This window comes from Microcebus murinus, chromosome 6, assembly GCF_040939455.1.
Source record: "Microcebus murinus isolate Inina chromosome 6, M.murinus_Inina_mat1.0, whole genome shotgun sequence".
NCBI classification, from domain to species: domain Eukaryota; kingdom Metazoa; phylum Chordata; class Mammalia; order Primates; family Cheirogaleidae; genus Microcebus; species Microcebus murinus.
Genome location: NC_134109.1, coordinates 43010307 through 43132202, shown reverse-complemented (window position 1 = coordinate 43132202; position 121896 = coordinate 43010307). Strand labels below are relative to the sequence as shown.

Sequence of the window (121896 nt, the reverse complement as noted above, 5' to 3'; positions counted from 1 at the left end):
ACAAAGCTGGATATTCTGGCACACGCTCAGAAGACAGCCAGTACTTCAGAGATGGATTGCTTTGAGGGCACTGGAGCCGCTGAGGGGCTGAGTAACCCTAATGAGAAAGGAAAAAGAGGACGCCTCTGGAGTTAAAATAAGACAGAATGCATCTTTGGAGAACATAGTGACTGAAGACTGGCAGAATTCTCAACACCTCAGGCTCCTACATCACTGCTCAGTTTTCACTTGAACTTTGGAGGTGCTCTAGAAAGCTCACACAAAAATAGTTACAATGTAAATGTGCAGTACAGTATATTTTTAATCAGCCCGTATGAAGGAAATTCTCTGTTGGTGCAGAAACTGTTCTGCTGTTCATTCCTTAAAGATCGCTCCAGTTCCCACTTTGTCAGGATATAAGGGGAGGTGATGATGGGCGAGTCCTAATTTTATGTATCTCTGTTCACACGCGAGAAGCGTTTGAGTCATTTCGAGCTCTCATGACATTTGGGGAGAGATTGGAGGGGTTTGTATGTGTTCCGGGCAGTTCCAGGCATTCTGTGAGAGATTGATAAGCGATAAATCATGACAATCAACACAACTCATTTAACAGTAGCCCAGGAAGATCGCTGCCATCCTTTCAGCAGGGAGCGAACGAATAAGCAGATTCCGGCCGAACCCTGCTTCTAGCTATTTACCCGGCTGAATGAATGGCCACCAGCTGGCAGACACAACAGTTTCATAACATTGGCACACAATTCATCTGGGTCGGCTTCTAATTTCTCTCTCCGCTTGTAGCTGGGGTTGCCCGAAAGAGAATTGAGAGACACTCTGGAGACAGAGGGACGGAGGATTTCGTTTTCCAGCGATTTCTGGGGAGACATCCGGGACCGGCGAGGGCGGTGGTGGTGGTGGGAATCTAGCACCCTTTGCTTAAGTTGAAAGAAATCATCCGGTGTGGGGAGCCAGGAGTGCCAGGAGGTGCTTTGTGGGAGGGCCGAGAGACGAAACTAGCGCTGGGTGCAGAGAGCAGGGCTCCTGAACGAAGGGGATTCCGCTGAGCCTCCAACCCCAGCGCTCCTGCCCTCCGCCTAGCTGGGGGACGCGATCTCGGCAGGAAGCCCCGGAATCCCGAACCAGCAGGACGCCGGGGAACAGGCGCGCGGGGCCGGGCGGGCGCCTGTCCCTTTAAGGGGCTGGTCTCCGGGCCCCGCCGGCCCCGACGCCGGGACGTGCCGGGCCGCCCCGCCCCGCCCCGCAGCCGCCCGTTTCCTGCCCGGCGGCGCGACGGCACCTAAGCGACTGCGGCGGCGGCGGCGGCGGCGGCGCCTCGGAGCGGGCGGCCCGGGCTGTAGTGCCGGCGCCGCCGCGTCTTCCCGGTCTCCTTCCCCAGCCGCGCAGGGTGAGGGCGAGCAGGCCGCACTCGGGCCGGGGCGCCGACCGCGGGGGCGGCGGGGGAAGGGTGGCGCCGGCCGCGGGGTCCCGGGCGGGCTGGAGGGCCGCGCCAGGCGGGGGGGCGCGGCCGCGGGGCCCGGACACCGCCCGCTGCCGTCGCCCGCCCGGTAGGCCTCGGGTGTCCGGTCGCCGTCGCCCGGCTGCTGCCCAGGCCAGGACGCCGCCTCGGCCTGGCCGGGCCGCCCGGGGCCCGACCCCAGCTCGGGCGCGGCAGAGGACCCCCTCCCCCCCGAGGACGTCTCCCGAGGGCGAGGTCGGCCTGAGAGGGCCCTGGGGTGACCGAGGCGCCTATTTTTAGCAGGCCTGAGGGCCCCCGGGAGGGAAGGCGGATTACCGCCTCCTCGGTCGGTGGACGGAGGGAGCGCGCCTCCGGCGGCGTCCCTGGGCCGGAGCTGGGCCATGCTTACGCCATGCTGGAATTTCAGCCCTCGCCGTTCCCTCCGGATACTCGGAGCCGGCTCGCCCGAGCTCAGCCCCTTCCCCGCACCCCCTCCCACTGCGCCGTCGGTGTCCCCGTGTCGTGGTGCGGGGCGGTTGGGGACGGGCAAGCAGCGTGAGGGGAGAGTTAGGAAAACCTGCGGACCGTCCTCGAGGCCGGCGAAGTTATCCCTTGCTCTCTCCGAGGGGTGTGTCTTCTTAAGTGATTCCTCCTCCCCCTTCGATTTCCAACAATGGGATTTTTGGCCTTGGGGACCTTGTCAGAAAACTAAACTGGCGGTCTGGGGAAGGCGTACGGCGATGAGACACCTGGTGTGGAATGTGCAGCCCTGCACGTTGGCGGCGAAGCGGCGGGAGTGCACTAGAGACGCGCAGCTCGGGACGCGGGCGGCGGCCGCACCTCGTCCAGCCGCACCTCGATGAGGTTAAAACGGGCTGTTAGCCGTTCCTCCTCCTCGGAGGAAGGACGAATCTACATTCATAACTCTGTTGGGCCTATACCAGAAACGGATTCCTTAGCAGCTATTTGAATAGGCACTGCTTAAAAAACTACAGTTGAAGTTAACTGTTCAAAGTTGTGGTTTTTTTTTTTTTTTTCTTCCTGACATGCTTTGTGGAAAGCCGTGAGAAATTAAGACACCCATAGCCAGCTAAAGATAAGCACCTTGGGGTGAACTAAACGTTCTAAATTGTGTAGGAGTTGATTTAAAGTTTGATTTTGGCTAAATTATGTTGCACTTGTTTTCTCTACCTCACGTCGCAGGCAAATGGCAACAGTGTTTCCAGTTTGGCCAAAAGCAGTTGCTGATGAGACTTGGGATAATCTTTCCCGGAACAACACTGGAGTACTCTTGAGTTGACTTGTATTTTGGGTAGACATACCTTGCAATAGACTTTCCTATTTGATGTGTTGCTTAGTAAACAAGGCTCCTTCCTCCCCCCCCCCTCTGTCGGCGGATCTAACATGAAATAGCTGTATTTATTGTTTGTAGGATCCAAGAAAACGTTCATTCCCCTCCCATCCTAATACTGAATTAGAAGTGTCTCTTCTAATTTTGTAGACTTCAGCAGACAGACAATATCTTATCCGGTGAGCTTAGATAATAAGGTGTTCTGCCTAATTTACCTTTCTGAGACTCGCACTGAAACTTAAAATATGACAAGACCTATTGAAAATTTTTCCTAAATGTATTAAACACTTCAAAATTATAAAGGATGTCAAGATTTAACCCTTCGTGATTCAGGGTCAGCATTATGAAGAACCATTCGTTTAAGATTTTGTTTACAATTTAGGTATTTCCATATCCTCCCTTTATATCAGTAATCTCTTCTGTTTGTTTTTCCCTAAAAAAATCTTTCACTTCAGGCCACTGTTAGTTTATAAGATTTAATCTGCTTTTGGAAGGGAGATGATTTTAATAATTATATGTTAAGTATCAGTCGATATGGCTTTTCTAAAGGGCCTGAAAAGTAAAGATTTTTTTAAGGCTTATAAGGGACGGATGTTAAGATTGTCACTATCGTTAAGTTTGTAACTTGAATTTTACTTGAAATATATGGAAGGTATATTTTTAATTGTATGCTTATTTTTTATAGCCAAGGAATTTTTAATCTAAAAGATCTCTAATATTTTGTAACAATTTTAAATTGTTAATAAACTTAATGGCTTTAGGAAGGTTTGGGGTTTCTTAGGTATCTGACCTAATATGTAATAAAGGATAATATGTAAATCAGAGAAACCATGCCTTCAAAAATTGAGGATTACATGAGCTGCTTGTTCTGTGTTTTTAGCTACTTTGAAGGTAAATCCAAAGTATACTTAGAGCCTAGAAGCGAGTAACTTTCTCTAGCAGTGATATTGATGATCACTCATACACAAATAGAGTTGCATTTCATTGCTTTCTGTCCTTGTGAACACAACTTTGGGTGTCTCAATCAGAGAAATGTAATTTATATGCAGATCACTAGGAAACATTGGTTTAAATATGAATATAAGCTATTTTTTTTCTATAAATAGACAAAGAATAAGGGGGAAAACCTTAAGTGCCATGAACTAAGGAGTTTGGTTAACTTTTTGTATATCTGAGGTCTAGAAAAAGAAAAGTGATGACAGTTTATAACTGTTTGTGTGCCAGGCTGTCGTGCTTAAATGTATTTTTGGTTTTTGAGAGCAGTGGCCGTGGATACTATTTAGGCTATCTTTTTTTGAAAATGGTATAGGCTTTTAAATGGTTTTATGTAAAAAGAAAATAGGCAAGATATACTTTTAATACTAAGAACAGTTTTAGTAGAGACTCCAATAGGAAATATAATATTCCTAGGAAATATATAAGAAATGCTCAACTCCTTTTTGAAAAGTTATTTATTTTTTTGAGACAGAGTCTCACTCTGTTGCCCAGGCTAGAGTGCCTTGGCGTCAGCCTCGCTCACAGCAACCTCAAATTCCTGGGCTCTAGCAATCCTCCTGCTGCTCAGCCTCCCAAGTAGTTGGAGCTACAGGCATGCGCCACCATGCCCAGTTAATTTTTTCTATATATTTTTAGTTGTCCAATTAATTTCTTTCTGTTTTTAGTAGAGTTGGTGTCTGGCTCTTGCTCAGGCTGGTTTTGGACTCCTGACCTCGAGCCATCCTCCCGCCTCGGCCTCCCAAGAGTGCTAGGATTACAGGCATGAACCACTGCGCCTGGCCAGTTATATAATATTTTACATATCATCTTAACTACTACAGGCTAAGAACTTTTAACCATAAGTTAAATCTGGCTTCAGCAAAGTAATTTGTACACTAAATGTAACTTAATTGTTTACACTTGTCTTCTTCAGGACCACCTACTTTTTGGGTTCTTTTTTAATTGCTTTTCTCATTCTGTAATATCGTAATGGGTCATCTTGTACTCTTTAAGTTGCTATGCTTATTCTTTGGTTCACTTTTCTTTTTATATTCCTCTGGTGATCTCATCACTAATTGCTTTGCTCATGCAGTATTTATGGGTCATCCTTTACTCTGAAAGTTGACGTGCTTAGTCTTTGGTTCACTTTTCTTTTTATATTCCTCTGGCGATCTCATCTAGTGTCATGGCTTTAAATACCTATATGCTGATGGCTCTCATATTTATATCTCTAGCCTGGACTTTCCTACTGTACTCCAGACAACCTGTTAGGCCTATCCTTTTGGATGTACAGTGGTCAACTCAAACTAAACTTACATATTCCTTTTTAAAACTACCTCAGGTGCAGCCTAACCCATCTCTTCTGATGGCAGCTCTATCCACCATCAGGCAAAAAAATGTTGGCGTTATCCCTGACTTATCTCTTTCACACTTGACATTCTGTGCTGTCTTATTTTGAAAGTATATCCAGAATCCAGTCACTTCTTAACTACCTCCACTGTTTACCAGCCTGATCCAAGCCCTTATCTCTTATCTATATTTCTGTAGTTAGCCTCCTAACTGGTCTCCCTGCTTCTACACTAGCTCCCTACAGTCTTTTCAACACAGCAACCAGCTCCTCTCACTTGTCTTTTCAAAACTGTGCAATGACTTCCTATATGCAGAGTAAAAGCTGAAGTTCTTATGGCCTGTAAGGCCTTACAGAATCTGGTCACTTCTACTCTCTCCATTCCCCCTTACATTTCAGGTCGGCTACTATTCTTCTTCCTGCTTATATCCTTCCAGCCTCATTGGCTGTCTTAGGGCCATTACATTGGCTGTTGCCCTTCCTTGGATTAAAAGTGATACTTGCATGGCTTATTCCCTTCTCTCCTTCAAGTCTTTGCTCTTTATTTTTTTATTTTTATTTTTTTTTTTTGAGACAGAGTCTCACTTTGTTGCCCAGGCTAGAGTGAGTGCTGTGGTGTCAGCCTGGCTCACAGCAACCTCAATCTCCTGGGCTCAGCGATCCTATTGTCTCAGCCTCCCGAGTAGCTGGGACTACAGGCATGCGCCACCATGCCCGGCTAATTTTTTGTATATATATTTTTAGTTGGTCAATTAATTTCTTTCTATTTTTGGTAGAGACGGGGTCTCGCTCAGGCTGGTTTCGAACTCCTGACCTTGAGCAATCCGCCCGCCTCAGCCTCCCAAAGTGCTAGGATTACAGGCGTGAGCCACCGCGCCCGGCAGTCTTTGCTCTTTAAATGTCACTTTCTCAAAAAGGTCTGCCTATTTTATTTAAAACTACTCTTCCTACTTTTTATTCCTATACCCTACTCCATTTTCTCCATAGAACTTGTCATCTTATGTCAGACTGTATGATTTCCATATTGATTGTGTTTATTGTCTTTCCCTGTTCTCCAAACACACACTATAACATAACCTGTATGAGGGCAGGGCTTTTTTTCTGTTTTGTTTGTTGATAGATCCTAAGAGTTTAGGGCAGTGTTTGGCATGTAGCAGTTGCTCGATAAGGATTTGTTGAACAAATGAATTAAATCTTTATTCTGTAATCCTTCCTTTGATGGATACTGCATTCTTGGATGCGTGTTCCTTTCTTTTTTTTAGGAACTGTCAGAGCAGAAGAACTTCACAAGGAGCAATTAGGCACCCCTTGGTAGAGGGAGTGATGTTAGAATGTGGTGAGAACCTCTTATCTGTCCCACATGATTAGGGCCATTGGTTAATTAATTCAAAAAAGTGGCTAAAGCAGGACTCAAAATATATGTGTACTTTAATGTTTTCACTTAGAACATTTAATTTTACTTTTATTTGCCTATCTTTTTATTTGGACCAATCTCTTTTCTTAGAGTAGAGGGTATCTTGATCTTCTTTCCATAAATCGTACCCTGCAGACATTATCTATGATTTCTGGTATTGGTTTCTTTAAAGTGGAATGAAAACGTAGGCACTGGGAAATTCTCCAAGTCCAAGATCCTTCTAGATTTTTCCAGCTTTTCATTAAGGCCTTCCAAAAGATTTAACTTAGTTTTCATAGAAATACACCTTTTGACTTTATTCTCGTATTTAATAGATTGGTAGAAGTAAGCAGGTAGAAAGAGTACACTGCTAGCAAGAAGCATTTAGCTTTTTGTAAACACCAGCCCATTTATTTTTACAAAGGTGGAGAAGGACAGTTAATCCAGTGCGAAGTCCTTCAAGACAACTTCCACAGAGGGACCATAGAATCATAGCAGATACCATTACTAGAGGAAAATGTCATTTATCTATATTTATTTTGAGTAACATTTACAATTAGTTATCAGAACTTATGGTGAGTTTCATTTAGTACATTGTCCATCAGAGAGACTTGTTGTTAAGCTACATTTTCACTGGAAAATGTGGGACAATTATTCTTACACATGAGTCATTTGAGTTGCTAAGGAAACAGTCTGGTCTGTTTCCTTAGGTGTAATAAGTTGGAAGTCAGTCATTAGGAGACCTACAGGTCTTAGACCTTATTGACTCTAAGGTTTTATACAAGTTCTTTATTGCCCAGTTCTTTAATTACATAATATTGTCTGGTGTTGTAGAAACAGTGAGGATGCTGGGGAGTCTGAAGAACTTGGGTTTGAATTTGGTTTTGCTATTTAGCACCACTTACTGCTTGTGTGATCTTATCTAAACCTGCCTGAGGCTCATTAAGGAATCATGTTATTATCTTAGTAGTTGCTACATAAGTGATAACTAACATTAGAGTGTTGATTTCCTGTTAGATTCTGTAAATACTTTATGTGCAGTATCATATTTAATCCTCTCAGCAACCTTATGAGGTAGGTATTTGGTGGAAACTTTCCACTATTTGGTGGAAACTAGGGAGACAGGTTAAATAATTTGTTCAAAGACACAACAAATAATAGAAGGAGCCTGAATTTTAACTGAGGCATTCTGACTTTACAGCCCATTCTTACAGATTGAGCTATTTTATAAGAATGCTTTCTGAAAGAAATAAAGCACCGTCCATGTGCAACTGTCTAATGTTAGGTGTTTGAAAGCTAATTTAAAGATTATTTGAAAAGCTAACATAAAGCTCCCCCCCATTAGAGGATTAACTCTTAAAACTAGTGATTTAAATTTGAAGACATGAATTTTTTCAAGTGGAGGAAATAGTAAAAGCTACATAAAACCAAATGCTATAAAATGTTTTAATTATATGGAAAGCAGTGGATAGACTGTCATCCTTTTAGTTTCTAAGACCTTTTTTCAGTCTGAACTCCTGTGTATGTGCATTGAGTTACTCTCATGTGATCTTGTAGACATTGCTCAATGTAAATTATCTCTATAAGCCCGGCTGTAATCACCCTACCTGAAATGCATATCCTCTCTATTTTTTGTCTCAGCCTTAGTTTTCTTCATTGCACTGTCAATTACCTGACGTAGTATATGCTTATTTGTTTATATGCTTGATTTGTCCCTCACCTACAAGACTATAACAATTTGAGGCAGGGGCTTTGTCTTGTTCATCACTGTGAACTATGTTTCTGGCACTTAGGTACTGCTCAATTTGAATGAATGGATTGCCTGATGTGTAAAAATTAGGACTCATTGAGCCTTCTGCTTTACTTGTCATTTGTGTCATTCTTCTTCTTTATTAGCATGGCTAAGTGAGTGGTATTTGTAATGCCATGTAAAGTAAAACTCCAAGAATAAGGGTTTCAGGTTTACTCTGGGAGAGTGGAATAGAAAATAACTTAAAAGACAAATTTCAGCAAAATACTTGTACTTAGTACCAGTTAATCTTGTTGGTCAATAATGTAAGTGTTCTGAGTGGAATCTGTACATAAATAATTTAGTGACTGGATGTAGTTAGATCTAGTTATCTTTTGAAATAAACTTGGGCAAGCTAAGCTATGCACTGAAAGCTCCCCAGTGTTCTGAATGCTGTATTTCTGAACATTCAAGATGTTTCCTTTAATCTTTAATATCCACACACAGGTTGAATTCATTTGTGTGGCACTTGCCTGGTATTGGGAAGTCATGTTCATTTGAAATGTGTTCTATAATTATTTTATATAATTTTCATAACCTGGATGTCTGAGGTTGGCTGAATATCATGATTTCTGTGAAGTGAATTTCTCAACCATATCATTATTTAGTACTCTTATTTCTGGGTACAGTTCCAGCTACTATGTTGTATAATCTTTGTAGTTGGAACTCTGTTGCTGATGAATGGAGAATCATTTCTTAAATAACTTCTAGTTTGACCCAGATGTTTACTGTAATTTAAATTTAAATTGAGTCCTTTGTAAAAATGGCTTAGTTCTTTTGTTCTTTTTCCTTTTTTGGTCTGAAAAATTGGATTTGGTTTTGAAGAAAGTATTTCTGAGCTTGAAATTTTTGCAATACTTTTCAAGTAAATTATGCAGTTAATCTTTGAACAATGTGGAAATTAGAGTGCTGACCCTCTGCACTGTCAAAAATCCAAGAATAACTTTTGACTCCCTAAAAACTACTCATAGTACTCATACTATTGACTGGAAGACTTACCGATAACAACCAATTAACACTTATTTATATTATAGACTGTATTCTTACAATAAAGTAAGCTAGGGAAAAGAAAAAGTGATTAAGAAAATCATGAAGAGAAAATTTACAGTATTATACTGTATTCATTGATACTGTAAGTTTGTCATCTGTTTACAAGATGAATGATGTGTTTGACATGGTGAGCAAACTGCAGCTGCAGATTTCGTCTTTGGTACATATCAAGCAGTTCAACTTTTTCTTGTAATGTGGTGACTTTCTCTGCTTAGGAGCACTTTCAGTATCGCTAGTGGCACTTCCTATGGGTCCCATGATGTTATTGAAGGTTTATGGTATTGCATTAGACACAATGAAAAATAATGCAAGAGCTGTGAGAGATTACATTTTACTGTAATATGCAATTTACTGGGGAGAAAAACTGCTCACGTGGATATGATTAGTTTCATATAGTGTTTTAAATGAGTACTCACCACACTTGAGCTTACTACAATAGCAAGAGAAGTTGGCTACAAGATTATTACGTAGCCACGTATGTACATACTGTATTAGTGTAATAATTTTATGCAGTTTTGATTTAGTACTGCATCTTTACGTTTGTTTTACGTTTCTCATGACTGGACTGATAATGATGTCATGTACTTGTGTGCATACATTTTAGCTTTTTGGCTGGGTGCAATGGCTCGCACCTGTAATCCCAGCACTTTGGCGGGCCAAGGTGGGAGGATTATTTGAGGCCAGGAGTTCGAGACCAGCCAGGGCAACATAGTGAAACCCTGTCTCTACAAAAAGTGAAAAAATCAACTGGGTGTGGTGGCTTATCCCTGTATTCCTAGCCTCCTGTGGAAGCTGAAGTGTAGAGTTATTTGAGCCGAAGGGGTTCCAGTGAGGTATGATGATGCCATTTCACTCCAGCCTGGGCGACAGAGTGAGTCCTGTCTGTTTAAAAAATTTTTTTTTAAACTTTAAAAATTTGTATATATTTTATGATTGTAGATGATAAAATAGACTAGCATCTCTATATATTTTATGAATTTATGACAGTTTTTTTGATATTTCTAGGCTGTGTGGTTTGTGAGTTTTTTCAAATTGTTGCAAATCTCTAAAAAAATTTTCAGTATACTTACTGAAAAAATCCACATGTAAGTAGACTTGCACAGTTCAAACTTGTGTTGTTTAGGGGTCATCTGTACATTAAAGGTTAGCTTTGGGATTATGCGTAAAATACAGACCATGCACTTACCTTGTTTGTAGTTATGGAGAGAAAAGAAATAATTCATAAATATAAATTAGTTGTAAAATGAACAAAGTTGAATTTTTTTTCACTCTTCTAGCATTAATTATAAGGCAAAAGTTGGTACTTATATTTCATAGCCTTTCAGTGTTATGTAGCATTCATTTAAGCAAAAAATTCTAACAACATTTAAAATAACATACTACTGGTATAAAGAGAAGCTTTGGTTATTATTCTTGGTTACTGTGTCCATATAATTTCTTGAGGCATGTTTGTACTAAGTCAAGAAAACACTAGGTAGTTTTTGTGAAAATTTTTATAGGTTCCTATTTTAAAGCAGGAGTCCCTAACTTACTGTGAGTTGTATAATTATTTCTTTTTATTTTTTAATTTTCTTTATATTTGTTTATTTTAACCTTACTAAATATTCACTGTCTTTCTCTGCTTCTCATTCTCTGCCCATGGGCCTATACCCCCCACGTGAGCACTCTGCCCGCGGGCAGACATCCCCCCACATGAGCCTTCTGCACAAGGCCTGCCATGTGAGCACTCTGCACACGGCCCGACACCCCCATGTGAGCCCTCTGCACACGGCCTGCCGCCCGCCATGTGAGCACTGTGCACACGGCCTGCCACCTGCCACGTGAGCACTCTGCACACGGCCCTACACCCACTATGTGGGCCCTCTGCACGTGGCCTGGCGCCCCCAACATGAGCCCTCTGCACACCTGTATAATTATTTCATTGTATATTATAGTATAATAATAGAAATAAAATACACAATAAATATAATGCACTTGAATCATCCCGAAACCATCCTCCCCCTCCTTTGTCCATGGAAAAATTGTCTTCCATGAAAACAGTCTCTAGTGCTAAAAATGTTGGGAACCACTGTTTTAAAGTGTTTTCTTCCTTCCCCTCCCCTCTCCTTCCTTCCTTTTCTGTTTCCTTCTTTTTTGATACAGAATATTACTCTGTTGCCCTGGGTAGAGTGCAGTGACATCATCATAGCTCATTGCAACCTCAAACTCCTGGTCTCAAACGATCCTCCTGCCTCAGCCTCCCAAGTACCTGGTACTATAGGCTCACATCACAATGCCCAGCTAATTTTTTCTCTTTTTGGTAGAGACAGAGTATTGCTCTTCTTAAGGCTGATTTCTAACCCCTGAGCTCAAGTGATCCTTCTGCCTCAGCCTCCCAGAGTGCTATGATTGCAGGTTTGAGCCACCGTGCCTGGCCTAAAGTATTTTCTTTTTTGGGAAAATCCGTTTCAAAGTATATGTAGCTTTCTACAGTTATTCAGCACTGCCATTGTATAAATTAAGAAGTGGAGAAGTTTATGCCTATTTGCTTGCCTGTTTTAATTTATGTTTTATCTCTTCCTACTTGTCTTTTTATTGTTTTGTTGAAAGTTAAAACAAATTTTAAATGATTTAGATGTATAAGAATACAGAATGTATATACAGTTTAAAGATTAAATAGAAAATGAATACCTGTGTACCTTTCTCTCAGCTTTATTTAAAATTTTCTTTTAAAAATTGAATACATATAAAATATGTATAAGATACAAAGACACAATGAACAGTCTGTACCTAATTAGTTTAATAATGTTATCCTAACTTTTTATTCTTTTATATACTCCCCCCAGAGTAACAACTATCTTTCTTACCTTTGCTTTTCTTTTAGTTTTGCCACATCTGTTTACATGCCTAAACTATTTTTTTGTTCTCTTTTTACGCTCTAAAAATAGGATCCTTCTGTATGAGTTTATTTGCAACTTCCCATTTTCCTTCAACTTTACGGTCCTAATATTCTCTCACCATGTTGTATATAGCTCAGATTCATTTACTTTCACCGCTGTGTGGAATTTCATCGTATGAATATTTTATAAATGATCTATTTTCTATTGTCTGTCATGGACATTTGGGTTTCCAGGGTTTTTTTTGTTGTTGTTGTTGTTACTATAAACAGTGTGCTAATATTAACACCTTGCATAGGTCTATTGGTTGCACTTTAGTGTCTCTGATAGTGTGTTTTCAAACTTTCTGTTACCACTCACAATAAGAAACATGTTTTATGACTCAGTACATTATTAAGTGTACATATATATAACAAAAGTTTCCTAAAAATAAACTTCTGTGCAATACAGTGCTATTTTGTTTCATTAGAAGTAAAAATGCTAGTCAAGACATAAATTTTTTGCTATCAACTAAGGAGTTAAGACTCATAGTTTGAATAAATTATTTTGGGGTTGTAGCTAACTAGGAGTGGAATTGTTGGGATTGTAGGAGGTAAACATTTTCAGCTTTACTAGGTAGTTCTAAGTTGTTGTCCAATGTAAATGTACCAGTTTATTCCCCTCACCTGTGTATACATGTGATGGCTCCATGTTCTTATACTTGATATTGGCAAAGACTAAACTTAGAGAGTCTATTGTGTATGAATTATTATCTTGTACGCTTTTTATTTCCAATTACCGAGAGAAAACATCTTGTTAGTGTTCGCTGGACATTTATTTTTATTTCCTTTTCTCTGAAATGGCTGTTCATTTTTGTGTTGAGTTTGTCTTTTTGGTTGGTAAGAGTTCTTCATATGTTCTGAATACTATTAATAATTCTTTGCCAATTATGTGTCACAAATGTCTTCTCCCACTTTGGCTTGTCTTCTTTCTTGTGGTGTCTCTATTAAAAGTTTATAGTTTTAATTTAGTTGAATTTGTCGGAAGGAAAACTTTAGACAAATTTAACAGAGTTTTATTGAGCAAAGAATGATTTGCAGATCGGGCAGACCCCGAACTAGAATAGTTTCAGAGGTAACTCTGGCACTGCTGTGTAGCCGGAGGGGATATATGGACAGGAAAAGGAAAGTTACATACAGAAAATGGAAGTGAGGTACAGAAACAGCTGGATTATTCCAACACTGTTTGAACACTTGGCTGCTGTTTGAAATATGGCTTTTATGATTGGTTGAGACTGGGCTACTTGTTATAAGATAAAGTTACAGTCTGTTTATACATCCAGTTAGGTTTCAGTTCATTGTGTACAAAGAAACCTTTAGGCTGCATTTAAAATATGTAAGACAGCTTTAGGCTAAACTTAACTTAATGAACTTCTAGTATTTTTCTTTCTTAAGGGCTCAAATGTGTTTATTTACTAGATACTTTGAAATAAGTCAAGCTAATAGTTCACTAGAATATGGAGTTGTTTTGAGGATTGCTTCTACACTTTGGTTTTAGAGTCTTAAGAAAATAATTACAGTTGACCCTTGAACAACATGGGTTTTGAACCACACTGGTACATTTATACATGGAGCAGGATGGGAAACCTGTATATACGTACATGCTGTGGGTCTTGAGTATGCTAGGGATTTTGAAGGGTTGAGGGAATAGAGTAGGGGGGATGTCCTGGAACCAATCCCCTGAATATACTGAAGGACTACAGTATGTAGAAATGTTTTTAAAAAAAGTTTGGATAGAGTTATTCAGTAAACCTTGAAGTCTCCCCTCTTCTGCAAATCTTAAATGACATTGTAAGACATTTGTAAACATTTCAGTGATGCCAATGTTTGCATGTGATTTTCCTAAATTGTTATGGACATTTGTTGTGAAGAAGCTCACTGTACTTGCTGTTTTGTAGTTCAGCCTCAGTGCTCTGGAAGTGTGGACAAACTTCTGTATATCCAGCTGGTACTTGGAGTATACTTAAAGTCTGAGGAATCAGATCTTTTTTAATTTTGGAAAATTTTCACCTCTTTAAATATTGGTTGTGTTATTTTCACTTTAGACCTATGTTGGAGTCTCTTAGTTTACCCTCTGTGTCTCTTAATTGCTCTGTCAATTTTTTTCCTCTTTTCTGTGTCTTGTACTGGATGAATTCATTACTTTCTAGGAATTTACCAATTCTTTTTTCTGTCCAGTCTAGACTTTATTCTACCTATTGAATCTAAGTGCCAGCATCTGTAATTTTCATTTCTTAGATTTCAAATTGCTGAGTCATATCCATCTATCTCAATTCTGGTTTTGTTTTATAACCTTTTTGCTACTTAAAAACTCTCCTTATCTCTCTGCTTCTTCAACATGTTCAAATTAAAAATCTTCGTCAGATTGTTTCATAAAACTAATACTATCTGATGTGAATTCATGATTTTATTGGTGATTTGTTCTCATTAAATTTCTTCCTGTGTTTTGTATTTAAACTCTGAATTGGTTGCTGTTGGATCAACTCATTATTTTGACAACTAGTAAATAAAAAGAAATAAGCATTTTTCCTCTGTGATTTGTATCTTGTGATAACCAGAAGGATCTTCAGTTTCTATAGATGTGTTCTAGCTAATAAAGAAGGAATGATAGAATATCTCCATTTTGTATCTCCTAATGAATAATGTCTAGACAAAGATCAACACAGCTAGCTGCTCATATCAAAGAGACATCCATACATTAGGTACTTCCTGATGGAAATGTGCCACACTGTGCATTAATCTTACACTAAAATCAAAACTGACAGAAAAATTTGTTAAACACTATAGGGATACTATCAAGAAAATTCAGAAGCAGGAAGCTCTGTAGGACCAGCCACCTGGTTTGGTTTTTTCTAACTAAAAATTCTAAGAATTGCCAGAAACCGAATGGTAGAGATGTAGGTATGGTAGATGAAAGGAGACAAGAAATATACCAATCAAAAGATAACAAAAATATTTACAAAGCAGTTTGAGAAATGTGAATAGTGGTTGGATATTTAATATTAAGGAATTATTGTTAATTTTTAATTTGCTGTGGGACTGAATGTTTTGTCATCTTTTTTTTTCTCCAGGCTCAGACCTTCTTTATAAAGCTGTAGTTCTAGATAATAGGTTTGTAGCCTGATTGGTTTTCATACCTATTCCTTCCCTTCCTCTCCTCATCTCCCTTCCTTCCTTCTTATTTTCTTTTTAAAACTCTTTTCACAAGCTTTGCAAGTCCTATTCCCTGCCTCCATCTGGTTCTGTTGCTGTTGCCTTTAGAGCTGACCTATCTGGCCACCTTCCTCATTCCTTCTTCCCTATATTCCACTTTAGGTGTGGGTTACTGTTTTGAATTTTTATTGCATTTCTGACCTAGAGAGATGTTTATCTTAGTTCTGAGTTTAGTCACATGTAAAAAAACAATTTCCTTTTATGTTTCATACCATTGTTAAGTGTTTGAAATAGAAGAGTCTTTATTGGAAATCTTCATTTCTACTTTTTTGAATTTTGTTTTTGAATCTCAGCTGATGTATCCTGGATAATACCCAGAATGTATCCTGAGAGTTCTAGTTTGGTGATCCGTTTATTTCCTTTGCTCAAATCTGCCTTCTTTTAATTTTATTGAGTATTATTTAACTCTATAGAACAAATCTGATTTTAGTATCACACTAAATTTATGATTATAATTAGTTAAAATGCTTAAGCCTTGAAGTGTGATTTTTTTGTTGTTGTTGTTTATCCTATGTTTCTTCATTCTGGTTTGGAGCTGCTAGTCTAACTCAAACTGAATGGATTTTTTCTTTTTTGAGACAGGACTGGTATTCCTTACTATCTTATTGCTTTTTGTATCCAACTTGAAAATCAAATATTTAATGACTTGAATTCATTTTTGAAAACCCTGCTGCTAATTTAAAAGCCATTAAATGAAAACATAGTTTCTATTAATTTTAGTGGGAAATTATGATGTTTTATTCCATTCCAGACACTTCACACTTACGTAAATATTAATCCAACAATGAAAATGAGTTTAAGTATAGACCATTTGAGAGTAAATACACTTTATATACAAAATGTAATGTCATATAATGAAGGCTTATTGTATTTGCCAAAGGAAGAAGAGAAAACTTGGTGGTGTTGGTGGTTAGTGGAGTATCATTCTTTGGAAAGTCTGTTCTTTCTGTACTATTTTCTTCACTAGTTTCAAACTTTTTGGAACTCAGAGTTATCTTATATTCAGTCTGCACTTAAAAAAGCACCATTAGGTCAATAAAGTCTAAACACAAGTTTTGAAACCATGAGAAGTAGAGCACATTGCAGAGAAGATGGAAGAGTTGTAGGAGATGATTGGTCTTTGTTGCTCTTGCTTGGCATATGTACCCAAAGCAAAATATTCTGGGTTCATTCAATCATGTCATACAGTACAGATTTGTTACATATATGCTCTGACTAGAAACCATTGTGTTGAATAAAATGTTGAGTGTGTCTTTGCTTGAAATCATAATGTTGAAATTTTACTTTTTATACAATATTTATTTTGTGTGTGTTTAGGTAAACAGTCACTAGTACCAAAAAAGTCATTGCTTGAAAAGTGGTAACTTTCAAGAGCCATTTTGATGAAAACCAGTTAACTGAACAATTCATTATATAAAGTAAGTCTGTAGACTTAACATGCTATCCCTGCTTATCTGAATTATTGGAATTATTGCTATTCCAACCCGGTAACTGAAAGAGTAACAAAGGATAAAATAGTCTTTTTTATGAAACATTATTTAGTTGGTTTGCTTTTTGTTCCCATCCTTGTATTCATCACATCTTTTATATAAACTGGCAAGTTTGTCTGTAGGTAATCGATTAAAATGTTAGTAAAGTCAGGCTAAGAACAAAAATCTTTGATTCATGATTAAGATACTTTCTAAGCCATTCATTGGTGACATTGGGCTGTGATTATAACCTTTTAAGTATTCTCCAATTTATGCTATTTTCCAGCCATGTTCAGGACTTATCAATCTTGTCTCCAGTTAGCTTGTTTACCTTATCAAGTGTTCTGCCAAAATCAGGCATTCTATAATGTGTATTGGATTTTCCTGACTTAGTAACCCTGTGTTAAAAAAAAAAGGCATTGGAATGACATTTTTAAAATAGTGACTTTTTTTTTTTTTTTTTTTTTTTGAGACAGAGTCTCGCTTTGTTGTCCAGGCTAGAGTGAGTGCTGTGGCGTCAGCCTAGCTCACAGCAACCTCAAACTCCTGGGCTCTAGCGATCCTTCTGCCTCAGCCTCCCAAGTAGCTGGGACTACAGGCATGCGCCACCATGCCCGGCTAATTTTATATATATATATATATATATATATATATATATATATATATGTTAGCCAATTAATTTCTTTCTATTTATAGTAGAGACGGGGTCTCGCTCTTGCTCAGGCTGGTTTTGAACTCCTGACCTTGAGCAATCCACCCGCCTCGGCCTCCCGGAGAGCTAGGATTACAGGCGTGAGCCACCGCACCGGGCCGTGACTGTTTTATAGTGGATGGATTTTGATGTCCCTACATTTTTTAGATAGTGGTATTATCTGGATTTACCTAAAATGAATTCAATTTTAGTTTTGACTACATTCTGCTATTTTTAGTGCATGGTAGTTTTTACCTACTGTCCCACCCCCCAACTTTTTGGGCATCTTCTAACGGAAAGCAGAAGGCTTTCATGGAAATTGAAATGTAGGATTATGGCATCTGTGTATTGTCTGTCAAAAGCAGTTATTTATCTTTGCTTGGCTGTTGAGGTAATTGTATAAACATGGTTTCTAATGATTATCCCCAGAGTAGGATAGCCATATAGGGGCCTCTACTTGTGGCTATATTGTAGGTTCTGGTAACTGATTACCTTTCAAACTCTTACCTTATTTATATTTCTGTTGTCTGGAAGGGGGTCTTTGCAACCACAAATTCTGAAGGTTCACAGTATGTGGTGTTTCAGTTATGTTAACTGGATAATTTAAATACTTAATCCACCTTTATGACCATGGAAATTCAGTTGGTAAAATCACAGACTATTTTTCCTTGGAGCTAGCTCTCTAGTAAACTAGCTTCTTATCAAGATCAGTTATCTAGTTTTTGCTTTGATTTCTTATTGGGAGTGATGTCAAAAGAATAGAGCCATCTTTTTAGTAAAACTGTTTTTTAGGGGGGCGTTGTGGACTTAAACATTTGTTAATATGTAGAAGTTACACTTATTTCCTATTTAAGGTAATTCTAACTGTACTTTTTGACTTTTTTCTGTCATATATTCCTTTTGCAGTTTCAAGAACCTTGTAATAAAGTCCATACCATGATGAAACAGCCTTGATTTTGTTGTAGAGTACTAGTGAACACAAATAGGCTTGATATATGTATTTATGGGGGTTTATTTTGAAAGAAAATGCAAAGGGAAGGACTAACAAGGACTACCTATATAAAGTTATTTATGTTCAGAGAAGTAAATCTTTTTTTCTCTCCAGAGTTATGCTTGAAATGCTCTTTAGTCCACAAATATTTGAAAGTTTTATAGATTGGGTACTGTGTACTCCCAGATAGTAGGTGGGAGCAAACATACATTTGAATAGGAGTTACTCATTTGGCATGTTAAACTTTGAGTAATATAAACTAAACTTTGTACAGTCGGTAAAAATCTTTCAGTGAATGTTTTCTTAAACCATAGTTCTTAAGGTACAGTTTCAGGGAATGAGGACCATGTAAGATTATGAATGTAAAATTTCAGTGAATTAGAATGGGAAGGTTTCTTAACTTTTTAAAGATTCTTTTTCTTTAACTTCATTATAGATTTATAATCAATTTATTAACAGAAGTAATATTTCAGAACAATCTGCAAAGTACGATACATAAGTAGTTTCCTTGCCTTATTTTAGTTCCCTTTGTATATATTTGTAGTTAGAGAATGTGTAAGATTTTGCTGTTTATTCACAGTTCTGTTTGTGTAGACTTTGTATCTCTTTGCTTTCTTTTAAATAGCGGTGATAGGAATTTGCTTGTAGAATGACATAAAATCAGAATTGAAATGGAGACTATGGAGTATATTGTAAGGTTTTAGGGAAAAAAATTCAAGCTTGCACTATTTAATTGGTGCATTTAACTATAAAATGCTGTAAAGTTTTGTCCTAATTTCATATGGCTTTATACTTGGAAGCTTGTAATTGAGGGGCCAGAGAGGGAAAATTCTTGCTAGTACTCTGCTTCCTGCCTTAAGTATTTTAGTGGGGGGAAAAGGTCAGCTATAATCCCCAATGAAAAAGTATTGGATTCTCAATCATATTCTGGTTGATAGAGGTATTGTTCATTTAAAAAAAACTACATTCTGGATTAGCAAATTACATATAAAGTATTTTTAATTGTTTGCTAAGATTAACAATCAGTTTTGTTCATCACATAGGTGACAGGCTTATTGCTTCTGAAAACCAATATTCCAGTGTTTAGCTGGGTCTAGAATTCTGTTAATGATTATTGTTTCTATGGAGATTTTATTACATTATCCTTTGGCTTCTGTTAGTCATTAATATGAAGTCTAAATTATTTAATAGGTAATCTTTTCTGTGTTTTAATACTTTATATGTTTTGAATTATACAATGTTAATAGAAATATGTTTAAATATCTTTATTCTGTCCAGATTTTCCTGCCTTTCCTGAATTGGAACGTTTGTATCTTTCAACAGTTTTTGAAAATTCTCAGCCATTATCTCATCAAATACTACTTTTCTTTATTCTTTCCTTTCCTTGAATTCTCATTTGATTCACTGGACCTTCTCATTGTTATCTTTCATGTCTATTAATTTTTCTTTCACATTTTCCCTAATGTATCCTTTTGTGCTACATTGTTAGTCTATCTTATTTAATAATTGTTAAACTTTGTATAATAATCAGTCCATTTAGTTTTTAATTTCTGGGTGTTTGTACATATTACACACAGTTTGCAAACTTTTTTTTCAAGTCTTTCTAATCCTTCTGGTTTTTTATGAGTTTTCTGTGTGTCTAATTTCTTTTACAGCTCTAATGGCTGAAAAAAATTTTTTATAGTCTCATTCTTTTATCTGGAGTTCTTTGGGATACATTGCCTGTTTGTATCTACTAGCCCTTGTTCATTTTTTGATTGCAGGTACATTTCTGCCAAAGGTGAACTTACAAATACTATACTGTACAGACTAGATTGGATACAAAGAGCTTTTTTCCAGAGAAGTTTTGTTTCCTTTCTACGAGCTTTTGTTGCTTTTGAGCCATTTTTACATTAATATTTTTGATAGGAAGGGTACGGGGTGGCAGAGAGTGTAGATGCAAATCTGAGAATCCATAGTTATAAAATCTTAATGGAGATTTTCTGTCTGGCTTTTGGAAAAGCAGACAAGCTTTTTCTTTTTGTCTTTTTCTTGTGATAATATGTATGTGTTTGGTTTCTCTCTTAGTCTCCCTTTTGCTGACTGTGGACCCCTTTGAGGGTCTCTACTCACTTTTCCAGTTAGCAGCCCAAGAACTCCTGCCTTAACCTTAAATAGGCATTAGCACTTCAGTTCTTGTTTTATCTCCCCCAACCACAGGATTTCCCTTAATTTCCAGAAAACTGGCCTATTTTGCTTCCAGAAAGCAAAATGATTTATTTTTAAATTGAAAATTTTAGCTCATATAGCTAGAAATGGTTTCCCCAAATTAGTTTTTAAAAATCATGATTTAATTTATAATTAAAAATGTAATAAACTGGCCGGGCGCAGTGGTTCACGCCTGCAATCCTAGCACTCTGGGAGGCCGAAGAGGGCGGATTGCCTGAGGTCAGGAGTTCAGAACCAGCCTGAGCAATAGCGAGACCCTGTCTCTACTATAAATAGAAACAAATTAATTGGCCAGCTAATATATATAGAAAAAATTAGCTGGGCATGGTGGCGCATGCCTGTAGGCCCAGCTACTCAGAAGGCTGATTATAAATTTTTTTGGTATTAAAGCCTTCAATTTGTCTAATTAAATTATAAATTAGATTCTTTATGAAATAAACTTTTTTTTTTTAATTATTTTTTTTTATTTTGGCATATTATGGGGGTACAGATTTTAAGGTTTCAATAAATGCCCATTTCCCCCCCTCCCCCCAAAAGTCTGAGTCTCCATCATGACCATCCCCCAGATGGTGCACATCTCACCCACTATGTATGTATATACCCGCCCCCCTCCCCCCTCCCACCTGCCCAATACCCTATTACTGTAGCACCTATGTGTCCACTTAGGTGCTACTCAGTTAATACCAGTTTGCTGGAGAATATATCTGGTGCTTGTTTTTCCATTCTTGGGATACTTCACTTAGTAGTATGGGTTCCAGCTCTAACCAGGAAAATATAAGGTGTGCTATATCACCATTGTTTCTTAGAGCTGAATAGTACTCCATGATATACATATACCACATTTTATTAATCCATTCTTTGATTGATGGGCACTTGGGCTGTTTCCACAGCCTTGCAATTATGAATTGTGCTGCTATAAACATTCGAGTGCAGGTGTCTTTTTTGTAGAGTGTCACTGGATCATTTGGGTAGATGCCCAGCAATGGGATTGCTGGATCAAATGGTAGATTCACTTGTATCGCTTTAAGGTATCTCCATATTGCTTTCCACAGAGGTTGAACTAGTTTGCAGTCCCACCAGCAGTGTAGGAGTGTTCCTCTCTCTCCGCAACCACGCCAGCATTTATTGTTTGGAGATTTTTTGATAAAGGCCATTCTCACTGGGGTTAAGTGATATCTCATTGTGGTTTTGATTTGCATTTCCCTGATGATTAGAGATGTTGAGCATTTCTTCATATGTTTGTTGGCCATTCTTCTGTCTTCTTTAGAAAAATTTCTGTTCAAGTCCTTTGCCCACTTTTTAATGGGGTTATTTGATTTTTTCTTCCTAATTTTCGTGAGTTCTAAGTATATTCTAGTTATCAGTCCCTTATCGGATGCATAGGATGCAAAAATTTTCTCCCATTCTGTAGGTTGTCTGTTTACTTTCATGACTATTTCTTTGGCTGTGCAGAAGCTTTGTAGTTTGATCATGTCCCATTTATTTATTTTTGTTGCTGCTGTGATTGCCTTTGGGGACTTCTTCATAAACTCTTTGCCCAGGCCGATGTCTAGGAGAGTGTTTCCAACTTTTTCCTCTAGAGTTCTAATAGTTTCATATCTTAGGTTTAAGTCTGTTATCCAGCGTGAGTTGGTTTTTGTGAGAGGTGAAAGGTGTGGGTCCTGTTTTAGCCTTCTACAGGTGGCTATCCAGTTTTCCCAGCACCATTTATTGAAGAGGGATTCTTTTCCCCAGCGTATGTTTTTGTCTGCTTTGTCAAAGATGAGACGGCTATATGAGGATGGTTTTATATCAGGATTCTCACATCTGTTCCACTGGTCAATATTCCTGTTTTTGTGCCAATACCATATTGTTTTAATTACTACAGCTTTGTAGTATAGTTTAATATCTGGCATATTAATGCCTCCCATTTTGTTTTTGTTGCCTAGAATTGCTCTTGATATTCGGGGTCTTCTTTGGTTCCATACGAAGCGTAAAATTATTTTTTCTATATCTGTGAAGAATGCTGATGGGATTTTAATAGGTATTGCATTGAATCTGTAGATCAGTTTGGGTAGTATAGACATTTTGACGATATTGAGTCTGCCGATCCACGAGCATGGTATGGATTTCCATCTGTTTACATCCTCTGCTATTTCCTTCCTCAGTGTTTCATAGTTCTCCCTGTAGAGGTCTTTTACCTCTTTGGTTAAATATATTCCTAGGTACTTTAATTTCTTTGTTGCTATTGTGAAGGGAATTGAGTCTTTGATTTGGTTCTCAATTAGATTGTTGTTGGCGTATATGAATGCCTCTGATTTCTGTGTATTAATTTTGTATCCTGAGACTTTACTAAATTCATTGATCAGTTCCAGGAGTTTCTTGGTTGAATCCTTGGGGTTTTCTAGATACAATATCATATCATCAGCAAACAGTGAAAGTTTGATCTCTTCTGCCCCTATTTGGATACCTTTGATTCCATTTTCCTGTCTGATTGCTGTAGCCAAGACTTCCAGCACTATGTTGAATAGAAGTGGAGATAGTGGGCAGCCTTGTCTGGTTCCAGTTCTAAGTGGGAATGATTTCAGTCTTTCCCCATTCAGTATGATGTTGGCTACGGGTCTGTCATATATGGCTTGTATCATTTTTAGGTATGTCCCTTCTATGCCTATTTTCTTAAGTGTTCGTATCATGAAAGGGTGTTGAATTTTGTCAAAAGCTTTTTCTGCATCTATTGAAAGAATCATGTGGTCTTTGTTTTTGCTTCTGTTTATGTGGTGAATTGCATTTATAGATTTACGTATGTTGAACCATCCCTGCATCCCTGGGATGATGAAATAAACTTTTAACCAGATTGTTTCCTATGGAAGTATTTTTAAATGAGCAATGCCTTTTCCTGAGAAAAATCGGCTAGTTTGGGCTTGATGAGTAAGCAGAACTTTAAAAGATATGGATGTAACTAACTTTCAGCATCTACCAGCTGTTCAATTCCTTTCCAGTTTCTTGGAGAAGCTGTTCAAACTTATTTATCTATTCTCACATTAAAGGAAAAATTTTTGATTAAAAAATAAAATAGAAGTGTCATGTGTTGTTACATGATACCTAATGGAGAAATTAAATTTCATTAGTCATTTATGGCATTAGTTGGATTCACTTCAAATTGGGTAGCAGTACTTTAGAATGGAAATTGCTGAAAATAAGGGGTGTGTTAAGATGTGAGTCATAAAAATAACTATGTGTTGCAGTTTAAAAAGAGTAATTGCGCCACAGCTTTGAGATTTCAATGTAGTCTGTAAAGTTAATTTTAGAAAAGATGGTGTAAATGGAGTTCCCATGTTGGGGGGAAGCAGGGTGACTCAATTTTTAGGCATACTAGATTATTTTGTCTTTTGGTTACTTTGAATCTTTTTCTTATTTTAAAAGATAATTTTATACTTTATTGTGTACTCTGGGGCCATTATACTTTCTGTGCAGTTAATAACTAGGACAATAGAAATTTATATGAGTTTTATATTTTGATGGCCATTTCAGGAATTGGTTAATGCTTTGTCTGTTTTTCTCATTGTATTGTCTTTTTCTTTTCTTTTCTTTTTTTTGAGACAGAGTCTCACTCTGTTGCCTGGGCTAGTGTGCCATGGCATCAGCCTAGCTCACAGCTACCTCAAACTCCTGGGCTCAGGCAATCCTATTGCCTCAGCCTCCCGAGTCGCTGGGACTACAGGCATGCGCCACCATACCCGGCTAATTTTTTTCTTTATATATGTACTTTTAGTTGTCTAGCTAATTTCTTTCTATTTTTTTAGTAGAAATGGGGTCTCGAACTCCTGAGCTCAAATGATACTTCCTCCACAGCCTCCCAGAGTGCTAGGATTACAGGTGTGAGCCACCATGCCTGGCCTGTATTGTCTTTTTCTTATTGATTTGTAAGGTGAAGTCTATTTTTAAAAATGTTTATTGCAGATGTAATATTAGTTATAAACATTTAAACATAGAGCTGTATAAAATTAGTCTGCCTATTTTCTTGTGTTTTTAAATATGTTATATACTTTTTTTCTTACATTTAAAACTTTATCTGAATATTTTTATTTGATCTGACTCATGCAGCCTTTGTTTTGATTTGGAATAACTTACTAAAAAACTAAATCTTTGTACCTGCTTGCATTTGTTTTAGATTTTGAGTTCCACTATGATCTGTACTTTTATCTTTAAATCACACTGCGGTATATTGCTGCTTCCCTATATTTGTTAAAACTGTCTACTATCTCATAGAATCTATGCATGTTTACATAGAGAATAAGTGCTCTGCCATTTTAGGAGAACTAGCTGTAGACATGGTACTTGAACTGGAAGAGTAAGACCATATTGAGGCTGAGTTAGGTTTTTTTTGCTGTGGTTTATAGATACTTTGTGTTTTCCTCCTCAGGTTGTTAGCACTGCTAAACATCCTGCATTCAAAGTTTTAAATTTAAGTGGAGAATAAAAATGAATGCAATTTATAAAGAATGAGAAATTCAGTAATAATTGTAATGTATTTTATAGGACCTCCAATACTATTCTTTTTCACCCCTACTTTCATCTAATGTCTTTGCTTCACATTTCGTTAAGAAAATAGTAGCATTAGGAATTTTCACAACTTCTAACCATGTGCTCTCCTTGCCTGTGCCTTTCTTTTTTGAGACAGTCTCACTCTGTTGCCTGGGCTAGAGTGCCATGGCGTCAGCGAACCTCACAGCAACCTCAGACTCCTGGGCTCAAGCAATCCTTTCTGCCTCAGCCTCCCAAGTAGCCGGGACTATAGGTATGCGCTACCATGCCTGGCTTATTTTATTTTTTTCTACATATTTCTAGTTGGCCAATTAATTTCTTTTTGTTTTTAGTAGAGATGGGATCTCACTCTTGCTCAGGCTGTTCTCAAACTCCTGACCCTGAGCGATCCTCCCACCTCAGCTTCACCTCGCCTGGCCTTGCCTGTGCCTTTATCCTTGTGTTCATACCCCTTCTCTTGGTGATTTTATTCAAGCTTGTGACTTTAAATATAGTCCATGTGTTGAATACTTCCAAATTTATATCTCCAGCCTGAACTTCTCAGCTGACCAAGCAATCTTTTATTAGCTGTCTGCTGGACATCACCTAGCTAAAACCAAACTCCTGATCTTCAATCTAGCTATGTCCTGTCCACATTTCCCCTATCTCAGTAAAGGGCAACTCTTTTTTTTTTTGGCTTAGTTTCTGAAAGCTTTGAAGTTGTCTTTGGCTTTGCTTGGCCTCTCACACCCCTCATCCAGTCTGTCAGCAAATCATCTTGGCTCTACCTTCATAATGTATGCAGAATTTGACCACCTCACCTGCTACCAACTTGCTGTCAACATCTGTGGATTATTTCAGTTGTCTCTGAAGAATTTTCCTTGCTTTCACTTTCTTCCTACACCCTTCCCTACTCAGAGCCCACCACTGGTTTCCCATATTACTGAGAGTACTAGCCATAGTCCTTCAATAGCCTGAAGAAATTACATGACTTGTTAACCACATCCCCACCCCTTCATGTTATCTCTATAGCATCATTTACTTTTATTCATTCTACTTGAACTACATTGTCTTTATTGCTTTTGCTTAAATATACCGGGTATGTTCCTGTTTCATGATCCTTGTGCTTGCTCTTCCCTCATTCACTCCATTCAGCTCTTCAAATACCATTTCTTTTCAACGAAATCCTCCCTGACCATTGTACTCTAAATTGTAGCCTCTGTCGAATTTCCTTCATCCTATGCTCCCTATTTCTCTTTTCTGCCTATCACTATTCTTGCTACTTATTACCATTTCATGTACTGTATATTAATTGCTGGTCTGTCTTTCCCTTAGAATGTTAACTCTGTAAGTGCAGGGTTTGTGGCCCTTTTACTGCTGTCTATTTAGAATGTGCTAGAACAGTGCTGACACATAATCGATGCTAAATGAATGAATAATAAAGTCTATTGTGGAAGACAGTAGTTGAAATGACACATTCATAAGTATAATTTGAGCTGGGTTTTGAACGATAAGTGAAAAGAAGGACAAGGTGAAGATTTTTAGATTTTATAGGGAGAGAAGGCAAAGTGCTTTTAATTTAACTTAAAGTGGCTCCTTTGTTTGCCTGATTTAGAACCCATAGTAACTTCTTATTGCTGATTTTGCCTATGTAGTTGACTGCTGATCTTATTCAGCTGGTTGTCTTTTATATTCTTCAAAATCGTATCTAAAACTCCAGAACATGAACCTATTCCTATATTGATCTTGGCAAGTGGTTTACTCATTTATGGAATTTTCCAAGCTAGACATGTAGGAGTTATTTAGATTCCTCACTTTTTCGTAGTTACCTTTTCTTGTTAGTTGTTTCATCTAGGTATTTCTGTCTGCATTTACTTAATTTAGTTTCATCTATTGAAAGTCACTTGTCTCCTTGCACTTTTTTTAACCTATTAATTGGGTTTTAAATTTTGATTTTTATTTGTGGAAGTCCTAATTCAGATCTGCCCACTTTTGATAGTTTCTGTTCTTTGCTCATTTTCTAAATTCCCTCTTTTTTATATATGTTGTAATCTATATCTGTTAAATCTAGTATCTTTAGTCTTTAGAGATCTAATTCTTTAGCTTGTTTTCTGATGCCTTTTGCTAATGGTGGCTTATCATAAGTTCTCTCATTTGGGGTACTGGGCTCATATCTGGTAACAGTCTTTGAAAATCCTAAGGAGGCTGGCTTGTGAGAGAATTCCACAAAAGAGGATATGCATCTGCTTCTGCCATGTGTACTCTGAGAACTACCAATTTGAGACCACATAAATTTTTTGATTTGGCATTTGCAAGATTATGCAAGTAATTTGGACCCTTAAACCCGTTGAAGAAGAAACTCATGGATACCAAATTTTAGGGGAAGAGTCTGAGTAAAAGCAGAATCAGGACAAAAGTAAAAACTCTTGACTTGCATTTTGGTGGTTCATTATATTGCTATTCACCAATCTTAAAATAATTTACTCGGTATATCTGGAATATAACTTGAATACTTTTATTTGAAGTATTCACAATGTATTTGAAGTATACACAATGCTTAATCTTTAATTTTAGCAGGAGGAGTTCATAAAATATTGTAGATGTTTCCTTTGTGGGATAGAATCTGATTTAATGATACTTGGCCACTAATGATAAACTTTTTTTTTAATCACTGTACTTACAATAAATAAACCACTTTTTCTTTAAAAAAGATTAACTTACACATTTAAAAACAACAGAAGATGTTATTGTGGGTTTAAAGGAGGGAAACATTGTATGAATAGTGGCATGTTTGGAATGCAAAGTATTTAGATTATTTGTGATCAGATTACAGATAGATTTTTTTTTTTTTTTTTACTTATGAACATTTTTACAAAGAACCTTTAATAATAGCTTTCAGTTTAGGCCTTACAGCTACTCTTAGTAATATTTTAACTATATTATACATTGAATAAAATGCTTGTAGGCTACTCAGAGAGCCTGTATATTTTTAGAAGGGATATTCATTTACTTATATAGACATTATTGATTTACGCAGGAACTTTTATGAAATTATGCATTCCTAGGTTGAAAACTACCTTTGTCTCAATTAATTTTGTTTTTCAAGTGTGTCTGCTTGCCTGTATGTTGTTTGGTGTACATCACTTGAAAAAAGACTTTCAGTTTGTTCAGATTTAAGTCTTGGGTTTTTTTTTTTTTTTTTTGAGACAGAGTCTTACTCTGTTGCCCTGGCTAGAGTGAGTGCCATGGCGTCAGCCTAGCTCACAGCAACCTCAAACTCCTGGGCTCAGGCGATCCTCCTGCCTCAGCCTCCCAAGTAGCTGGGACTACAGGCATGTGCCACCATGCCCGGCTAATTTTTTCTGTATGTATTACTTGGCCAATTAATTTCTTCCTATTTATAGTAGAGACGGGGTCTCGCTCTTGCTCAGGCTGGTTTCGAACTCCTGACCTCGAGTAATCCGCCCGCCTCGCCTCCCAGAGTGCTAGGATTACAGGCGTGAGCCACCGCGCCGGCTAGTCTTGGGTTTTGATTTGTTAAATTTTTCCTAATGGTTCTTTTGAGTCACCCAAACTGATATAATTTTGTCAGTTGGAGAACAAAAAAAATTATAAAATTAGTTTCTGTGTCATTTGTTTTACATGCTCTTTTAGTTTGGAAAAAAAGGATACAAGCAAGAGCAACTGAAACACCATAGTAATAACACAGAATTCCAAATTCTTATATTTACTTGAAATTTAATGGTATACTTCTCAAACTGCTTCAGTTTCTTCTTATAATATGTCAGCAATAATTCTTTGTATTATGTAAGCACCAATTTTTTGTTTTTTATTTAAAATTTTTAAAAGTAATATTTTACATTCAAGTTCATTACTTAAATTGTTTTAATATGGAAGAAATTGAAAGAATTGAGCAATTATATATTAAAATATTTGTAATCTCATTCCCTTCAGTAATCTCATTTTACTGTATTGTCTCAGACTGTTATCTAATTTTTGTGCTCAATATAAATAACTTTTAGCCTTTTTGTTAGGTATTTTGCTGCATTTCACAGCCTTAATTATTTTAAGTGGTTGTGTGATGTTTCTGTAGATGCCCCACACTGAAATAGTTTCATTGTTTTACCATTATATAATGGTGGTCTATCTTTATATTCTACTTTAACCTTCTTGGTTAAGCAGTTCTATTAACATTCTAATAATTGCCTCTAGATTTTTATATCAAAATTTTAGGTTTTGTATATTAATATAGGCAAGTTGTGCCTTCTGAAAAGTTTACAAAATTCAACTCAATGATGTAGTTTAGTTTTTCTTTTATTTTTACTTATTATGGGTGCGTAATGAGTATATATTTATCGGGTAAAAGTCATGTTTTGGTACAGACACAGTGTGTAATGATAAAATCAGAATAATTGGGGTATCCATCACCTCAAACATTTATTATTTCTTTGTGTTATGAACATTCTAATTCCACACTTTAAGATAACTAAAAGTATACCATAAATTATGGTTACCTATAGTTATCTTGTGCTATCAAATACTAGATTCATTCTAGATTATCTTGTGCTATCAAATACTAGATTCTATTCATTCTAGCTAACTGTATTTTTACACTCATTAATCCTCTGCACTTTGTCCCCCTCCCCACTACCCTTCCCCCCACTTATTATACTCTCTATTTCTATGAGTTCAATTGTTTTATTTAATAATTTTTCATTTCCACTTGTGAGTGAGAATATACTAAATTTGTCTTTCTGTGCCTGGCTTGTTTCACTTAACATAATGTCCTTCAGTTGCATCCATGTTACTGCAAATGACAGGATTTCATTCCTTTTTATTATGGCTGAATAATATTCTATTGTGTATATATACCACATTTTCTTTATCTGTTCATCTGTTGATGGACACTTGGGTTGATTCCAAATCTTGGCTATTGTTTAATATTGCTGTAATAACTATGGGGATGCCGGTATCTCTTTGATGACTGATTTTCTTTCTTTTGGGTATATACCCAGCATTTTGGGATTGCTGGATAATGTGATAGTTCAGATTTTAGTTTTTTGAGGAACTGCCATACTGTTCTCCATACTGTCTGTATTAATTTACATTCCCACTAACAATGCATGAGGCTTCCCCTTTCCCTGCATCCTCACCAGCATTCCAGCATTTGTTCCTTACAGCTCAATTTTTGAATGAATAAATGTAAGTTATAGAAGGATGAATAAATAGAATTTTAAAACTAACATTAGTAATATGAATTCTGATGAAATGCAGAAGTTACATACTATTTTTCCATACTGTTAACTTATAATGATCATTTTTAGAGTTCTTTAGGTGTAGGGCAGGAATGAAAACTCATTCTAGAGCAGGGTTTTTAACCTTGGATCCATGCATACTCTTTAGGGAGTCTAGAAACCTTCAGAGATAATAGGTAAACCTTGGTGTGTATACTTTTTCTTTGAGAAAGAGGGTATCTCATCAGTTTCTTAAAGAATTTAAGTAAAAGATACAAGGCACTGGTGTGGAATGTGGTTTGAGAATAGTTAGGGCTTGATTTCTTATCATTCCATAGGTACCGTGTTTCCCCGAAAATAAGACCTACCCATAAAATAAGCCCTAGCAGGATTTCTAAGCATTTGCGCAATATGAGCCCTACCCTGAAAATAAGACCTAGTGATGGGCGTGGCTATGCAGTGAATCTGCACAACACATGCATTTTGATACGTAGAGGTAAAGAAGAGAGCAGCCCTTCTCATCTGCCCCATGAGAGCTCTATTGCTCCATATGAGAGATTGGGGCCAATGGTTCTAAAGGAAGTAGAGTCGCAAGAAATTCAGGATGGAATTTGGTGTTTGAAGAGTTATGATGATGTTCCAGAACACGACGACTTAACTAAATATAAGACCCTGTCATATTTTCAGGGAAACATGGTATATCTCTTCTGGTTCACTTGACAGAGAAATCCTGTTTACCACCACTGGTTGTTTATTTCATTCAAATTGGAATCTATTAAGATTTATGTGTGATTAGATTAAAAAGGTATTAATATTGCAAAGGGCATGTGATAAAATGGAAGAAATCAGTTAACCTTGGTGATTTTTGCTAACTCATCTTAAAAACCTGAGCTCAACAAATATATACTGTGGATTTAGGAATGAGGTCATACAATTAATTTTCTGTCACTTAGAGCTTAAGTAACTTTGTCTCTGTATTTTGAATTGATATTTGCTATTGTAAACCATTCTGATGTTGGATGCTTTATGTCTTTTTTCAGTTTTTATGTAATGTTGCTATGAACATCATTATGTGCTTTTTCTTGCAAATAAATTTCTTGGAATAAAGAATCAGGATTACTGGGTTAAAGGAATGCAAACATTTGAAGTTCATCTAGATGCAGAATGAGCCCAACTGAAGGGGAATTGAATGGTGTGAAGGGAATCTCAGGAAAATCCAAAGACAGGAAGGAAGCATGATTCCTTCGGGCCTGATATGGGACCTGGAAAAGGAAACTAGAAAATCATCAGAACATTTGAGGAATCACTATTTCAGAGTTCTTGTGGTCTCCTAGCCTCTATTCTCCTGAACATTAGCTGTTTTCCCTTTCTATACAGGTGAACTGGCTTTGCTTGATTATAGAATCTGGTCTCGAAGACCTAGGCTTGCACTGGGCTGCAGCTTGCTGTTCATCAGGCCTTTTTGACTTCGACTCGACCTCTTTTTTCAGCTTCTGTGGCTGCTGCTAAGTACCTTGGCCTATCTCTTTCTTCTTCAAAGCAACAATTAGAAGGATTCCAACTCCAGGTTTTGTCTTTTTCCCTCCCCAAACTTCCCAGTTAAGTTGAATAGGCTGTGTATCCTATGGATGCTATGTTTTAAAAAAATTCTCTGCTCTTTAAAAGCGTTCCTGGTTTATCACTAACACTTAGGCAGGCACAGTAAGATATGTCTAATCAATTTAAAACCTGGATAGTTCATGTTAACATGAGTTATCAGGGAAACAATTCTTTATAAAGTTTCTTTTAGCATTTGGTTTCCACATGATTCTTTTTCCCCTTCAACTTGTTAAAACCTGTCTTAGTAAATCCAGGGTTGTGTTAATGCTGTTTTTAAAAAATACTAATGGAAGTGTGTTTTGTTATTTCAATTACAAAGATTAATGATATGCCTATTGAGCTAGTTATCTCTTGTACACTGGGAGGATTGATTCTGGGACTCCGCATACCCAAATCTGTGCATACTGATGTCCTGCAATTGGCCCTGTGGAACCTGAGTATACATAGTAAAGTAGGTTCTCCATATAAGTGGGTTTTGCACCCACCGAATACTGTATTTTCCAATAGCATTTGGTTGAAAAAATCTGTGTATAAGTGGACCATCGCAGTTCAAACGTGTGTTGTTCAAGGGTCAACTGTACTTTGTTCTCAGGTTCCATTTCTGGCTATTTTCAGACTTGGGTTGAAAGTTATACCATTGCTGGTATAACTTGAAACAAGTATGCTCTGCATTTTAAAATGGGATATAAATTAATTGAAAGACAGAGTTACAACTTAATGAGCTCAAGTTGATTATGCTCACAATGTAAGATTTCCGTTCTGTCTTAGCAGTTAACACAGATAAGTATGAATAGCTTTATTTTGTCTTGTAAAATTCATGAGTCCTGTTAAGAATGGTTCTGGTGAAGTTTTATATTCAATAGACTCAGGTTTATCCAGCTTAAACTCAGTTGTTTTCCAGGGTCTAAAATAATTAGAATGATTCTGTTTAGGTGGAATTTGATTTCTTTAATCATTATCTGTAAGACTCAAGACAATAAAAACTTAAAAAATTCTCAGATTTGTTTGTATATTAAAAGTATGAAAGTTAACTTGAATTTGCTTTATGCTAAACATGTCCTGTTGTTTAATTACATGGTACATTACACATCTTGCCTTTTTCTACAGACAGATTTAACATAGAATACAAGCTACTTTTATGTGGCTTATCCGTGTTTATAAGAACATTGATACCTAGAATCTAAACGTCAGAGTCATTTTTACTTTGAGATTTAATTTTGCCAGAAACTACCCTTCAGGTGAAGGATATAATATATATATTCTAGGCAGATCTGGGTAGTCAGATCACACCTTTTTTCCCCCAGTAGCTATTGGTTTAATCTAAAAGTAGGGCTGTTGGTTCTATTGATGAGACAAAGCCTTTTTTTTTTTTTTTAAGCATTTTGTCAAGGATGCTTAGCCTTACTTTTGCAGTGTAACTTGTTTCATGCAGTATAGGATACCTTGGAAAAAATTGAGAAAAGCATGTAGTGTATATTTTATTTTAGTGCCAAATGCCACATTCTAACATTTTGATTTTGACTTTAATATAATTTCCATATTCTTGTATACCACCACATCATGAGACTGTTAGTCACTGCAGTAAAGATGCTAGAAGTCTGTGAATGGCCTTAAATTTCTAAATGAAGGAATGAACTACCTTTTCTTTCTTTTTTTTTTTTTTTTGCCTTTAAGAGTATGGTGTACTTTTAATGGATATCCAATGAGTTGCTAATAGTTAATACTTCTTAATTTTCACATATGATTGTATTCATCAACATTATACAATAAAAGGAAAAAAGCTAACTATTAATAAAGTTATCAGAAGTAGATATTTGGGGGGGGGGAACGTAATGAACATTGAAGTTTTTTCCCTTCCATTAGGATCTTTTCACATGATTACAAAAATGAAAGGATGTATTACAGTCACTCTTTCTAGTTATTATTCATTTTTATTTTGTTATATATTTGAATTGTATTTCACAAAGTAATCAAGAATGTGATTTAAACAACTAACCTGTTTAGAGTTGTAGATTAGGTTAGATTAGATCTAAAATGCCACTTGAAAGAGCATAGATTTTGAGTTTCATACTTATAAGACTGACAGCTTCTTCTTTGTTTTTTTTGCTCTCCCCCTCCCATTTAGGTTTTATAGGATCACATTAGCAAAAGCAACATGGAGTTTTATGAGTCAACATATTTTATTGTCCTTATTCCTTCAGTAGTTATTACAGTAATTTTCCTCTTCTTCTGGCTTTTCATGAAAGAAACATTATATGATGAAGTTCTTGAAAAACAGAAAAGAGAACAAAAACTTATTCCTACCAAAACAGATAAAAAGAAGGCAGAAAAGAAAAAGAATAAAAGGAAAGAAATCCAGAATGGGAACCTCCATGAATCTGATTCTGAGAGTGTACCTCGGGACTTTAAATTATCTGATGCTTTGGCTGTAGAAGATGAGAAAGTTATACCTGTTCCATTGAATGTGGTTGAAACCTCAAGTAGTGTTAGGGAAAGAAAGAAGAAGGAAAAGAAACAAAAACCTGTAGTTGAAGAGCAGGTCATCAAAGAAAGTGATACATCAAAGATTCCTGGCAAAAAAGTAGAACCTGTCCCAGTTACTAAACAGCCTACCCCGCCCTCTGAAGCAGCTTCCTCAAAGAAGAAACCAGGGCAGAAGAAGTCTAAAAATGGAAGCGGTATTGTAATCTATTTAACATTATTGCATGATTATATTTCTTTTAATAACTTTAGAGCTTTGGAATTCAGATATTTTGTTAGGTCTGTACATAGAATGTTAGATACTGAGTCTGAAACCAAGATGATGATTTTCATTGTGTTTTTGCTTTCATTAACATTAATTGCTGATAGAAATTAGTATTGATCATAAAACAGCACTTTTAAAACTAAACTTCATATTATAAATATGAGAAAGATCTTTAATAGAAATTTATAAAATCCAACTTTGGCTATTTTACTAAAACCACTAAGGATTTGTAAGTATCAGCAGCAGTTAGAAACTTCTACATTTATTTCAACCGACACTTTCTAATCAATGTGATATTAAAGATGAAAAGATAAGAACAGATATCATTTTTCGCCCTCGATTGATTTTACAAACATCATATGTCTGTTTTATGCTAGGCATTATTTTAGGTGCTAGGGCTATAGAGATGAATAGTTCATTTTCAAGATAGTCACATGCTAGCTGTAGACACAAACAAACAGGTCATTATAATATAAAAAGTTTAGTATACGATCTAGGTATGTCTAAACTAGAAATTCTAAGGCCACTTAGAGCATGTAATGCCAAAAATTAATTTTAAAGTTTGAATGGTACTAGCTAGGTTTTTTGAGTGGATGGGCAGGGGTGGGATAGGCTATTCAAGGGAGAGGGGTTAATAGATGTAGTGGAAATGACCTGAGAATTGGTGTGGTAATATATGAAACTATAAACAGTTTGCTTTATATGAAAGGACTTGTGTGTACTAGTAAGTCATTTGTGTATCTTAACTTGTTGAGGGTTAAATTGGTTATAGCTAGGATTAAGATGTACTATGAGAAATAAAAGTACCACACATTTTCCTGGAGAAGGACATGTAAGCCAGTAACAAAATGTAATTTATGTAGGAGATGTACAAAGAAATACAGAAGCCAGGGCAGCTACTACTTATGGGATCAGGGGATGAAAGGCTTTACAGAGGAGGCAGTGCCTGAGTTGGGTGTTTGAGACTTAATTGCTTCACTAAGTGGATAGTGGGGTCTCTGTGTGTTGGCAGAATATGTATAAAGTCACGGTGTAAAACTACAGTGTATTATTAAGCCATGAAATGAGAGGTAGGGAGTAGAGGGAACAAAGCTGAAAAGATAGCAATGGCTAGATCATGGTAGCTTTTGTATACAGTGCTAAGGAACTGGGACTTCTTAGGTTAGCCATTGTTGAAGATTTTGAGAGGTTAGTTACATGGTTAGATTTCTATTTTAGAAAGATTTTTTTTGCAGAATATGCAAGGATAGATATCATGGGCCAGTATCTAAGACTAGTTAAGAGGTTATTAGAGTTTTCCAAAGTTAAGATGTGGGTCTGAACTATGAAAGAAATAGAAGAAATAGAAAGTAGAGAGGTATACCAAGAAAGAACATGACTAACCTCATTATATAGGGGTATGGTAGATAAAGGAGAAGATAGGATCAAAGCTGATTTCCTAAGTTCTAAGTTAGGTCAGGGTTGGCAAACTGCAACCTATGAGCCAAATCTGGCCCACTTCCTTTTTTATACCCATGAGCCAAGAATAGTTTTTACATTTTAAGTGGTTGGGCAAAAAATCAAAAGAAGAATAATATTTTGAAAAATGTGGAAATTATAAGTCATATCTCAGTGTCCATAAAGTATTTTTTTTAATGCAGCCACATTCATTCATTTATGTACTTCTATGACTGGCCATTATGCTGCAGATTTGAATGGTTGTGGCAGAGTCCGTATGGCCTGTAAAGCCTAAAGTTTTTTACTCTGGGTCTTTACAGGAAATGTTTGCCAACCTCTGATAGGTAGATGATTGGTAGCACTAAGGAAATATTGGAGAGAGACTGGATGTGTATGGAGAGGAGAACACTTTCAGTTTGTATTTCAGGTGCCTATGGGGCCATCTACATAGGTGCACTAGGGTACGTAAGTGCAGAGGAATGAGTCTGGAATATAGATTCAGAAACCTTAGGCATGAAGGTCGTAGTTGAAGTCATGGGTGTAGATGAGATCATCCAAGGAAAGTATTTAAATTGAAAATATGACCCTAAGAAGTACCAATACTCAGTAGAAGTGGCTCATAAAGGAGATTTGCAAAGGAATATCCCAAGTGTAATAAGAGAATTATGAGAGCTGGTAGGAGAGTTTTTTATTTTTTTATTGAAAAATACATATAGCATGAAATTTACCATTGTAAACATTAAGTACACAGTTCCTTTCCTCTTCCCCAACTGAAACTCTGTACTTATTAAATACTAATTCCCCATTTTTCCTTCCTCCAACCCCTGTCTTTATGAATGCGACTATTCTAGGAACCTGATATAAGTGGAATCATACAATATTTGTTCTTTTGTGACTGGCATGTTTCATTTAGTGTAATGGAGAAAAGAAAATTTTAAGAAAGATGGACCAACAGTATATATAAAGTGCTAAATAGTAGTCATATAAGGATTAATGGGTGTTATTTGTAGACTATGGCATTTGGAACACTGGAGACCTGAATTAATCCTTTCATGGAGTGGAAAAGATAAAAATCAATTTGTAGTTAGTTGAGGAATGATTGTTATAAAAGGAACTACAGAGTATTCTGTTGTCAGTGTAGAAGGAAATGGGTGTGGGATGCTGGGAATTAAGTAGTAGGGAAGGGTTTTATTTTTTAAGATGATAGAGACTTGACCATACCTATAGTCTGAGTAGGAGGTTGAGTAGGGTTGGGAGTGGATGAGGAATGGGATATGAAATAAGGAGCAAGAGTATTGAAGAGCTGGTGTAGTGGAGTAGGAAAGATAGAATGATAAGGTAATGGTGAGAGAGTAATATATCAGACTTCAAAATTTTAGTGGTATAGCATTCTGGGAATTATTAATAATTATATCTTTTCTGATGTGTTCATTTTTTGTTGTAATGATTTTTTTTTCAATTATGTTTAATAAAGATGACCAGGATAAAAAGGTGGAAACTCTCACAGGACCTTCAAAAAAGCAAGAAGCATTACCCCTCCATCAAGAGACTAAACAAGAAAGTGGATCAGGAAAGAAGAAAATTTCATCAAAGAAACAAAAGACAGAAAATGGTAAGATGTATAGATATGTATTTTATAAATGCTAATTCTAGAGAAGTACACTAGGACAAGACCCTAGAGACCTCACATGCTCTTTAATTCCTCATATTAATGTGCACTATAACAACTTGTAATACTAATGTAAGTCTAAAATTCTCTTTAGCCTTATTGCTTTGTAGTGCCTTGACAGATGGGCAGAATGTAAGTTTGAGATGAAAAAGTTTATCTGAAATTTAAAAAGGGCAAAGCATTTATAAATATTCTCACTCTTAATTCAGTTTTGAAAAAAAGAATGTAAACAGTACAAACTGTAGAAGAAGAATATTCCTGAAATATTTGTACTTTTTAATATCACTTAAAGATTATGCTTGAGGACATTAGCTAGATATTGCATTTCCAATTATTTTTTAGATAAAATTTGTGTGTGTATAAAATAAGCATCCAATTATAAGTGATGGAATAGTCTTACATATTCAGAATTTTCCAGGGAAAGCTTGGCTATAAAATTTGTGTAGATTAAACAACAATAGTTTCCAAATAATATGGGTCTGTGGTATCTGTTGGTAATAGAAAATAGTAAACTTGGAAAGAGAAAAGGTGAAATTCTATTATTGGCATTAAAGTTATGATATACCAATCAGGTTTAAGAGAAATATTACCTGAATATATTTGGTAAAATCAAATGTTAATCAGTTTTTACTCAAAGAAAAGAACTACATATGCACAAAAGCTCTTTAAAAGGTCGGAATTTAGAAATTTACATTTGGGTATGGAAGTTTGTATCTCTAACGAATGGACATCAGGCTTGTTGTGCAAACTCTTTAAGTTCTTCCCATTAAAATTAGAAACAAAATAAAGAGGCTTCCTTACTCCACTTTTAATGTTAGTCTGGAAGTTTTGGCAAATACAGTAGATGTGCAATGGAAATTAGGGGCATAACAATTAGAAACAAGAAGCTATCTGCAAGGAATAATGACTTATTTTTGTACTTAGCAAGTGCAAGGAAATTAAAAATTATCAACTGCAGTAAGAATTCAGTAGAGTACTAACATAAGTAAAAATTATTTTTCCTGGAGCACGATTAAATAGGAATGGGTTCTTATGTTAAAATAAAATGAGAATGAAGGATACTTAAGAAGTTTTCAGACGCTGTTATGAGATATGCTGTACATTTTTAGATGACTTAAGTGATTTACTGTAAAATAAGAATATTGAACTGATATTGCTCAATTAGAAGACTGTTTTGACTTGTTAAATGATGAAATCGGAATTTAAAACCAATTTGAACTGGTATTAGAGACTTGAAAAAAACTGCTTTTATCATTAAAGTGTGCTTGCATGTTGTTTAATTACTCTGATTTAAAAAACCCCGAGTAATTATGATTTTGTTGAACTTAAATTGCAGTTTTGGTAAATGAACCCCTTATTCATGCAACCACTTATATTCCTTTGATGGATAATGCTGCCTCAAATCCTGTGGTGGATAAGAGAGAGGTTATTGATTTGATTAAACCTGACCAACTAGAAGGAATCCAGAAATCTGGGTCTAAAAAACTGAAGACTGAAACTGACAAAGGTAATATATAGAATGTTACAATGTGTTATATTGTAAAAACCTTTTTCTGAGTTGTGATGGAGTCAAGTACATTTTCTCATAGAAACAAGGTATTGCAAAAGACTAATGGAAGCCTTGTGGTAAAAGACTTACAAATAGTCTTCTAGTCCAACCTTAGTTTTGTAGATTTGGACACTCAAATTTGACTTTAGGTCTCACAGCTATTTTGCTATCTGGTGATCTTTTCCCAGCTTCTGTTATCTTCTGCGAGATTTCTAGGCTAATTTATAATTGCCTTTTTAAAATATAGGCAATTATTTAGAGCAGTTTTAGGTTCATAGCAAAATTGAGTGGAAAGTACAGGGTTCTCATTTGCCCCTTGCTGTCACATATTCACATAAGGCTTAAAACATAAGTCTAGTAAAACTTACAAGGTGGCTGAAGTATTAAAAGCCCTAGGCTCTTTTGGGTCTGATGGGTGGCAGTTCCTTTAAGAAGACAAAATTGGTGCCTAGTATGAGAGCCCTGGTAAAATTGGGATGGGTGAGTCAGGAGGTGCTTGATGCATGGATTTTATTTATTAATTATTATTTAACATAGTCTTGCTCTGTCACCCAGGCTGGAGCGCAGTGGTGTCATCATAGCTCACTCAAACTCTTGTACTGAAACGATCCTCCTCTCAGTCTCCCGAGTAGCTGGGACTGCAGGTGCATGCCACCATGCCTGGCTAATTTTTCTATTATTTGTAGAGATGGGGTCTTGCTATGTTGCTCAGGTTGGTCTTGAACTCCTGGCCTCAAGTGATCCTCCCACATTGGCCTCCTAAAGTGCTGGGATAATAGGCCTGAGCTACTGCACCTAGTGGATTTTTTAAATTGTCAGGATTGCTTGTATTAATACATATTTGATCTTTGAAGAATCAGATTTCATTTTTATAACTGTCTTAGAGCTTATTGTCTCATCTGTGGCATTTGGCATATATATCACTCAGGATTATTAAAGTTTTTTTTCCCTCCCACAGTTGGTTGTGATTGTGCAAGGATTATTAAAGTTAAATGAGAATATTACGAACATACCTAGTGCAGATGCTAGCATATACTGGACATATAAATATTTTTTTTAAATAGGGTATACTCGTATTTTAGTATTCTGCAGTTTAAGTAAAATTTTAATTAATACAATTATTCCATATTATAGATGGCAAAATTTTCCCCCTCTTACCTGTGAGCATTTGTTGCTATTCAACCTTAGGTATAAATCTATTTTCTTTTGGTTATTGACTTTTTGGGCCAGGCATACTTGTTGTTTACCTTTGCTTGTGTCTTTTTTTTTTTTTTTTTTTGCTTGTGTCTTTTAAATGCCATCTCTCTCTCTCTCTTTTTTTTTTTAATTAAGAAAATGCTGAAGTGAAATTTAAAGATTTTCTTCTGTCCTTGAAGACTATGATGTTTTCTGAAGATGAGGCTCTTTGTGTTGTAGACCTGCTAAAGGAGAAGTCTGGTGTGATACAAGATGCTTTAAAGAAGGTAAGCACATTTTTTTATTATGGGCATGTTTGTGAGCAATCATTAAAAGTTCACCAAACAATACTTCAGCTAGAGCAATTATTATCTACTCTTATCCTTAATACCACCAATCACATAGTCACATCTAGAAGTTCTGGAATGTATTCAGATATTATTTTGTATCTTCATACTAATCAGTGCACTTATTTAGTTTAGTCAACTATCTGTTGTCATCTGATGCTTTGACAAAAGCCAATTGCTTAAAATAAGATGATTTATATGACTTTAAAGTCATTTGGTACAATGGGCTGGGGTGTTCGAGGGTAATTGGAGTAAATGTGATAACTCCATGTGACTTTGAATGCAAAACTGATATTCTGTTGCAACAACTGTTTTTTTCCCTGTACCTTGAGGACACTTTTTTTTAAAGGGGACTTCCTTGATATTCTTGGTTGAAGAATTTGTTCTTTGGTTTACTTTATTGTAATTGGGTGAGGACATACCTAAAAAGAGTTCTTAGTTATTTGTGAGGATTGGGAAAAGCTCCTAGCAGGGAAAAACTTCCAGCTGAAGTTACTATGTTACTACCTTGCTGTTTAAAATTATTGTTTTTTGAGATTAAAAGTAATTGCTTTAAGTGTCTCTTCTGACTAAGGATATTACTGGTGGCTTATGAGGGCAAGATTAATCATTTTATTGCCTGAGACAGCTTTGAACTCTAGACACTGGGTGGTAAATCAGACTACCCTTGGTATTTATTTTAGGCAGGCCTAGGAAGAAGTCGAGGACTATTAAAGATACCATTTGAAGTAGAGCAAGTGTTTAGAAACTGTTTGCATTTTCCCCCCTTTTCCTTGGAGCTGTTTAGCTTTGGATTAAAATCTTGTTCTTGGTTTCTTGTGGGGTGGATCGGTTCACTACTGAAGGGACTTTGTAGGTCTCTTGTCTGAGAAAGACTAGGTAAATTTAGTTTACCCTTTTTCTGATATGGAAACTGAGTCTTGGTCAGACCTTTTAGTATCAATAGATTGCAAAGTCATAGATGTAAATGAATCCTTGTGCCTAATAAAGACCACTTTAGAGCAAGGGGAATGATTAATACAGGGGCGCTGGCATAGGATAGAGGAGATAGGTGACTTGCTGACCAGTTGGATACAGTGGATAAGAGCTTAGGATGACTGTTTTCTCTCTTATGTAACTGTATAGACTGTGATGACAATGGTATTTGTAAACACTTTGTAGAGGAGGGGAGAGTAGAGGATTAAGAGATTTTAGAAGGTGGTTTAAGGCATCCTTTGTGCCATTTAAGTGGATCTAATCATTTTACAATTGAATATATATTTGTCTGGTGTTGAAGAAAGGTTCCAATGGGAGTGATATAGGATAAGTAATACACTATTACCAATACATATTGTGGATGTATATTAGACCAAGGAGGATGTGTGGAAGTGATAAGAAGCTCAAGAATGAACCCGGAAAAACACCAGCATTTAAAAGGGAAAGAACATCACCAAAAAGGATACTGAAGAGGAGCAGAAGGGGAGGAACACTAGGAGATAGTGGAATCACAGAAGCTTAGGGAGGATAGAGAGTTTGAGGGCTTTAGAGGGAAAAGTCAGCAGTGACATGAGAGTTCAAGAATGATAAGGATTAAAAAACTGGGTTTGATATCCTTAGTGAAACCAGTTTCATTGCAGTATTAGACTCAATAAGTGACAAATGCATGGGAAAGTGACAGTGTCCACTGTGAATAAGCTTAGGTGGGAAGGGGAAGATAGAGTAAAAGCTAGAGGGGTCAGAGAGGAGATGTTATGTTGTGTGTATGCACATACTCTTGTATTTAAGTTACATGACACTTGTAGGGTGTGTATTAAGATCCTGAGCTCTAGAGTCAGATTTCCTGGATTTAGATTTGGGCTCTGCCACTTTGAGCTTTGTGACCTTAGATAAATTACTTATGTAATCTGAGTGCCTCAGTTCTCCCATCTCTAATATGTGAATGATGATCAAGTTTTAAGAAGTTAAATGAGATAATATATGTTAAGTACGTAAAATTCCTAACATACATTATCTCAAATGTTTGCTTTGATTATTAATTAATTATTTATAATTATAAAAATTATAATTATAAATATTAATTGATTATTTTAGCATTGACCTTTAAATATAATTGCCTCAATTATGACTTTTTAAACTTTACATTATTAACCAGTTTGGCTCCATGCTATATAACAGGAGGAACTACTGTTATACCACTTAAATTTATTCCTACATTCACTTCTGTCACTCTAAACTTTTGTTAATTATAGCTTTTCTGTTTGTTGGATACTTGTAATATTTAACATCTGTTTTGTGACTATAGTTTTTATGTTTTAATCTTAATTTTACAGTTTGATGGTGGGTTCAAACGTCGATACCAGTTGTTTTGCCATAGCTTCTTTGTTAATCTCTTGGTTGGCTGAAGTTGTTTTTCTTGGAATTTCTTCAAGAAGGGCTCAGGGAAACTGTATTTCCCAAATGTTGACAAGTAAGATGATACTTTGTTGTCTTTACACTTGAATGACAGTTTGATGAGGTAGAACATTCTTGGGGGTCACTTTTTTTCCTTGAAGAATTTTCTGCATTTGTTGTTTTACTGTTGTGCATTCTTATTGCTAGGTAGAGGTCTGAGGCTAGCTTGAATTTTGCGCTCTTTTCATGTGTTTTTGTGAAACTACACTCTCACAATTAATATGTTCTTTGGGTAATCACACAGATGTGTATTATTTATTGAGTTTTTCAGTGTCTGCCTTACTGTACATACATTAAGCGATTCAGTTCCTTTAAAATTCAGTAATTTTATTATAATATGGCTTGATGTTTGACTTCTCTATTAAATTTCCTTTGAATACAGCATGGATTCTCAATCATTAGATTTAAGTCAACTTTTATTACTGGAAAGGTTTATATAATGTCCTTGAAATAATAAATAGCAGTTAAGCACATGTCGGCTCTCTACTGCCTCTTATCTTTTATATCTTTGTCCTTTTCTTTAAAAAAAATTAAGCAACACATAACCAAAGAAAACTTTATTTCTACTTTTTATTTACTTCTGTTCACCCTGGATTCTATGGCTCTTACTGTGTTTGCAGCAACATGTCCTTTTCTGTTTGCTGTTTCTTATTAGATTATATTTCTGGGATGGTGTTACTTTTATTAATACTTATACTTTGAGTTTTGCCAACTTATGTTTTATCTCATTTTGTGGTCTTTTTTCTCTGACCTCTTTTGTGAGCTTTGCTCCTTTGCTCCTGTTTTTCAGAGATTACTCCTATATTAGATTTTTAAAAATTGTGATTTTTTTGTTTTGTTTTCTTTTTTGAGACAGAGTCTCACTCTGTTGCCTGGGTTAGAGTGCCGTGGTGTCAGCCTAGCTCACAACAATCTCAAACTCCTGGGCTCAAGTGGTCCTTCGCATCAGCCTCCTGAGTAACTGGGACTCAGTAACTGGGACACATAGGCATGAGCTACCATGCCCAGCTAATTTTTTCTATATATTTTTAGTTGTCCAGCAAATTTCTTTCTATTTTTGGTAGAGAGGGGGTCTAACTCTTGCTCTGGCTGCTCTTGAACTCCTGAGCTCAAACGGTCCTCCTTCCTTGGCCTCCCAGAGTGCTAGGATTACAGGTGTGAGCCACCGTGCCTGGTCATTGTGATATGTTTATTACAATTTTTGCCTGCTCTTTGGTAACCTTTTTCTGGTGTCTTTCTTCAGTTGTCATTTGTGTTTTTCTTGCTTTCCTTTTTTTGTATCTTGTGTAATCTCTGTTTTATTTCTTTTTGGCTAGTACTCCTTTTCCAATGAGGAGGGTTTCTTTTTGGGTCATCTCCGTGATGGAGGTTGCTAATGGTGAAAGTCAAAGCTGGCTGGTATTCTCCTTGGGGCAGTGTGTGCAAATGAACTTTTTAAGCTTTTGTTTCTTTTCAGGTAATAGACTTGAGGCCCCACTACAGAGAGTATCTTTCTATTCTGCCTCATTGGCTAGCTGTTCTCTTTGAGTAAAGTTTGTGTCTGATTTCTTCCTTCTTCCTTTGAGACTTTCTTCCACGAAAGTTTCTGCCTTCCATTTTGGCAATTGTTCCTTTTGTCAAATGGAAGATTGTTGGTTTTACCTTTCAGAGTGTGCCTGTTAACTTCAGAGAACTATTTACCCATGGCACTTCTGTAGTCATGGGTATATTCTGATAGGGTCATGGAACATCTGTGTTTCATCATCTTCACTGCTTTTGGCAATCTTCCTAATATTATGCTTTGAGATTACAGGTGACTGGTTCTTTAATGATAGTTTGTTTGCATTTTGGTTTTATATTTTCTTTTGAGCGTCTAGGAGGAAAAGGGGGAAATTACTATCTTGACTCTGAGTTTAAAACTGGAAGTGCTATACTTTTTTGTAAAATCTGTTTCTTGATATGTATCCTGTTGGTGATTTCAGGATATCCAGCATTTCAGGGATTTTTCTGAATATTTCACTGACCTGTATTTGGTAGTCATTTTACTTTAATGTGTAACATAGAACTCTGTGTTGGCCCAAGAACACTTAATATTAGATACTTCATTTTTATAATTTTCATTAGCCCATGTGAAACTGTCACTAATTTTGTATTGATTTCCCAATTGTAGTCAAGTAAAGGAGAATTGACTGCACTTGTACATCAGCTTCAAGAAAAGGAAAAGTTACTAGCTGCTGTGAAGGAGGATGCTGCTGCTACAAAGGATCGGTGTAAGCAGTTAACCCAGGTGAGGAGATTCTTATGTTTAAGAGATACAGTTCCTGAGTCAGAAGCAAAGGAAGATTTCAGGAATTATCCATAATTCCTGATTTAATTATTTGTGTAATAAATTCATATCTAACAAAAGTAATTTAGAGTTTTGGGAGGGGGACTGCCTCATGGTTTCATGATGTTATAGCCTATAGTTGAGTTAGGAATTTAAAATAATAGTACTTACAGATATCCTAATTTCAGAATAGCAGAAAGAATAGCAGAAGAATAGCAGAAGAATTCTGTTCAGAAATTTGGGAGTTTGTTTTAATTGGATCTGACCTTGATCTATTCTCTATAGAAGCACAAAATTTGGTGTGATCTTATTTAAATTCAGTTTTGGAATAAATGTGAAGCTTTTACATTGGTAATTTATTTATGGAGGTTCTTGTGATAAATATTTATAATTTTAAATCAAGTTTTTCAAACCCCAGAAATTTTAGTTTGAGAGATTAATAAAAAAACCAAGAAACCAACCTTTAGAACATCATGCAGAATGAGAGAACAGAATTAAAGCACTATAGAACATGCGATCTTATTCCTCCTGAAGTACTTGTTTCTCCTTTTAGGGATTAATTACAGTACAGTAAATGAAGTTTATGAGTCATTCACCTAGCTACTTGATGACGACATGAGAAGGAATGACTGTTTGAATATAAATGCTTCATAAGAATTTGAAGTAAATAAAGTCAATGGAAAGAGTTGGTTAGATTAAGGTCAAATGAAATTGTTAATAAGTATGCTTCCTTGCAATTGAAAATTTGAGTATTGTTTTGACTGTCTGACTATATTTAAAAAATTTAAAATAGATTATTTGTGATAATTCATTGTATACTTTATGTATACTTTTTTCTAAGTGTATTAATATCGGTATAAAAATGTGTAAATGTGAATTAACCACCTTTTACAGGCAACTATAAGTTATGTAAAAATGTTAAATTTTGTGAGTTTCTTAGAGCAGGGACATGAACTAATCATACCCACAGACACCTTTAAAATTGCTTGGCTTTCATATACTTTGATAATTAATATTTGTTCTAGGAGTTCATAATACTTGCCAAACAAAATGAAACCACCCTTTTAAGGTTTGACTTGGGAAGTTGATACAGTTTTGAATTTTGATTTTTACTTTCCCGTGTTCCAAACTTCCTCTCTACGATAGACATACCTTAATCCTCTCTCCTCTCCTGGAAAAGAGACTCTTTTCTTTTCCTTCTAGGCTTTTTTCTGTTCCCTGAAAGAGAACCGAAACAGAGGAATAATAGAGAATTGTTTTGCTTTAAAATGTGCTTTCTTATAATTGAGTTAGAATGTAGGATTTATTCTGGGTTTATGAACTATGTATGCTTTTTAACTCTTAAGCCAGAAAATGCATTTGAAGTAAGAGTAAACATAATGGCAAAGTGTTTATGAAGGGAATTTGTGTGAAGAGCAGGTGAGACATAGAAGACTATGTGTTTTCTTTTTTAACCTTGCTTTTTGACCTTGCTTTTAAAGCAAGTACTTATTGTTTCAGCATTCAAAATTATTTTACTGCTATTAAAAATATTTTCTTATTGTTACAGGCTTATAATACCTTTTTAATGCCAAGTTTTTCATAATTTCTTTTCTGGTTTGTTCTTCTAGGAAATGATGACAGAGAAAGAAAGAAGCAGCGTGGTTATAGCAAGGATGAAAGATCGGATTGGAACATTAGAAAAGGAACATAATGTATTTCAAAACAAAATTCATGTCAGTTATCAGGAGACTCAACAGATGCAGATCAAGGTATATTTTCATTCTTTGAAAACAAAGTGAAATGTATGCATTCATCTAATTAGCAAACTGTTGAATGCCTAGTATGTGCAAGACTCTGTGCGGGGCCATCGACATACAGTGGCTAGTGAAACTCACACCCTGTCTTTAAGTAAATAACTTTCTTAGGTGGGGATGAGGTAGGAGACTGGATGCAGACAAGTAAATACGCCATGACAGTAGAGGTAGGCATTGGGTACTTTGGAGCAGTGGAGATGAGAGGTGTGGAGGGAAGGAGAGGGATTGATAAGAAGACTTGTTAGAAGTAATATCCTGACTGTGTTGAATCTTTTGAAACAATTAGGCATTATCAAGTAAGAGAGTGAAGAAATGTGTACTGAGTGTAAGAGTTACTTGGTGTCATTCCATAGTCCCATCTCGTGAGACGATGACTCAGTGGGTTGCCTAGTGTTAACACACTCTGTGAAAAATACAGTAAGAATTGTGATACCTTGGAATCAGGACTGGAATGAAGAAGAGACGATCTGGGGAAATAGATAGGGACCTGTCTTCATGAGCCATATGAACCTGAAGATTGGGGAGTCAGTGAAGGAGTTTAAGCAACCCAGCAATTGGTGGTCTTCTATTAGTATTTTTAATCATTACCCTGGCAGTGTAGAGAGTGAAGCAAGGGATAGTTGGAAGGCTTTTGTAGGAATTTGAGTCAGAGAGAACAAGAGCCTGAAATCAGATATTGACAATAAGGGAATTTGACAATAAGGAGTTTGAGTGATACAGAGGAGTTAATTAGATAGGGCTTAGTGTTAGAGTGGAGAAGAGAAGTGATAGTTAAGGATGACTACCAGGGTTTTGGCTTAAGTGACCTTCTGTCTCTTTTGTTGGTTTACACTTTTTCACTTGTCTGCTGTCAACATTGCAAAAGGTTAATTTCTTACTGTCATGTCTTTTATATGTAACTTCCATTTTCATGATTCTAGTTAAGTCTGAACCAGTGAATTTTTATTTTTAAAAGAAATTGAAATATCTTTAGTACTGCTAAAGAGGCTGTTAAAGAACATGGCTTGGGTCTGCTTGTCAATTGGGCATGTAATATTCCCTTTAAGTGAACTTTCTGCACCTGTGACTTTTTAAATTTGTTATTTTCACCTCCTGGCTGATGTTTCTGCTGATGACGGAAGGTCTATAATTACCTCAGATTTAACATATGTCTAAAATCAAACTTGACTTTTGATCAGGTTTTTATTTTCGATATTTTGAGACATTAGTATCCTTACACTTGAATCCTTTGACTTCTCTCTCCCTTGCCCAGTCTACAATTTGGTCTGAAATCTTTAAAAGATATTTTATTTCTAGCTACTCTTGCATTAAATTCTTAGATATGTCCTTAGTTTATTTTTACATACTAGGATAATTATAATCCCCATATTTATAGGTTTCTCATTTCCATTCTAACCTGTACTTGGTACCAGGTTATTTTTGTAAAATACTCTTTGATCATATTGCTAGTCTGCTAAAATATTTTAAATTATTCTTCACTGCTATCAAAGTCCCAGTGTTTTCAACTAAAATGCCACTAATGGAAAAAAAGAAGTAAGTGATGTTTTCATGTTCTTACTGTATCCACCGCTTGTAGTTTTAATTTGATCCACTTCTTTCTCTTCCGATTCCCCTAGCCATTTGAAATATTCTCTTTCCATCTGTCAGGTTACTGAAGAACTGATTTTCCTAGTCTCCAATGATCTTTTCTTCTTAATTTCTACTATTGTTCATTTGAAAATTAGTCAAATACTTGTAGCAACATCTTTTATTGAAAGGTATTTAAGTGGTTTATCTTTTTTTTTTTCACTTGATTGCTTATAGAGGCCAGGATATAGATTCCATATAAGTTTTGTGAGGCTGGGTGCGGTGGCTCATGCCTGTAATCCTAGCACTTTGGGAGGCTGAGGACCACTTGAGGCCAGGAGTTCGAGACCAGCCTGAGCAAGAGCAAGACCTGTCTTTACAAAAAATAGAAAAATTAGCCAGGTGTGTTGGTGCACGCCTGTAGTCCCAGCTAAAGTAAGAATGGTGGTTACCAGTGGCTTGGGAGAAGGAGAATGGGAAGTTATTGGTTAATGGGTATAGAGTTTTGTTTTATAAGATGAAAAGAGTTATGGAGGTGAATGGTGGTCATGGTGGTACAACATTATGGATGTATTTAATACCACTGAACTGTATACTTGAGAATGATTAAGATGGTACATTTTTTGTTAATGTGTATTTTACTACAATTAAAAAAATTAGATCAGAATATTTTAGCAAGTACAATTGTCATCTATTTAATTATGGCTTGATTTATAATTTAATATAAAGTGTATCAAAAATATTTTCAGTTTTTAAACTTTGGATTATTAAAAGACTTTTATTTAAAAATATTGCTAACAGAAAATGTACATATTCCAGTATCAGGACAGGCTTAATTCGATGAGTCTGTTGGGTATGAAAGAAGTCCTAAATTATATTTTAGTTTTGAAGCATCATCTCTAAGCATGCTTATCTTGTATGTAAGCTAGCATCTACTTGTATTCTTGAATGTGGTGGCAGCTTATATTTACTTTGCATTTATCACTAACAAAATAAAATTTTTCCTTTCAATTTGTTTATATTTGAGAAGAATGATTCAAATTTTTATTCTGTTGATGCTTTAGGCATTCTCATCTTAATATGTTTCTTTTTTTAAAAGAAATTTTTGGCAAACCTGTGTTTTCTAAATCTTACATGTATAAAATAATTTCAGTTTCAGCAAGTTCGTGAGCAGATGGAGGCAGAGATAGCTCACTTGAAGCAGGAAAATGGTATACTGAGAGATGCCGTCAGCAACACTACAAACCAACTGGAAAGCAAGTATGTTTTCAAATGCTTTATTTTTAATTGAATGGCAGAAGATTTTCTTGATTCATCAAAATGGTCTTTGATAGTAATTAGACTTTTGTTTCTTACATTTATTTCTAAAATGAGTTACTTTTCAAAAATTCTCTTTTGTTGTGTGAAGAACTTCTTCAGTTATATATAAACTTTATATGTTATGCCAAATTATATGTTTGTATTTATTAATGTGTATTACATATTATGTATAAACATATATAAATAAATTATTATATACTAATGCCAACAGTGGGATAATCTACAAATTTAATAAGATTTAAACCATCTGTCCCCTTCCACAGTAGTTCCCAAGCTTCATTATTCTAAAGAGTATCTGACGTGCTAGTTAAAAAGCATATTCTTGAGTCCCATCCCTAAAAGATTATGATTTAGTCAGTTGGAACCTAGGAATCAGCATATTAAGACACATTCCTTGTGATAGTGATGTAGTTGGCTCTGGAGCAATACTTTGAGAAATAGTACCATAGAAAGACTAATAGTATGATTATACAGTGTAAGCATCCTGACTGATTGATTTTAATAGGTGTCAGAAGACCACTTTGAGGGTGACACTACCACTTTGAGGGTGTCACTGTTTATTTATTTTTTTTGAGACAGAGCCTCACTCTGTTGCCCAGGCTAGAGTGCTGTGGCATCAGCCTAGCTCACAGCAACCTCAAACTCCTGAGGTCAAGCAATCCTTCTGCCTCAGTGTCCCAAGTAGCTGGGAGCACAGGCATGCTCCACCATGCCTGGCTAATTTTTTGCATATATTTTTAGTCGGCCAATTAATTTGTTTCCATTTTTAGTGGAGACAGGGTCTTGCTCTTGCTCAGGCTGGTTTCGAACTTATGACCTTGAGCAATCTGCCTGCCTCAGCCTCCCAGAGTGTTAGGATTACAGGCATAGCCACTGCGTCCGGCCTGGTGTCACTGTTTATGTTCATGAGTTTGTGGTCATCTATTTTTCTTGATATTTTATAGTGATTTTAGATTTTGTGTAACTGTTAGAATTATGTAGTAGATTACACTTAGCCAAACTTCAGCGTTAGTAGTCACTTGTGTTCCTTTTCAGTTGGCTATAAATGGAATTACTAGCTTAACAAAACCAATATATGTTTTGTTTATCTGTTCCTTATATGTGTTTATATAATAATAATGAAAGGTTCCTAATCCATTTTGTTTCTCTGCTCCTTATATGTGTTTATAATAATGGAAGGTTCCTAATCTAGTTACTGTTTTCAGGCAGTCTGCAGAACTAAATAAACTGCGACAGGATTATGCTAGGTTGGTGAATGAGCTGACTGAGAAAACAGGAAAGCTACAGCAAGAGGAAGTCCAAAAGAAGAATGCTGAGCAAGCAGTTACTCAGTTGAAGGTGATGTAGTCCCACCTTTATGTATCATTTCATGAATAATGTCAGCATTTAATTTGATGACCTTAAATGTGTTTATAGGTTTGAGAAATACAATTCACGCTTAATGGGACCTGTAATCTAACTGCTTCGCCCTGATGAGAAAAAGCATGTACCCTAATAAATGAATTGAACATAGGCTTGAATTTGAAGTTAAAGATTATTTGAAGATATGAAAAATGAAATTAGCTGATTGACAAGTATAAGAAGTAGAATTTTATCATATGAGGGGTTAGGGTCTACATGTGTAAGGCAAAAATCATGTAGTTAACATTACCTTTATCATCACTTTTATCATCCATAACTTGGATTTTTCAGTAAGTCCAGTAAAACCTATTCTTTTTTTCCAACATTGGAATAGGCGGTTTTCCTTTGCTTGAGCACAAGATCAACTAATGCCCCAGTGGCTTACACTTGAGCTGTGGTGTACAAAAGTCTCATGCTATATGTTTAGGCATCAGAATGATATTTGGTACAATGAGATGCTCATATGTGAAGAGATGCATGGGATTACTTAGGCTGACTGAGGGAGGAGCAGATTAATTTCTCTTGTATGCCCTCTGGAGCATATGCACATTGAGTGAAATGATAAGCAGAATTGTCTGTTTCTCTTTTTATTGAGAAGAGATTTGTCGAAAGCACAGTTTAATTTGTGTAAGTTGAATGCAACCTCACTGTATGAGACAGATTCTTACCTATGTTGGTACAGTCATACCTTGATACTATTCCAGAGCAGGAGTTAAAAGGGCTTTGAGAATAATTTAGTGTGGAAAATAGTGTAACTTTTGTGGGGTTTTTTTGTGTGTTTTCTTGGGTCCTGTGGGAGATCAATATAAGTGTCCTATCTTTTATTTAATATTGGTCTTGCTGGTAGGTTTACTGCTGACATAGATATGGAAGTCAGTTCTATGTGTATGGATAATACATAAATGACATTGAAAATTATAGTCATAATTGAAATGTTATACTACAAGGTATCCTAAAAGTTGCCATACATAGGGAAAATGGGAAATTGTAGCTAAATGTATATTTATTTACAAAATATTCATTATAAAATTTTACAGAATTTTTCCAAATTTGGTTTAAGGGTTTCCAAAGGAAAAATTTTGTAAAATTTTGTAATGAATATTTTATAAATGTACATTTAGCTACAATTTTTTCCTTTATGTATGGCAACTTTTGGGATTCCATGTATAAATATCCCTACCTCAAAATATGAATTTTAGGTACTTAGCTTTAGCAATAAACATACCATCCTGTCTTTTATAATAGGAACTTATCAGTTGAAGGAAGATTAATAGAAAACAGGTCATAGCTAAGTGGATCAGGTATGTACATATTAGTAGCGATCTTATCCAAACTTACCACAAATACTGAGTTTCTGAAATAATCTCTAATCTGTAAATCCTGTATGTTGGATAGGATTGCTGTGGCTAATAAATAAGTGACTTTTAGAAAGTCACATTTGCCTAGCAATAAGCAGATTTGTGACACAATAGTAAAGGTAGAGGTTTTTTTTTAAAGTTGAAATTCCTTGTTTGTGCTCATTTATTCTTTCTCCCTTTTACAATATCAAGGTTCAACTACAAGAAGCTGAGAGAAGATGGGAAGAAGTTCAGAGTTACATTAGGAAGAGAACAGCAGAACATGAGGCAGCACAACAAGGTAAGGGAATAGAGGTATTCATGTAAACTTGGTATATAGTTTTGGGTAAAATTTCCTTTCTTCTCCATCTGTGAAGAAAGTGTAATTTGGCTTTTTGGTGATAGCTCAATAAATATAGTTTGTATACTTTTGAGAATATCTTTATTTCTTCATCATTTGTTAGGGTTTTAAAGTAAGCTACCCACTAGCATTGCCTGAAACGTTAAGTTGCAGGCAAAATTATAGTACATAATAGGGTAATGGGAACCTTACTTTGCGTGCTTCTTCTATGTAGTTATTTTCTTTTGTTCTTTGATTAAATCTTTATTTTTTGTTTCTAAGAAAAGACTCATGTCCTATGCTGTGACGAGAAAAATAACAAGATCATTACCATCCCAAGTAGTTTACTTAAAACTGCCCACTTAATAAATGCTGACTTTTACTACTCATTTATTCTTTTTTGATGGAGTACCTGGGAGATATGGGAGTGTGTGTTGTGTGTATTATTTATGTCTCCACTGTTCCCTTTTGTCCCATGAAAGGTAAGCACAGTGGCTCACACCTGTAATCCTAGCACTCTGGGAGGCCGAGGCGGGCGGATTGCTCGAGGTCAAGAGTTCGAAGCCAGCCTGAGCCATACCCCGTCTCTATTAAAAATAGAAAGAAATTAATTGACCAACCAAAAAAATATATATAAAAAATTAGCCGGGCATGGTGGCACATGCCTGTAGTCCCAGCTACTCGGGAGGCTGAGGCAGCAGGATTGCTTGAGCTCAGGAGATTGAGGTTGCTGTGAGCTAGGCTGACGCCATGGCACTCACTCTAGCCTGGGCAACAAAATGAGACACTGTCTCAAAAAAAAAAAAGAAAGGTAAGCACAGCTGCTGTAGGAGCATGCAAGAGGAGAAGTGGTAGAGAATCAATGAAGGTTTTCTAGAGGAGATAATTCCTACCCTAAGATGAGTGCAAGTAAGTAGGCAAAGGAAGAGAGGTTTGTAAAATGTAATGTTTTGTTACAGATTTGCAGAGTAAATATGTGGCCAAAGAAAATGAAGTACAGAGTCTGCATAGTAAGCTTACAGATACCTTGGTATCAAAACAACAGCTGGAGCAAAGACTAATGCAGTTAATGGAATCAGAGCAAAAAAGGGTGAACAAAGAAGAGTCTCTACAAATGCAAGTTCAGGTACCTATTTTTCCTTCTTTAAAAAAAATAAAGATGGCCAATGATTAGAACAATGTCTACCTTCTCCTAATTCTGGAGTGGTGATAAATAATTATAACTTCATCTTCGAGCACTTGTCACAATACTACTTTATGTTTGAAGATATGCTCACCACAGTCCTATGCTCCTTGTATTATATTAGGAATAGAATAGCATATCCTTAATTTTTACCTTACAAATTAACTCAGAATGTCTAATTATTGTTTAAAATAATGCCTTTTGGAATTTAAGAATGCCTTTTTAAAGATAAACAGGTATATCTGCAACTCATTGTGTTCATATACATTGGGATAATCACTAGCACACTTTTTTCTCTCTTATTGATTGCTATTTGTGAAAGGATATTCTGGAGCAGAATGAGGCTTTGAAAGCTCAGATTCAACAATTCCATTCCCAGATAGCGGCCCAGGTAATGGTGCTTTCTTATTGCTTATTATTAATAATAACTTCCCAGACATTTAAATAGCCTGAGTACTTGTTGAATGCCAAGCACTGGGTTAATAGTTGGGAGACTAGTCAATGAATAAGCAAATGATGATCCTGAGTGTTAAAAACTCTGATCATTACGTACAGGGCTGTGGGAAAACAATAAGAAAGAAATCCAAGTTCAAGTAATTGGAAAGGGGTAGGGATAGAGAGCTTTTATCATGGGAGGAAAAAATATGTCCTCTATCCTGTCACAAAACAGGGAATTGGCCAAATGATGTCGGGAATAGTGGTTTATGTATTAAAGGTGTTCATTAAACATTGACTAGTCATGACAAAACCTCATATTATACTTCAGTTTAGTTAGTGGTAAACTTTCTAAAGTCTTGCAGGTGGTATAGTAAGACTTGTTATTCTTTGGTAACATTATTCTGTGATGTGAAATATACACGCATATGTATATGTGGATATATACATATATGGACATATATGTATGTCTTCAGAGTATAAATATGACATTAAGAAAAAAAGAGTGAAAACTTCCAAGTACTTGCTTCCATAATATATATACATACTGTGATTTTAGTTTCAGTGCTTTAGCTGTAAAATTTTTAAAGTTATTTGTAGCAAAAAGTATTAGCTTAGAATAGAAGTCTGGCTTTTCTGTGTAAAAAGTGATTTTAACATTAAAAACTTGTTTTTAAGGTTCACACAAGTTCACGTAAACATTTTTTTCCTAACTGCTTTCTTTGTAGAAACTGATCTAAAACTAAATGGAGTAGAGTTACTTAATATAAGAAAGGATGTTGGTGTGGGTATACATATATATGTGAATTATTAATTCAAATTGGATTGAGATCTGCATTTATCACCTGAGAAGCAGCTCTAGAAAATTTATAAGGAATTAAATACTTAGCGAATGCTAAATATCTTTTAAAAAGTAAAGATGAGCATGGATATTACCAAGGTGTACTTAATTATCTTAATCATGAAGTAGATAATTTCATTAAATTGTTACTAAGGAAAAGAAGAAAAGAAGCACAGGGATGAAAAGTGGCCTTTGTGAACGTTTTCCCTATGTATTGGTTGATGGTCAGTTATATAGTTTCCAAGCCTGTCAACTGTTTTATTCTAAATGTCTTGTTATGTGTAATTCCCTAATACTGGCTGTTGGTGATCAAACTTGCTTTCAGAATGATAGCTACTCTTTGTTGAATCCTCACCATGGGCCAGATACTTTCTTAACAACTTTATATACATTATTTTCTTAATTTTTAAAGCTCTATTTTGATGATTGTACAACTTTTAAGCTTTCTCTTAAATGCTTTTATGTGACACTGTTTTTCTTTTAGACCTCCGCTTCAGTTCTAGCAGAAGAATTACATAAAGTGTAAGCCTGCCTTTCCACACTTCTCATATAATTGTGTAATCATCACTAACTGATACTTGCTAGATGCAACACTTATGATTAACTTTATACTCTGACCTATTTAGAAAATTCTCTGAACTAGATTTGGAGCAACTTTTTTTTTTACCCTTTCACCTTAGTGAATTGGGTCCCTAAACATTACACCTTCTGTTTTTATGTCTTTATCATAAAAAGAGTTGGGGAAATTTTCTTTCATTTGAATGTTAGCAATTATTTGGAAGAGGTAATTGTGTTTTAAGAATAAGGAAAGTAGTTTTTGTATCTAATAAGTAGTTGTAGCTACCCTGTCTAGCCATGTCGTAGTATACCCAAAACAAAGTTTAATGTTTTTTGTGTTATATAATTTTGAATAGACATTGATCACTAGAGTTCAGAAGACCTGAACATTGCCAGCCTTTTGAGCTTAATTAACCTCTTTGATCTCAAGTTTTAAATAGGGGTATGTATTTTAAGGAGTTACAGTAAGCATATGATAGATGAAAGAAGCTTTAGAAATGGAAGGTACAGTTATGAGAAACTACTTAAGTAAGGATGACCCTATTTAAGACTTTTAATCCTTTGATTTGTGACTTAATGTTTATTGAATGTACAAGTAAGTGTCTTTCCTTTTAAAGGATTGCAGAAAAGGATAAGCAGATAAAACAGACTGAAGATTCTTTAGCAAATGAACATGATCATTTAACAAGTAAAGAGGAGGAACTTAAGGTATCGTAATTTGTATAAATTTTATAGAACTCAAAATTGAATTACCTTGATCCTTATAATCCATATGAATATATATGAAGAATGGAAAATACTGTAGCACTCACTTGAAATGTGTCTGTCTCTTTTCTAAACTAGAAAATTCTCTAGCTCTGTAAGAGGAAAAATTCAAAGGGCTTTTCATATATGATGTAATTCGCAATAATTTTATGGGAAATATGCTAAATAACAGGAATTGATGTTTTTTCTTTCTGATCTAGTAAATTTGTAATTTAAGACTTTTGCTTAATTGTTAGGTAGAAGAGTTTTGTTAGGTAGAAGAGTTAGGTAGAAGAGTTAGGAGAATTGTTAGGTAGAAGAGTTTTTTCTTTCTGATCTAGTAAATTTGTAATTTAAGACTTTTGCTTAATTGTTAAGTAGAAGAGCTGTTTTACAGACTGTAAAGTCTATTATATTAAATATTTCTAATATTCCTTTTTCTTTTTCTAGGATATACAGAATATGAATTTCTTATTAAAAGCTGAAATACAGAAATTACAAGTCCTGGTAAATGAGCAGGTAGATCTTTATTGCTTTTGAGCATTTACCTTAGAATTTCAACTTGTCTGTTCTTACTTTCATTGATACTATGGGACCTAATTCTATTTGTGTAAATAGTTACTTATATTTGTCTGTATGATGTGAAAGCCACTTTTCTTTGACCATGATTCTCATAACCTACCTAGATGTTACTATTATTATGTTAAAATTAATGTTTGATTCAATGATTGATCACTTCTGAGATCAGAGGAGTCAGTTAAAACAATCTTAATGTGCTGGCTTATTTAGCCTTCTGCCATTTAATCCAAAAAGGATATATCTTTTATTAAGATAAAAGTTGATCAGTGAGAAGTAAAAATATTGGACAGCAAAGCATGTTACAGAAATGTATGATATTCTTGTGACTTCACTACAAATATAGGAACATATAACTTTTTTAATATGTAAAAGTAAGTGAAAGAATAGTTTTCACCACTTCCTGAGAAATGATAATAATTCTCATCTCATTCTAAACATAGGCTGCTGCTGCACATGAATTGGAGAAGATGCAAAAAAGGTGACTAACGCTGCGCATAGCATTCATAGATTTATATTCAAGTATAATTGTTGCAGAAAATATTACTGTTTATAATTGATGGTTGTGCTCATGATTTATGAAGACTTGCTGAATGTATGAAGTATTTTTTTAACGGATGGTTTTTTTCCTCATAGTATTCATGTCAAGGATGATAAAATAAGATTGCTTGAAGAGCAGCTACAATGTGAACTTTCAAACAAAATGGAAGAATTTAAGGTGTGTAATTAGCTTATAAATTTAATTTTCTTATGTTATTTTCATTGGAATCTAGAAATACTACTTTTTATATGAAGTCACTCTGAAACAATGTTTCTGTAGTTTATTTAGTTTATTTATACAAACAATGATTTTATAATAGACTTTTTGCCTAGATTATTTTGTCTGTTCTTATAATAGATTTTGGAGATTTATTTTGCCCCAACCTTTTCTCAGCAATTTTAGCTGGTAATTTATATTTGTGACTGTTTGTCTCAGTTGTTGCTGTAGTGCTAGTTTCTGGTCATGGCCAACCAGTTGCTGGGTGCATCTCAATGTCCAATGAGATTTGAATTTTTTTTTTTTTTTTGAGACAGAGTCTCACTTTATTGTCCAGGCTAGAGTGAGTGCCGTGGCGTCAGTCTAGCTCACAGCAACCTCAAACTCCTGGCTCAAGCAATCCTCCTGCCTCAGCCTCCCAAGTAGCTGGGACTACAGGCATTCGCCACCATGCCCGGCTAATTTTTTGTATATATATATATTAGTTGGCCAATTAATTTCTTTCTATTTATAGTAGAGACAGGGTCTTGCTCTTGCTCAGGCTGGTTTCGAACTCCTGACCTCGAGCAATCCGCCCGCCTCGGCCTCCCAGAGAGCTAGGATTACAGGCATGAGGAGATTTGAATTTTTATGTCAGCATATAATTCACTTGTCACTTTATGAATATTAAAGCAGTAATATGCATTTTTTCAAAAACCCATTCAAATGATTGCTTTATTGCCTTTTTTCTTAAAGAAATAGTAAATTGAGATTGTTTTTTCTAGATTTTAAATGACCAAAACAAAGCATTAAAATTAGAAGTTCAGAAGCTACAGACTCTTATTTCTGAACAGGTAAGGCTTTTCATGAATTACAAGGTAGAAATAACCAGTATATAACAAAATCTGGTTCTTCTTAATAACCAATTCCCTAATTGATACATTTTGCTTAAGCTTAGATATGTCTGTTAATTGCATTTCTATTCATCTTGTATTTAAATTAAGGAAATTTTTTTTTTAAATTTTAGCATATTATGGGGGTACAAGTGTTAAAGTTATAAATTAAGGAAATTTTTTTCCCCTGAGATGAAGTTAATCTACTTATAAGCACTTTTGGGGGGGAGGGGAAAGTATAATAGAAGGCATAAAAAGAATTTTTTGATATATTTGGCTCTTAGAATAAAAGTCCTGTCTTTGACTTTTGGAGCCTTAACCTTTTCTTTTAGGCAGCAGAATGTCTTAGAATGAGTTTGAAACTTATTACCAGCACTTAAAAGCAGAGTGATATTGATCAAATAGCTTAATGTTTTCAATACTTCTCATTCCAAGTCTTTCACATGGAGATTATACTTATAAGGTTGTTAGATTTAAATGGAGAAACTTTTGTATATTGCTTAGCCTAGTGCTTTGTGTACATTAGACATATAAACCTTAATTCGTTTCCCTTAGAGTATTTATTTTTTCCATCTCACCTCTACCCTTTACCACCACCACTCTTCTTATATATTTATAGCAAACCACCAAAACTATAGCAACTTTGAATAAGCATGGTTCCTTAAACTAGAGCCCATTGATATCTGTTCTCTGGCTATTCCTAAATGTTACCTTCATAGTCTTCTCCTACATAATCTATTCAAATTATAGTTTAAAAAAATATTCTAGAAACTCTTGATTTTAGATGATACATTACAATACAGAGTTTGCATGTTTCTCCCTAATGTTAAGTTTTGGGAATGTACTTTTATTAGAAGCTGAAATGTAAGCTATTGCAAATGATAACACTTCCTCTAGCAGTTGCATGCATTCTTTATTTTAAAATTCACGTTTATGCAGTTATGAAATTGGTGTAAGTAGTTGTGTCTCTGGAATTATTTTGTTAACATCTATTAACTAGTCAAGAAGCAATGCACTTATTCTCTCCCCATATAATATTAAGTGCTTTGTGTAATCTTTATTACTTTGAATATGCTTTATCCTTGTTAACTGAAGGGAATAAGGAGAAAAGGTTGAAAGGATGATATTTAGTGTAAATGGTATTTAAGTCATATTTTTAAGTCTTATTTTCCTTTCTGGTATAGCTTATAGATATAATATTTCATTCCCTTTCCTTCCCCCAATTTACAGTATCTGAAATAGGGACATATCTTGCTGTCTTTGCAGCTTAGTTGGCAGCGTTTTTAATTTTTAGTGTTAAATATTAGTTGTGAGATGCAACTTTGATGATGGATTAGATAAAACTTGGATTAGATAAAATATAACATATATTTTGTTGTTGTGTACTTCTTACCTGGAAAAGCGGAATATAGTTTTTGTGTGTTAGTTACCAGAGATTTTGAAACATCTATTTCAATATATGAAGTTTTAAACCTCCTAAAATTAACTTTGTGGAGGTAAAACAAACCTCTAGAAACTGTCCTAGAATTCTAGTACTATCCAGGTGCTGGCAACTCTTACCTAGGTATAAATGGAAAACCTGAATCTTTAAAAAACGTTTCAACTTCTGTTTTTTACTAAAAATGATATTCTCCATCAATCAACAAGAGTGAAACCACCAGCCTTAAAATTTTCTTTTCCTTTAAGATCCTATGATCCCTTGAAAAATACCATTCTAATATCATGTAAAATTCCCAATCACATTTGTGGGAGTTAATATATAATTTTTACAAATTCCCTTATTGTTATCTTTTTGAGTCAGACTTCCATCTACTGTAAGGTTTCTGTGATCTTTTATTAAAATGACAGTTTTTCATATGAGATGAGTTTTTGTTATGAAGAATAGTTAACAGTCCACAGAACAAAATTTTATAGCCATTTTTTTGGATTTATTTAAAAGAATTATTTGATAAGAGAGGAAACTCATTTTGTGGTTCTAATTTAACATCTGCAGTTGGGTAATTCTTAGAATTGTTCTTCTAATCCCGAAAGCTTTTTTGTTTTTTTAGTCTAGAAAGCATATGTCTGTGATGTTATGGTTTTAGTTGTAGTTGTGACTTAATCTCTTTCATCTTGGCAGACCAAAGAACCAACTTTGCAGCTTTTTCTCTAGTTATTTTTGTTGCTATTGCTAGTGAGAGAAGAAGTAAAGATTAGTATAATTTTAATTTCCTTCATTTCTACCTTTTTAACCCCTTCCTACCCAGCAGTCAGAATTCCAAGTGACAGTTGAGAGATGAACAGTTTAGTTAAATTTCAGGTAAAATTCAGGTAAAAATTTCAGTCTTTTTACCACATGAATTTTTATCTTGGAAGAAAAGATTGAGCTTATTAAAACAGAAAACAATAATGGTGCCAAGTTGTTGTTTCTTCAAGTGTAGGAAGCAGAAAGACAATAGGTATCAGGTAAGGTAAACTGTTTTATGCACTACAGAAGGGAAGGCTCCCTTGGATATAGGCTTGTGGATGGTCAGATAATACAAATAAATCAGTTACGAAGATCTCATTTGCCTAGAAAAAAAATAACTATCAAGGGGAAGGGGTGTGTGGGGGGGAGAGGATCCTGACTTTTAGTGAAGGAGCAGCATGACTTTTTATCCTTATTCTAGTAGATTTTTAAGATTCAGTGGTGAAGATTAGTAAGTAAAAACTATAAGAAGTTTCTTCTCTTTGCCCTGCTGCCTGGCTGTATTGTATTGCAGAAGAATTTGTTATTATATGAAGTATAGTTTTGGAAATCATCTAGGGGAGGAAACAGTAGGATTAGATTAGACCAATAAAGTACGAAGTAAAATAAAAATGTATGGATGCTAAGCTGGGTCAGTTTTGTGCAATTGAATATTTGATGAACTGAAGACCAAGAGTACTTGTTAAACTGTAACTTCATCAAAGGAAATTCAATTCATCAAATATTTATTCTCTAGTTCAGTGTATGCTAGGTACTTACCTACATGCTGAGGCTACAGAGATAAATGAGACTTGATTCCCTAGTGTGGAGATAGATGTTTAAAACAGAAAAGGGGATGAATAAAATGTCTGAAATATGTGTATAGGTTTAGAGGAAAAGATAATGCATTCTATTTGAAGGAGAGGTCGAGAGGCAGCTCAGGGACAATTATACCCATGTTGAAAAATAGCCATGAATTTGCCAGACTGCTAAGGGGCAGTCCAGGCTGAGGGAATACAGTGTTCAAAGTCATGGATTGTGTGGCAAAATTGGCGTATTCAGAGCATAATGGCATATTGCAGAAGTGCAAAGTAATAGGATCTAGGGAGTAGAGAAAGATTTGCTAGGTCCTAATTATGAAGGACTTTGTATGCTGTTTGAGGATCATGAGCCTGATCTAGCATGTATGTGGGTAAGCCACCGAAGGGTGTTGTAAGAACGAATGAGCATTTAGCTACCATTGTAAAAGCATCAGTCTTGTAACAATGAGACATTTCACTTTATGTGGTGGAGAAGTAGGTAGGACTGACTAAAGGTATAATACAACTAAATGATTAAGGTGTGGATAACTTGGACTTAATAGTATTAAGTCTTTGTGAGATGGCCTTCATCAAAAATAAAGATCGACAAAAAGCATCTTCATGGAAGATTTGTAAACTTACTGCATGCTTTGTTTTTCACAGCATAAACCTGATTTAATATATTTTTGACAACTATTTCCTTTCTGATGTTTGAACAATTTTTTTCCCACTGAAAAGTTCTTCCTGTACTCTTCATAAAACAATGCTTAGGAAGTAGACACAGGGAGAATAAAGTATTGTGGTATTTCAGATGAGTAAAACTGAGGGCCTAAACTTAGGCATTGAAGAGAAGGGGTTAATTTTACAAATATATATGAAGTTGACTTGGATTTGGCAATGGAAAAATTATTATTTGTGAAAAATGATTATAATAAAATTGGGAAAAAATTAAAAAACAGTAAGATTGGGGATGGGGTGAGGGAAAGGAGTGGATAAAAGAGAATGTTCAAGAGGAAGACCCCAAACCCATCTAGTCAGGCTGCTTAGTTAGCTGTCTGCAGGTCAGGGAATACCTAAGGGGAAGCTCCACTTCTGGACACACAATAAATTATGACAGTGGTTTATGTGTGTGTGTTGGGGGAGGGATGCTAGGAGAAGGGTTGGGGGGGGTCAGCTTATACATTATGTTTTAATACTTTATAAAGAGTCTATGTTTTTGTTTGCTTTTACAGTTTACAGTCAATTTTAAAACATAGAGTAATATATGTAACCCTAACAATATTTGTACCCCCATAATATGATGAAATAAAAGGAAAAAAATAATAAAAAAATACTTTAAGTAGGAACAGAATTATGGTTTCAATAATGTAAAGGAGTAGTCCAATTAAATATACAATTATAAAAGGTAAAAAAAAAATTTAAAACATTATATATCTTGGTCTGGGTGAGGTTTATGTAGTATCTACATATTAAACATGCATTGTGCTGTAAAGAGGATTTGTGTCCTTGTCTAGGTAAATGTTACACCTTATTATAGGAAAATAATCAATTTAAAAAGAGAAAAAGCTTTTTTTCCTGATGTGCAAGGCCTTAGAGGCTTGGATTTATTATATTTGATATTTATTATATTATTATATTTGATTTATATTTGAATTAATGTAAAGGAAATGAGACATTCTCTTACCCTAAGTTAACCCTTTGCACTCGAATGTCGAGTGTGGATAATGTTGAGTGGATAATAAGAAAAAAGCAAGCGAGTGCAAAGGGTTAAGGTTTTGTAGTGATTGAAAAATTATTCATAAGATACTAATTCATTTTGCCAGACCATTGTATACTACTACTTTTTCTATATCTTTTCTGTAGATGCCTTTCAGTTTTGTGTTTTTTGAATTAAATAATTCTGTAATTATTAGCAATCTTCAAATAAGGGCCATTTTCCTAAATTTTATATCTATTTAACACTCTAGACAATTTCACAAAATTTTATTAATTAGTTTTACTTCATGCAAACCTGATAAAATTAAACTTTTTTTTTGGTGACTTTTATTTTAGCCTAATAAAGAAGTTGTGGAACAAATGGAAAAATGGTAAGAATTAAATTTCTTTTTATATTTTATGGCTCATTTTTACAAAATTTGAGGTAATAGAATTAACTGCATTAATCTAGATCCTTAAAATTCTCTTTGTATTTTGTAGTGGAAGAAAAAGTGGTGTGCTATTGAGCATTTGGGATTACATTATCGTGGGTTATTACATTTGTGGGGTTCATGTGTGGCAGTTACTTGTGTAGGCTGGCATCTAAGCATGTATTACTTGAGCACATTTTATGTTGGTAGAGAGGAAGTAAGTACCCTCAGACCGTGGAAAAAGATCCTCAAAAACTTTTCTCGAATTAAAAGTTTTTAAGAAACTATGGATAAAGGAGTTAATCTATATAAAATATTTAGAAATGATATCATTTTCCTTGAAAAATAGTTCATACTTGTGTTAAATTTGTGATTTCAGCATTCAAGAAAAAGATGAGAAGTTAAAGACTGTAGAAGAATTACTTGAAACTGGACTTATTCAAGTGGCCACTAAAGAGGAGGAACTGAATGTAAAGCATTTTATAGATTTGTTTTCCTTGTGGTTATTCAGTGAACATCAAGGGGTTTCATTGTAATTTGCATAAGGATTTTCCCCATAACTTTTAAACTTAATATTACTCACATTTTATAAGTTTATATAATGTCTTTTTTCATTAAATTTAAGATTTTTTTGAAATATAAAAATGCATAGTTTTCATTACAGCATTCACTGTCTTCACGAAATAGATACTATTGTTATAGTTTGTAATATATGCATCCCACTTGCACCCATTTCCTGATTATATCCAAATGATAACTAGCAGATGTTTTATGTTCATGAAATGGCATTGGAGGCCAGGGAAAGAGTATATTGCAGTTGTATTTTGTAGTTATCATTTGCCTTAACTAACTTGATTTAGAATAGGGTTGCTCAAAGAAGTAAGTTAAAAGATGTATTTGAATTTAGAGTGATGGCTTAATTGACAAGTGGTATGCTATCTGTTTGGAGGTTGTGCAAATATAAACAAATATTTGTGGGTGTAATTGAATTAAAATTTCATTTGGCTAGCTGTAGAATTTATAGAATTATAGACATGGAAAAAGTGGAATTCAGGGGACTTCCAGAGAGGAAAAGAAGCAGCTAAAGAAAAATGAGAAGCTAATGTATTTTAAAGCTAGATATTTTTTTAGAAAATAAAAGCATGTTGTGTTTATGTGTCTTTGAAAAAGGCAATAAGAACAGAAAATTCATCTTTGACGAAAGAAGTTCAAGACTTAAAGGCTAAGCAAAATGATCAGGTAATATATATAGTAAATTCTACAATCTTTTTTTTTATTAATAAACAGTGGACAAACCTGTTAACATAAAAACATACGAAGTCTGTTATTTTTTCCTCTTCTCCAAGATGGAGTTTGTCAATTATAGTTTTAATCTATGAATGAGTAATGACTTGAATGTCAGTAATAGAGACTGCAATTTATTGAATACTGACTGTATGCCAGCTACTACAGAGAGTACTCTAGATAGGATGTCATTGCTTCTTACTATAGTGGTAAAAAGGTTTTGAGTATACAAATATAAAGTAAGACTCTAAATAATGCTAAAAAACGGTTGCCTAAAATTAGGCAATTTCCTAGTTGTATTTCTTTTTATCTGTTTAGAATTATTAAATAATTTTAACATTTATCTAATGATTTTTCTTTTGGCCCACACTTACAAGTTGCTTTAAAGCCACTTATTTTCAAAATGCTATTTATTTTCATTATTATGACATTAAAAAATAATCTCAAAAGGATTTCTGGGCTTTTCCCATTTGGATTTTGATGTAGTGGAAAATTGATAACGTGCTTTTCTATTTCTGACCCATTTATATTTTGAGCAAATTACTAACTGGAGTACTTTTCCTGTTTCCAGGTTTCTTTTGCATCTCTAGTTGAAGAACTTAAGAAAGTGTAAGTGGTAATATTATTATAATCTGATCTTTCTTTTTTGATTCATTTTTCTCAGTGCTCATAAATCAGGTTTTATTATGCCGTTGAGACAGCTGATGCATGTTAGTTTATTAATAACTTTCACTCTAATTTTTCATTGATGGAATAAGGGACCTTTGCTGTGCTTTCCCAAATTCAATGTGATTAAAAAAATAAATTTCCATAATTGATTCCATTTATTATTTTCTTATGACATCAAATTGTTCCTTTTCTGTTTCTGCAGTAGGAACTATTAAAGAACATGTTATATTGGATAGAGAGATCAGTTACTTGTATGTATCCTCGTCTTGAGGTATCTGTAAAGTTTGATACCATAATTGTGCATAAGTTCTTTCACACCTTTCAGAGCCCTGGAGGCCAATATCATTGAGTGGAACTTGATCGTCTCCAGTATTCTTCATGGTTCAAATCTTATATCCCCTATGTACTTTTGATGCACATCACCAGCTTCTTGTGTGTATAGGCATTAGCTATCTGGTAATTGCTCGATTAATTGTCTCTTAATAGGAGCTTTATCGTTCCCCCTACCCATCCCCCCCTTGCAAAGATATGTTGCCATCTTACTTAAAATGGGAAGGAGTTGATTTGGAGAGCCTTTTCATGATTTGGTGCTATTTTTATATCTTAGTTGGTGGATCTTGGTGATTTCTATTTAAGTTAATACTGTGTTTCTTCATTTAAGGATACATGAGAAAGATGGGAAGATCAAGTCTGTGGAAGAGCTTCTGGAAGCTGAACTTCTCAAAGTTGCTAATAAGGAGAAAACTGTTCAGGTATTGGGAGAGAAAAAAACTGATTTTTTTGTTTTATTTTTTTTAGTTTTTTTTGTTGTTTTATCAACTTTAGTTAATATCACTTAATTTCATGTGTTTGTCTGTGCATTACATTTTATGTCAATTTCTGTGTTTCCATTGTCCAATCTTGTCTGTTTTGTCATTGTCAAGGGTTTGAAACAGGAAATAGAGGCTCTAAAAGAAGAAATAGGAAATGTCCAGCTTGAAAAGGCTCAACAGGTAAAAATCCCAGAGCCATATAGCATGAAAGATTTATTAGTTTATGTGTTATTTATGAGCTATTTGATTTTTCTCTTGTCACTAAGAATAATTTTTTTAGTTAGTAGTGTGCTATAAGTATATTGGGTTATGCGATTTTCATTGTTTTTTTGCCTGATTTGGGAAAGTGTTCTTGATATTTTAATGTATATATCTTTTAACATTTTTAACTGTTAACCCTTTGCACTCGGATGTTGAGTGTGGATAATGAGAAAAAAGCAAGCAAGTGCAAACAGTTAAAGGTTCTTTTCTAGAAAGTTTTCTGTATTAGTATTTCATTTTAATTTGCTAACTTAAATGAAACATAAAACACTTTGGTAAATTTTTTTAATTCCCTCTCCCCCTCTTTTTTTTTTTAAAAAAAAAACAACAAAAAACTTGCATGATCAAAATGTCTTGTTATATAATATACAGCCTCTGTAATTCTCAGCCTCTGCCTGTAGAACAAAGTATATGTTTTATTGGGAATTTCAGAGTTAGATGTGATTACTGAAAATTGAAGGATTTTGGTGAATTTAATTTGATAAGGCTTTATTGGAAAAATGGTGAGATTGTATGGAAGAAATGATTCATTCATTTAATGGATTCATTCACCAACATTTATTGTCAATGCACTAGTCAAAACACGGTGCTAGCGGTTGGAGATAATGTGTTGAATGAAACAGGTATGATGAAAAGATCATACTTCTTTAATATAGATTGAGAGTTCAGGAAAGTCTCCTCCTGAGGAACTGACATCTAAGCCAACATCTGAAGAGGCAATGAGAATAGAGTGGGGGGAAAATAGTACTATTGGACTATATGTGATTTAGAAGAAAAAAAAAGAGGTCAAAGAAGGACAGTGTAGAACTGTTGAGTAGTTGGCCTTGGAGACTGGGGTGGACAAGAGCTTTGATATGGTAGGGAGGTAGGTGGAGAGTTATTTAATATTCTGATTTTTACAACTGTAGATGTAATCACATTATTTAGACTTATTCATAGCTATCTTCCTTGTTCCCCTTTTTATATTTTTAGTTTATTACTTTTACTCTCATTGGAATCAAGAGAAGGTGAAATCAAAATACATCTCATTTTAGGATGAAAAATTCATTTAGGGTCTATAATTTGAAGTATACATATTATAAAGTCTTTTATCATAAAGCTTAATAAGGTAAATTGAAAGGATTATGATTTGCTTTTTCTGCCCTTTGTATTTCAGTTATCTATCACTTCTCAAGTTCAGGAGCTTCAGAACTTGTAAGTACCATTTCTCTCATTTTCATTTAATATCTGTTTCACAATTTAAATACAAATAGAATGAAAAATCATAGCTTCTTTTTATTTGATGTCAAGTAATACTTTAGAAAATATCACATTATCTCGAAATGCCTTAAGGTCTTAAGTTTTTCATTAGACTTTAACCTATAGGTGTTTTTGTGTGTGTGTGTGTGTGTGTAAAGTAGGTAGAATGGGAAGTCTTAGTTTTTATGATTTATAATCTGAGTATGACAAACTGAGTTGTTGCTCTTTTCCCATTTTAATAGCCATGTGAAAATGGCATATATCTCACACCTAAACCAGTTGTAATTGCTGTCTAAATTTGCTTGTATTGACTTAAAATAGGGCATAATAGAGGGTAAGATTAGAGCTACCCCAACTTACTCAATATCTAGATCTTCAGTGATAGAATAGTTTTTTTTAATCATCTTATACTTCCTAATTTGATTATGCCTCCAAAATCTTGTATGCTTTTATACTCAAAGTAATTTTGTGTTTATTTTAATCAGTTTGTACTGTGAATACTACCTAAAATATACCTTTCCAGTCTTTTTTGTTTGTTTAATATCTCTTCCAGTCTTTTTTATGGTCATGTAACATTTTCATTATAATTCTGATTAACTTATTGTCAGATTAAAAGGACAGGAGGAACAGATGAGTACCATGAAGGCTGTTTTAGAAGAGAAAGAAAAAGACTTAGCCAATTCAGGAAAATGGTTACAGGTAAGAAATTAAAAGCAAAAGTAAGAAACACCTTTTTTATACTTGAATATCAATACAATTCACACCTATTCTTTTTAAGGATCTTCAAGAAGAAAATGAATCTTTAAAAGCTCATTTTCGGGAGGTAGCACAACATAACTTGAAAGAGGTATGGTATAAACAAATTACCAATATACTTCATGAAGAATGAGAAATCTTTAATGTACTAGTAATTAAAGAGATTGATGTTTTGAGTTTCTTTGTCAGAAAACTTATATTGTAGCATTGTTAAAATGTTAACTTTTATTCCTATGAAGTTATATACTCAATGGCTTGATTTGTCAGCCTGAACCTAAAAGCATTTCCTTATCCTTTTTTTTTTTTTTTTGAGACAGAGTCTCACTTTGTTGCCCAGGCTAGAGTGAGTGCCATGGCGTTAGCCTAGCTCACAGCAACCTCAAACTCCTGGGCTCAAGCAATCCTTCTGCCTCAGCCTCCCGAGTAGCTGGGACTACAGGCATACGCCACCATGCCCGGCTAATTTTTTCTATATATATTAGTTGGCCAATTAATTTCTTTCTATTTTTAGTAGAGACAGGGTCTCGCTCTTGCTCAGGCTGGTTTTGAACTCCTGACCTTGAGCAGTCTCCCCTCCTCAGCCTCCCAGAGTGATAGGATTACAGGCGTAAGCCGCTGTGCCTGGCCTCCTTATCCTTTTTTAAATAAACTCTTAAGCTCATTCTTAACTGTCTGTTTCATTGATGTATTAATCTGTAATCCTTTAAAAATAATTATTAAAAACTGGTTAATAAAACTCATTCTGTTTTTGTTTTATAAATGGCCCATTCTTAAATTTACCACATATAACTGGGTTTTCATTTTATTGGTGGGTGATTTTATACGTATGTTGTAATATCTGGATTTTTTTTATATTAGCATTAAAAATGTAAATCTGTTTCTTAGGTATATTCTACATCACGATTTGAAGAACTCGAGGTTGTGTAAGTATACTTTAAGCCAGCATTTTTAAGAGAAACTTCTCATTGTTTTGCAGAATGTGGTTGAATAATGATGGATTTCTTCTAAATCATAAACTTTATTGTTAAGTAGGAATTATAGTCTACAGGTAAATATGCTAAGTCTCTAATATAATAAAACAGGCTTTTTAAATGCTTTCAAATGCCTAGAGTCTTTTTTCTTTCCAAACTCATTTTCTTAAATATTCTTTCTGTAAATATAGACTGGTTTTCAGTTCTGTTACAAAGTTTGCAATTATTATAAAGAGATTAAATTTATTTCAAATTGAAATCACTTTATATTTGAAAGAATAACATCTCTGAATTAAGATAATCTTAGCCATAATCTTGATGAGTATTGAATCTTTCTATAGTGATAATTTATTTATAAGGAAAATAGAATTTGTCCTATCAGTTATCTTGTGCTGAATAGGAAAAATATTTAATTAGCATAGAAGAGGTGTCAGTTTTTGTAGATGTTCATCCTAGAAAATTTTTTATTCTATAAAATCTATTCTTTTAAGGTAAATCAGTCTACAATGGTGAGGAAAGTTATCTGGACTTCATCTTTTTTGGTTTTTCCTTGATGTGATACCATCAGTCTTTATTGGGATTTGTTTTAAAGAATTGCTCCTTTGAAACCATGTCTTTGAAACTAAGATATTGAAGATACTTACTAGATCATTGTCTTTATGAAAACAAGGGTGATGACTCTATTCTTGTCACCAATATTGCTCATTTATACAAATAATTGTGTAACTGTCAAGGTGCTCATGTCTCTTCTCTCAATTGCTTATTTATAGTAGGTATATAGATAATTACGTTTCCCTTGATTTTTCTATTCTTTTTGTAAATTAATAAACATTATTTCGGTGGGGGGAGCAGCTTTAGGTTTACAGAAAAAATTGTTTCATATACTCCTCCAGTTCCCTCTATTATTATCTTGCGTTAGCTTGCTACCTTTGTTATAATTGATGAGCCAATGACAATACACTGCTATTAATTAAAGTTCATAGTTTCCATTAGGGCTCACTCCTTGTAGATTTTAAGAAATGTAGGATGACACGTATGCATCATATCATGCAGAATAGTTTTATTGCCCTAAAAATCTCTTGTGTTCTACCTATTCTTCCCTCCCTCCCTTTTTCTACTCTGTCCCTTCACCCCTGCCCCAGTCCCTGGCAACCACTGATCATCTTACTGTCCTCATAGTTTTGCCTTTTCTACAGTGTCATAGTGGAATCATACAATACATAGCCTTGTTAGATTGGCTTCTTTCACTTAGCAGTATGAATTTAAGGTTTACCCCTTGTTTTCATTCTTTAATCCCACCCTTCATGTATGCTGCTTTGTCATTTTTCATGTAGACCTATAAGCATCTGGACATTCCTTTTAGAGTAAGGTGGGATAAAAACTGTTCAACTCAACAAATACTTGAAACTTTGTTATGTGCCTTCTGACACTGAGGTTACTGAAATGGATAAGATAAGTTCCTGTCCTGAGGAAACAGATAGTTAAACAGATATTAATAGTGTTAACTGTTATGCTAGAAGTCTATTGCTTTAGGATGACAAGAGTAGTTGGGATGCACTTGGGCTAGATAGAGTAAGACTGACATCTACGTTGGGTAAGGGAGGATGAGATTAAATTATGTGTATTAGGTTATTAAGTATGAAATGTCTGATTTCCTTAAGTACTAACCTTTTGCACTCGGATCAGTAGCAGCTTGTATGTCAAGCCACACTTAACACATAGTTTCACGGGGGGAGGCAGGAGAGGGGATTTTTGTCTATTTTTCCAGTATCTTTACTTGTTTTCATTAGCATGAAAGGACAAGTAAAATGTAAATGCCGTCTCAACTGATGCCACCACCTAAGCTTATCTTTTGCATAGGCAGCAATCTTGAGTAGGAAGGTCCAAGGCACGAGTCGTTGCATCATGCATTTTTGAGCTTGCATCATCTTCCCTTGATAAAGAACCTTGCTTATATTTTTGTCTCCTAGGTTTGTTTAGGTTTCTGTTAGCATACCACAGATGTTGTCATGACACAGGGTTTAGTTGGATGACTGGTTTGCCCCCTAGCAGTCGCACGTTCTGAGTGAATTTCCCCTCCTCAGTACATGGGACACTTCAGAGACTGCGTCTGTGGAAAGGAGAGTGCGTGGTGGTGGGAAGGAAATAGTTCTCAAACCCAAGGTCGTGACCAGCTATACAAAGTTTATGGGAGGTGTTGATATAGCTGATCACTACACAAGCACATACTGTTTTATGAGGAAGACTTTAAAATGGTAGCATACATTGTTTTTCTGGGGGCTTGAGGTCAGTGTTGTAAATTCCTATATATTGTACAAAGAATGCCAAAACAGAAAAAATGAAAAACCGATAATGCATGTGAAATTTATTAGGAAACTAGTACATGATCTAGTTGGAGAATTCATAGATGGTACACTAACTTCCAGGGGTAGATTATTATCCACTAACTTACAACAATGTTTAGATGGAAAGTTCCATATAATCACACCTCACCCTAACAAAAAACACAAAGATTGTGTTGTTTGTTCAAACAGAAAAATCAAAGGAGGAAGAAGAGAGACGATTTATATTTGCGAAACATGTGAATATAAACCAGGTCTTCATGTGGGTGAATGTTTCAAAAAATATCACACCATGAAAAATTAATAGAGATTAAAATTACTCTTTTAATGTATCAATAATTTGAAATATAAAAAAATCCAAATAAATAAGTTTGTATGAAAAGAAACTCCAGTTTTTTATTCTATTGCCACGCTTTGTAAAATCTGGGGTATTTAAAAAATTAAATCCTGAGAAGAATAAAAGAATCAAGAAAAAAGCACGTGAGTGCAAAGGGCTAAGTTTGACCATTGTTATCTCTGACATTTCACCTGGACACTTCTTGTTTTTATTATGAAGGTACATCCTCATTCTTCAAACACACGTTTTGGCTTGTGACTATCTTCATATTTTTTTAAGAGCAATTTTTGTAGAACCATGGATAAGCCAAAAATTAATGTTATTTTCTAATATGAATTCTGTCATGTAACCAATGCAGTGCAGACAACTCAAAATACCAATGAAGTGTTTTGGAAGGACGTGGCTAATTGACACACAGTGTGTAGATGGTTTGAGAAGTTCCATTCTGGTGATTTTAATCTTGAAAATGAGCCAAATGGGTGACCTGAGACCAAAGTAGATAATGATGAGCTGAAAGCTGTTGTGGAAATGAATCCATCTTAACCTACTGCATGAATTAGCGGCAGGTTTGTTGTTAGTATTCCAATAATATTGGACCATTCGAAATAAATCAGCAAGGTAAAGAAGCTGGATAAATGGGTTCCGCATCAGTTAAACAAATGTCAGAAGAGAAATCATCTTGAGGCTTGCCTTTCTTTGCTGTCACAACATAAAGGTGAACCATTTCTGTGCAGTATTGTTATGTATGATGAAAAAATGGATTCTTATTGATCATCACAAGCATTTGGCACAATGGTTGGATAAAGATGAAGTGCCGAAACACAGTCCAAAACTGAATATTCATCAAAAAAAGGTAATGGTGTCTGTTTGGTAGTCCAGCACTGGCATTATCCACTACAGCTTCATGAAAGCTGGTCAACCGATTATAGCAGATTTCTACTGCAACCAGTTGGACAAAATGATGAGGGTGCTTTTACAAATAAGCAGCCAAGGTTGGTTGATAGAGACAGGCCAGTCCTCTTGCAAGACAATGTTCAACCACTCGTTACATACATAAACAATGCTGCTTAAACTGCAGCAGCTGGACTTGGAAACTCTGTCATTCACAGTATTTGCCAGACCTTGCACCAACTGACTACCACTTCTTCCAGGCTTAGGGGGTGGGGGGAGGACTTCTTGCAAGGAAAAATATTCAGTTCTCAACAAGCTGTGGAAAATGCCTTTGGTGATTTCATTGCCACTGACTCTCCTGACTTCTTTGCTGCTGGCATAAACAAGCTACCATTAAGATGGCAAAACTATGTCAATACTTTGGGCACATGCTTTGATTAATTGTACTGCTTCTTGTGTGAGATATAATAAACTACACTTTAATTCAAAATCAGACATTTCATATTTAATGACCTAATTAAAAGCATTTCTTTAGTGCAAGGGTTAGACATTGTAATTTCCAGGGTCAATAAATTATGGTTAAGATTCTTGGGAGCAAAACTCATTTCTTTTTAAGTGGTAATTTTCATAAAGACTTGATGAAATGTACTTTGCTTTTAGCCTTTTAGAGTATGTTTCTAGATAAAACCATATTTGCTTAAGAAATGTTAAGTATGAAATAAGTTGTAACAGTTTTAGGATGTATTTGACTTTGAGTAGAATGATCCTGGAAATAATCTTTCAAAACAAACATAAGTTGGTGTAATATGGGAAGAAAGAGCAGGTAGGTATTGTTTCTGCCATCTTTTTTCTTAGGAGTGATATTAGAGTCTGGTTTTCTTTTTTTATGTACATTAGTAAATATAAAGTCTTTCTAAAAATTCTAGGTTGAAAGAAAAGGAAAATGAAATGAAGAGAGTAGAAGCTATGCTAAAAGAGAGGGAGAATGATCTTTCTAGCAAAACAAAGCTGTTACAGGTGAATATGATTACTTAAAATTATTATGTGTATAGTCTTTGCATGTTTAAAAATTTTTTAACTGTTACAAAGGAAATTAGCATACAAAGTGAGTCTCTCCCACCCAGATATTTCTCAGAGATAACTATTACTAGCAATTGTTGGTATATATTTTGAGAAAGTACCCAGGCGTAAATGTAAGTATGTATGTATGTGTACATATTTGTTTTAAAAACATACTTTATTTAACTATACACTTTTGTGTTTTGCTTTCCCACCCCCCCACCAATTCACAGTGCTTTTTGGGATCTTTCCATAGAAGCACATTTCTACTTTTAACCTTTAATAGCTTTATGGTGTTATATGTTTGTATCATTGATATAACCAATCCTAGTTGATGGATACCTAGATTATTTAGGATTGTTTTTACTCTTACAAACTATACTACAGTGAATATCCTTGCACATATATTTTGAATACTTTTGCTAGTATATTTGTATTATAAATTCCCAGAAGTGTAATTCTGGGTCAAGGTTTTTTGGTTTGTTTGAAAGATATAGTTTAAGTAGAAAATCAGTATCTTTTCACCCTCATGTAGTTAGTATTTAAAGTACTTACAGAACCTTGATTTGAAGTAATAGCAAATTTGTAGAGTGCCTATATTGTCTCTGATTAGTCTTGTTCATATTTCATGCTCCAAGGGTTGGTTCTGTCACATTCCCTTTCCCTCCTAAGTAGGTTCATTTTTAACTTTGATAATAATAAATTGTTCTTCAAAAGTGTTTTTACTAATTTACACTCTTGCCAACTGAGAGCCTTTCCCCTTTCTTTCTCTCCAACCCTGACAAGGATGAAAATGTTTGATATTATACTTGAAAGATGGTAGGATTGTTTTTAATTTGTTTTCGATTGTGAGAGAAGTTAAGTATCTTTCATACATTTAAGCTATTTGTATATAAATTGTTTCCCACATTTTTTCCTTTGGATGTTTGACTTTTTCTTACTAATTTATAAGATCTTTTTTTATATAATAGTGGAAATTAGGCTTTTGTCATTATGTGAGGTGATTTATTTTCCCCAGTTTTTCTTTCACTTCCTTTGTGTTTTTTCCCTTCTTTTGAGAGTTTAAAACTTTTATATACTTAAATATAAGTATTTCTTGAGTTTTAAGTCCTGAGAAGAAAGGCATCTTTTTGTGATCACAAAAATATTTTCCCATATTTTCTTCTAATACATTTACATTTTTTGTTTAGATTTTTTATTCATATGTAATTTCAGTAAGCTGTGAGAGTAGCATTCTAACCTTTAAAAAGAGAAGGCTAGCCTCATTATTAAATAACCCATCATTACTGCAGTGGCTCTTTCCAGGGGAGCAATATCTGGAGACATTTTTGGTTGTCACAGTTGAGGGAGAGGTGCTGTTGCATCTAGTAGATGGAGGCCACGGATACTGCCGAAGGTTTTACAGTGCATGGTCCAGTCTCCACAACAAAGAAATGTCCAGCCCCAAATCATTAGAATTGAGATTGAGAAACCTTGAACTACTGATTTAGGATTGAAATGTCACTCTGTACTAAATTCTTACAGGAATATGGGTCTGTTTGTGGTTCCTATTTTGTTCCATTGAGACATGCCCACTCTTAGGCTAGTACTAAACATAATTAATTTCATAGTATGTTTTTATATAGGGCTTATTATACCCATTTAAAATTATTGCTATTTTAAAATTTTCCTAGCTTATGTGATATTTTTCAAAGTTTATATGGAATGTAAACATCTCTGTTTAGTTACTCATCTTTAATTTTTGTTTAAATAGGAGGTACAAGATGAAAACAAATTGTTTAAATCCCAAATTGAGCAGCTTAAACAACAGAACTACCAACAGGTCGGTACCATTATTGGATGTCTTGCCTTTTATGTGGTAAAAAAATTATATAACCAGTGACCGTCAGTACTTTTGTCATTTTTGCATTTTCATTGAGAATAAAGTGTGTGTTTTATTTATAAGTTTATCAAATCTCCCATAAAACAAAGCAATTGCTATGCTATATCTAAGGTAAAATAATCTACAGCTTACAAAGTATATACGAATAATGTTATTATCTGAATTCCAGCTGTGTTTTGTATTTTTGTGTTTTCTGATCCTATAGAATGCTTTTCTTAGTAGGTCAGTTAAAATCCTATAGAAGTAGGTTTAAAGATAGGTGTGTACTCTATCTCCCCTCTTCCCAAACGAAATATCAGTAATTGGAGAGAAACTATCAAATGTGTAATATTGTAAGTGATAATCTACAACTATTTAAAATAGCGTTTCAAGTTATAATTCTGGTTAGTAAAAATAAAACAATTTTTAAAAAAGATACGTTACCCAAAATATCCTTTAAATTAATTTATCAACATATGTGGATAGACTAGAAAATATTTCCAGAGACAAAAGAACTAGAGTCCTTGTGGACAGGAAGCTTATAGTAGTTTAGTTTGGAGATTGTAGTCCTTAAGGAAAAAATACCATGTGTGAAAGGGCTATGTATCTTTGTATGTTATATGTAATTAACTTTTTGTTATATGTGAGGAGATTTACTTTTCCTAATTTTTCTTTTGATTTCATTTATGATTTTTTTTAACTTTCAGAAACTTAAGGTTTTTATATAGTCAAATAAATTATACAGTATGAAAATTTAAGGTATTACCTCAGTGCTTTGCACATAGTAGGAATCTTTTTTTTTTTTTTTCGAGACAGTCTTGCTCTGTCGCCCTGGGTAGAGTGCAGTGGTGTCATTGTAGCTCACTGCAACCTCAAACTCCTGGGCTCAAGGGATCCTCCTCCCTTAGCCTCCTAAGTTGCTGGGGCTACAGGCATGTGCCATGACACCCCACTCATTTTTCTATTTTTAGTAGACATGGGGTCTTGCTCTTGCTGGTCTGGAACTCCTGAGCTCAAGTAGTTCTCACTATTCGGCATCCCACAGTGGTAGGATTATAGGCATGAGCCATTGGGGCTAGGCCCATAGTAGGACCTTGATAAATCCCTGCTAAATGAAGAGTTTAGGTAATGACAATGAAGATTGGATTTAGCGTTCAGTATATTTTATAAATTTTTACATGTTTTTATTAAAATCATTTGTTTTTAATAAAATCAAAGTGACTGACATATGGTATATATGGTATTTTTACCTTTGGTAATGTCTTAATTTATATCTGAGAAGAACTTTAATTTCTTTAAAGTTTCTTTCTAGAAAGCTTTGTTTTGAAATAACATTTAACTCTTTTAATAGGCATCTTCTTTTTCCCCTCATGAAGAATTATTAAAAGTGTAAGTACTGATTCACTGTTTGGGAAGTGGTAACTATTTTTATGTGCTAAATAGTTCTCAGATAAGCAATTTAATATAATTGCAAATGATCACCTAATTTTTGTGGTTCTATTTGAATATCTTAAACTGCAGGTCAGTAGAGCTTAGCTGTGCTTTTGGCTGACTAATGCACCTTTTTATAGTATTTGAATTTCTTTGAATATTTTGTTGAGAGATGTTTGGTTTCCAGGCATTCAGAAAACATCAAATCAAACTACATTTTGAAGGCTTACTAAATTAAATGGTCCCCAATTATCTCAGTTGTCCTACTGAGTCTTTCTTCTGGATATTATTGTGGAATTGAATGATGTAAATTTTGATTTAACTTCTGCATTTTTGAGAAAAACTTGTGATCTTTATGGTTGTCTCTTTTAAGGAAATCTCTTTTTACTAAAACATTTTTCTTTATAGCGTGTAATTTTCTCTAAGATGCTTCATTTAAGATTATTTCAGATAGCATGTTTCAACGTGTTATGTAAACCATATTAAATATATCAATAAGTGATATAAGTAGTCTAAATGTTCTTCCATCTTGGTTTGTTTACAAAGTTATTTACTAGATTAGACTTATTTACTATTAAATTGAGTATTGACTATATAGATAGAGCAAGGGTCAGCAGACATTTCTGGTAAGGGCCCAATAGTGAATATTTTCAGTTTTGTGGAACACATAGATCTGTTTCGTATACATTTTTTAAAACAACACTTTAGAAATATATAAGTAGCTCTTAGTAAAAGCAGCTCTTAGTTTGCCAACCCATTGTGTAAAACCATGTTCTTAGGGAAGAGCTATTTGTGATTTAACTTTCTACCCAAGCCACACTCGGCTATAATAGAATCCAATTGTGAATCTTTGCTATTGCTTTCTGCAAATAACTAAGTCATTGGACAGGACGAGGAAAAAACATGAATCCTGAGATTGGTGTGGTCTGAAAATTACAAGAAAATACCTAGCTCACTTTAATATGATACTTTTGTTGTAGATTAGGCACTTAAAGTCAAAACTGATTTCATTGATTTCTAAAAAAAGAATAAATATATGTATATATTATATATATATTATATGGGACTGCTTCAAGGTCAGTTTAACTCCTCTGAAAATAGCTACTGTACTGATCCAGGTAAAAATAGAAATAACTATAGCAGTTCATATATTCATGAACTGTCTCTTAGGGGATAAGATTTCTCTTTAGCATAAACCTTGGCATATCATATTGTATGCAAAAACTTAGTTTAAAATTATTTCTGAAATTAAGCATTCATAGAATAGGCTTTCTATGGTAAAAAGTAGCTAAAATATTAAGTTAATGCACTTTTCAAAGCATTATCTACTTGGTATTTCTATTTTGTAGTAACAACTGTTGAAAGATAGGGATCTAAGTTGTATTACTGTTTTCGTAAAATCTTGCTATATGTTTTCATGTTCTGATTTAGAATTTCAGAAAGAGAGAAAGAAATAAGTAGTCTTCAGAATGAGTTAGATTCTTTGAAGGATGCTGTTGAACACCAGAGGAAGAAAAACAATGTAAGTGAATCTTCATCAAAATGAAGCTTTCCTTTTTAGTACTTCAACACTGAAATAAGGTTCAGTAATTTTTTTTTTCTTTGTATCCACTTTTACTTTAGATTTCTTAGTCTTTGTAAGAAAGTACTATTGTTTTCTGGGTGTAACTTTTTGGAGGGTATTATTGGAATAATCATTTTAATCTAGAGCAGATTTTTTTTTAATAAGTGAAAGGACCAATTCTTAAACTTGCAAATACCATTTTAAATATTGAAGCTATAATTATGCTTTTAGTTTAAAAAACAAATATGTGATTGACTTTTTGTTGGACTTTTATTTGGAAAAATAATTCTTTCAGCTCAGTATTTAAAAATCAAAGGCATTTCCTCTTGTTTAGATTGAGCTAGTCTTTTTGTAAAGTAAAAGTAATGCCAATATTCAAACCCAGTATGCTAAATAATGAAGCTTTTTGAGAGCCTTCTGGAACCTCCCTTTTTAACTGAGAGATGGTTCAAATTTTGATAATTGTATTAGAAGCCTTAGAACCTGAATACATTTATACTAAAACAGGAAGAGATAGTGTTTTAAGAAATACAAATTGTAATACTTAACACTGAATAGACAAATAATGAATTTAGGTGCATTTCTTAAATCCTCTCGTACCTATAGTAGAGAGACATCTATAAGTAGAATTCAAGCATTCTTGCTAGAGAAGGTATTATTCTGACTTGAGCAAGGCTAATGAAATCTAAGGGGGTATTGACAATAAATGGATATGTGTTTTCTATTGTAAGTTAAATTTTTCAAAGTTTGTATTGAATTGTTAATTTAACAACTTGGCATTTTCTTGCACTCCTGAGTTTGTCAAAATTAGGTACTTGAATTGCCGTTTCTGTGTTTGTGCAGTATTACTAATGGCATTGCTTAGCCACAAAACTTGAGGTGAACTTGCCGATATACTGTTAACATCTTAATTGTGTTTTATTATTGGGATTCTGAGATAAGGAGGGCATGGTAATGCAGTCTAATAAAGCAGCAGCAGCGCTGGAGGCACTGAACCTATGGGAAAAGAGCCAGGATATTGGAGGCCAGCAGATTGCAGCATCATTCTGATTCTACTTCTGCCACGTCATTTGATGTGTACATTTGACCAAACTTTTTATTTAACCTACTTGAGATGTGGTTTCCCCATTTATAAAATGGGAATAAATACCTTTTGGGGTTGTTGTGAAGATTAATGAGGATTTGTGAAACACCAAGCACAATGTTTGGCACATAATTAAGCATGTTATAAAGGGTGATTATTAGCTTTTTTGGTTTGTTTTTATCTGTTTAGATTTCTAATTTCGAAGAAAGATTGAGATATATCAGATTGTTTTTATATTTACTAATGAAATAGTGTTAAAATCTAGATCCTTCAGAGCTCAGTTTTTAATGACCTCTGTTTATCCTCCAAGAGAATGTGTTTTGTACCTTTCTAGCCTCCCTGTTTACCTTGGTCAACTAGTTCTTACAGTTCATGTCAGGTTGTTAAACAACATACACATTTGACCATGCCAAGAAAAGATAGAACACAGTGAGTTACTGTGGCATTCTTAGGTAGATTTGAAATGTGTTAATGTTATTAAAACAGAAAAAAATGTTATGGTGCAGTGGAAAGTCCCATGAGTGATAATGGGCCTTGTTTAAAAGTCATATGTGCAGCTTTTTGCAATACTTGTGTATTTGCTCTGTCTTTAATCCTCTAATGTTGGTGTATCCGAAATCATATTTGTAATCTTGGTTTGTTGTGTTTACTTTTGATGCTTTCTTCTTTGTCACATGTGCACAGTAATTATTTTAAAAGCTGGCATATTTGGTGTGTATACTAAAACATGGAAAGTGAGCATCTTTATTTTCTCATTCAAACTTCTAAACATTGCTTTTCATTTTTTTGCTAATATGCATATTTTCCCATTGAAATACTTTTGCAGTAACCAGCATTTAAATGCAGTGCAAAAATACTGATGAAGTAAAAAGCAAAAATCTTTCAATAATGGAAAAACTGAAATCATTCTTTCTAAAAATGATTAGGACCTTCGGGAGAAAAACTGGGAAGCAATGGAAGCATTGGCATCAACTGAAAAAATGCTGCAGGACAAAGTGAACAAGACTTCCAAGGTTGTAATGCTAACTCCTAGAAACAATCCACTTACTGAACAGAGAAAATCTGCAGCTTGTATCAAAATCAGACTAAAGCATTTAATTTTACTGCAATTTAAATATAAAATCTCCTTACCATCCACATTAATCATCTCTGTCATCTCTGCTTTTTTCATCTACCCCTTGAAGCTTTAATTTTGGGCACACTGATTTGTGGTGATTTACCTAATTGGGCTTTGTTGAGCACTACTTTAAGCTGAAGAGTCTCAGAAGACCTTTGTTAAGTTCTTGTCAGACAGTGCACATCTATTGGGTTGGTTAAAAGGACTTTGATGAAAACTCTAAAGCAAAAAAATATAACTGAATTAATAAATACACCTGAATACATAGGATGTACTTCAGATGCACAGTAAACTAGGTTTTTTGTGGGCACTCCAAGATGATTCAGATAAGATGGAAAAATGTTGACAGTCTTAAATACAGGAAATGGTTCCTTAGAGGTGGTGGACTTAAACTTTATACATTACTGGATAATAATGATGCATGTTTTGTGTTTAGTATGTGTTTAGTATGAAGTATTAGTATCAAGAGAGAATTTTCTTGATCAGTGTGTGTAAAGTACTCTGTTTTAGACATAATATGTCTTAACATGTTTTAGACATAATATCTACCTCTGTCTTCAAAACAATGGAGGATGTTCTCTTTGAGCTCAGGTTGTTCCATTGGGTATGAATTTTTTTCTAATGAATTTAATGGAGAAGTTATTTTTAAAGATTGAGAGAATTCATTTTGCCAACCAGTGCAGTGAAGTATTTTGCAATTTTCCACCAAGAATAAATGTGGAACAGAAACATTGAATTTTGCAGATGGGTAAATGAAGGAACCTATATGATTAATTTCAGCATTCTGAAATTTTGTGTGTTAAGGCAGTCTATTGAATTTTAACACATTAACTGCCATGAGAGTTGTATTTATTTAACTCATTCTAGGTTTGACCCCGGGGCCTTGTGAAGCCTATATAAAATCTTACTTGATGTTCTTACTGTTAAAATTAATATTGACAGTTTAATTCTAAAAACATGGATTAAATAAGTCAATAAATTTTGATTTTCTATTTGTTTGCCTTTAAATTACACTTGAAGTTCTTATTCTGTTTTTATAATAAAACACTGTGGCCCTAAGGAAAAGTTTTTGTTTTTTGGTGTGGCAATGTGTTAAATACAAATCTTAGTGATATTTGAAGGACTTTTTTTTAGCACAAAATAGTTTTATGGTTTTTTTTTCTAATCAAGAATGTTTGTAGTTTTATTTCTTTTAGTATAATGGATTTATATTTACCTGTATACTCATTTACCTGACTGTAATTTTCACTAAAACTTAAATTTGAGACAGCTGGTATATATTGGGACCATAGAAATTTAGGCCAGAGAATAGAAATAATCTAGGCCAGGTTGGAAACTGTCGTTTCATTGTGAGTAATTGCAATTGTACAGTCATTAATTTCGGCAATGAAGGTTCTGATATGGTTTCTGTTTTTTTCTCTTAATATTGCTTTTCCGTAAGAGCTACCTTTTTACTTTTGTTAGTGAGATTAAGTATCTAGGAAGGTGCTACTCATGACGTTCCTACAAGAAATTATTTGCCACTTGCCAGTCCTTCTTGCATATTATGATTCTAAAAGAAAGCTAGAATTTGTACTTGATGCCTTATTGCATAGCTTAAAGATATGCCAAGGATAGAATTCAGTCTTCTACATTTCAATAGAATTTAGACATAGACAGTCTTTGGATGGCATAGCTGTAAAGTGATACTCATTGTCCCAGTGTCACAAATTGTGCTGTAAAGAGAAGAAACCATGTAAAACACTTTTGAGTGTTTTAGATGCTAAAAATAAGTAATAGTCAACTTATCTAAAATCTAACAGAGGATGATATGCTGTCTTTCTAGGATTATTTTTGTAAGTAGTAAATATTCTTGAGCTCCTATAAATGACAGGTTTACATGAAAGATACTTTATATATTTTGCTTAGATAGAAATGATAAGGAAATTATAGTAATGCAGTTTTCAATATTAGATTTTTCTAGGTTTTAAAGTAGAATGAAAATTGGTATCCACAGCTGAACTCTACTATATCAAATGAAAACTTTTTAAATGAAATTGTTAGTACATGAAGAAAGTAACTTTTCATCTTTGTGGCTCTTGATTGCAAGTTAGATACTTACTTCCTTTAGTTAGTATTTTTTCCTTGGGAAGTTTTTAAAGAGCATCTGTTTCATAATATCTTTCCGTAATTGATCTTTAAAAATTGTTCTAGCACTTCTCTGGTCAAATAATAAAAATTACCTCTTAATGTCTCTGAAGTCTAATTATTTTTCTTGAACGAATATACCTTATGCAGTTAGGTGTATTCCTGAAAATTCGTGGACTTTATTGAATTCTAGAAAATACCTTGTTAAAACATCTATTTTAAAAATGCTGCCACTAATCCTTAATTAACAGCTTTTTGTGTGTGTAGAATATGATGAAATTTCTAGCTTTTTAATTGTGTAAATTTAGATTTTTATGTGATCAGGTTTTCTTAAATTGAAGTGTATATACCTTGACTCAATAATAGATTTCAACATTCATACCTAAATGATAGGGGAAAGATATAGTTGAGATGTTGCTAGCTTGCTTGCCTTCTTGTCACCTGTTGAACTTTAAGTGTGTTTTGAGATGATTTTCTTGGCCTGGTTTAGATGTAAATTTTTATAGATGTCATTTTTTATTTTGTGAAGATAGTTTGAATATTAGATTTGTTTTTTTGCATTTGATGAAGTCTTTACCCTAATTTTGACAAACCATGGTTTTTAGTTTATAATTGATATCCGTTAGACTTGAATTTAAAACCAGCAAATTTGGACTTACACATTTGTAATATCTTCAAATTTATAGCTGACAGAGTCCATGTACAAGTGTCAGAATTAGTCTTCTTGATGCTTGGCATTAGTGATGTAATATGCTGTCAGTTTTTCCTTGTTCTGTTTCTTCTTTTTCCCATTCTTGCCACTCGTCAAATTTTGATCGTCCTTTTTTGCTTTGTTTAGCTTAAATAGCTTCACTTAACCTTGAAGCTTGAACTGAAAGTTGCCATTTTAATCCCATGACATGATAGTCTGTGAGTGATGCATTTTTTTTTAAAGATTTACCAGCCAATAAGCCTCAGTTACATGTATCTGAGCAACATTATTTAGTATAGTTAGTTTATAAAGTTTTAGCAGTAAGAAATGTTCTTTATGTGTTTATGTGTGTTTTTAAATTGTTCCTGGAGAGGCAAATTGCTTGATTTCCAATGCCAAGGAAAATGTCCATATTGTCAGTCAGATATTGCTAAGACATTATTTTCTATTCAGGATGCTTTAGAGATTTTGCAGATTTTTTCTTATGGAAGCATTTTAATATCTTAAAATGGGAGATTTTAACATTTGTCAGTATTATAATAATTTTTAAAAACTTTTTCTTCCCTTAGAACTTAAAAGACCATAGCCTTTTCTTTCTTTTTTAGAAATTCTGTAAATCTTGTAAGTTTGATTTGGTACATCTTTTGCTTTAGGAAAGACAGCAACACATGGAAGCTGTTGAGTTGGAAGCTAAAGAAGTTCTCAGAAAATTATTTCCAAAGGTGTCTGTCCCTTCTAATTTGGTAAGACTAATTTATTATTTGTTAATAGCAGCACTTTGTTTCAATAATGTGCTAATTCTAATATTTCCCAGTATTAACCTAGGGTACTTTTGAATGGTTAAGATAAATAACTTGATTCAAGACTCATTTTTATTTATTTATCTGATTTTTTTTGTATTCTATAAAATTTACATATGAGACATTGTTTAGAGGATTATAAACATCATATTTGGATAAGAAATATTTTTTGTTTAATAAAACCATTAATGTAATGTTCTTAATGGCTTTATTCAAATAGAACTTAATTTTAAGCAGTTGTTGCTTTTTTTTTTTTTTTTTTTTTGAGACAGAATCTCACTTTGTTGCCCAGGCTACAGTGAGTGCCGGGGTGTCAGCCTAGCTCACAGCAACCTCAAACTCCCGGGCTCAAGCAATCCTACTGCCTCAGCCTCCCGAGTAGCTGGGACTACAGGCATGTGCCACCATGCCTGGCTAATTTTTTTTCAATATATATATTTTTTAGTTGGCCAATTAATTTATTTCTATTTTATTAGAGACGGGGTCTAGCTCTCGCTCAGGCTGGTTTCCAACCCCTGACCTTGAGATCCGCCCACCTCAGCTTCCCAGAGTGCTGGGATTACAGGCGTGAGCCACCGGGCCTGGCCAAGCAGTTGTTTCTTAGTTTTAGCAACACTTTATTTTTTAACATATTTGATACTAAGAACCAGCCTCTTTACGTTTTAAAACTCAAGATTTGGGTATCTGTTAATTTCTTCAAGCAAAAGTCTTGTGGGTAATGTACAACAACTTGCTTTACTTGAGGTTGTACATGTTTTAAGTGGGAGAGAAAAGTTACTTTGGATCAGAGAATTAATACAGTAAATATTCAAGGGCAGAGAAAGCTGTTGAGTGTGCATGTGAGTTTCCTAAAATAGAGTGTAGGTCTTTTTTTTATTGTAATGGAAAACTGTTCAAAAGTAGAGAGACTAACATAATGAAGCCCACTGTACCCACTATCTTACTTCATCAATTACCAATACATGACATCAGTACATAAACAATCTTGTTTTACTTCCCACCCTGCATTACCTAGATTATTTTGAAGGAATTCTGATATTTGAGCATTTCCTCTGTAAATATTTTGGTACCTATTTCTAAAAGATAAGCATCTTTTAAAGAAATACTATTGTTACATTAAATACTATATTATGTTCTTAATTTTGTATATCTAGTCTGTTTTTCCAGTTGTAATATAAATTGTCTATTTAAATTAAATAATTTATTGCAGTTGGTTTTAATCAGGACCCAAATAAAGTCAACGTACGGATTGGTTTAAGATGTTTCTTAGATACTTTTATTCTACTGATTGTGGGATAAACCTGATTGTTTTTTTAAACCTGGTGGTTTCCTATGCAGTTTTTCACAGTTTGGATTTAGTTGACTGCATCTCTTTGGTGTCAGCATGTTCTTATATCCTATAAATTGGTAGTCAGTAGAGACCTGATCAGATTCAGGCTTAGTATTTTGGGAGTACGGTAGTGTGAGGGCAAGACCACTTCATAAGGGGGTGTTACACACTTTCATCAGGAGATCTGTAAGGTCTGTTGTTATCCTTTGGCCCCTTGGAGCTTATTTAGGCTGGTTACCGAGTCCTTTTGACATAATATTGCTAAACTGTGATAGCTTCTACACTTTGTCATATGACAAGACGCTCTTCATTTATCAGACTTATTTCCTGCTCCAAGCTTGGAATCAACTGTACTTACAAGGAGCTCTGGCTCCTCTAGGTGTGAGTGCTAGGGGTGGTGTAAGTAAACTTAATGGCCTGTTCTGTATGTTGTCTGAGTTTAGCTGCTTGCTCTTAGATTATATCTACATATAGCCTGCATTTTAAATAAGGAGAGAAGATTATTTTGTTTCCATTGTAATTATTGAGAATACATTCAGATTTGATCAGTTTAGTAGATCTTTGCCACTTTAAGTTGAACTAATGAAATATCTTGTACTGGGTAAACATATATTAATAGATACACTGCTTACATTGAACCTAAGAGAAGGAGTTACTATTAAAATATTTTACATTTTTTCCTTTATGGCCATAACCTATTTTTGTTTCAGCTTTATATTTTATTAATGGAAATAATACTTGGTGATGTGTTTATTTGACAGTATTTTATGAGCCAAGAGTTAATATTGATTATTTCTCTTGTTCGAAGATCATTTAAGATCACCAGTGTTAAATTTTTTTTAACTTTTAGTTTTATTTTTTAAATTGACAATTATATATATATAAAGTACATAGTGATGTTTCGATACATGTCATGTATAGTGATCAGGTCAGAATCATTAGCATATCCAATGAATTCATTATTAGCAGTAAAGCTACCTACCCTCAGTCACCAAATCTTTTTGACACTAAATATTTATAAATTACCATAAGACATGGATGATATTATTTGCCTTTTGTTCATATATTTGTTAAAAGTTGAGTATTTCTGCATATAGTCTATTTAAGAAATATATTAAACTTTCTGTGCTACTTAGAGTTTAGCATTTTAGGTTTTTAAAGATCATAAGCTATTTACCTTATAAAATAGTAAGGCAATTAGCTTCATTAACATTAAGATAAGTTAACATAATTAAGAGATATAAAAGGGGTTTTGTACATGAAGTAAATTATTTTACTGTTTGCTATTGCTTAGCAGATCAACATAGGAGAAATCTAAAGTATATGACCTAGAAGGGAGATTTATAAACTTTAAGCAACTAAATCACTTTTTTTTATCTGATTTTAATTTATGTTGGGTCCCCCTATTTGAAGGTGTTAAGTAGAATTTTAATAGCCTACAGTTAGTCTTGGTTCGGATTTATAATGTGAGAATGTTAAATGGAGAGGTTTTTTTTTTCTTTTAACTAATTAGATATTAAAGGTATTATACTAGGGGGTGATTTCAGCATCTACTTTTGTTTTTTATTCTTATTTGATAGTTTATTGAGAATCCTGATTCAGCCACTTAAGTAAAGCTTTATATTACAGAAGTTAATAGAAATTTTATGAGAGTTACTTTTGCTTAAAATTAACTAAACCAAAGAAGAGGAATAAGAGGAAATTTGATTTTAAGTATCTGACAAATATTCTGTCAAGAGTTTAAAGTTCAGATAAGCATCAATAATTTAGAATAATCTAAAATTGAGTAATTGCTAAAACTATAATATATGCATTGTTTATATGAGCTAGCATGTCAGCACAATTAAGTTTTTGTTGGATTGAAATAAGTACTTGTGTATGCATATCATTTCTCATTATGATTTTAAAAATACTGTATAATACATATTTCTTAATTTGAATGAAACATTTTCAGAATCCCTGTATCACCTTCAGAGTCCTTTAAATATAATATCTTTGGTTGAAGTTTTACTTTATGAACTCAAACTACTTAGTTTTTGAGGACCATTTTACCTGAAAAAAAGTTTGTTGTTTGTTTGTTTTTGACATAGGCTCTGTTGCCTGGGCTATTGTGCAGTGGCATCATCATAGCTTACTATAACCTCGAACTCTTGGGCTCAAGCGATCCGATCCTCCTGCCTCACCACCCCTGAGTAGCTGGGACTATAGGCATGTGCAACCATGTCTGGCTAAATTTTATATTTTTTGTAGAGATGGAGTCGAGCTGTGTTCAAGCTGGTCTTGAACTCCTGGGCTCAAGCAATCCTCCTGCATCAGCCTCCCAAAGTGCTAATACTATAGGCATGAACCATTGTGCCTGGCCTGAAAAAAGTTTTTGAAAAATTACTCTTGGATTTTCTGTATTTTAAAGATTGAGTTTATAAGTCCTTGTGCTAGTAAGTAGTAGAAGCTACATTTAAGCCCAGATCTTCTACCTATAACTCCAGAATTTAGTTGCAAATATTTTTGGTTGGGATAGGTAAGATTTTATTTTGATGATAGCAAATAGGGATATTTTTAGTGTTTATTTTCAAGTATGGGTTGTGTTCAATTCATGCAGTAGTTACGTTATTCTTTGCAATTTCTAGCCGGGTGGTGTTGATGTAGGTTTCTTTTATAATAGTCTGATTTGGTTATTTGAAATGTTTGAGCTGTTTCATTTAGATAGTTTGTTTTGAAATTGATTTTGACTTTTCTCCCCCACAGAATTACAGTGAATGGTTACATGGATTTGAAAAGAAGGCAAGAGAATGCATGGCTGGAACTTCAGGTTCAGAGGAGGTTGAGGTTAGTTCAAGAAATGAACTATCTATATTTTAATCAAACACGGGCAAAAGAAGCAAATCAGAATTTGTCTTCTTGAGTTTGGAAAAGATAAAGGTTATATTATTAGTAGAATAGTGATCTTTTAAGAAAGTGTAAAGGGGGTTTCATTTTTTGTAAATTTTAGTGGAAATACTATGAGTCTTCCTTACATTTGATTTGTGTACAAAAGTAATGTTTGCCATTTCTTTAACTCTTAATTGTTTCTAAAACTGAATATTTAATTATCCTTTACTTTCTTTTTTTTTTTTTTGAGACAGAGTCTCGCTTTGTTGACCAGGCTAGAGTGAGTGCCATGGCGTCAGCCTAGCTCACAGCAACCTCAAACTCCTGGCTCAAGCAATCCTTCTGCCTCAGCCTCCCGAGTAGCTGGGACTACAGGCATGCGCCACCATGCCCAGCTAATTTTTTATATATATATATATTAGTTGGCCAATTAATTTCTTTCTATTTTTATAGTAGAGACGGGGTCTCGCTCTTGTTCAGGCTGGTTTCGAACTCCTGACCTCGAGCAATCCGCCTGCCTCGGCCTCCCAGAGAGCTAGGATTACAGGCGTGAGCCACCGCGCCCGGCCCCTTTACTTTCTTTTTAGCCTAGTTTTAAAAAGTAATGATCAGTTGAGATAAGTAGGTGGAATCTCACTGGTTTGTTGAGGCATCCCCAAATATATCATGAGAAGTATTCAGAAATCAAATTGGTTTTTATCCTTGGTTACTGAAATTGGAGGGATTATTACTGTTTTTTTTGTATCTTAAGTGGCATGAATAAAAGTCTCTTTCCCATATGTTTAGCATAGGTATTGTGACCTTAACTTCACATGTGGGTTTGCATTGACTTTACCACCTGGCTAAAGAAGCAAGCCTATTTATTACAAAATTGTTGAATATATTTTGTAATAAGCAGACTTAGTTTTATTAGTAAAAACCAAATGACCCCAAAAGGTCATTGAACTTCATTTTTCTACTTAGAAAGATTGAAATATAGTTTCAGTATAAAACAGGAAGTATTTATCATAATACATACCATTAAGTACTGAAACAAATTTGAAGTGCAAAACTTTCTGATAAAATTATAGAATTTTTCTTCATTTCATTCTTTGTAGGTTCTAGAGCACAAGTTAAAAGAAGCTGATGAAATGCACACATTGTTACAGCTAGAGTGTGAAAAATACAAATCCGTCCTTGCAGAAACAGTAGGAAATGATTTTTAATCTACATTTTTATTTTATTTTTAAATCATTAACATTCTTTCATGGCCTGAATAGTTTATCTTGGCATTAGAACATGAATTTTTCAAAACAACTATACTCTTGTCTGTAGGAAGGAATTTTACAGAAGCTACAGAGAAGTGTGGAGCAAGAAGAAAATAAATGGAAAGTTAAGGTTGATGAATCACAACAGACTATTAAACAGGTATTTACAAAGGAAAACCTGAGAGCAGTGGTTCTCATTGTGGGGACTGGACCAGCAGCATCAGGATCACCTAGAAACCTGTGAGAAATGCATGTTATTGGGCCTCAAACCATCTACTGAATCTGAAGTGTGGCAGGAGAGTGGGGGTAGCAATATGTGTTTTAGTGAGCCCTTCAGGGGATTCTGATGCCCGCCCAAGTTTGAAAATCACTAGTTTTTAGAGTACGACTACAGGGTAATGATTGAGAATGTAAAAGTGCTAATTATAGAACTACTATGTGATAACATAAGGTGAAGAATAATTCTAGGTTCAAGATTAGTTATATGCCCATCAATTTGTGAGTAGATTAATAGAATGTGGTATATCTATACCATGGAGTACTACTCAGCCATAAAAAAGATGAATTAATACCTTTTGCAATAATCTGGATGGATCTGGAGACCATTCGCCTAAGTGAAGTATCTCAAGAATGGAAAAACAAACACCACATGTACTCACTATTAAATTGGAACTAACCATTGAGCACACATGTACACAGGGCGAAGTAAAACTCAGTGGAAAACAACTAGGGGGAGGGAGGGAGAAGGGAGGGGGAAGGGAGAGGCAAAAACCTATTTGATGGGTACAGTGAACACTATTTGGGTGATAGGCACACCTGTAGTTGGGACTCAAGCATTACAAAAGCAACCCATGTAACCTAAAACATTTTTACCCCCTTAATATTTTGAAATTAAAACAATTATTTATAAAATATTGGTATTTAACCCATGCTGTAGAATTCAAGAAAAAGTTATTAAGTTATTCTTTTATTCATGGGACATGAGTGTTACTGTGCAACCTTTATTTTTCTCCCATTTCTTAAGTGTGGTAAAGAGTGCCATCTGTTACTTATTTTCTTGGGCCAACATGTGCAGAATTTAGAGTTCCTGATGATACTTTTGGGTATTAAATACTTTTGTTAATACATTTGGGTATTAAATACAGCCAATTATCAGTTAATTGCTAATAAAAAATTAAGCCCTTTTAGATGGGATGAATATAGTAGGTTTTGACCACAGTTTAAATCAGGTTAGATGTGATTCATTTTTAGGGTTTTTAAAAATTCAGTGTGACTTTAAGTGAGATGCATTTCAAAACTTCTGAAATGTCTTTTAATTGATTGAAAATTCTATAAGGTAGAGACCTCTTAAGTCCTTGGTGGTTTACATTGCCATGTAATTGTTCACGTTTCAGATGCAGTCATCATTTACATCTTCAGAACAAGAGCTAGAGCGATTAAGAAGAGAAAATAAGGATGTTGAAAATGTATGTTAATTGATCATTTGATTTGCAACCTATGGGCTCATTTTTAGCTTTAAGAATTGTCTGAAGATCTTTAAGATTACTTTTATCTAATGATAACAGTTATGCTGTTAATTATCAGGTGGTGGTTGAATTGATACGGTTTTATGTTCATAAGTGTCATAACTTTTCATTGTGGGGAAACATAAAAGGAAGTCTTCAGTGTGTTAACTTTTCCTTCTTGCATTGCTAGCTAAGAAGAGAACGAGAACATTTGGAAATGGAACTAGAGAAGGCAGAAATTGAACGATCTACATATGTTACAGAAGTCAGAGAGGTACTTACAACAGAATTTTTTTAAACTTGCGTCTCAATTCAATTAAGATTATATTAGAGTGATATTTCAGTATAAGTTTTTTGTGGCAGAGCTTCCGAGTAGTATACAAAACATGGGATATCATAAGGAGATCAATCTTAAACTCTAAACTTCATTGCAGCTGAAAGATCTGTTGACTGAATTGCAGAAAAAACTTGATGATTCATATTCTGAAGCAGTAAGACAGAATGAAGAGCTAAATTTGGTAAGAAGCTTGTCCTCCACTGGGTATCAAGTAGGCTCTGAAAACACTTCTGTTGACATGTGGAGAAACCATCCAAACTTTTTTTTCCTTGCTAACATCTTTAGCTTGGCATTTTTGTAAATTTAAGATAATCTTCATTCATATTCTTATGACTCCTAAGATGATCTTTCTTTTCTTGACTCCTAGGATGATCCTTCTTTTCTTAGCTTCTAACAGTGGCATGTTTGGCTTCCAATTCTGTTTCAAAAATTTTCATGTTTTACAAAACCTAATTTCTCAAGCAGAACTATTCTCAGTGAATAAAAAAATGACAGAAACATTGGCTGAGTGATGAAGATTCTCTTCTTAGACTATCAGGGTTAACTAGGCCTATTATTATCTTACTTAGGAGATTATTGAAGGTTAAAGATACATGCTCTTCATTCAAGGACAGTAATCTAAGTTTCTAATTTTAACTGGTCTTTCTATAAATTTTAAAAAATATCAAATTATAAATTGAAAATATCAATTATAAAATTCTTTATCATCAATATATTACTAAGAGCATAGATTTCAAGATAACTAAAATTAGCTAAATGTCTTAAGACATACAGTACCCTGTGTTCCAATTTTGAAATTTTCTAGAAATTTATACTGTGGCAAATTTAGCTATTGGACAAATATGGCTATCTGGTTCTCTGTTTCAATCATTATATCTTACTGTGAATTAAAAATTGTTACAGCACAGGAATAGATTTTAAAAATAAAAAAACCTGAATAAGCTCTCAGAATATTACAGTAAGTTTTCTCCTAACCCAAAGTTAACCCTGCTCAGCTTGGAATTTTCTCTTTAGCACTATTGTATGTACCAAGGAAAACTTGTTAATTCATTCGTTTGTGGTTGGTCTTCTATGTTATGGCAGTGCTTTAGGGGAATCCATTTTCAGAGTAGGACTGTATGCAATAGAGGTTGAGGGTTTCTTATCTGAAATGCTTGCAACCAGAAATGTTTCAGATTTTGGAATATTTGCATTATATATTTACTGGTTCAGCATTCCTGATCTGAAAATTCAGAATCAGAAATGCTCCAGTGAACATTTCCTTTGAGTGTCATGTTGGCATTCAAAAGTGTCAGATTTTTGGATTTCAGATTTTCATATTAGGCATGCTCAACCTGTGTACACATAGAACCCTACACATACTCACACACACTCTCCTACACCTCTCTTTATTTTTTTTTTATAAAATAGTTATTTTATTCACCAGCATTTTACTTTAATTGAATGCATTCCCACTGCAATGTAAGACTAGTTTTATACATATGGTTGCTAAACATTACACAGATCAGGATTGTGATATGACATGGCTATAGGCCCTTACCCTATAATATGTTTTAAAAAAATCATTTCTAACTGGTTGTTGGAGATTTTACCTTTTAACTTTAGTGCTCAGTGGTGGCTGACTTAACAGTAACATCAAACACAAAAGATTATGATTGTATCTCCATTCAGCTTGATGCTCTCTTTGTATTTCTTGCCTTTCTACTTCTGTGAAGAGACCATTTTGAGTGGCATTTGCTTTTTTTTTTTTTATCTTGAATTTGGAATCTCTATTTTAGTCTTTGCTCAGGGAGGATAATTGTTGCCACATTTTAAGATAAAATAATTCTGTTTGCCTATCTATACTTTGTGTGTTCTTGAGCCAAAAGTTTAATTTCTCTGACAAAGAGTATTAAAACTCAGTTAAGTAAAGGGGCACAAATGATTTGGGCTTTAAATGGAGTTCCCCAGATAAAATTTCCAAGTGGAACGTCCTCCATTAATTCTCTCTTCAGCTTTAAATGTCACTGTCTTATACTTCCCCCTCTTGGGTCTCCAGAACTGTTTGGAAAGTTATGCCTGTTAGTGGGAAGCAGAAACAACTAACTTGATGAATGTAATAAGAAAGTTATCTTTTTGGCAATGTAGTCCATTTCCCTTGTTCATATTTAGTCAGAAGAGTTGTCAGAGAAGAGGCATTATATATTGGCACTAGAGTTTTATAGAACTTTTTTTGACAAGTTGGTTATTAAGAAGTATATTTTAAGACATTTTTTGTTGGTATAATTTAGGCTAGTGTAGTCTTGTACTGCTCTCTTTAGTGAAATCTTTTTTTTTTGAGACAGTCTCACTTTGTTGCCCAGGCTAGAGTGAGTGCCGTGGCGTCAGCCTAGCTCACAGCAATCTCAAACTCCTGGGCTCAAGCAACCCTTCTGCCTCAGCCTCCTGAGTAGTTGGGACTACAGGCATGTGCCACCATGCCCGGCTAATTTTTTCTATATATATATTCGTTGGGCAATTAATTTGTTTCTATTTATAGTAGAGACAGGGTCTCGCTCTTGCTCAGGCTGGTTTTAAACTCCTGACCTTGAGTGATCCACCTGCCTCTGCTTCCCAGAGTGCTAGGATTACAGGCGTGAGCCACCGCGCCCAGCCTCTTTAGTGAAATCTTAAAGGTGAACATTTAAAATGTTTGGAGTTTTTATTTTATTGGATTTGTAACTTCTTCTGTTTAATGTCTTTTAAAATATCATATAATTGCCTTTTTAATTGAATTATATAGATTAAGAAAGCCTTTAAAAATGAATGGGTAAAGTATCTATTTGCCTTTTAATTTAAAATAATTTCAATAACTACTATATATGAATAGTGATACTTTTTAAAGTCACTTTACTGGAATTTGATGGTTTTGTTTTTGCATTTGCAGTTTTCTACTCTAAACTCTAGTTCTTTTCTATAGCTTTTCTTATATTTAGCTTTACAGATGGGAACCTTTACTGCTAAGCTTTTCTATACATCTGGTGTAGCATATTGGCTAGTCCACTGTGCACAGTAACTGTTAGCATTACCAGTCATTTTTTAGTCCTAGAGGTATCAGCATAATCAAAGAAGGATGCAAATTAAGCTAATAGTGGTGTTCCTTTATTTTTACAGTTGAAGACACAGTTAAATGAAACACTCACAAAACTTAGAACTGAACAAAATGAAAGACAGAAGGTAGCTGGTGATTTGCATAAGGTAAGATACTACTTGCCCTAGAGATGTGATATCATGAGTTTATGTTGTGCCTTGATTCTTAAGCAAACACACTGCTAATTCTGGATTTATTCTTTTGCATCATTATATTAACTTGTTTATAAATTTAAGCTGTTTGTTTTACAATTACTTTTTGGAACTAAATTTTTTGGTTTTTCCATGATTCTTAATTTACTTCATTATTTCTTCACATTTATATTATTAATTGTTTTATAAATTATAGAGTAGGATTTTAAATTTAATTTGAGTTATTCATTAAAATTTGGTTACATCTATATATATATGTATATATATATATTTTTTTTTTTTTTTGAGACAGAGTCTCACTTTGTTGCCCAGGCTAGAGTGAGTGCCCTGGTGTCAGCCTAGCTCACAGCAACCTCAAACTCCTGGGCTCAAGTAATCCTGCTGCCTCAGCCTCCTGAGTAGCTGGGACTACAGGCATGCGCCACCATGCGCCCGGCTAGTTTTTTTTCCTATATATATTAGTTGGCCAATTAATTTCTTTCTATTTGTAGTAGAGACAGGGTCTCGCTCTTGCTCAGGTTGGTTTTGAACTCCTGAACTCAAACTATCCGCCCGCCTCGGCCTCCCAGAGAGCTAGGATTACAGGCATGAGCCACCGTGCCCGGCCCTATATATTTTTTTAAATTGGGATTTGACCATGTAGTCAATTACAAACTACATGTTTTTTTGGTCTTTTGTATAAAATTAAAAGGTGTATACATTTCTGGTATTTCAGAAATTTCTCTTCACTTATTTCTTTGTACATTTTTCTTTTTCTTTTTTTTTTTTTTTTTGAGACAGAGTCTCGCTTTCTTGCCTAGGCTAGAGTGAGTGCCGTGGCGTCAGCCTAGCTCACAGCAACCTCAAACTCCTGGGCTCAAGTGATCCTCCTGCCTCAGCCTCCCGAGTAGCTGGGACTACAGGCACAAGCCACCATGCCCGGCTGATTTTTTTTATATATATATATATATTAGTTGGCCAATTAATTTCTTTCTATTTTTATGGTAGAGACGGGGTCTCGCTCAGGTTGGTTTTGAACTCCTGACCTTGAGCAATCCGCCCGCCTCGGCCTCCCAGAGTGCTAGGATTACAGGCGTGAGCCACCGCGCCCGGCCCCATTTTTCTTAATCTCATACACAAATGGATAATTTTTAGTATTGCATTTCTTATTCTTTGTATTATATTGACAGATTATTTATAATTCTCTTTTGAGGTTTTAGTAAAATTCACATATGCGTATCTCAAAGCTACTTTAAGAGCTATTGTAGTGTTTATGGGAGTTACAGTCATTAACAAAAAAACTAACTTTTTTGGAATTGCAGGAGCAAGGGGTATGTACATCTTACATTTTGGTAGTTATTGTAAATTAAATCCCAAAAATTCAATAGTAATTTATACTCTTCCCAACCTGGTATGAGAGTATCTGTTTTCCTGTATCTTCATCAACATTGGACACTGTCAAACATTTAAATGTTTGATATTCTAATAGATTTTTAAAAGTATCTCATTTTAAAAACATGACTCCTTTTAAAAAAGTTGAAAGAAATGTTTTTGTTGAGTCTGTATGTTTATAGCTTATAATTGTTGTTATATGAAAGTCTAGGAATCCAGAAGTCCTTCATGTAGATAAAATGTGACCTTAGGAAGTTTGTTGTAGAACACAGACTTTGATAGGTGATACACTGTCAAGGTTAAGCAGTCAGTTTACTTTGATACGTGATTGTAATTTTGGACCTCTGGATCATAATATAAAATGTGGTTTTAGCTTAGCAATATAGTTTCTCAGAAAGTACTTTAAAGATATTAAACAGGTGCTCAAAGATATGCCATGTTATTTATGATATCTAAAATAACAGTGATAGGTGACAGTTAAGTGCCCCATATTTGTACAGTAGAAGTACTGTGCAACACTCAATTGGAAATGCACATGAATATTTATTGGCTAAAAAAGTTAACAAAATAATTTGGAAAACAGACAAGTATAAAATAGCATGTACATTAAAACTTACGTATATAAAATTTTCTGCAAGCGCATAATATGTACAGATAGGAAACTAGACTAGGGGTCAAAAATAGGGTTTTGGGCCACATATGGTCTCTCTCAAATATTCTTTGTTTCTTTAATGTTACCTTTTTATTTAAAAAGTAAAAACCATTCTTGTCTGTGAGCTGTACAAAAACAGGCTGTGGGCCAGATTTGGCTAACCTCTAATCTAGACTAATACTAACGTAAGTATCAACTGTGGTTATCTCTGTTTTTAATTTCTTTATGCCGTTTTTATATGGCTTGAACTTTTTAAAACAGCAAGTGTTCTCGTAATCTAGTAAAGGTTAAAGCTATTTTCATTTTGGGGGGAAAAAACTTTATTGTATTTTGAGAGGAGCTAATCTTCTACAAAACTTGACAAAATCACTCATTTTGAATGTATTTATTTCTGAATTGTATTATGTAGTAGCTGTGATATTGCTTTCCTTACAGGCCCAACAGTCACTGGAGCTTATCCAGTCAAAAATAGTAAAAGCTGCTGGAGATACTACTGTTATTGAGAATAGTGATGTTTCCTCAGAAACGGTATGTATTTTCTTTAACTCCAAAGTCTGGGCTAATTACCTTGTAAAACTATGTGAAGAAAAAAAAATGTGTAAGATCCATCTCTTACTAGAAAAATGTGCCTCCATTCAGTTATATTGCACTCTTCACTGGAGAGCATCTTTTCTTTAAAATGTCGTATCTCTAAAAGGCAGTGTTTCATTGATGTTTGCTTTCACTTCAGCTTAGTGAGATATTATGTTCATATTAAGGTTTGTGTACTGCTAAAGTGTGTGGATTCTGTAGCTAGACTGCCCGTATTTGAATTCTGGCCCTGCCACTTCGTAGCCATGTGACTGGGCAAATTCCTTAGCCACTCTGTGCTTCAGTTGCCCTATCTGTAAAAGGCAATGATAATGGTACCTATCTTGTGAGGTTGTTGAAAGGAATAAATGAGTGAATATATAAAGCATTTAAAGTAGTGTGTAGCAAAGGAGTGCTTGACACTTAGTAAGAGCTCAATACATATTAACTACTATTTTTACTATTTTGAATGTGCTCTTTACTGGGCTAGTTTTTTTTTTTCTGAAAGAAAAAATGGATTTATTTCTGATATTCATAGATTCTGTAAGATTTTCTTTGCTCTATGGCTAGGTGACAACATTTATAACATAGTTTTCTTTGGTGCCAACTAGTTTGTACCGTTAGTTAGCAAACAGTATTTCTGTGTGGTTTTGCTATTGTTGATTTTCATGTTATTCATATTTTTTTGTTTATATTTAAAACAACAATAAAATATTTTCTGGTTTTGGTTGCAAATTCCTTTCCTTATGCATGGAGTTTTTTTGTCACTTCCATCTTCTTTTCAGGAGTCTTCTGAGAAGGAGACAATATCTGTAAGTCTAAACCAGACTGTAACACAGCTACAGCAGTTGCTTCAGGAAGTAAACCAGCAGCTAACAAAGGAGAAAGAACACTACCAGGGTTTAGGTAAGGATAACTGAAGTATCACTGTCTATTCATGGGTAATTGACATATTGTGTGTCTATGTAATAAATAAAATATACTTCGATTGATTTCACTAGAGGAGATATTTCCTGTTTATTTCTCTCAGAACTTCCAGATGACAAACTTGAACTTCTTGGATCTTTATTTCTGTTTTGTGTGTATTTTGAAGGTCTTGTAGCTTAGGGGAAAAAAATCTTTACCTTTGCCTTATTTGACCTTAATCAAACAGACTCTCTTGTAGCTTGGCCGCCTGGGTTTTGTTCATTGCCATAATGCCTGCAACTGCTCTGTTAATTTTGATATTAATTCAGGGAAAGTATCTGTGTCATTTTTTCCTTCCTCCCTTTCTCCCAAAATAAAGTGACCATAACATTTTTACAAGGTAAGATTGCTGAACTGAACATCAAGTCATCACAGTTTCTTTAAATTGGAACCTGGGTTTTATTTGAGTTTTTTTTTTTTTTTTGGTAGGTAATATAAGAAATTCATTCTTTAACTCCTGATGTTGAGAGTTTTACTTGAGGGTAAATAAACTCCCATCATTAATCAAATCATGTTGAGCTTTTATTGCTTATATTACCTTGGAAAGCTGAGATTTGGTAGCATTTAAAAATGATGTGTATTCCAGCTAATGAATGTTTTGGGTTTTTTTTTATTACCTGGGTTTTGCTTATTTTATAAATGACTTAAGTCACATTGCCAGTGGTAATTGGAATATTCAGATATGCATGGAAGATACAGATATTCTTCTTTTGAGGCTATTTGCTCTGAAATAGTCATGATATCCTGGAGACCCAAAGGGGCCACTCATCACTGAATTGTTCTTCTCAGAACCCATACTTAAGGCAGCCATGGCCATACAAAGGCCTTAGGAATAGGTTAGGTATCCTAGAAAAGTTGGGATGGACTTCAATTTTGATGTTACTGGAGCATTCTGACTCACTTTTATAAACTTATTGTCCTCTGGCCTACCTTAGTATATGCTCTCCTTTAAAATGCTAATTCAGGCCGGGCGCTGTGGCTCACGCCTGTAATCCTAGCTCTTGGGAGGCCGAGGCGGGCGGATTGCTCAAGGTCAGGAGTTCAAAACCAGCCTGAGCAAGAGTGAGACCCCGTCTCTACTATAAATAGAAAGAAATTAATTGGCCAACTGATATATATATATAAAAAAATTAGCCGGGCATGGTGGCGCATGCCTGTAGTCCCAGCTACCCGGGAGGCTGAGGCAGAAGGATCACTCGAGCCCAGGAGTTTGAGGTTGCTGTGAGCTAGGCTGACGCCACGGCACTCACTCTAGCCTGGGCAACAAAGCGAGACTCTGTCTCAAAAAAAAAAATAAATAAATAAATAAAAAAAAAATAAAATGCTAATTCAGGTCATTTACCTCTAAAAAAGACTTTCCAGATAATAAACCCAGCTCTTTCTTTAACGTATCAGCAAAAGTAATTATACCTCATCTCAATCTTTTATCTTTGCTTAACCTCTTTAGTTTCCCAGTGTGAAACTTCTGCCACATTTTCCCCCCTTCCAAGTTAGGAAATAACTTCGCTTCCTGCTTTACAGGGAAACTCTTCCATCTCTCTTTCCCATGACTTCAGTCTTCTTCCTCTCTTTATAGGGTCCTCTGTTCAGTCTTGGAAATGTGCTCAAATCTCTTATTGTAACCTTGTACTTCCTTCAGGTTACCACGCTAACTTTTTACTTTACTGTTTGAGAGCATCTATTTCTTAACTTGCTATTAATTTCTCTATCTACTCTAGAATGGTTTCTTTCCCTGCCATCCCAATGAAATCATCTTTGCTAAAATCATTGATGATTTTCCAATTGCTAGATCTAATACATGTTCTTCATTTGCATATAATGAGATACTGAAAGTAGTAATGAAATATGATAAATATGTTAAAATTAGTAGGCCTTTGTGTTAATGGAAAGGGCTTCATTTCTAGAGAGCTTAAGAAAGTGTAAGATTATCTATTACCCTGTGCCTTTAGCCCTTGTCATTCTCTGTCTGGCATCTCATAGATGTCGTTTAATATTTTCTTTTTCTTCCTAAACATACGATCTATTCATTTTAAGTCTTTATGAACCATTTTTGGCTTGCCTGTGTCCACATTTGCTTTGATCGTATTACAGCTGAAACTTATGCTAATCATTGGTAATGACACTTCTATTTATCAGGTTTTTTCTTCTTGATTTATCAAATTCTAGTACTTTGTTAAATATGTAACCCTGACAAAATGGTTAATTGGCAGGCAGGTCTCTTAAGTGATAGCACAACATTATTTTGTTAGCTGATGGACGTAAGTCCAAATTTGACAAATGAAAGGGTGGCTGACAGTAGTGTATCGTGACTGATAGGATAGATTATATGAAATTAGAGGTCCACCAGGCCCTTGTGAACTGTTTCCTTCCTTAGGCTCTATCTGGCATTGACATTGGTAACTCTTCCTTACGTATCTATCCCTTGGTTCTCACAGCTCTTCTTTATACCCTTTAACAGTTTGTATTAGCCTTCACCTTTTAGTCCTTTGCCATCATTTTTGCTCAATGTATTTTCCCTCTTGTGCACTTTATTAAAACTACTACCACATAATTAAATTGAAAATATAAATTTCTTAGTCATTAGATTGTAGGTAAATGTATCTGATATCAAGAAACTTCCTTTTTTTAAAGTATACACTACACGTACATATGAATTGTTTAAAGTAATGCTGTACATATTCAATAAGGGGAAAAGCTGTTTTTTAAAAACAAAAGTGAGATGATAGGCAGTAATTTAGTTTTTCTAAATTCTGATACACAGTACTTAGCATTTCTGAGTGCTGTTGGGATAGATGTATTTAGCTTTATATCTTTAATTTGTAAAAACCGTAACCTTTCTTTTCTTTTGGAAATCTTTCCCATTTCTTATTTATCCCTCCCCCTTTAGCCAAAAAAAAAAAAAAGAAAAAAAGGCAGCTGCCATCTCCCCTCTTTCTTTGGGAGACTGATTAAAATGATTGACAATACTGGTATTTTATAGTATGCTTTTTTATTCTCAGATAACTACCTTTTAAATGTTTCACATTTGCTTTGTTTCTAAGTGTATTCCTGACCAAATGAGAAAACTTCATTATCCCAAGTTTCCTTATCAAAGAGTCCTGTGGAGGGAGTGTGATAATTTACTGGATGGCACTTCATGAGTATGCCTATAAGCATAAACATGCTTCTAACATGGGGTAACTCTTTTAATCTTTGCAATAATCCTGTGTGTTAGGGTACATAGGTATTACTATTGTTCCTGTTATTCCCATTTTACAGCAGCCCCAAAGAGATTCTGTAACTTGCCCAAGGTCACACAACTAATAACTGGGTGAGTTGGGATTTAAATCAAGGTAGTCTGTGTCCAGGGCTTGTGCTCTTAATCAGTGCTTTTCTTCTCCCAGTTCAGGTACTTTGTGTCTTAATCCCTTTTATCACTGCTTTCTTTTCTCCTTATTCTGTCTAATCCCTGTTGCCAGCACTTACAAGTTTCTTCAGTCAATTCTGACTTTTTCCTAAAGTTTAGTTTGTCAATAGTGAATTGGAGAGACTGGCAGTATTGCCCAGATAAAAAAATATCTTTAAAAAAATATATATCTTTTATTTCTACACCTAACACTTGGCTTTCATATGATTCAGGTTTTTGTTTTCTGTAATGTGTTGAGTTTGATGTACTAGTGGGCTATCCAGGCTTTCTGATCTACCATTAATCTTGTTTTAATCAGAGAAAATCGTAGCTAGTGATAACTTTGCTTTTTAACTTTCTAATTGCTGCTTTTTCTCTCAACTTTTTATGTGAAAAATTTCACACATGAAGTTAAAAGAATAATGCAACCCCCATAAACACCTTCATCTCTTTCTATATGTCTGTACATATTTTGTTGATGTTAAACCGTTTGACAGTGAATTTCTTTTTTTTTTTTTGAGACAGGGTCTCACTTTGTTGCTCAGGCTAGAGTGAGTGCCGTGGCGTCAGCCTAGCTCACAGCAACATCAGTCTCCTGGGCTCAAGTGATCCTACTGCCTCAGCCTCCTAAGTAGCTGGGACTACAGGCATGCACCACCATTCCCGGCTAATTTTTTGTATATATTTTTAGTTGGTCAATTAGTTTCTTTCTATTTTTAGTAGAGACGGGGTCTTGCTCAGGCTGGTTTTGAACTCCTGACCTTGATCGATCCACCCACCTCAGCCTCCCAGAGTGCTAGGATTACAGGTGTGAGCCACCGACAGTAAATTTCAGTTATCATGACATTTTATCTCTAAACACTTTAACATGCCTTTCCTAAGAACAATGCATTGTCTTACCAATCCATAGTTCCATTATTACTTCCAGACAGATAAAACAATAGTTGTATAATATCCAGTATTAAACCTATACTCAGGTTTCCCCAGTTGTACCCAAAATAGATTTTTAGATTTAATAGCTATATCCAAATAGCTTTCTAGCTATTTTTTTCCAAACCAGGACTCAAATCAAAATTTACATGTTATGTTTGGTTAACTCCTTTTAGTCTTTATGATGGCTTTTAAAGCATAGTTTCTTTAGTCATCTGATTTGGAAAGCTTCATACATCTTCAGAAAATCTATATCTGATATTTATTCATGGATGAAGAGTTATAAATTTCATTCTTTTTCTCCAGTGCTGCTCACTCACCTTAGCTTTAATTCTCTTGAGTAGGACTAACAAAAATGGCTACCTAATGTTGTTCTCTTAAATGGTTTCTAATTAGATTTGGCTCACATTTTGAAGTATCAACCTAAAAGCTTTTTGCTTCTGAATCCTGAGATTTTTCTCTTGTTTTGATTACCATTTGTATGACTTGCTTTGAGCCTACTTGTGAAAACGCCATGCAAGATCAAATGGATTATGTAGTTTCGGTGTTTGACAAATGTCTTCTGATTGCCATTTGTTGCTTTGTTTTAAAATGAATTTCTTTCTTTCTGATCTTTTACAGAGTGAAGTAATTGGAAAACTGTTCATTCGAGGATAAAAAAGGCATTGTATTATATTTTGCCAAATTAAAGCCTTATTTATGTTTTCACCCTTTCTACTTTGTCAGAAACACTGAACAGAGTTTTGTCTTTTCTAATCCTTGTTAGACTACTGATTTAAGAGAGAAAAATTAAAAAAAAAAGCCAACTCTGTAGACACCTTCAGAGTTTAGTTTTATAATAAAAACTGTTTGAATAATTAGACCTTTACATTCCTGAAGATAAAATAAACATGTAATCTTTTATCTTATTTTGCTCAATAAATTGTTCAGAAGATCAAAGTGGTAAAGACAATGTAAAATTTAACATTTTAATACTGAAGTTGTACACTGTTTTACTTAACATTTTGGGGAGTAACTGCCTCTGACTTCAACTTAAGAAAACACTTTTTGTTGCTAATGTAATCAGTTTTTGTAATGGCGTCAGCAAATAAAAGGATGCTTATTATTCAAACTTGTTCTGATTTTTATTGAGCTTTAACAGATTTCATTATCACTATATATCAGTGTAATTTAGAACATGGTTATTAATTGCAGCCGTTAAATAAGGTAGGTTGTGTTGCTTGTATAACCTTTCTAATTGGAGCTCTGGGTCTTTTCTGGTTCTGTGCAGTGTAAACTGTGTGCACAGATGCTGTGGGTTACTTAAAGCTGCGGTCCCCAACCTACAGGCCACAGACTGGCACTGATCTGTGCTTAGGAACTGTGTGTTAGGAACTGGGCTGCACTGCAGGAGTTGAGTGGAGGTGAGCCAGTGAAGCTTCATCTGTATTTACAGCTCCTACCCATTGCTCTCAGCACCCTATAAGCTCCGCCTCCTGTCAGATCAGATGTGGCATTAGATTCTTATAAGAGCCTGAACACTACTGTAAACTGTGCATTGAGGGATCTTGGTTGCATGTTTCTTATGAGAATCTAAGGCCTGATGATCTGAAGTGGAGCTGAGGCGGTGATATTAGTGCTGGGACGTGGCTGCAAATACAGATTATCATTAGCAGGGAGGTTTGACTGCACAATAAATGTAATGTGCTTGAATCATCCCAAAACCATTCTCTTGCCCCTGTCTTTGGAAAAATTGTGTTTCATGAAATTGGTGCCTGGCGCCAAGAAAGTTGTGGAATGCTGAAAAGGAGAGGGCAAGCATTTAGAGTTTCAGACTTTTTACCACACTAAAGGTAGAGGAGCACTCCTTTATTTTTACTATTACTGTTATATTTTAAAGTAATAATTAACTTTTTAGTTTCCCTTTTTAGGTATTATGTTACATAGTTTACATGTGTTATCTTTTTGTTGAAAGTTTTTTTTTTTTAATTGGTTGAAAACACTGATCTTTTTAGATACTAAATAACCATTGACAAGTAACTTGTGCCCTTGAGCATTAAAGTACCAGTTAGGCAACATTATGGTCTTCTTGCTGCTGCCTGAACATAGCAATTCTGCTTCTATAGCAGGGGCCTTTGCAATTTCTATTCTCTCTGCTTAGAACTCTCCTCTCTGGGGTATCAGCTTTGGCTTGCTCCTTCACTATCTTGAAATCTGCCCAAATTTCACCTCTCTCATGAGATCTTGCTTAACTATGCAATTTCCCCCGTGCCCTCCCTAATGTGCTCTGTTTTTGTCTGTAATACTTGATTACTCCCCATTCCCCCATCAGGAAGTAACTCCATGAGAGCAAGAATTATCTCTTTGGTTCTTTGCTGTATCTCTAACACTGAGAAAGTGCCTGACACTTAGCTGTGCTCAAATATTTAAATGAATGGATGAAATTCACTTTTAGAGCTTGAGAAATATCCAAGGTGATGCCTCCTAACCTTTTCACCTCATAGCACAAACAGCAAACAGTATTTCAGAGGCATATAGAGATAAACTAAAGAGTCTGCTCATGACCTGTGATGAATGGCTGGGGGAGTCAGGCTACCTTAGGCCTTGCCTACTGCTTTTAGCAAATCATTGGGAAATTGATCCGAAGGCCAGATATTTTATCACTAACCTCTCTCCTTTTTCCTGTGTTATTGCCCGTAAAGGTTCTCGTGTCTCTGACATCTGAAATAAATCCTGCCTTTCACATGACAACCTCTTCTTGCCACTGTTCTCTCTATTCAGAACTAAGTTCCTCAGAAAAATTGTACAATTGTATTATTTTTCAACCTTTCCATATGTTTGAAGTTTTAAAAAATAAAAGTTCCAGGGGATACAGTCTAATCTATCAGTCTGTGTCCCCTCCCTCAACATTCCAACCACACATGCTCATTCATCTTTTAGCCTTTGGAGTAGCGGGAAGTTCATATCACTGCCCATTCCAATTTGAGACCGCTGTAGTTATGATTCTTTTATAAAATTATTAAAGCTTGTGTGGTACTTGCATCAATCTGTCCTATTTCCTCACTCCAGAAACACTTAGGAAAGGCATATCACACTCACACTTAGTGATTGTTCACATATGCAAAGATAGCTCCATACTCTAAGTTCATTCCCCTAAGATTAAATAGTCTGAGTTCCCTAGTTACACTGAATGCTGAAAGGCCAGTCTAGCCTCCTTGCCTCATCAATCCCCAACTGTCCACCTTTTCTTGGTTTATTATACCAGATCTCCAAGAGAAGAAGGGAGCATCAGAAGAGGGAATCCTGTGTCATTTGACTCCAGAGGCTCCGTTTGACACTACTGCAGCCAATTGAGTCAGCAAGCCCTAAGAAAATTACTCAGATTGGAAAAGGCCTAGTGGAAGGGGAGGATAAAGTGTGGAGTCAGGAGCAGACTTGTTTATCCCAGAAAGAAAATATCAAGAGATATGGAAGGGAGGAGTGAGACTGTCTGTGAAGTAGGCTGTACCCTTGAATTTGGTGTGGGAAAACTAATCAGATTCCTGGAGGTAGTGACATTGTGTAAAGCATCCAGGCCTGCACTGTCTTGCAAGTGTTTTGCCCTAGCCGTAAGAGGTTAATGTGGTGTACAGCTGTGTGCAAGAGCTGTATTGCCCATAGAGTTTAAGCCCAGGGCTAGAATTTCCACATATCTTGCATTCTGGGACAGAGATGGTATATGGGCACTTGCCACTTGTGAGATCTGCCCTAGATGGTGTATATGGGGGAAGGAAGCATTGACCACCAGAAGAAGGCTGTACTTACACCCTCATTTCAGTAGAGACTTGTTAGTCCCTTGACCCCATTCATCAACTGGGTCCCCAGAGAACTTAGGGCAAAGGAAGAATTACAGATGATTCCTTGTTGGCACCACTAAAACCAGTATCCAAGCCTGAACTGGGGCAGGTGGGAGATAGTTTATTACACTGGGTAGATTGGACTTGTAACTGAAGTTACAGGGCAGCTGTGGGATTTGCTCAGGAGGTACTTAAGTGAGAGACCCAAAAAGAGCATGGTTGAAGACCACGGTTGGGAAAAGGTGTCAAATTTGAGCCATTGTACAAACTAGTTGATTTTTCTCTCTTCTTGACTCAATTTTTGTTAAAATTTATGTTTTTCTAGAAAATTGGGCCATTTGATATTCATTAGCAGAGTTCTATTTTTATAAGACAGCTAACCTCACTTGTACAACCTATCATGCCAGACATTTTTTAAGCATTAGTTCATTTCATCTTTGCTAGAATATGGGGGGAAGCATATGCTTTCATTGTGATCCTCATTTTATAGATAAGGAAACTGAGGCATAAGGAAAATAATTGTCCAGAATCTCAGTTACTAAGTAGAGAAACCAGGATTCCAACTTCCAGCCTAAGCTATCTGGCTTGATTACCTTATTCAGACTCACTTGTATTGGTATATGTAAATGTGTGTGTGATTATGCATATAAATTACATAGTAATTTTAAAAATTAGACTATATATGTAGTCTTATAATTTTAAAAATTAGGGTTTTTTTCCCCTTCAATCGTTCCTGATGTTAATGTGCCTTCTCTTACTTTCTCTTGATTGTACTTTGCAAGGGATAGTCTACCTCAGTGGTTCTCAGAAATATGGTCTGCAGATGCCTGGGCATCCCCAAGACCCTTTTCAGGAGTTTGCAAAGGTCAAAACTATTTTCATAAGAAGATGTTATTTACCTTTTTCACTGTATTCACTTTTGTGCTGGTGAGTGCCTCAGTATGTGCTGAAGCAGTGGCTCCACACTGTTAGCAGTTACTGTATTTTCACCACTACTCTCAGTAAAAACAATGTCGAGGTTGCCTAAGAATGTCTTTTCTGGCGAGATTGATAGTAATAGTAATAAACATGATTTTTTTTTTTATATGTATAATGAAATGTGTCAACATTTGGAAGATCTACGTAACTCAGTGAACCAATATTTTCCGGATGATCAATCTACCATGTTACAAAGTCATGCATGGGTAAAAGACTGCTTCAAAGAGCAAGATAAACCAATGAATTTTAACATAACATTGCAAAAAGTTCATTGATATGGTTTCAGACTCCATATCATGATTAATCTTTAATAAATTACCGCTTATTGAATTTGGCTGTAGTATTTATTAAGAATATCCATAACTACTTGAAATGGCTGCTCTTCATTCTCCAAGGACATGTCTATGTGAGGCCAGATTCTCTTTCTTTCTACCAAACAACATATCACAACAGATTGAATGCAGAAGCAGTTGTCTTCTTTTAAGCCAAATATTAAAGAGATTTGCAAATATGTAAAGCCGTACTACTCTTCTTGTTTTATCTTTTTGGTTTGTTTTGGAAAATGAAGTTACAATTGATGAAAGCATTGTTCATTATCTTATTTTATTTTTTTTTATTTCTTATTTTTTTTTGAGACAGAGTCTTGCTTTGTTGCCCAGGTTAGACTGAGTGCCGTGGCGTCAGCCTACCTCACAGCAACCTCAATCTCCTGGGCTCAAGCAATCTTACTGCTTCAGCCTCCCAAGTAGCTGGGACTACAGGCATGTGCCACCATGCCTGGCTAATTTTTTCTATATATATATATTAGTTGGCCAATTAATTTCTTTATTTATAGTAGAGACAGGGTCTTGCTCTTGCTCAGGCTGGTTTCGAACTCGTGACCTCGAGCAATCCGCCTGCCTCCTCGGCCTCCCAGAGTGCTAGGATTATAGGGCTGAGCCACTGTGCCCGGCCCATTATCTTATTTTAAAATAGAAAACATTTAAAATTTTCTTGGTTTTAATTTCTGGTACATTCAATATTAATGGAAATAACAAAAACAAAAGCTTTTAAAAGTCTAGAAGAGTTCTGAGACCAAAAATTTGAGAGCCACTGGTCTGACAAGATGGATTTTTTCCTAACAGTTTTTAATTATACTGGGCAACTAAGCATTTTTTTGATGTATTTTGTTCTATATTCAGTTCATTTATGTTTTTATAATTTTTCATTCTTTTTACTTTGGATTTATTTTACTCTTTGCCAACTTACCTGTGATCATTCATTTTTAATTATTCTTGTTTATTCACTTTAGGCTATAAATTTTCCTCTAGATTTCTTTGTATCTCAGATTTTGATATATAGGGATTTTGTCGTATTTCAGTTCTTAATTTTTAAAAAGTCATGAATGTTTTAAACATAAAGAAAAGCACAGAAAATCAAGGAAAAAAACCTGTATTCCCCACATCTATTTGCTTGAATTTTTTTTAAAATAAAAGAAACAAAACATTAAGCACAGTTGAAACATCTTATATATCCCCCATTCCATTTCCCTCCATTTCCAGAGGAAGCCACTGCACTGAAGTTGAAGTTTATCATTTAAGTTCATATTGTTATACAATTAATAAATACCTATGAGGTATCCATAAACAACATAATACTATATTAGCTTTAAAATTTATACATGCATCTTTTATTGATTTTTTTTTTAACTATGATGTGACATCCTACAATTTATTTATACATTTCTCTGTTAAGGGACATTTAAGTTGTCACCAGTCTATAAAAATTTTAACTTTCATTTTGATTTCCTTTAAGCTAAGAGTTTTTTTTTTTTTTTTGGGGGGGGTGTTTTATATTTTTCACAGCATGGATTTTTAAAAGATTGTTTTCTAATATTTCATTTGGGTCAGCGAACATGAACTATATGACACCAGTTTCCTGAATTTGTGGAGACTTCAGAAGGAAGAGAAATTATAAACCAAAAAAGAAAAAACCTTAGTCTTGGTTTAGAATAAAAAAGGATATCAACAAGAAAGTGGCGGGGCGCAGTGGCTCATGCCTGTAACCCTAGTACTCTGGGAGGCCAAGGCATGCGGATCACTCAAGGTCAGGAGTTTGAAACCAGCCTGAGCAAGAGCAAGACCCCGTCTCTACTATAAATAGAAAGAAATTAATTGGCCAACTAATTATATATATATATAGAAAAAATTAGCCGGGCATGGTGGCGCATGCCTGTAGTCCCAGCTACTCGGGAGGCTGAGGCAGGAGGATTGCTTGAGCCCAGGAGTTTGAGGTTGCTGTGAGCTAGGCTGATGCTACGGCACTCACTCTAGCCTGGGCAACAAAGCGAGACTGTCTCAAGAAAAAAAAAAACAAGAAAGTGAAGCTTTGCCAGGAAATGATTTCATTATCTGAAGTAGTTTGAGTTTTCAAATTATTATACCAGGCAGGTTATTACCCTCTTCAGTTAGGAAATGAGAGGGAGTTGGGGAATATTTATTCTCCAGTGATCTTGGCAACATAGAAAACAAAGAGTCAAACAGGTGTGGGGAGGGCTTATTTACATTTACATTTCTGCATTGTCTCTTGCTTTTAATATGAAGAATTTAGCAGTTACAAGTTTATGAGTCAGTACATAAAGTTATTGGGATTTAATTCAATGCCAAAGTTATTTCATTCAATGCCAAAGCTATTCAATACAAAGCCTGTTTATCTGATAAATGCAACATTCATTTCAAAATATGTAAAATATGGCATTGTTGAATTGATCTATAGACTGTGCTTACTTAGGTTGATGACTTGTGTTGATAAATTCTATCCTCACCTAAATTGTGCAGGCTCTTTGGACCTCTGCATCTAGGTTTTCTCCTTGCTAGCTGTGCATGTAAAATAAAAGTGTGGCTCTAGCAAAATCTAACCTACATGAAATAATGAGTTTCTTTAACAATTCCTTTGTTGCCAAGTATATGGTCGATATTTATAAATGTTCCAAACAATTGAATGTATATTTTCTACTTGTTAAATTCAAATTTGTTAATTGATATATTCTCAGTTTCCAGACTGTTTCTGGTTAAGGAGCTCTGGGATGTAGAGTTCAAGAGTTTACATTTCAAATTCAAGTGGTGCTGATGCTGCTGGTCTGGGACCCACACTTTGAAAATCATGCATATTGTTTTAATTTGCCTGTTTTCTTTTGCAGTTTCTTCACAATATCTTATTAGAGTTCTTGTTTTCAAGATTCAAAAATATTTACTAATTATTTTTACATCTTTTCTATAAATTGTACAAATTTGGAGAGGAAGAGATTGTAGCATGTTCTCAGGCTGCCACTTTGAAATCTGAATGCTCCTAAAATAAGCCTCAAAAAGGTTAAGTGCCAATTGGTGGTTTTCTTGGTGTTTTCTGACATTTCCTCACCAAAAAAAATAAGAGTAATTTTAAAATTTTACTTTATTTTTCGAGACAAGGTCACGCTGTATTGCCCAGGCTAGAGTTCAGTGGCATAATCATAGCTCCAACCTCCAACTCCTGGGCTCAAGTGATCCTCCTGCTCAGCCTCCAAAGTAGCTGGTATTACAGGCAAATGCCACCATGCGTGGCTAATTTTTAAAAAAAATTTGTAGAGATGGGGTCTCACTATGTTCCTCAGGCTGGTCTTGAACTGCTGGTAAGTGATCCTCCCGCCTTGGCCTCCCAAAGTGCTGGGATTACAGGCGTGAGCCACTGCACCCATCTAGGAGTATTTTTTTTCCCAAACAAATTGAATTTAAGCTTTTTTCTTTTTTGGTGAATTTCTTTATTGTACCCCCTCCCTCAAAAAAAAAGTCTGAATATGCATGAATGCTATTCTCTGATTAATGCTATGATTTTATCCCCTTGAAGGAAGAATTAGGTGGAATAACATGAGATGAACATAAGTTTTTCCCACTTCTTATACTAAGGACAGGATGATTTATTCACCTAACAGTGTGAGAACAATATAGAAATCCGGATGTAGAGGAATCTTAGCCTTCATCTTCTGTTAGGTAACAGTGTCTATAGATTTGGTCTTCTGTTAGAACAGATAAACATGTCCAGTCAAATGAAACAGGGTTTTTTTCTCACAACTAATCTTAGTAACTTTCTGCCCATAACTCAACCTTATTTTGAATAAATTGCATTTCCAACCTACACGTGTATGGAGAAAACAAAACTTTCTCATGTGTACTGAGCACCTGGTTTTAATATCATGAATAGTCTTTATAGACAACTGGCTTTGCACTCTGTTCACACTCAGAATGGCTTAGGAGTTAAGTGGGGTCTATTTCAACAGCTTACAATGCACATTTACTTAGAATATATCACCCAACTTTTACCTGGATTATGGTTGGTGCTCCTATAAAGTGATATTTACTTAAGAATATTTTGTTAATAATAATTATGACAAAATAGTAATAGTCATCATAATTGCAAACATTTATTGAGTGTTGTTTTCCAGGTACCATGGTGTTTTAAATGCATGTTCCATTTTGTTACTGATTTACTTTTGAACAATATCTATAAAATTGTATTGCTGTGGGATACATTCTATGCAGTCTATAGACCTTTCCAGTGCCTAAGTCGAATACTTGGTAATAATTTTCTTAAAAAATTATTTTTATTAAATATTGATTTGATTGGGAATAATATAGTGAGGTATAAATAACAAGAATGCAATGAGCACTTGGTACCTATTTAAGAGAAAGAATGGTACCATTCCTTCTGGCTTCCCTGGGTATCCTTCCCCAATCCCATCCAATTCCAGCCACCCACAGGCATAACCACTATTCTAGATTCCGTGTGTGTCATTCCTTTGCTTTTTTTCCATAGTTTTATTGCATAAATTTGCACATCCAGTAGTACACTGTTTAGTTTTATGTTTATCTTTATAAAAATGGAATCATTATGAATATTTTCTGTGATGTGCCTTTTTTACTCAACATCATTTTGAGAGTCATAAATGTGGTTGTATATAGCTTGAATTCCTTTTCTTCTCTCCCTTTCATCTTCCTATATAATGATTTATTGAGTGAATATAACACAATTTCCTTATTCATTCTATTCTAAATGGACAGTAATAGGATCTTTCAAGTTTTGAGCTATTGTGGACAATGTTGCTATGAATATTCTGGTTCATATGTCCTTGGGCATATGGATATAGGCTTTCCTAGGGTATATAGTTAGGAATGTAACTTTTTGTTTATAGGGTATGCACATGGTAAATTTTATAGAAAATGGAACCACCAGACTGTTTTCTATGGGTGGTTTTAATTTCCCTAAAAATATGTAGCCTATATTGCCCTATAACTTCACAGCACTTGGTATTATTCTACAAATTATTTACTTTTGCCAATATAGTGGGAGCGAACCTCTTCTACAAAATATAATTGATGTAGAATAAGTTGCACATATGTATATTGGGATAAATTTTGCAACATGTACTGTGAAACCATCACCACAATCAAGATAATGAACATAGCCATTACCTACAAAAGTTTTCTTATGTCCCTTTGTAAATCTGTCTTTGTCCTCACCTCTTATCCCTAGGTAATTCCTGATTTGCTTTCTATCAGTACAGGGTAATTTGCATTTTCTAGAATTTTTCATAAATGGAATCATACAGTAGGTACTCATTTTTGTCTGGCTTCTTTCAGCATAATAAAAATAGTTCCTTTTTATTTCTGAGTATATTGCATTGTATGTACATACCACAGTTGGCTTATCTGTTCATCTGAAGATGAACATTTGCATTTTTCCAGTTTTTGTCTATTACAAATAAAGCTGGCGTGAACATTTATGTACAAGACTTGTATGTAAGTGTTCTTAAACACATAACCTAAAATGCCAAGCTGTTATTAAAGGAGATGTCCCTCAGGATAATCCACATCAGTGTTTTGCACAGAGCATCCTTTTAAGAGGCAGGGTTACTCTAGCAATGAAATCACAGAGTGGGAGGGTTCTCAGGGGATAATAATTTGGGATATGGTGGGCAGGGGGAATCCAGACACCAGCATCCCTTCTTTGCCCATCAGGCTCTGCCCTTCAGGAGTCACCCTTTGACTTAATTCCCCTAGCTCCTTCTGCCAGTCCTTCCTTCTGATACTCTTTATGATCTTTGTTTTGTTTGCTACACTGATAATAACAATAGTTAACATTTTTTAGCTTTCTGTATGCTACCGCCCTTCTCCCTAATGGTTCACCCTCACAACAGCCCCAGAAGTCAGTAATGTGTCTTATCCCTTGCCTCAAAGGGCTGCTATAAGGATGAAGTGAGAGGATACACAAAAAGTACTCAGACCAGTGTCTGGAACATAAACTTAATGTATGCTAGTTGCTACTATTGTTATTAAAATGTAGCCTGCCTGGATCCTAAAACTCTCTCTCTAATCATTACATTCTCTTTATCTGGACCCTGGCTTCTGCCGTGGCTTTGGGCATCAGTTGGTGTGTTCCAGAAATCCTTTTCCAGGGTATGGAGGGCTGGAGGAGGCCAGGAGTGAAATGGAGGATCCCTTGCAGTCAGGCTTCCAACTTTGAGCTAAAGGAAGCATATTGAATGTGTTTTCCTATTTGCCCTCCTAAGATCCCACTAACATGATAATAGAGGACTTATAAAAAGGTATAAACATAAGACATGTTCAGATAAATGAAAGCAGAGAGAATTTATCACCCACACACCTGCACTATAAGAAATGTTAAAGGTAGTTCCCTCTGGCTAGAGGTAAAGGATACCAGATGAAAGCGTGAATATACAGGAAGAAATGAAGAGTTATGTGAATAAATTGACTATCTTTTTCTTTTAAAAATTTCTTTAAAGCATAAATAAATTTTAAAGTAAAACCATTGACATGTAGATACAAAATATATGGCAAGAGGAACACATAGACTGTGACAGATGAAATTAACCATATTAATTTCAAGTAGACTGTGATAAGGAGGCATGCTGTAATTTCTAGAGCAACAACTAAATTATACAAAGAGGCATAGCTAAAAAGACAAAAAAAGAATAAAATAGGATGCCAAAGAATATTTGATTAATCACAAGAAGATAGGAAAAAAGCAATAGTGAAAACAATGATGACAAAACAACCAGAAACATACAAGCCATGAAGGAGTAAGAGGGTGTAGAATTACCCCCACTATAATAGAATAACTAAAAAGCTGAACAAAATATAGAATTCACGTATCGGACAACAGACAACAGGACAGTGGTGAGTGAGAAGAGGAAGACAAATGAGATGAACCCTCCCACTGCCCAAAATCTGTGCCCGGGAGAGATGTGCAGAATGTGGTGTGGGGAAGGGGAGGCAGACAGGCATGCGAGCTCAGTGAGTTAGAGAGAGAGGGAAGTCAGAGTCCGGTAGCCAAAGCAGCTAAAATTTGTGGGGCAGAATACCCGAGAGGAGGGAGCTATAGAGAAAGTTTGAGAAATCTCAACAGGGATTCCCCAGACTTCTGGGTATGTAACCCACCCCCCAATTTTGTTTAAATCACTATAGTGATTTGTAACTGTTACACTACATTAGGCAGAATCTAGTAGTCCTCTGAGTTTCCATCTCCCATGTTGCCTAGTTTTGCATTCCATTGTCATTGAATATTTCTTATTTTTGGTTTGCCTGCCTGACTTTCCCAATACTGTGAGTTCCTAGGGGCCAGGCCAGGGAGTATCTTGTCCTCTTTGGTGACCTCAAAATCTACTTGCGTGCCTGGCACATGCTAGCTGCGTAGTGCTTTGTCAGATGTAGTAATGCTTCAGAAATGAGTGGATGGCTGACTGTGGTTGTGTGGAGGAGGATGTGGGGGCACATTAGTGGCAGTGAGACAACCAAAGAGATGGTAGCAGTGAGAATCCAGGCAAGAGGCGACGAGAGCCCAAGCTGAGTCCAGCAGGACCAGCTCAGGTGACAGACGGGGATGGGTTGAGGGGTTAGTTGGGAGGCAGAAGGGACAGGACCCAGTAAGGTGTGGGGTGAGAGAGTGGAGGAGAGGAAGGGCTCAAGGATGGTTGGAAGGTTCTTAATGTGTGGTGGGTTTGGGGATCCACTGGTTCTGGGACCTCAGGTAAGCTATGCCAACATGCTGGATCCTTGGTGACCACATCTGAGAAATGGGGATAACAAAGGGGCATAGCTAAAGAGACAAAAAAGGCAATAAAATATACTAGAGAATATTTGATTAATCAAAGGAAGATAGGAAAACAACAGTAAAAACAATGATGACAAAAACAAACAACCAACAAACATACAGGCCATGAAGTTCTAAGAGGGTGTAGAATTACCCTCCCACTATAAAGAACTAAAAAGATGAACATCGGTTTCTCGTGGGAAATAAGTGACTTGGAATATGTAAGCTGCTCATAACAGTGCCTGCACATAGTAAATGTTCAAGATATGTTTTCAGTTATTGTCATCACCATCACTGGGGCAGGAGAGCAAGAAAGTGGGGCTCTGTTGAGAGAGGATGAGAATGAGCAGGAAGAGGCATTCAGGAGGGCTGAGGAGGAGCCAGATCGCCAGCAGAGTGGCTTTAGGATGCTAAACACCTTCTTGTTCTTTCCCTTGGAAAGAAAGATTTTTCAAAGTGGGACTGAAAGTCACTTAATGAGCTCAAGAGCACTGGGATTAGGGACAGCCTGCTATTATTCAGGACTGTGTCGACTGGTTATGCTGCTTTGATTATTGTTTTAAACATGTCCCGGGAGGCTTGGGGATGCTCATTTTCAATGTGAAGAGTTGTAAGCTGTTCTGGTGCACAGCGGGAGTCTCTGGGGGGTTGTACCTAACACATTTCTGCAACAGTTACTGAAGCCCAACAGCAAGAACAACATAAGAGGCATAATGTGAGGGCCATTAGCCTGCAGGCAGTGCAGGTCCCCGCATGAGTAGGCAGGAGGAAATGGCAGGGCAGACCACGCTCAGACTACCGCAGGCGGGGCCATGTTGTAGGTTACGTGGAACAGTGACAAAAGCCCCCACTTATGACATGCCAAAGAGGCAAGTATTGTACACACGTTACTTTAATCCTCTTGATTTCTCTGCAACAGTGTGCTATTATTATGCCCATTTTAAAGATGAGAAAACTGAGGATTGAAAAGATTAAGCAACATTTCCAATATCCACCAACCAGGAAAAGGTAGAACCAGGATTTGAATCTAGTCTGCTACCAAGATTTGGCTACTTCCTGTAGCTCGTGGCACTGCTGCTCATGGAATTTTATCTGGGGAGTCTTTGCCTCTGCATTACAAGAAGTGTTTTTCAGCTCACCATCTGGAAGTTTACTTGCCACCAGAAGGAGCGGAGTGTAACTCTTCATCACGGCTAAATCATAGGTGAAGATGGAGGAGCCGGGGGAGTGATCGCTACAGCTCAGAGGGAAAGCCTCACACGGCATGTGGTGGTTAATTTGACGTGTCAACTTCACTGGGCCACCAGGTGCCTATATATTTGATCAAACATTATTCTGGGTATTTCCATGAGGGAACTTGGGGATGAGGTTAACATTTAAATAGGTAGGCTGGGTAAAGCAGCTTGCCTTCCTAATGTGTGTGGGCCTCCCCCTGTAAGTTGAGGGACCGAATAGAACTAATGGGCTGACCTTTTCCTGGGAGAGAAGGAATCCTCCTGCCTGCCCGCCTTCAAACTTCACTGGGGCAGTGGCTTTTTCCTGCCTTCAAGACTTAACACTGAAACATTGGCTCTTCCTGGGGCTCCAGGTTGCTGACTTGGGTCTTGGGACTTGTCAGCCTCCGTAATCATGCGAGCCAATTCCTTATACTAGATCTCTTTCTACATGAGCAGCCCCTCGCTTCTATTTCTTTGGAGAACCCCGACCGATACACTCTGTACCCTACACATACGTGCCAACAAGGGGTGTAAAGTAAGAAAGTGCCTGTCCCTTCAAAATGCAGTAGATGGAGACTACATTTACAGTAGTACATGGACTTGGAGCAGATATTTGTTATCTTTGCATTTAGTGTTCTGAGCCCTGACTCAGGAAAGGGACAAGGCTTTGATGAGCAGTGCCGTCGATAGCTATTTTGCCCGGGCCCCCAGGGGTACAGCCCCTGTGAGTGCTCTGTTGATCACGCTGGTGTCCACTGAGCAGTCTGGAAGCTCTGCCTCCCCCCGCCACACACACACACACTGGGGTGAAGAGAGAAAGGAGGAGGAAAAGAGGAGGAGGCTCTGTTCACGTGCTTCACAGAAGAGAACCTGCATAAAATGCAAAACCAAAGAAAAGGAAGACATTTCCTTCAGTTATATCTGTCTAAAGCTGTCCATCCATTCCTAGCAAGGAGAGTTTGGAAATTAATATCAGAGTCCACTACATATTAGTTATCTTTCGTTGTATATTATTATGACTGATAACTGTAATGATAGTGATAATAATGGTGACCATGAATTGAATGATTGCTATGCTCCAGCTTCTGTGCTAAGTACTTTTGAGTATATTATCTCATTTTTAACCCTCCACTAACGGAAGTAGTTTGTATTGTCCCATTGTACAGATGAGGAAACCGGGACTCGGAGAGATTCATTGACTTGCCCAAGATCACACAGATACTAAGTGGCTCAATCAAGTTTTTCCCCACGCAGTGTGACCTTGAGCCTGTGCTCTTAACCCCATTCTGTAGGGTGAATGTGGTGATTCTCATCTGGTTATTTTGTTTGGCTTCATAAAGTTGAAGAACCCCTGCAGGTTTCTGAATGATGTGGCCCCCACCTGACAATGGCAATCAAGATTTGGGTGCCCAGACTGGAATGACCAGGTACAGGCTTGTGTATTAACATATCAATTGCCATGTGAGTTGTATTTAACTCATGCTAGTTTTGAGCCTGGGGCCTTGTGAAGCAAATGTAATTTACACGTCTCTTCACCTTGGGAGCCAAAAGAAATATTCTTCAAGTTGCATATATATAACTTATGCACAAAAAACAATAAAAAAAATAACAATTTTTTCATTAAGTTAGAATCATTTTCTTTTTAAAGTTTTTATTCTATTTTTGTAATAAAACGCTGCGGCCCCAAGGAAAAAAGGTTTTTCTAGTGTGATAGTCAATGTGGTAAACGCTACTCTAGGCAAGCTTGCCCCTAACTGGGTGTGCCATCTTTGAATGGCACAATCCCCATTAGCAGTGACATCTGCTGCCTCTCAGGATAGATAGCAGCATTGTAACCAGACCACCTCTAAGTAACCAAGCTTTGGTTTCAAATCCTGTTCTGCCCCTCAAGGTGGGTAGTCATGGATAAGTGACTTAAACCTTCAAAGCCCCAGTCTTTTTATCTATCCAGCAGGAATTCGAGCACCTTCCTCATAAGATCATTGTGAGGACTAAAGAAGAAACGTGGGTCAAGCATCTAACACCGTGCCTGGTGCTTAGAGGGTGCTCAATGAATGTTCATCTCCCAGAGCAAGAGCCGTAATTTCCTGGTCCTGTGCCCTTCAGCCACCATGGCCTACAACTTGGAGGCATCTTAGAGGTTTTCTAATACCCATCAATAATAGAATCTCTGTGTTCAATCAAGTAAACATTTGTTGAATGCAAATGTGATGGTGCAAATAGTATGCTAAGCACAGTGAAGTAGGCCTCTGGTTCCCAAGTGTCCCTGGCTCCTGGAGTGGGGTCTGCAGAGTGGTCCTTGGTTTGTTACAGTTCTGTCCTCCCCTGGTGTGGGCTTTCAGGGCCGGGTGGAAGCTCTGCAGAAACTGAGACTCTGATGGTGTCCACTGGGATCCCTTTAGGGACTCTCTAACCTCACTGCAGAGATGCAAGTGCAGGCTTGGTTGTGTGGCCGATGTCTCACATCCTAGAGGATGAATTTTGAAAAAGGCCTTCCTAGTATGCAGTAACAAGAATTCTAGTCTTCTGCAAAGCAGAGGTGGCGAGGATGGTGTTTTCTTCAGCAGTCGGGAGGAGGTACCAGGATAGAGGCCTTTCTGCAGTTCTTGATTGCCCTTTTTACTTTGTCTCCTGCTTATTACCTCATAAGATCCCAAAGGGACATGGTGGACTGTTGACTCCTCCATCAAGTGAGACAGAGGCCGGCACCTGTTATGAGGGCTGCCAGGGTGACCTGTGGTCATGTCAAAGGTGTTTACTTGAGAATGAGCTGTTTGCTCTTCATCCTGACATCTGCTAAGCCCAGGTGCGGGAACTATTTTTGGCAGCTGACTTCAGGATTACTTCCCACCATCCCCAAGCAGATCTCATAAGCCTATGCTTGCTGTGAACCGTGTGCATATGTGTGTGTGCGCTTGCATGCTTTGTATACTTGCTCACTGATGATAAACCTGATTTAGAGTCTTACAGAGCTCCCTACCTGATTTTCTGCCCTTTCTTATGAGCACTAGTTCCTCTTTAACCGCCAGGGGATAAAGTCTTTGGGGAAGAGTTCTGAGCAGAGCTGGTACGTGCTCTTCTGGTTATACTTGGCTTTCTGAGTTCCTAGAGATGGACAGACAGACTTTTATAGGATCCAAGGGAGCTGTGGTTTTGCACTTTTTGTATGCCAAGGTTCTTCTCCTTTAGCAATGAACTGCAGACAGGTCATATGTCAGGCCAAAAAGGGAAAAATAACTGGAAAATAAGAAAAATGGAACAAGAGAAAGCAGATCTAAGTAGTTATAGCAACATGTCTTTCAGTTAGATATAAGGAAGAATTGCCTCCCAGCAGGTTCCTAAACTATAAATGAGATTCTAAGGACACGGA

At 35.3% G+C, this 121896-nt stretch overlaps 1 protein-coding gene across 10 annotated transcripts; it reads left to right on the top strand.

Annotated features, from left to right (window-relative positions):
• Positions 1-1155: 1155 nt before the first annotated feature.
• KTN1 (kinectin 1) lies at positions 1156-105506 on the top strand. 10 transcript variants are annotated; one of them, XM_076004011.1, is made up of 45 exons: positions 1156-1381; positions 25485-25601; positions 34286-34838; positions 37818-37955; positions 39349-39519; positions 40894-41024; positions 45664-45780; positions 47430-47570; positions 50335-50441; positions 51707-51839; positions 53453-53540; positions 54539-54705; positions 55085-55153; positions 56523-56560; positions 57214-57304; positions 57791-57859; positions 58360-58397; positions 58553-58634; positions 59438-59506; positions 64604-64638; positions 65057-65147; positions 65848-65916; positions 66533-66570; positions 67292-67382; positions 67554-67622; positions 68860-68897; positions 69551-69641; positions 69721-69789; positions 70584-70621; positions 75166-75256; positions 77052-77120; positions 78511-78548; positions 80022-80112; positions 82165-82251; positions 85827-85916; positions 90049-90129; positions 91269-91358; positions 91486-91578; positions 92813-92884; positions 93114-93197; positions 93358-93441; positions 96393-96476; positions 98980-99072; positions 99900-100020; positions 105017-105506. In XM_076004011.1, exons 3-45 carry the CDS (start codon positions 34316-34318, stop codon positions 105019-105021), a joined length of 4074 nt encoding a protein of 1357 aa, XP_075860126.1. In that variant the 5' UTR covers positions 1156-1381; positions 25485-25601; positions 34286-34315; the 3' UTR covers positions 105022-105506. The 10 variants fall into 10 exon arrangements, with proteins under 10 accessions (XP_075860126.1, XP_012613395.1, XP_012613398.1 ...); XM_012757941.2 differs by lacking the exon at positions 25485-25601; XM_076004012.1 differs by lacking the exons at positions 1156-1381; positions 25485-25601 and adding an exon at positions 31969-32128.
• The last annotated feature ends 16390 nt before the right edge of the window (positions 105507-121896 follow it).

Excerpts from the sequence above, each read along its gene's own strand:
- KTN1 (XM_012757941.2), top strand. The coding sequence starts at position 34,316 with ATGGAGTTTTATGAGTCAACATATTTTATTGTCCTTATTCCTTCAGTA. Across the intron at positions 53,541-54,538 it reads ACATGAGGCAGCACAACAAG|ATTTGCAGAGTAAATATGTG; the intron begins GTAAGGGAATAG and ends GTTTTGTTACAG. Across the intron at positions 69,642-69,720 it reads ATTCAGGAAAATGGTTACAG|GATCTTCAAGAAGAAAATGA; the intron begins GTAAGAAATTAA and ends ATTCTTTTTAAG.